This window comes from Lepisma saccharinum, chromosome 5 (genome assembly GCF_977018435.1).
Source record: "Lepisma saccharinum chromosome 5, izLepSacc3.1, whole genome shotgun sequence".
NCBI classification, from domain to species: Eukaryota; Metazoa; Arthropoda; class Insecta; order Zygentoma; family Lepismatidae; genus Lepisma; species Lepisma saccharinum.
The window spans coordinates 31,331,121-31,475,299 of record NC_139233.1 but is presented as its reverse complement, the minus strand read 5'-3'; the positions used below and the strand labels follow the sequence as shown (position 1 = coordinate 31,475,299).

Below are 144,179 nucleotides of genomic sequence, written 5' to 3'. Positions count from 1 at the left end.
GACATAATTCTGCCGTGAAAAATTCTAAATAGCTTTGATTTGCGTAATGTATGGTATTAGCGATGCTCTTTTTTGTGCAGTAAGAAATTGTATTTAACCTTGTTTTCAAATAATTATGGAGTGTTCGTGAAAGCGCCCTTGGGTACGTAAACTGGCAACAAGAATTTTTGTGGCAACGAACTTTCATAAGCAACTACATACGAGAGTACAGCAGAAGATACGGTGAGTACAACATGGATTAGAGATAAGCTTATAGGCGCTGTATTTTGAACTAGTCAGACAAACATTTGATTTATACTTACTTTCTTGCATTTTGACTCTAAAGAACTTTTGTCTATCAGCGATATATAAAGTCAGGAAGGTGTCAAGTCCGAAGTTCTTCATAAGGACGACGATTTCAATATAATTTAACATCCATCACAGTGTGAGCTTTTTCTTATCAGCAGTTTTTAGCTAAGAAAGAGGTTCTTAAGCTATCACTAAAAGTGATGGTCTTTTATCTTTACGTTCACCCAACTTAAGATAGGTGAGTTTTAATGGGAGAAAAATCCTGAAAGTTAGAACAGTATAGTCAGCTCTTTATAGTATAATGAGGCTTCCAAGAAATAGGAACTGCTCACTTGTTGCTCTTCCTCTGTCATGCATTTTTTTGCTGACCTTCCGAATTAAAGTTTCCACACTGGCTTAATTTGTGCACATTGTGATCCTCCATAATAACTCAAGTCTAGCTAGTGAGCCTACAACAAACAGTGTAGAGCTTTAGCAAAAGGGTTAGTGATTGGTGGTGCGTTGAGATGACGTCAGTCCCTCACTTGCTGATTGGAGGATTTGGGAGTTATGACTCGTTCCACAGCTGCAAATGCATAACAGCCAGAGATACTTTATCCGCTTTTCTTTCAACCTTGAAATTATTATGAAGGCATTGAACTGATGTGAGAAGAAAGTATAGTCTCAATCTCATCTCTGAATTAGAGAAGGGATTGAGACTGAGAACACAGATTAAAAATCGAGACGAGATGGACAGGACAGACTGAAACTTATTCCCCGACTGTCTCTTTCGATGGAGCCTTTAGGAAACTCTAAAGTGAGGACTGCCCTGGTGTTGAACCTACTCAGACATGAGAGTGGTTGTACATTCAACTTCTCTATCGTTTAACCTTAACTTGAAGGTAGACGGACAACTGAGAGATTCGAGATAAGACCTTCTTCATTCACGAGACGAGACGAGACTGCGACACAGAGATACTGCCCACACAAGTATGCCAACACGGCAAAATACGCAAAACAAGTGAAGAACACGGAGTGAAGAAAACCTGAAGAAGAGAAGTCAGCAAAGAAGAACAGAAGACATTTAAATTTTCTCATGACTGCCTAGTTAGGGAGTAATGGCATGTTTGTTTTGTCCTCTTTCCTTTCGAATATCACCACGGTGATCTTCGAAAGAAACGGCCTCCTTGTACTTTATATACATACACACACACACACAGTCTTACAATATCATACACGGTAAGAGATTTAAATCTATACTTTTAAAATGAATCATTGTATCTCTTAGTATTTGTGAAAGGTGCCTCCAATTTAGAATTTTAATTTTATCCTGAAAGAGGAATTATTAAGGTTTATCTCCAAACGTAAGTAGATGTTTCCATTCGGCTGAGAGCACTGCAATAACTCAATTTAACACTTACGCATTCTACAACATGGTTTCAGAAATGATAGAACAATCCGTCAATACAGTTAGATATTTCGACTTTTGAATTTTTAGTAACTTCTATTCAGCCAGTTCTGGAAATGGAAATTCCTATTCAGGCTTGGATTTCTTTTGTGCAAATTACTCCCACCAGCGCTTACCCATTCTAAAATAACACCTCGCGTCATTTGTAAAACTTTCATAGGAAGATAAAAGACACTTTTCACACGAGACTGGAGCTGAGAACAAACATGTTTCTATTTTCCTGATTAGGCAGAAAATGAAGCCCTGGTGGATCCCCATTTCTACCTCTCCAAAAATTGAACAAAACCTGAAAGGAAGTAACAAAGTTATTGCAAATTGAGGTTTTATTTAAAGGGTATTCCTCACAAAGGAATTGTGCGAACTTCAAAATAATTTCAAATTACTCAATAAGCATAGTTGAAACTAATACAGTTTTCTATTATTTTTATTCAATGCATTTAACTGCAATGAAGATTTTGAAAATTACTTTTACATTAATTATTTTTTTAAAAAATAATGTTATTTATTAAAATAAATATATAAAATAAAAACTGCGCCATCTGTTGACAAAATTTATAGTATGAAAATGCACGGAGAACGTTTTATATTTCTTGAAAGCCTCATTATAAAAAAGGAAATATTCATTTTTCCCCAGTCTCTGTGGAATATATTTTATGTACAAATCTGACTGCTAATAAAAGATACATGTTTTAGATTTGAAACAAAACTTATCAGCTGAAAGCAGGTGTCGTTCAGTCATTAGTATTGGTATGCTAACAATTTTATCAATCTGATAATTTCGTAAATGGTCTGTCGAATTCTGACACCTTCATGCATTCCCTATTTTGTTCATTTGCTTCAGTCGCAATATTATGGTATTTACAGAAAGTCTAGCTTATACTTATTGCTTAGAACAGTTGTTGTAAACGATTTGACTAAAAGTATGTGCAAGGGTAGTTTGAAAATCGAAACCGTTAAAATCGGGGAAATGAGTGTTTGGCGTTTGATGATTTTGATTTTGAAAATATGTAGCTTACTACAGCTGCATTGCAAGACAGAGAAATGCTGTCTGTATTAATGCCATCAGTTATAAAATATTACTTAGTGTTTGTGTTATAGATTCATCATTGTATTGAGATTTTATTCTATTTTCTTGTAGTAACGATTTTCAGTAATGTATGCTGTTTTAAACTAGATATGAGTTTAATAGACAATAAAGATATCAAGATGACACCTGGAAAGATAGATAAAGTAATTAAACTAATTGGTCGTGGTTCTTTGTGTTTCTTTCCAAACTTGTCATAAAGGCTGATCAAGAGTTGAAGATGTTATTGCTTTGATTACGTCTGGACCACTGTTTTCATGGTGTCATGAGTCATGACAAAAACTACCTAAAATTCTAAATTGATACTATTCTAATAGATGTGACTATGCTAACTGAAGAAAATATAGAGAATGTGTTTTTCAGAGCGTCTGATTTTGACTTGAGATTCGTACAATCTGTCGTAAAGATAACAGTAGGCAAATTGTCCACCTATATTTTCTTTCCTTCTTTTCTTAATAAAAAAAATATTATCTGTGTTTTTAGGAAATGGGGCTGTAGCCTACTTGTTTTGCAGCAAAGGTTGTTATCTGCATATTCGGGCTTTTTGTTTCAGTTCTTTAACCCCACGTAGCGGAAAACAGAATGAATGAACCTGCTGATGGACAACTTGCCTGTCATTGAAGTTGCCGCACGCTGTACCTAGTATGCAGTAGCCTACTTCTGGACTCAAGTGAAGTGAGTAGATACAATTTCCCATCTTGCGGGTTGTCTAGAATCCCAAATCTCAAACATGTATACCTAGTTATTTCCATGTTTCAAGGCGTAGGTTTTCCAATAAACGTAGATTATTATTATTATTATTATTATTATTGTACTGTACTATACAAACGTATTAAACACGTTACTGTTTCTCAATAGACAAAGGAATCAGACATTTGAATACATTTATAGGCCTTCATACACAGCTATTTCTACAGAGTTATCCATCTTGAGACGCTGCGCTGAGTTAATCGTGTTTAATAATGAAACAAATACATAAAATATTAAAGAAGAAATTAATTTAACGGATGGGAACTAAATTAAGGATGTAATGGCTGGAGAGAAAATGTGCAGAGAGGGGAATTTCCCTATAGCTTCATTCCTTTCAGCCTTGTATCTTTAACACCTCACCTCTCACTCAGTATTCATCTTAATGTTTATATGGCATATTTCTAATACTTGTCTTGTTTCTATTTGAGGAAAATTCCACGTATCAGCGCGCTTGAACACCTTGAACTTCACTAAGATTGAAACATCAGCCTATCCGAGAATAGCTTCGTGCTCAGACACTCCTGTGGCAGAGAATTTTTCCAAACCTACATCCCAAGAGAAGCGAATCGACGTTGTGAAAATGAACTTTTCATGAGGATATAATTTATGTGAAATTACAAATAATGTCAGATATATATATATGTGTTTTCTTTCAATACTTATGCGGGGGTCATTCTAAAACAAAAGACTGTAAGTTAATGTACATATGATAGTCATGAAGCATCAATAATTCTTTATTCGTATCAAAGTTCTTATGTTTATCTATATGTTTATGTTTAACCACGTATATTTTAGCATCTGCAAAGTTTATTAACTCTCTTGCCCCAGTTTCGTACTTACACGCTAAAAGAAAATCTCTAAAATAGGTAAAAATAATAAGAATAAGAAATAGGAGTTGATCTGCATACAAACACAAACTCTACAACATTCAGCAAAGAGAAAAACAAAACAAAGAAACACAACGCGTTCAGAAAATATCACACCATGCTCCAAATTTGAAACTTATTTGATTTTTCAACATTATAAGTATTCTAAGAAAGCAAACTAGTTAGATTTAATGAAGATACATCGTACAGAAAAACGATTGTAGTTTAGGTACACGAAAAAATAGTCTAAATCTTTGTCATATTCAAGGATGGAGGCACATAGTCGTTCAGATCCCACTTTAAACTGTAGATCCAGTCCCGATTAGCCTTACTGTGCATAAAGTGGACTTAAAACAACAAATCAATTCAATCCAATCATATTCATGGACAGTTGATTCAGGATTGCCCCTTACTTCCGGCCTAGGCAAAGGTTTCTCGCACATGAAGATCATCTTCCAGTTTAAGTTGACGTCATTCATGAGGCCGCTGAGTTTTATGGTCCAACAATCCTCCGTGTAACCTGCATCGTTTGATTGATTAATTTCGTGTTATAAGTTCACTTTATGCACAGTAAGGCTAATCGGGACTGGACCTACATTTTAAAGTGGGATCCGAACCACTATGTGCCTCCACCGGGTATCGAACCCGGGACCCCTTGATTACAAGGCGACGACGCTCTGCGCCATCTGGGAGTCCCCCTGCATCGTTTGGATCGCCCATGCCCTAGTGGGTGTAGAATTCGGTCACGGGTTTACCTGCAAAATAAACATACAAGATTATCACTTACTGCCTTGACAAATAATAATAATAATAATACTTCATTTTAAGGGCAGAGCACAATGTAAAACCTGATACAGCACTAAGTCAAGTAAGAAAGTACAAAATTACACGAATAAATTATATAAGATGTAGTGAAAGCAAGATATTTATATTTCAATTCACAGCTTTCAACGAGACCCTATATTATACCTCTATAATATAATAATAATTGTTTATTGTTACTTCATGTGAGAGGGGTCTGTAGGCCCATGAAATAATCAGCTCATCCAAATAGCTACATAGTTTTTATAGAATGGCTTGTACAGGGTGTTTCTCCGGTGATGTTCCTGATTTCAGCCGAAATGTTGTCCTTTAAAGCTTGTAACGTTCGCGGTTTGTTTGCATATACCCTGTCCTTCAGTAAACCCCGCGTACGTTACAAGCTGTAAAGGGCAACATTTCGACTGAAATCAGGAACATCACCGGAGAAACACTGCGGCGAATATGCAAACGCAGGTGGAGGCGTGGCTTCTTGAAAACGGCGGGCACTGTGCTCTAATCACGATCAACGGCACACTATCCAAGGTAAGTCATGTATAAATTACGTTAATACCTACATGGTCTACTTTATATTACAGCTCATTTTGTCGGGCCGGTTCTATAAGAATCACCCTGTATTAGAGGCGTATATTCGGGTCTATCTAGACTATCTGCGAAGCCCTGACTTTTGGAATAAAATACAGAAAAAAATATCTATCAGAAAATGTGCATAAAATTGTTCATTTCAATAAGAAGATGAACCTGATTTCTTAGGAGTTGGAAACATTGCCCGCTTTCTTTGAATTCGTGAGACGGCTGACCCAGCTTGCGGGCAACTCCACGGGGGTGACGGGTAAGCTTGACAGGGCTCCGATCAATGTTGCAAGCCAATTTTTTCCCACCATGTAATTTCCCCACGATCGGGAAATTGTGGAGTCAAACTGTTACAGGAGAGAGAACAGGGTTGCATATGGCGGGGAAAAAACCCTCTGAACTTCCTCAACAGTCTGGGTCAATGTTGCAAACCAGTTTTTCCCAGCATGTAATCTTCCCAGGAATGGGGATTTTTGAAGCCAAATTATCGCGACCAAAGGGGAAAGTGTCGTGTGGCAGGGACAAGAACATCATTGAACGCTTGCAGAGGAGTTGAAAAAGAGGTCGTTGACCTTCAAACAACTAGATACAGTGGGGAGTAGAAAATTGTTGGCTGAGCGGGAATGGTTTACGGAAATGACAAGGACCAGTTCTAGTCTAGATCGCGTCGAGTGGTCTTGGTGCGTGGAATTTATTTAGAGGCAGCGTGTGAATACAGTAGAGAGTGGATTGTATTTTTGTGAATGATATGTGCTGTGTTGTGTAGTGAACTGAAATGAGGGACATAATTAACAAGCTGTCTTTTCGGCTTACGAATGACGATAAGCTCCAAATCGTTGTGGATTTTTCTTGTATGTCCACTTTATGAACAGATAAGCTAATGGGGATCGGACCTACAGTTAAAGTGGTATCTAAACCACCATGCATCGAACCCGGGCCCCCTCAGCTTCAAGGCAACGACGTTATAACTGCTCCAACAAGGAGTACCCGAACTTAAAATCGTGAAAATAGGTAGATTGAAATTTTATTCTTACTCTCGTATATAGGCCTACATAATATTTCACAATATGGGCTTCTCATTTATGCAAATAAGAATGAAATTCTTGAAATCCTTTCCTTACTGGCAGTGTATATTTCCATGTTTTATTTATGAGGTATATATTTTTAATCACAGTCACATCACTTCAACCCGCCACCCCAAATGAGTTAAAAAAAAACACCCCCACCAGCAAATTTTTGTCCATTCGAACACTATGATATGGTGCGATAGCCCAGGTTCTTAACCCAGTATACGCCACTGCCGTGTAGTAAAGATAGTACACACACAGGAATAAAATGTGAGAGAAAGAGATGGCAAGAAGCATATAGACAGAATGAGAGAGAAAGAGATGTAGGAACAGAAGGGGGAAAGGACGAGAGAGAAAGACCGGGAGAAGTAAAGAGAAGCAGAAGAGTAGTGAGAGATGAAAAGTGAGAAATGCATGAACAGAGGAAGGGAGAGAGAGAGAAAGAGTGAGAAGAGAGATATGCATGGGGCAATGAAAGAAGAAGATGAGAGATACAGATAAAAAGAGGATGAAAGAAAAGAAAAACAGGAACAGAGGAAGTGAGAGAGAGATAAGCAAAAAAGGAGAGAGAAAATGAATAGAGATAAAATGAGAGATGAGAGAGGGGAACGAGAAAAAATAAATTAGGGGCAGAGAAAGATATAAGAAATAGAGATAAAGATATTAGTAGAAGAGAGGAAAGAGAGAAATAAGAAGGAGAGAGAGAAATGAATGACAAAGAAATAATAACAGGAGATAGAGAACATATATACAGAGAAACAGAGAGAGAGAGAGAGAGAGAGAGAAGCAGAGGAGGAAAGAGAGATAAAAATGAAATAGATAAAGAGGGCGAGAGAAAAGAGAGAGAAATCACGGGAGAAGAAGAAAGAGAGAAAGAAAAAGGAAATAGTAAGAAGAGATAAAAAGAGCAAGAGAAAGAGAGAGAGCAGATCACCAGGAAAATAAGGTGAGAGAAAGAAGGGGAAAGAAATATGTAAATAGAAGACGAATCAAAGGGAGAGAGAGAAGGAAGAATGGGTAAATTTCTCGTATCGCAAAAGGGCTGAAATTTGCTAGTTCTTTTAATTTCATTGATTGATTGATTTAGTTTATTTTACTTCGCGTTTTGTGCTTCTTGGCTAATTTGCGAAGATGGGGATGAGTGATGAAATGATGAAATTGATGAATGGACATTCACAAACAACCAAGCCCGACCGGGATTCGAACCCGGGACCCTTGGCGTCGCAGCGCGATGTGATAACCACTTTTTTTTTTTAAGTTTTATTTCACTATTCTGTTTACATCTATGGATTTTTTTCCTACATGTATACATACAATTACATTACATCCAGATATTTACCAAAATATTGTGACAATCTGACATTTTGTTTTCTTGATTGTTTCCATCTAGATCTTTTAAGATACATTGTATATAGGGTGATATTTGGTTAAAACTTTTTGCTGTATATATAGTATATTGTATGTGCTATTAGCCACACAATGGCATTTTGTTTCTTCACAGGGAAATGTTTGAAGTCTGGTAATATACATATTTTTGCTTGAAAGCATTTTGGCGATATACGACATATTTTGGCAAGGCACATAATGAGAAAGGCCCAAATTTCTGGAATTCCTTTACATGTAGTGAGGCGATGTTCATTTGTATCCACTTCTCCACATTGTCTACACTCATTTGTTGGTAATCTTTTTATTTAATTTAGTCGAACATTTGTTGGAACTAGATCATGCACCAGGGTATACCATATTCGTATGTCCGTGTCAAGGAAAGGCTTGTGGAGATTTAGCCATACATTTGACCATATAACATTATTTTCTCTATTCGACTCTGCTGCAAGATAAGTTGTCGTTGAAAATGTTCATACAAATATTTGGACAAAGTATTCTCCTTCAAATCCATGGAAAACTCCACATAACTCCATTCTTGTACAAAAATTCGTACATACATAGGGTTCTTTGTTAGTCGAGACAAGTTGGGTGGATTTTGCGGTGGAAACGTATCGGTAAAGATACGCAACCACATTGATGTAATCGACTGTTCGATTAAGTACAATTTATAATTTCTAGCTAAAAATAGTTCTAGAGCACCTGTCATTTGTGTTTGGCACATGATCGGGAAAGGTACCCGAAAAAAATGTCCGTACCACATGAACCATCCCACAGCAGACTTTATTTGTCGGAGATATTGCTTTGTGATTGGCAACACTTGAGCGACATAATTTAATTTACTAAAAATAAAAGTGTGTAGGAACCAAACACGCTGAATTAAATTGAGTTGTCTTCCTCTCATTTGATAGCACTGTAACCTGATTTCGCTTACAATTTTCGTCCAGTTTAGATCCAGCATTCTGGATTCGTTAGTATGAAAAGTAATGCCCAGTATTTTGAGTTCGTTTACATATTGTATCCCTATGTCCGGATTATCTTGCTTCCAGTTGCCAACAGGTAAAGCTTTTGATTTTGTCATGTTTACTTCCGCTCCGCTGGCAGAACAATACAAACACATTGCATTTAGTATATTTTGAAGCTGGTTCGTTGTTGTTACACAAGCTGATAAATCGTCTGCGAATGTAAACACTTGCGTTTCAAGGAAAGCACTCGCTGCGGGTGGGGCTCGGCACTGAATATATCGGAGTAGTGGGTCCAAGGTCAAAGCGAAGAGAAGCATACTCAAGGGGCACCCCTGGCGAATGGATCTCGTCACGTGTATTGCAGGAGTCACGAATCCATTGATAAGAAGACGGGAGGTTGCCTTTCTATAGAAACTTTGCAAAACAGATATAAAAGCTTCACTGAAGCGATAGGCTCGAAGTACTTCAAACAAATATTGGTGAATTACAAGGTCAAAAGCTTTTGTAAAATCAAAGGATAGTACACAAGGTGCTGTTTGTTGCATTTCATAATAAGATATGACATCACGTATACCCGCCACCGTTGAAAATATATTTTGAGTTTTACTGACACATGTTTGCTGTGAACTGAGTAAGGAAGATAATATAGGTTTCAGTCTATTAGCCAAGACTTTGGCCATAATCTTATAGTCACAGTTTAGTAAAGTAATGGGCCTAAAGTCAGTCACTGCACTCGGACGCGTTTTTTTGGCAATCAGTACAATTATACCTTCATTTTGAAGCACGCATTTGTTTCGAAAAGCATCTTGTATTATCTTGACCAATTCAAGTTTCATAATATCAAAAAAAGTATATAAAATTGGTAGCCTATACCATCGTTCCCAGGAGTGCGCTTAACGTTACAAGTACGCAGTGCTTCATACACCTCATCGACGGTGACGTCACTGTCTAACAAAGATCTATCTTCGTCCGTTAAAAAAAAAATATTTACCGAGGTGAGCAATTGTTGTACAGCCAATTGATCTACTTCTTTACCAGTATACAAATTATTATAATACTTGTAGAACGCTTGTGATATACCTTGTTGAGTTGTATGTGTATCTCCGCCAGAATCGACAATATTGTTTATCAAAAGAGCTCTCTTTTGTTTTTGTGTTTGTATATAGTGAAATAGAGAGGTTCGTTCATCTTGCAAGGATGACGCATGAGTAGCTCTTATCTTTATACCCTCCAAGTGATGCCGTTGCAACGTAAGGATTTTTGCTTTGTATTTTTGTATCTGTGGATAATGTTCGGTGACGTCAGGTCGCATACATAACTCATGTAATAGAATTTCAACATTTAGTTCCGGTCACGTGCACTCTTTTTCCCTAGCCATTGAAAATAGGATTTAATTCGAGGTTTTACGTATTTTACCCACCACGTAGTAGGTGGAATGGTAGGTTCTGGAAGGGTCCTTTGACCTACTTTTGAAATGACTTACGACATTTTACTATAAGGCTGTCTCCCCTTATGATGTTTTCCTGTAAGGCGTATGTTCTAGCAATGCCCATTGACCTACTTTTTATTTTACGACGTTTTACGCACTAAAGTAACCTACAATGAGAGAAAAATGGAGAGAAGAAGCTCTGGCATCACTTTTTAAGCTATTTTTTATCCTATTTCAAATGTAGCTCTTATGCTACCTCACTTTTTGACCTACTTTTGAAATGACTTACGATGTTTTACGCACTAAACTAACCTACAATGAGAGAAAAATGGACAGAAAAAGCTCTGGCATCACTTTTTAAGCTATTTTTTTATGCTAACTCGTTTTTTGACCTACATTTGAAATGACTTACGACATTTTCCTATAAGGCTGCCTCTTTTTTATTGTAAGGCGCCCCCCCCCCCTCAGTGTAATCTACTACAACCTGCTAATAGGCTTCTGCTCTCAGCGTAATTTGTTTTACGAACTAAACTAACCTACAATGAGAGAAAATTAGACAGAAGAAAAGCTTTGACATTAGTTTTTAAGCTATTTTTTACTTTCTGCAAATTTTGCTTTTATGTTACCTTGCTTTTTGACCTATATTTGAAATGACTTACGATATTTTCCTATAAGGCTGCCTCCCTCTTACTGTAAGGCCCCCCCCCCCTCAGTGTAATCTACTACAACCTGCTAATAGGCTTCTGCTCTCAGCGTAATTTGTTTTACGAACTAAACTAACCTACAATGAGAGAAAATTAGACAGAAGAAAAGCTTTGACATTAGTTTTTAAGCTATTTTTTACTTTCTGCAAATTTTGCTTTTATGTTACCTTGCTTTTTGACCTATATTTGAAATGACTTACGATATTTTCCTATAAGGCTGTCTCCTTTTACTGTAAGGTCCCTCAGTGTAATCTACCACGACCTTACTCTCAGCATAATCTGCCACGATGTTTTTTGTTTTTAAAAAACTCTCAGGTGTGATCTTCTACAATGTGTGTGTGTGTGTGATAATCAAAATTTATTTTTTGTTAAGGAAATCCCTGGCCCCCAAAAAAAGAAAATATCCCGCCAGGGGTGCGTGGTGCCCAACACAGTTCTAATGGCCACGGCTAACAAAGCCATGCCTCTGTAGAGTTTCATGGGTTTTTTTTTTAAACCCCCCCATGACCCCCTACAGAGGACCTCCGTGTGTAATGTGTGTGTTTTATGATTGAAAAGAAGAAAAATTTTGGTTAAGAATAGAATGTGTAAGAACTAAAAAAGTTTCCGTAGGGTGCAGCATCTGAAAGAAAAAAAAATATCCTTAAAATAGTGTACATAATATGATAGAAAAATATATAAAAAAAAGTGAGAATGCAAAAATTAGTGTGAATGATTGTTTTTTTTTTAAAAAAAATAATAGAAAAATATAAAAAAAGTGTGAATGCAAAAATTAGTGTGAATGATTGGTTTTTTTTTTTAAAAAAAAAAGTGGTGCAAGAAATAATACGTACTTTTTTGATGCAGAAGTCTAATGGTGTGAGCAGATTTCTTCCTCGTCATGGTATCCCCATTCTCGGGTGTGGATGTTGCAGTCTAGCAGCCTCAATTTGGTGTCGTGGGGATCAAGCGCCACTTTGTTTATCGTGGATGTATGCAACTGATCGATGGTGCTCGTGATCCGATGTTCGGTCACGCGTTTGATTTTTTTGTCGAACAAGCACGACTTGTAATCTTCTACGGTTAGTTTGTTTGTGCTCGAACGCCCCACCCCCTTTGCCTTTTTTATTTCGGTCTCATCCTGAATTTTGATGGCGTACATTTTTGCTCGAAGGCCAGCAAACTCTGTGATGATGCGGCCGTTGACTTCATCCTTCATCTTCCCGATCGTCATTTTCTGGCTGTCGTCGAAGAGAGGGTGATCTTTCGGATAATTGGAGAAATCGAAATGCTGGCTCATGCTTTTGAGATCTTCGTATAGATCATCGGTGCGGATGTTGTACACGAAGCTGTCCGTGTCTGTGTATGCCACCTCGATCGCCTCTCCATAGCGTGGTTTCATGACGTCGTAGTGAAACTTGTACATGGCCAGCTTCGACAACTCGAGGATCGCGACTCCCACGCCGATTGGTTTGTCGAATGTTATGCGGTGGAGAGCACGTTCGATCAATACCAACGTGTCGCTCAGTATCGTGAAGTTCTTGTACGTGGGCTGAGCGACGAGCTTGTTTATTTTCTTGGGGTCGGAGACCAAGTTGATATTTCTTCTTTTCCTGGCATCTTCCATGCTCTTGCCGTAGATGCTGTTGTTCATCAATTTGTATAAGTCTTTGTCTGCGGAAGAAGAAGCTGATGCTCGACGTTGAGTGTTGCCGTCGATATAGGGTGCTAGCCACCTGGTCTGTTTAAACTTCAATCCCGAGTGCACGCGCTTCAAAACCAATCCATGCTGGAGGTAGAATTGTAGGAGACGATAATGCACCACGTAATTCTCTTTGCTCTTGAAGGTGAGCATCAGCTTCTTCTCCGGAGCCGATTCCATCACAGGTGCCATCGCAAATCCATGGTGTTCTCGATGAAGCGATGCAGGATATTCCAAATCTACTTTCAGAAAACATCCATTTTCATGATCTTCGCTCCATTCCAAACAATCTTGAAGTTCCTGCTCCTTCATCCATTTGTATTCTCCGATGGGCAGAGACTCGGACATGGCATAACCATACAGGTTGTTCATGTCCCAGTATGCCAAGAAGTTTGTTGGTTTCCCTGCGTCGAAATCGGCAACATATGGATTGTTGGCTTTGACGTATCGAAGGGGACACTGGACGATTCCACCACGTTTTGCTTCTTCGACAAACAAAAGTTGATTGACGTCCTTGATGAGTTCTATCTTCACCTTCGTGGATTTTAACATCGCCTGCCAAGAATAACCCGGTGTGGTGTAGCTGAAAGCGGGGTCCAAACCATATGCTGCCATTCCTCTCGAGCGATGGAGATGAAAACGGTCGCTCAATAGCGTAACATCCAGTTTCAGATACAGATCGTGATAGTCGGCCATGGTTTGACAAGAGAATGTAGACCAGACGAGCTGAGCATGATGGTAGTCCTCTTCGGTGCAACAGGTGTCGCTAAGACGACTGTAGAATGCTTCTCTCGGCGGTAACGACGTTTCTGAGAATTTGGAAGCATCCGTCATGTATTCGTAGGGGTAAACCCCCTTGCGTCTCAACAGTGCTAAATGTTGGTCGCCAAAACATTTCCTGGTGGCGACCAAATCATCGTCGGTGAGTTGAGATGCAAGTGTCGCCAAACTCGAAGACAGAAAGTTGTAGGAGTCCAAGAAGCGAATTTCTATGTGATTGCTATTTCCAACGTCCACCATCTTGCTGAATGAAATGAATTTCTCGTTGGTGCGAGCTATGACGCTAATGGGTTGAGCGTCGCATCCCATCTCCTTTATGAAGATTTTGGCGTCGTAGCCCTCCAAATTGTGAATGAATACAGGAATAAAAGTCGGTTTTTTGATTTGTATATTACAGTCGTTACACAGGGGGGCCACATATTTTCCCGTGTGATGATTGTGGTGGCGAACTTTGACATTTTCGAGGGTGAAGTTACATTCGCACGCATCACACTGAGAGGCAAGGTCGTATGCTTCCATCTCTTCCTGGGTAAGAGGCTCCATTGGTTTGTCTTCTCTTAGTAGAGGAGCGAATTGTATGGCCATCTGTTTCAAGGTTTGAACGAATTTTTGTGGAGCATCATTGCCACGATGTAAAATAACATTGCCTGTGTTGTTGACCATCAATCCAAAAGCGCAGGCTTCGTGATGTAGAATTTCGGTGGTGCTCGATATGCTGGGATTCGGTTCGCAGATGGCGAGTGGAAGTTGGAAACTTTCAAAGTCGGCGCATATCACCACGGGATGCCAAAGTAGCGCCTTGTAGTTGGAAAATTTCATGTCATGAGAAGGCATTTCGATAGTCGCAGCCGGATGTTTACTACACATTTCATGATGATCTTGGAGTTCTTCATCAGCATTCTTTTTTCCTCGACCGTAGAATATACTCAGGCATCTGTCGCATACTCGAATTTTACGTTGATGTGTGGTAATTTGACTTCTTGTTAATTTTGAAAGATTCTGAATTAGACAATAATGATAATTATCATCATCTTTGATCAGGAGTAATCTGATGACACGATTACTTTTAATGTTGCTATGTCTGAGAACGTAGATGGTGTCGTTTTTGTCTAATCCGAAGATGTGTACTGCTATACTTTCGTTTTTATCTGTCTTGTACTGTGCCTCAAATTTACTAATGTCTCGTAGATTTACAGGGTAATTAATACCAGCCATAGGTTTTTCAAATTCTGAGAGATATTCTGGCTTGTTGTAGTGGTATAAACAATGTTTGTTATCATTGGCTGGGTGATGATCGGCAATGATGCACCACAAAAAGCATCTGTTATCCTCATTTTGAATGTTGATGATTGCTTTCTTACTGGCTATTTCCGGGGGCAAATCGATGTAGCTGGATGCTCCCATCGGGTTGTATCGTGCCACCTTCAAAGTTAAAGTGTGAGGCGAACCGCAAAGTGTCCAACCCGATCCACGTTGTTGGAAAGTCTCGTGCTTGTTCAACAAAGCGTGAAACATCTGGTTGCAAATGGCATCCAGCTCATCGACGTCGGCGGCATGGAGACTCTTTACACCAGTGTAATGATGGAAAGTTTCTCGCTCTTTTTTTACGTTTTCGTAAATGACGGAAACGATGAGGTGGATTTTCAACGAGCATTGCAACAAAGTTTCGGTGATAGACGAAATTAACTTGCTTTTGACCGAATGAAAAAAGTTGTTTAGATCAGATGTTTCTTTAGATTGGAAAGTCTCCTTGGTTAAAATATTTCTAATATTTTCGCCGGCACTCTTCTGCTTTTTTCGTGGCGCTTGATCGTCAACATCGAGCTCTCTCTTACTTGATCCTTCCCCATGCACATTCTTCCGATGTCTACCCAAGTTTGAAATAGATATATATTTCCCACAGTAGTCACATGCACGTTTCGCTTCCTTCTTCTCCATTTTTTTTGCTAAGAAAAAAAAGATGAAGTTACTAAATTGCACTCATTTTTCTTGTGGTGTTATTTATATTAGACCCCAAAACCATAAATGATCTACCATAGATGAAGTTACTATTTGTGGTGTTATTTATATTAGACCCCCAAGCATAAATAATCTACCATGGATGAAGTTACTATTTGTGGTGTTATTTATATTAGACCCCAAAACCATAAATGATCTACCATAGATGAAGTTACTATTTGTGGTGTTGTTTATATTAGATATGTTCTCAATTTTTTTCTTAAATAACCAGCATGAATCTCTTTGGTTTTCGAAAACAAACCAACATGGAGACTGTACACCGCACGACGACAGATCTACCTTCCATGTTAACTAAACTCAATGGTCTACTGATTGTTCATCTCAACAGTATTTGGACGAAATTGGATGATGATGTGGGCAAGATGTTTTACGTCTTCAACAACAATTTACATTTTTACGAAATTCCGATCGGTGGGAAACTTCAAATCACCGTGAATCCGGAAAACGTAGGCGAAATCAAAATATCTACCGGCAAGAACATTTTTCGAATCAAGCACGACAAGATGCTTTCTAACATTACGTACGATGTTTCTGCAGGAGATTATCTTTACGTTCAACTCCTAGGAGATTACGATAAACTCATTCCTCTCTTCGTAGAATTACGTATTGTTTATCCTATTATAAATAACCATTAACCAAAAATGCCTAACGACATTTTCGGCCACACTAAGCGTGTAGACCACGCAGAAGAGATTCTCATGTTGGACGTCCGAATTAAAAAGTTGAGGAGCGATTTGATTGCTTTGCAGGAGACCTTAAACAAAAGTTTAGAGTCGGAAATCGCTACGCTCCAAACGCAATGTCTCGACCCTATTCTGAAAATCGATTCCGAACTGAAAATGCTCATAAAAAATTATGTTGACGTACCTTCTTACGACAGCGTTCAAAATATACAGTTGAGCGTGGATTCGCTTCAAAATGATTTGGCCAAATTACAGCAATTTCAATCGAAAAATGAAGATTTGGAAAAATTGAAACTCGAAATCGAAGAACGAACTTCCGCAATCGAAAAGAATTTCTCTGAACTTCAAACCGTCGTGAAGGATATTGATGTAGAACGCTTGCACGTCGTCGTTTCCAAATTACAAGAAGAATTCGCCAGCACGTTGGAAGAAATTAAATCCAAGTTACAGACTTTGGAAGATACAATGACGAACCTACCATCGTCAGACGAACTGCAGGTCATCGGCAAAAGCGTCGCGAACATAAAAATTCAATTGGAGGCTTATCAAGATTTCGAACACATTCAAACCACCATCGCTACGCTTCAGGCGTCTCTGGAGTTGATCAACGAATAAAAATATTCACGCTGAAGCGAGCGCGTTGACGAGCATTCAGGACACGTTAATCACGGTTCAGCAGAAGATCGAATATTTAGAAAATTTGAACGTCGAATCCAATCTTGCTCATTTTCATCACGTACTGGACAACATACAGGGTGATTTGGAATCGTTACGGACGAGCGTGCCTTCGAGCGAAGATTTGGAAAAATTGAAAACGGCGGTGACGGCACTATCCGAATCGAGCGACATCAAAAGTTCGTTAAGCGATCTCGAGAGTAGGGTGGCCAATCTCCCCACCTCCAAAGAATTACACGCTTTGAAAAGGAACATATCTCGAATGCTGAAACGACTGGAAACGGAAACGGCGAACGTGGAACAGATTCGAGACGAACTTGCTTCGCTGGTGTCGACGCTGCCCACTTCGCAGAGCGTCGCCGATCTTCACACGCAGTTTACCGAGATGCGAAGCATCGTGAACGATCTTACCGAGAAAAGTTCGAAATTGAATCAAGTCGAGAACCTTCAGAGTATTGTCGTCAACATCAGAGATCAAGTTGGAGTGCTGGAATCCACGCAGGAATCGACGCTGGCCTCTTTCGGTGCCAAGTTGCAAGAACTCAACGAAAACTTCAAGCAGTTGAACGTGGAAGTGAAAATCAAACCGTCATTTTCTACAGTAACGGATACCATAGTCGAATATTTGTTGCCCGTACAAAATACACTGGGACAGCTTCACAGCAACCTCGTTAGCGTCGATACTAAATTCGCTAAACTGCATTCTCTGCAAGCCATCGAAATCAACAGCGTACCCAATCAACAGAGAATCTCCACGTTCGTCGAAGGTAACAAACTGTACATGTTGCATCCTTATCATCCGTACTACAAGTTTCTTCTCGATGGCACGATTCAGATAAATGAATTTTCGTACTGGTCTCACGGCAGAAAAGCTAGCGTTCCCACCATGACCTTGATATCGAATCGTGGTGTCCAGAAAGCAGGAAACATTCCTCTGGCACGTTGGAACGAAACGCGCAACGTATATGAAATACACGAAGACGAAGATCTTACCGTTTTCGACGTGAGTGCCGGCGATAAGCTGATCATTCAAAACACGAGCGAAGTGCCACCCTCTTTGAATCCCATCACGCTGGTGCTTCTCTTCAAACGTAATCTCTAAAGAAAATGTCTAGGCAAGCCATCGTCCAAGAATTGTATAAACCTGCACGCCGCAACTACGAACGTTTGGCGGTGGTGACCAAGGGCATCGACGACCTCTGGCAAAGTGACCTCGTGGAGATGAGTAGCGGCAATCTAAAAAACGTACATAAATTGAACAAGGGCAACAAGTACCTCCTCACAGTCATAGACACGTTTTCGAAATTCGCATGGGCTCTACCTTTGAAGGCCAAAACAGGAACGTGCGTCACAGAAGCATTCAAGACAATTTTTCGCAAAAGCAACAGACGACCACGGTTTTTGCAAACAGACAACGGTAAAGAATTTTACAATGGCGTATTCCAAAAGTTTATTCAAAAACATGACATTCGACATTATTCGACCTTCAGTCACATCAAAGCCAGCATCGTGGAAAGATTTAATCGAACCTTGAAAACACACATGTGGAAACGATTCACGCTTCGGGGAAATTACAAATGGGTCGACATTCTGCCGGAACTCGTCGATACCTATAATAATACGGTACACAGAACGATAGGCATGAAGCCAGCTGACGTTACCAAGTCCGACGAGCAGCGTTTAATTTCTACAGTTTACTGTCCAAAGTACACTCCCACGACAAAAAAACCTAAATACAAAATTGGAGACCAGGTGAGGGTTAGTAAATTGAAGCGAACGTTCGACAGGGGTTTCACACGAAACTGGAGCACGGAACTTTTTACCGTGGTTCGAGTTCTACCCGGAAATCGCCACACGTATATAATAAAGGACAGTGGCGGTGAAATTTTATTGGGGCGCTTCTACGAGGAGGAACTCTCTAAAACTAAATACCCCGACACGTACCTTATCGAAAAAGTTTTGCGTAAGAGAGGCGACAAACTTTTGGTGAAATGGCTGGGACTTCCGGACACGAGTTGGATCGATTCAAACGAAGTGATTCTATGAGTGCGTGGAATGTCGTGAAACGTCTACCTGATTCGGAAAATCGAAAAAAGAAAAGGAACGGCAAGTTGCTTCCTGACAGCATCCGCTGTCTGATCGTAGGTCCTTCGGGGTGTGGGAAAACGACACTGCTCGTGGACAATTTTCTCCTCGCACCGAATTGGTTAGATTGGAAGAACAGGCACCTGTACGTGTTCTCGAAAAGTTTGGAGCAATCTAAATACCAGCAACTGATGAAACTGTACGATGGTCTGGACATTGCAACATTCTCTTCGGAAATAAAACCACTCGACGATTGTCGTGAAAATTCAGTCGTTGTGTTCGACGATGTCATCCTGGAAAATCAAAATGAAATTCGCAACTTTTTCACACATGGTCGTCACAAAGGAATGGATTGCTTCTTCCTAGCTCAAACGTTTTCCAAAATTCCAAAACAGTTAGTACGTGACAATGCTAATTTCATATGTTTGTTTCGTCAAGATCACACCAACCTCAAGCACGCGTACGATGACTACGTAGGCGGAGACATGAACTACAATCAATTTTCGGAACGCTGCTGCTCCCACTGTTGGAACAGTGACGATTTCGGATTCGCAACGATCGACATGACGAGGAAACCCAACGACGGAAAATACAGAAACAAAATCAACGACTTTCTAAACGTTGCAACGTTGTGAGAAACGACGTGTATAAATAACGTTATGACGAAACGAAAAATCGAAGACGAAAATCTCAAGCTTCGCGATTACCTCGCGAAACGCTTCAAAGGTTGGAAATCCGAGAATCGCGGATTCTACGAAGAGAAGAAACGTCAAGATCAACCTGTGATCGACGCCATCAGCGATCTAGGTAAAGAAATTAAAGGCGTCACGGAACAAAATAAAAATTTGATCAACGAACTCGTACCACTTGCAGCTAAAAGTTACACCGTACCCACGCCTATTTCGAGCATTCCTTCGACGCCGTTCGAACTGAAGGACGTACCGCCACGACGTCAAGCCATAAGCAGCACGTCTTCGGATAAAATCGAGTTGGGACCTTTGGCACGAGATTACTTGAGCACAGGGAAGTTCGACAAGGATGAAGTGTTCGGATTGTATCCGAGCATGGAAACCAACGAGGGTGTGGTTTGGAAGATTGGGAAATCGAAAGTCACCTTCGAAGGCAACGACATTAAAGTTAATTTAGGCGATAAGGATAGTTGGAACAGGTATCCGGGTACGGTGGGACTGTGGGAACTCGTTGCCAAAAAGCAGCCGAAAGATTACACCGACGAAGATTACCAAAGTTACAAGGAAATTTTGATCATGACGGATGCCTTGTACCAGAACAACGACGCCTCGCAGAATAGGGTGAAATCGAGCAGCGGTGAGAAGTACAGAAATCTCATCAAACCGATTTGGAACCAGGTCAAAACAGGCAGCGGCGTCAAACTCTACAACACGTTACCCAAAGAATTCGTGTGGGTGGACGACGTGCGCAAGCTCATAGACCGATTGTTGGTTATTGCAGGAGAGGAGAATGCAGGCAATCGTAATTTCTACAACGAGAAGGTTGGCATCGTGGACATGATCAGTGCCAAACTTTCCAACTTCATCGTGAACGACGACAAGGGCATAGGTTACCTCATCAAAATTATCAACACGCTGCCTCCGAGATTCTGGAACGTGGCCGAAGGAAAGGGACTCGTGAACGACATCATCAACAAGTTACCTTTCGAGATGCATTTACCTGGCTACCAGTACTGCGGACCGGGTACCAAACTCGAGAAAAGATTGGAGAGAGGAGACAAGGGTGTGAATCCGTTGGACGCCGCATGCAAAGATCACGACATCGCTTACAACACCACTCGCACCGATCTGGATGCACGTCACGAAGCAGACAGAAAGTTAGAGCACGTGGCTTTCGAAAGATTCGTCAGCAAAGACGCATCGCTGGGAGAAAGAGTTGCGGCACTGGGCACCACCATAGCCAAGAACACAAAACAAAAACTTGGGTGGGGTATATAAATAACATACAGTAAAAAAAAAAAAAAAAAAAAACATCATGTCTGGTATAACCGACTTGCCACACGAACTGCTGTGTAAAATATTCAAACATGCAGTAAACGGAGATTGTGAGGATATAAAAAAACTTTTGATCATAGCGAGATCAACGCCGGAATTTCGCATCCCTTGTGAAATGGCTGTCAAGGATTATCTTCGGGAAATTAGCGGCATGAGGTGCGGCGATCTCGACACTCTTTTTTCGGCCGCAGGGGAAAAATTAAACAATAGGTTAGATGAACTGTACGAGGCGAGGCAGGGGAGAAGACGATTCACAGATGATTGGCATAAGTCGAAACAAGAGACGGAAGATATCATGACGCACATCATCGCGTTTTCCGAAGCACAAACTTTCTTCCTCTAACACAGACAAAAAAAAATCTTCGATACAAAAATCTCGTGAAAAAAAAATATATATAAAATAACACACATCGTGAAAAAAAAATAATCTTCGGTGTATATATAAATAACACACATTGTGAAAAAAAATTAAATTTCTCTAACACTGAAAATTTCTCTTCAATATGACGACTGAAAAAATGAGTGACCTTCAAGCATTAAAACAAATGCTAAATTTGTCAGTAGAGTATGTAAAAATTCAGGAATTGGAAGTCGACAAACCTTACACGATAACTTGCGGTTCAATTGTTTCTACCCAGTATGGTCCCAGGGTGCGTCTGTTGCTCAACGCACAATACAGTCTATTTTTACCGGATCGATACGCTAACATGTTATCCGACGAGAAGCTATCTATTTTAATCGAGAACAAAACTCGAATCGTGTACAAGGGGACAAAGGAACTTCTTGGTAAAAAAACAAAGCACGTAATAGAATTTGTTTAACAACGCTGCGCGGAGTATATCCTTGAAAAAAAAATTGCACGAAACAAAAAAAAATCTCGGAACATACATATATATAAATAACATACCGTAAAAAAAATTACACAAAAAAATCTCAGAACATTTATATATAAATAACATACCGTGAAAAAAAAACATGAAGCCCAAGGGTGTCGTGTACCAGATACCATACTCCAATCTAAAAAATCTAGGTGCCCTCGATGGGTTACTCACCAAGAAACAACGCGAGAAGAAACGTTCTTGCTTGACGAAAGGACACGGAATGAAATTACTTCTCAGCACACCTCAATTGAGACGCTTGCAGCGTTCGCGAAAACAGCAAAAAATCGGAGGTTTCATATTCAGCATCCCGGCCATTCTTGCGGCATTGGGGGCCGTTGGAAGTTTGGCCGGCGGAAGTGCCGCCATCGCGAAAACCGTCATCGACTCGAAGAAGAACAAAGCGGAATTGGAAGAACAGAAACGTCACTATCTGGCTATGGAGAAGAAAGGGGGGAAAGGGGTGATGAAAAAACAAAAAAGCAACCTCGATGCTTTGAAGAAATATAAAAAAAAGAAGAAGCCCTGTCCAACTTCGATATTGAATCTCTGATCGAACTGTTGGGAATAAGAAACTTCAGGGGTGTTTTCATGTCCGATTCTCTACCCTCTGCTGTGAAGAAAAAGGAGTATGGCGTGGTCAACCTGGACAGTTACAAAAATCCTGGTACACATTGGATATGCTACCTCAAAATTAACGATAACAATGCATTTGTTTTCGATTCGTTCGGTGGCACACCACCTGCCAGGTTGGTGAAGTATCTCAGTGTTGCCAACCTCTACTACAATGACAAACGCATCCAGGGTTTCACCGATGTTAACTGCGGCCACCTATGCCTTTCCGTTCTCGCATACATGTCTAAAATAAATAACCCGTCGGTGGAACATTTTCAGAAAGCATTGTGGAATCTTAAATACAATGGGCGTGTTCCATCTCACGAGCGAATCTTCGATCTTGAAACTCACGCTGCACGACGACATCGTCTATCCTAAATCCGTGGCTCTGCGTGCATTCTACAGCATGTACCTCATACCTAACGTCACGCAGCACAACAACAAAATTAGCGTCGGAAGCGAACACATCGTCGTCACGCCAGGCCAATACAATCTTTCCACTTTGCAAGCTCAATTACCCAAAGGCACGTACCTTTCTCAAAATTCGGTCACGCACAGAGTGGAAATCGTATCGGCGACGGAGACCGTGGACCTGGGCACCATAGGAGAACTTCTAGGTTTCGAGAACAACACCAAACTCGAAGCTGGCATCAAGCACACGGCAGTCAATATTCCTAAATTTCTAGCCATCGAAACTCTGAACGTTCACTGCAACGTGGCGGAAGGCATGATCACGAAATCTTCGGACGGGGGGTTGCTGGGAAGTCACAAGCAGACGGGAATCATCGCCACGTTCAAACCAAGTTCCGAATTCATGGAACCGATCATCTACACACCTTCTTCGCCGATCTATTTTCCAGTATGTCGCAACCGCATAGACGACATAGAGTTGGTGGTGACGAACGAGAAAGGAGAGGTGGTGGATTTCGCAGGTGCAACGACCACTGCCATCGTGGAGATCAACGTATAATAAATAACACACATAGTGAAAAAAAAAATGGAGCAAATCGAAAGTTACGAATTGCAATCTTTCCCTCCCAACCGTCGCACGTTCGCCAATCTCAACGAAGCGAACAGGGAGATCGAATACGACGTGGACGTAGGGGATGGGTTCGTTCATCCTCACAGAGCGGACCTCTACTTTCAATTCGACGTGGTGAAGAAAGAAAGCGGAGAAGCGTTTCCGCCCAATACCAATTTGAAACTCGTGGACAACTTCGTGCCTCACCTGTTCTCGCAGGTGGAGGTGAGGAAACACGGTACCGTCATCGACAGAATAGATTATCCAGGCATCACGTCGACGGCAGTGGGAACATTGAAATTATCCAAAACGGACGCAACATACTATCAAGCGGGAGGATTCGAAGCCGGGACCAAAATATCGACGAGAAGTCACACGGTGCTCTTTCCCATGCGTCTGCTGCCGGGATTCTTCTCCGACTACAAGGAGATCATGTGGAAGGGGGGATTGCGCGTCACGTTTCGAAGAGCAGCCAACGACAACGACGCACTGATGCGATACACCAACTTGAACGCCGACGGCACGCCGATAGCCAACAACACATTACCCGAAGCAGCCAAGTGCGTCATACGGAGCATGGAATTGAGAATGCCGATCGTGGAATACGAGACGAACTACGCCCTCAAGTACAAAGCGGAGATCTTGAAGAATCCGCAGGTGACGATTCACTTTCACGGTTACCAGTGCGTGCAAAAGATGGCGTCGGGAAGTCACATGGAATTCGACGTGACAACTCAGTTCAACAACATACAGTTCGACATGCCAGATTTCGTCGTGGTGCTCTTTCAGACCGGGCGCGATAACAATCAGGAAAAAGATTCCAGTAAATTCGACGACTGCAAGATCAAGAACGTTTATCTGAAGAATAGCAGGAACGAAGTGTTCCCGCGCGAAAATTACAACCTGGACATAACCAAAGACGATTACCTCAAACTTTACGAAGCTTACACGGCTTACAAACGCGTGACCGAGGGAAGCGTGGACATGTACTACACTCCCAGCGAATTCAAAATCCGCAGGCCGATGTTCGTCATCAACGCCACAAAAAGAAAACAGGTGGTGGTCAACGATCGAACCAACATCAAGGTCGTCTGTGAGTTCCACGACGCGCTGCCTGCCGATACTCTGTGCAGCGTCATCCTGGTCGCAGAGAAGTCCTTTGCGTACGACGTGAAAAACGAGAGGGTCACAGAGCAGTTTTAAAAAATATCGCCAACAAGCAAGAATAGCTTTTCTACATTCCCAATTACAAAATATTTAATCTAAAACACATCCAAAGCACTCCAATAGGATGCAGAGTGTTTTTTTAGGATCAAATCGAATTTCTTAAACAAATTGAGGGGGGGAAGGGGGGGGCTTGCTTGTAGTTGAGTAGTTATCATCAAAACCTATCCAACAAACCCACAATCATCATCCTAGCTCAATTAGGAGCCGAGAAAATCAATGTCTTAGAAAACGTCTTAAGATAATTGTCTTAAGAAAATTTTCTTGACAGACCGGAAGTAACATCTTGACAGACCGGAAGTCGACTTTCTTAAAGATTAAGATATTTGTCTTAAGACGTTTTCCAAGACGTTGATTTTCTCGGCTCCTGTGGGGGCTAGAACCATGTAACTTTGATCTATGTATATACCAGTACTTGCCCAACCCTGTGGCCGAGTGGTTAACACATCACACTGCGATGCCAAAAGCCCCAGGTTCGAATCCTAGTCGAACATGGTTGTTTGTGAATATCTATTCATCCATTTCATCACTCATCCCCCAATCTTCGCAAATTAGCCAAAAGGTACAAAACGCGAAGTAAAATAAACTAAATCAATGAATCAATTAATATACCAGTACTTTTCCTACATGTTCACTCACCTTACAACCCCCCCCCCCCGATCAAAAAATAAAATTTACCCCCTGCGCGCATGCGCACATGTATAAATTTAAATATAAGCTCGATATTGAAACAAAATATTATTTTTTCTTCTCCTCCTCTCTCTGGCCAAGATTGCAAATAATTGCAGGAATAATAATACCATGATACAGTCTAGGTCACCCGAAGCGAACAACATTTGAGTTGGTGTTTTTTTTTTTAAGTCCACTTTATGTGCAGTAAGGCTAATCGGGACTAGACCTACAGAGTTTTAAAGTGTTATCCGAACCACTTGTGCCTCCAGCGAGTATCGAACCCTTGAATACAAACCTACCTACCACTGCACCATGGAGGAGGTCCCAGACAACATATTTGCACTACAACAAGCAAAAATAAATTCATATCTGTGCATATGGGAAGTCCAATACATAGTTGGTAATATGTGATGTGATCAGCACCAAACATTTAATTTTTATGTATGTCCGTGTTTGCCCGACCCTGTGGCCGAGTGGTTAACACATCACACTACAACGCCAAGGGTCCCGGGGTTCAAATCCCGGTCGGGCTTGGTTGTTTGTGAATGTCTATTCATCCATTTCATCACTCACCCCCAATCTTCGCAAATTAGCCAAAAGATACAAAATGCGAAGTAAAATAAACTAAATCAATAAATCAATCATTAAGTTCCGTGTGTTGCAATCATGAAATTAAATTTTAATTAACTTTTTTTCCTATCCATCTCTCTCTCAAATCTATATAGCCTGTTCATATTCGGCATGTCGGCCATTTTGTTTACGTGGTAAAAAAAAAATCTCAAGCCACTTTTTTGCGAATGCTCGTTCTGTAGCCATAAGTATAATTGGATATAGTTGTCAGATTTTATTTAATTTGAGGTTTAATATCAATAAGCGTGCATAAAAACTAAATATTTTAAATAAATAAGATTCGAATAACTATGTACTTCCACTAGCCTTTGCGATGGCGTAGCGGTAGCGTCGTTGTCTTGTAATCAAGGGTTCGATACCCGCACAAGTAGTTCTTAAAACTGTAGGTCCAGTCCCGATTAGCCTTACTGTGCATAAAGTGGACTTAAAACATCAAATCAATCAGTACTTCCACTAGCCTCTGCGATGGCGCAGCGATAACGTTGTTGTCTTGTAATCAAGAGTTCGATACCCGGTGGAGGTACAAGTGGTTCTTGAAACTGTAGGTCCAGTCTCGATTAGCCTTACTGTGCATAAAGTGTACTTAAAACATCAAATCAATCAGTACTTCCACTAGATATCAAAAACACGCAACTCTCCTCTATTTTTTTCTTGCTTTCCTCTAACAATTTAACACATTTTTTTTTTTTTTAAATATGCCCCCCCCCCTTTTTCCTTCACACATATTTCCTACCTACCAACAACAGCACACGGAAGAAAAAAAATATTCCAGCTACCAAGATGCATGCTTCAAATATATAAAAGCAGAGAGAGACATGAAACATCTTCTATATTCTCTCTCTTTTTGCATGTTTTGTGAGTATATTTTCTTCCACAATACATAAGAGCTTTTTGGTTTTCAAGAAGTTATACCTTCCTTCCACAATCTCTTATATCTGTTTTGGCTAGTTTCAAAAATCAACTCACAAAAGCAAAGCCATACTTATAAATCAAAGCCAACTCACGCAAGCTAAGAAACAAAATTACTTACTTTTGGAAAATACTACAGAAATGCTCTTCACTAACGTTCAAAATGAAACAGAACTTTCTACACCAGTGCTTTAAGTTTTATACGGTTTTCTAATAAGGTCAAAAGTGAAATGTTAGCCAACGCAACGTGGACCAATAGAAATCCGAGACAATCCGTTCTAGAAGATTCTTCCCCTACATTTCAGCCACATCATTTTTGAATAATGTATCGTATTGTATCACTGGTATCTATGCTGCTAACTGACGTCACTATATATACTTCCGTCATCCCAAGGCCTACGTATTGTTGAATTTTTTTGTGTTATTGCGTCAATGTTGATAGCACGCGAAATCCCCTTTCGCATTACAGGTATTTCAATGTAATAAAAAAGCTTTAGAATTTCATTAGAGATAAGAGGACTTGCATCACTGGTATCTATGCTGCTAACTGACATTACTATATATATTTCCGTCATCCCAAGGTCTACATATTGTTGAATTTGTGTTATTGCGTCAATGTTGATAGCACGGGAAATTCCTTTCGCATTACAGGTATTTCAATATAATAAAAAGGCTTTAGAATTTCATTAGAGATAAGAGGACGGTATTTCGAAACCAACACAATGTAATTTCCTGTTCATTCTCGTAACCTACTCCATATTCGAGTGAACATTTTTTTGTTTAATGTCGTAAGTCATTTCAAATATAGGTCAAAAAGCGAGGTAGCATAAAAGCAAAATTTGCAGAAAGTAAAAAAATAGCTTAAAAACTGATGCCAGAGCTTTTCTTCTGTCTAATTTTCTCTCATTGTAGGTTAGTTTAGTTCGTAAAACAGATTACGCTGAGAGTAAAAGTCTATTAGCAGGTTGTAGTAGATTACACTGAGGAGGAGCTTACAGTAAGAGGAGACAGCCTTATAGGAAAATGTCGTAAGTCATTTCAAATGTAGGTCAAAAAGCGAGGTTAGCAAAATTTGCAGAAGGTAAAAAAATAGCTTAAAAAATGATGCCAGAGCTTTTTCTGTTCATTTTTCTCTCATTGTAGGTTAGTTTAGTGCGTAAAACGTCGTAAAATAAAAAAGTAGATCAAAAAATAAGTTAGCATAAAAGCAACATTTGAAATAGGATAAAAAATAGCTTAAAAACTGATGCCAGAGCTTTTCTTCTGTCTAATTTTCTCTCATTGTAGGTTAGTTTAGCCCGTAAAACAAATTACGCTGAGAGCAAAAGCCTATTAGCAGGTTGTAGTAGATTACACTGAGGGGAGGGGGGGGCCTTACAATAAAAGGGGGGGGGCAGCCTTATAGGAAAATGTCGTAAGTCATTTCAAATGTAGGTCAAAAGGCGAGGTAGCATAAGAGCAAGATTTGCAGAAGGTAAAAAATAGCTTAAAAACTGATGCCAGAGCTTTTCTTCTGTCTAATTTTCTCTCATTGTAGGTTAGTTTAGCCCGTAAAACGGATTGCGCTGAGAGCAGAAGCCTATTAGCAGGTTGTAGTAGATTACACTGAGGGGGGCCTTACAATAAAAGAGAGGTAGCCTTATAGGAAAATGTCGTAAGTCATTTCAAATGTAGGTCAAAAAAACGAGTTAGCATAAAAAATAGCTTAAAAAGTGATGTCAGAGCTTTTTCTGTCCATTTTTTCTTTCATTGTAGGTTAGTTTAGTGCGTAAAACGTCGTAAAATAAAAAGTAGGTCAAAGGGCCCAGCCAGAACCTACCATTCCACCTACTCCACGTATTGTAATCAGTATAGTGTTTTTGTTGCCGGCACCAATACAATACTTCCATTTTTCTTCAAACATATCATTTACATTAGTCTGTTGAAGTAGAGCAGAGTTCATTTTCCAATAGGACGGACCCCAAACTAATTTTGATTCTTGTAGATTAATACTCATTCTGATTGCTATATGATCTGAAAAAGGTACCGGCAAAGCATCTATTGTCGTCACATATTTTATAGTATGACCAAGTGTATAGAATCTGTCGAGTCGAGAACCTGCTTTGTTATTGAAATATGTAAACACTATGTCCTTTCGTTTTTCGATCCAGATGTCCTTCAGCCGTAAATCGCTGATCAAGGTCGTTAATGCTAAACTATTTTGAAACTTTCCTACGCAATCACATGGTCGCAGCACTTGGTTAAAATCACCACCTAGGATTATACACGAATCATTGTTTGGAAGTACGTATACTATCTCAGCCTGGTAAAACTGTTCTCTTTTCCACCTATTTTGCTGTCCGGAGGGGGCGTAGATATTAACAAAAGTATAGCGTTGACTTTGAAAACTAATTCCCCTCCCATCGACTAATTTCTTTACATTTTGTATTTCTACACCACTTTTGATTAAAATTGCCGTCCCTCTTCCGCGTGTCCCCAAGTTTACAATAGCCTCGTACCCATACAAGAAGTTAAAATCTACTATACAAACTTCCTGCAAGTATAAAATGTCAATCGAGTGGATTCGGACAAAGTCCGCAAGCAATTTGCATTTCACTGGAGTCAAGACCCCATTGATATTAAGGGTACAAAGACGAGTGCTGTAATTCATGCACAATATGAAGTTATAAAAAACTGAATATAAGAATACCACGTAAATGTGCATTTTTGGTGCTCAATTACACTAAAGTAAGTATTATTCCTCAGTGGTTTCAGAATGATAATAATCGTTCATGTGCATGACACAATTTACACTATTTTTTCTACCTGTTATTATATCGATATTCATCTTGTAACTCTCTATCATGTAATATGTAACATTACACTGTATACATTAGGAAAGTAAACAAATTTCTGTCCCGCACTACACCCGTAAATCATTCTCATCTCAAAACATAAACAAACATTTCTCCTTACACAAACTACCTAATGAAGGGGGAGGGAAAGGCGATCGGAACCACATCTAATTAACATTTCGCTTTTGTTGGGTCTTCTTGCTGGGTATGACGGACAGCTGGCTTAGAGACATCCTTGTACATTTCTTTTTCTTACCTTCTGTTACCACTTTCAGTCGTGAACTGGTGCGTTTTTTTTCTATTTCGTTGACCTTTGTCCATAACTTGCTTATCATCTGTGGATTCCTCTTCGGTTTGTGAGTCATCTCCTGATACCATTTCTTGCGATTGTGATGAGGGAAGGGGGGGAACAATTGTAGGTTGGTCATGTTGTTCACTCACGTTTCCTTCTCCTAGTTTCAAGGTCGTTGTGGACGAGGAAGCGCCTGGCAGGAAAAGCTCATGACCTGCCTGGCTCTTTTCACCTTCCGATACACAGCTGTTCGCGGGTAGGGGAGTGACCATCTGATCACTAATCGAGGCTTCAGGCTTGACCTGGTAGTTACTCGAAAGTTCCTCGCGTTCAACTTCTGCGACACATGTGGAATTGTGAACTTCTGTTGCTAACAAATGGGAATTTTCCTTTGCTGCTCTCTCTGATGAAACTTTGTTTGTCGGAGGATCCAGTGGCGTCTGTGCGGCACCTTCGGGTTCCTTTACATACAGATCCTTTGGGAATTCTTTCATTTCTATGTCCAGGGTTGTCTTGGGTACTTGAAAACTTGTAGGCTGGTATGGCAGTGGTTGTTCTGCTGCATCAATATTGATTGGTGATCGGTGGATGGCTTCCGCATATGTTGAAGCTGTCCTTCTTCCTGGTTTTCTACGCTTATCACAACAATTTGAGAGATGTTCTGTAGATTCACATATCCTGCACGTAATCTTTTGACCATAGTACGTTACCCAATATCGATCACCTTTGATAGTGATGTACGATGGAATTGGTTTTTTAAGCGTCATGCGAATTCGTTTTGTACCGGTACGCGTAGGGTATATATGTTCATCCGTGTACTTTTCATCGTCAACATATTTCACATCACCATATGTTGTCAGTGTCTGTTGTAGAACGTCCATTGGAAGTTCCATAGGAACTACATGTACATTCACAATTACACTATTTTGATCCGCCCATTCCAGTTTTACCTCATGCTCCACATTGTCATCAGTGTATACTAATGTGCCTCCCTATCTTAATATTATCTGCTCGCCTAACACTCGCGATATTAACTTTATAAACACACACTTACGATATTGATCGATTTCAATACTAAGCACTTGATCTTCTGTTAGTGACAAATTCTGCTGAATCCACCGATGCAGTTGTATCGATGTCGGTTTTTGTCGCACATTCGTGAAGACCAATTTCACAGTATTCACTCGCCGTACAGACATGGTTCAGAACACGGAAGGTAGACTTATCGGAATTTCACTCGCTTGCACGTAAATGCTCAACACGGACCGCACGTAGAGACGATGCACCGCGTGCCAGTGCTGGCAGCGAACTAACCACTCGGCCACAGGGTCGGGCTCTTTTAATTTCAATATTCGTACTTACGTATCACTATAAACTGTAGATCCAGTCCCGATTAACCTTTCTTTGCATAAAGTGGATTTAGAACACAACTCGACTATCTCCTCGCTCCAGTGAGCGGCCAGGTTCAAATACACCTGATGTTTGGTCTTCTTGCATGATGTCCCATCCATTGTGAGGGAATTTTTGTTCGCCCTCTGTGAGGATGCATAGTTTGGATTTCAATTGCTTTGCTAAGGAACTTCAGGTATCAGTCCAAATCAATCGAAACATTAGGTTAAATGAGCATAAAGTGGATTCAGAATAATTGTTCATTATTGTTTATTGATTTGGTTTATTTTACTTCGCTTTTCTGCCAGTTTTGGCTAATTGCGAAAATGGGGATGAGTGATGATATGATGAAAGTGGACTGGATTCAAACCCAGGGTTCAGAATAAATATACTTTTCCTCTTTAGGCTAATTTTGACTTTGTAGATGAATGATGACTGCATGGAAATCGACGAAGATAATCACAAAGGGAACAGTATTAAGATGCTGACCAAGGTAGTTTTTATAACAACTTAAAACACTTTTCATGTAATGTTTCAACCCTATATCAGGGTCTCATTCATTTGAGTTTAGTTATTATTCTGAAGAAAGAGGGTCGAAACGTTACCCAGCATATTTAGTGTTTCACAAAGGAAGAATCTAGCTAAAGTTTTCTTCATTAGTTTTTCATAGCATCAGGGGATGAATATCTATAATCACATTTTGTTTAATCTCTTTTAGGTGCAAAAATATTATCTTACAATTTTACTTTGAAGAATTCTTTTATCGACCAAATTCTCTTTTAGTGCAAGGAACCGCGTTTCACATTCATTCACAAAAGAGAGATATTACTATTTTGTATTGGTAAACCTTGAGATTGCTTGAATAGAAGAGTTACACGCGTTCTCTCAACGAAGTTTGCTTTAATTTATTTTTTAATATCATTTTCGTTTTGTTAATAGTTATTAAAAAACATATTTCCATTAACTGAAAATTTGCGATGTAGGGTATCTGGACAGAGACGGATGCTTCGACTATTTTACAGTGGGCTAGTGCCCACACTCACGCCTCAGTCCGGACGCCTCTGATTAGATCACTGCGAATTTCACAGTTTACTTGGTTTGATTTTGATGTGATTATCGCTGATTCTCTTCTACTTTTTGGCTAATCGCGACGATGAGAATGAGTGATGAATTTATAAAGGGACGCGTAGTTTACTTGGTGCACGTTAATTTAGTGTTTTTGCAGTAAGCCAGTGTCTTGGGTTAGATTCACGGTTAGAACATGTTTTTATGCAGAACGAACCTCACGTTAAACTGTAGGTTGTGTCCTGGTTAGCATTCTTGTGCATAAAGTGAAATTAAACTTGAATTAGAAAACGTTGTATGATTACGTTTATACTGTATATAAAAACACAAAACCTTTAAAACCATATATAGTAGTATTTGGTGGCTACAGCAGAATTGCGTTAAATTATGCACCAAATATCTACAGTAGTGTTTCTCAACCTTTTTTCAATACTGGACCCACCTTGAAGGTTATTATATTTCACGGTACCCATAAGCATGGGAGTCGGTAGAATTACTTGTAGGGGTGTCCACCAGTGATGTGCCGTAGACTATAAGTTTACGTCTACATGCTTTGTCTACACGTAATCTACGCGTAGATTACATTGGGTTGTAGTTTACATAGACTACGTAGACAATCTAAAGTGAATTAAAATTAATTTTCAAGGGTTTAATGAAAGGAAAGTGACATTTTCTACTATATTGGTTCCTAACGAAATGAAAAGAACCCTATTTACAACAAAATGTCTCTTCTCTTCTATTATCAACTATGGAAGAAGATAAATAGTATGCAAAAAACAACAACAGATGGCAGTCGTGAGGCAAGAGTGGTCTTTTCCCCATAAAACACTAGAATATTTCCTATATTAGGTTTCTTCCTAGGTGAGAAATTGTTCGATTTTGGAAGAAAGAGTATGAAAAGTCCCCTTCACACATCAGCAACTGATACGTAGTATAATTTTCTTTTAATTCCACGGCGCTCTTTACTAAGTTATCACCTTTTGCCATGTTGTTTACGTAATCTACGTGTATAACATAGTCTACGTATAGAATGTAGACTATCGTTGTTTACGCGTAGACGCACATCACTGGACTGTGACTGGTGTGCACCCAATTTATAATCGTAGTTTTACTAACATCGTGTACTTTAAGTCCTCTTTTACACTTGCTTAAACAAATACTTCACTCTAGAAAAGAAAATATGTAAAGAACTCATTGCTGCTACCGAAACGAAAACTACAGATATCCGATTTCCTTGAGTTAAACAAAAGAGAGATGCCAGTAAAAAACAATGATAAAGCGCGAATAACAGAAATGTAGAGTTTAGACTACGTACTGTACAACACGGGTTGAATTTAAATTGTTAAAACAATATATCTTAGTAATTTAAATGTAATATTTTTTTAAGACACAGTAAATACATTTTCGAGCAAGACTTCGCGACCCACCAAACGCCCCCTCAGGACCCAGCAGTGCGTCGCGCCCCATAGGTTAAAAAACTATGATCTACAGTTAATAATCTAAATATTCATTTATATTATAATGTTAATGATTTATTAAAAACTTTTTTCAATTTGCTTTGAACCTTGTCACACAATTTTCTGCTTTCTGCTTTTATATAATTCAGCACATTATATATTCTCTCTGTGTTTATGCCTCACTTTTTCTTCATCTCATTCTCTGTTGTAACCTTCCTCTTTCCCTCACTTTCAAGTAGCTAATAATGATTGTCTCTGTCTTGCAAGCTCTATGTTGCTGTGCATTGCTTCCTGCTGTGCACGAATTACCCCTTCTTTCTGTTTAGTATTTCGACATGAGAGAATTGAGTTCATATAATTGACTGCTTTCAACATGAGATATTTCGGTTTTTGTTAAAATTTTCTCAGTTTATACAGTAAATTAAAACAGTCATTGTTTCTGATTGATTGATTTTACTTCGATTTTCTGCTTCAGTTGGCTAATCGCGAAGACGAGGATGAATGGTGAAAAAAACTGGTGAAGAAGAATTAATTACAAACACACATGGACAGCACACAACGCAAGTGTCACAGAGGATTATACTGGCTGAGAGTCCACACGCCAGAGCCTCATTAGTCTGCAAAATGAAGTGCAGGGTGTCCTGCATGGAAGAGAGGTTGATATTTGTATGTCTGCAGAAACGGTCACCCCTTACACTCATTATTTATGGAGGCTAGTATTTTAAGAATAAAACTTCATCAAGTCCCCAGAAAAAATATAAATGGGAGAATATTCTGTGCTGTTCTATTTTTCCTTGATGCTGTGAGCCTGCTGGTAAGGAGTGTCGATTGGAAATCTTGCCTCCTAAGCTTGTTGGTTGTCGTGTTTGTGCAACGGAATCTGATGATGCGTGGTAGATGAGTCTTCTTGCTACAGTCGCGTAAAGGGTGATCTATTCTGTTTCTCTGTTGCAGTGATTCCAATGGTGAGGAGTGTGACAATTTCCTCGTAAGCTTATTGGCTGCCATGGTCAGGCAGTGGAACATTGATGATGGTGCTAGGGTAGTTATACCCTGTCCCAACTGTCTCTGGAGCAAGGTCGCGTCAGAGAAGTGGGGGAAATAGAGTGGGCAGACCGAAGCAGTACATGCTGCTTGGAAGGCTGGGAACTGCGGTCGCTTCCCCCACCTTCCACGCAATACCGTTCCTCCCACGTGTTCATTGGTGGAGCCAACTCGCGTCACTGCTTGCGCAGAGACTTGTTTTCGTTCGCCTTCTCTAGAGATAGTTGGGACAGAGTGTAGGTGCTGTTACTGTCGCGGCAATTGCAAAGAAAAGGTGAAAAGGTAGATTGCAGAAATGACAATTATTGTTGGCAACATATGTCAATGAAGAAATTAAATGAAAAAAAAAAGCCATTGGGTAGTAATTGGCGGACGAGTTCGACTGATACGAAGGCAACCTGCTGGTCTTTTTGGCCCATGCAGTGAACAACAGCTGAGTACGTGTGGACGCTTATTCTTGACACACATTCTTCTGTAAAACCTTCCAGATATAGAAAATGGATTCTGAAATTACAAATACTTTAGACAATCTAAGAACAAATAAAAGAGGAAGAGAAATTAAACCACCATTAAGCAGATTAAAAATATGATTTATTGCTTTGATGAGCTAATGTGAGTATAATTCTTTTTCCTTGTTTTAAAACAGAATATCATGTTCCAAAAAAATGCTTTTAATTAATGGAGGAAAATGGTATTGCCTTTTGTTGGGCTAAATAGGTCCTTACAACTCTATCTCGTAATCATGTATTTTGTTTTTACACTATGCATCAGTACTATGCTAATTAATATAATTATATAAAACACGTTCTTCTTCCCGTAATTTGATGTTTCTGAAACAGTGAAGTACAATTAGTCATAGACCTTATACCCCAGAGTACACTTAGTCAGACACCTTATACCCCACTCAATGCACTGTTATCCGTGGGGTTGTAATAAAAAAGCTTTTGCAATATATTTTCGTTCAGAGAAAAAACATGACATTTTTATTGCTCCCGAATATAACATCCGGCGATCCGTGCCATCTTCATTAGTATATAAATATATTTTATATATATATCTAATAATATATGCTATATATATAATTACTTACAATCAATCTCTATGCATTAAAGGATACCTGCAAATTTGTTCTTAAACCATACACAAAACATTTGTTCTCTACATAACTATACACTGTTTTTTTCTACAAAATATTTGGACTTAGCATATATCGTGCACAAAACTTATACAAAATATTGAAATAAAAGCTCGTGGTATTTGTATTAGTAAAAGAAGCACGATGACAAGTTTGAATAAAAAACAACTCTTAGTGCACAATTAGCGTTTTTTGTTTAAACTTTTTGTTGGTGTATTAATTAAGGCTGCAATAGTATTACTCTCTGTTCTTTGTTAAAAAATTCTAAACCCAGATTGCATTTCGAATACTAAATATTCTACTCTATGGTAAATTTCACACGAACAGAGGCGTCTACATCTACATAAGTTTACATCAGAAGGAAATTGCATGGTTAATTTAATCCACTTACATGCGTGGTTAATTTACAATGTAGTTTGGTGGTAAATTCGTAAGATACGTATTGTTAGGTTGTGTTTTGATAATATATTTTTTACGTATTCTTCTTTTGAACTAATGCACTAGAAGGAAACATCCATTGCCACGCTCCACTCAACGTTTTCGAATATTTTCGATTTTTTTTTTAAATTAAATTTTTGAAATTGTTTTGATGTGTTAGGCATCATCAACAATGTTGTGAAATTAATATACTAATTAGTTTGGCTGTTGTTAGAAGCAATTGACTTCGTTTGTCATCAGGAGTGAACTTAGGTTTTGGATGTATGCGGTAACACTGACTTAACACTGATGTTTAAGAACATCACCATCAGTCAACCTGTTACTCTCGATTTTTTTATGTATGCCGTTTGAATTCATCAATAATCAACTTTTTACTCTCGGTTTTGGATGTATGTGTTAACACTGATGTTTAAATTCATCCGTAGTCAACGTTCTACTCTTGATTTTGGAGGCATGTGTTAACACTGATGTTTAAATTCATCAGTAGTCAACCATTTACTATCGATTTCGGATGCACGTGTTAACACTGATGTTTAAATTCATCCGTAGTCAACCTTTTACTCTTGATTTTGGATGCATGTGTTAACACTGATGTTTAAATTCATCCGTAGTCAACCTTTTACTCTTGATTTTGGATGCATGTGTTAACACTGATGTTTAAATTCATCCGTAGTCAAGCTGTAACGCTCGATCTCTGATGCATGTGGTAACACTGACGTTTGAATTCATCAGTAGTCAACCTTTTACTTTCGATTTTTATCCATGTGGTAACACTGACGTTTGAATTCATCAGTAGTCAAACTTTTACTCTTGGTTCTGGATGCATGTGGTAACACTGATGTTTAAATTTATCAGTAGTCAACCTTTCACTCTCGAGTTGAATGAATGCGTTAATACTGACTCTTAAACATCATCCGCAGTCAACCTGTTACTCTCGATTTTGGATGCATGCGGTAACACTGAGGCTTAAACATTAGCAGCAGTTAGGGCCTCCCTGGTGGCATAGCGGAAACTTTTTCGCCTTGTAATAAAGGGGTCCGTCGTTCGATACGCAGAGGAGGCACATTGAACAGTGACTCGTATCACACTTCAAACGGTTAAGTCCCAATTACTCTACCTAGGTATATGTTGATAAAGTGGAGTTAAAGCAAAAATTCAAATTCACATAACAGTCCACCCGTTACTCTCGATTTTGAACACATTTGGAAACAGTGACATTTAAACATCATCATGATAAATCTGCTACTTTTACTTTTGATGCATGGCGTAACGTCGTTGCGTAAATATTATGAGCAGTGAACTTGTTACTGATTATAACTGAATGAGGATATAGAGGAAAGTAGATGATAGAAAGGAAACATTCATACACATTTGTACAGTAATGATGAAAGATAGCTTCAGATGGATAGAAAACAAATGTTAAGAATGGAACCACGTTGAAAGTTATTTTTGACAAAGCACCAAGGTGAGTGGCCTTGTGGAGTTCCTGCTCAGTAACGAATCTAGTAGCAGAGAATTTATTATCTATTTGTGTTGGTTGTTTTCAGTTGCCCATTTAGATCACATGTCCAGCCTCCAGTAAGGAGTGTTCCCGTTTTCAGTTCTCGGTATCATAGTGGATTTTTACGTGAGAGAGTTACAACACTATGGAAAGGAAGGTGAACCGCAAACTGTTGGAAGGGGCTGGTTCTTATTTCTCTCTCTCTCCCTCCCTATCCACCTCCTCCGGCACATCTTCTAAAGAAGACCATTTCCTTTTCCTCTTTTCAAATCCAACGTAGCAGAGAAACGCATCCTGGGAAGAAGAATGTGGCGGAGGCAGGTTTTGGAAAGAGGAGACCAATGGAGACGTCAGGGTCTTGGATGTGGAAAGGGAGACAAACTTTTTCTCCGTAATTTATGGAGTGCTTCCCTGTGGCGTAGTAAGATGAGCCTTTGGGGAATCTTTTTGGAAACTAACCTTTTCTAAATGTGACAACCGGTGCTACTTTCCAGAGGGGAACTTGATCTGGCACGGAGGTTTTGCGAAGCGATGATGGAAGCAAGGAGAGATGTGAGAGTCTCTGCTAGGTTTCATGTGCGAAACAATCTACTTTCTTTTGGCAAAATATTAATATAGGGACTTCAATCTTTTCCGAAACACAGTAACTGTTCACGGTGGGGTCAATAAACTTTTTAAGAACTTAGTTGGACTCTGTTCCAGAAACTGTTCCTAGTTAACTGAATCCAATTTTATGGTGAAATTTCCAGTTTCTTGAGCCATACATTCATTGGGATTCCCAGGATTTTCGAAAGTGGGGCTACGTATACTTTTTTTTTAGTAGTCAGCCCTCATTTTGCCATTTTTTCCTACCTCTGATGTTCTTTTTTACTCAGGAATATTGGGTCAAAGGGGGTTATGACCCCCACCAACCCCCTTTGGCACGCCACTGCATACATTTACACAATTATGGTATTTTCTTTTAATTTGTACACCTTTTCCATCACGCTTGTACGTATAATCAAATTCACAACTTTTACCACGAATTACAGTTTTAGACTGGTGATTGACTGTTATAGATCAGTTCCTTGGAGATCCAGTTTTCCGTGGTGTATGAGTAACGTTTCAAAGACCGTGTCTCTAGATAATCTGATTAACTGTATTCCATGATTTAAGGAACATATCTTAGTGCAGTATATTTCGCATGAAAGAAAAACTCTTGGAGATATTTTATACGCCTGATTTCAGCTACAGTTCGTCTGCATTAGTCGCCACCATCGACGCATATACGCATGCGCTAACTGGACGAGTGCAGTGGAAACTAGGGATGATGGTTGGTAGTGGAGCGCAGTCGAGGAAAGTGTTTCCGTGAAAGTTGCTTGCTACTGACAGAACATGATAGTTTCAAACTTATTATACTAAAGTCGTCATTTTCTATATGTAATAAGCAAAATACATACAAACGAAATATTGATCTGAGACCTACTTGTTTTTTCTATCTACACCCCCTTTCGCATAACGGTTAGTCCAATCGAACTAGGCACGTAAGTCTTCCATGGTCGAACAGTACGGATATGGAGATGGTGGAATCGCGATTCGTAAAAGAGAGGATATTTTGATACAAGGTCCCACAAGTTAAACTTCCAATCGTAGATATTGAGTGATATTCTTCCATATTTATTATTATAGTTAGAACCAAGCAATTGCATTTAAAAATCTCTGCTACCCAACTGGAGCATGCAGTTACGCTTTATTTTATTATCAAGCCTTAAATTTGATCCAAAAATTTCGGGACAACCTGTATAATCTTATAACAAGTTTCAGAGGAAATTCGTACCGATTGAAGGCCGTGGACATAAGGAAGAGTGACAATGGATATTAGTGTATTAGACGAACGAACTGCGGATGTAATAATTGAACATTGGAAACAAAAACTTAAAATTGGAAACACTAAATTTAAACTGGATATTGAACAAGTTACGTATGCGCTGATACAACGTAAATTAACTTCAGTTCTTTGATTACAATAGTACAGATAAAAAACAACCAACCAATCATGTTCCTATTTAAATAGTAACATATAACAATTTGTACATTGAATCAATATGGAGAGAATAACTCAAAATATTAACATACACATACATATTACATGTAGGGAAAATTATACAATGCAAAATTGTATTCTTACAGAAAGATTCAGGGATTTCATTACACAGAGATGCAAAGTAGAAACAAAAAATATTTATGACTGTTGTCACTAAATTATATATGTACAGACATACCTTACACGTATGCTTACAAAAAATAAATAAGTATACATAAATAGACATATCTTTAACACAGTAAAGTATACACATCAAAATATTAAATTCACTTATATATATCTGGGTCAAAAAATGCCTTATTCTAGTTCTCATGAACTTTAAATTAAAGCCCTTTCCTGACTAGTAAGAAAAACGACATAATTCCTGATAATTATTGCAAATACTGTGTTTTTAGAGATTTTTTTATTTTTATCTCATGTTCTGCAGTCGTTCTAGATATGTTTAACATTATCGTGTACCACGCTCATTATATTTGTAACATTAACTGATGTTTTCACAAGAATTATGATGGTGTAGGGATCGTTTAAAAATATTCACAAAATATTTTAATCTCATAAATTATTTTAGTAACCCCTTTAGAAAATTCATCGTCCTTTAATCTGCAAACAATTACATTACAAAAACGGCTGGAAAAGCATTTTATTCGTCATTTACAACAGTCCATAGTAACTGATTTAGTGTTATTTGAAAGAAAATAATTCTTTATGGAATAATATATCACCTTGTTAGTTCAATATCAGTGACATTAGTAAGGGTGTGTATACTATACGTACCACAGGGTTTCCCATAAGTCTAGCATCATCGAGATTAATACCGCTAGTTTCCAATGCACTGTATATGTCGACGAGGCAGCGGTGAGTGGCCTGCACGAAGCCCAAACCTATTGTGTACTGAGAAGCATGATTTACGTAGAGGTGCTGGTCTGCAGCAAGTGGGAAATATAGAATCCGTCACACACTTTCGATGACGTTAGGATCAAAGCGTAACTGGAGCAGAGCTTTGATTAGTCTCGGTGTTGTAAAAAGGAGTGGATCAATTTTGAACAGATGCTGGACTTATGGAACACCCTGTATGAAATTTGTAGTGTAACGTGTGACTCCGAAAGTTTGGCGAATAGTTTTGTGCTCATTTCATCACCAGAGGAAAGAATTATTATCAAATTTTGTGACTGAGCTTTGCCAAGATGAGATAGTGGCGGATAATGATTTTCTCAGGCATGACGGAAGACTTTTTAGCTGTAATTATTGAACATTTACTATATACTCAGACCTCTCGGAAATAATTCTTGTGACAACTGTATATTTAATGTTAATTTTAGACGTCAAGGGTACAGTGATGCTACCCGAAGCCCTAAATTCGTCTGTACGATGAACTCCATTATGTATATCGAGTTGACAAGCTGTATCTTTGCGGGTGAACCTGACCAAGGTCGTCTGCGCAGTAGCAAGGGAAGAAGTTATGCACTGCCTTAGCCACTGCGCATCATTCCCCTCTTGCTTGGCCACCCAAAAGACAAATAGGTGGCAAGTATGCAAATGTAGCTATCTCTCTCTTTGCGCTGAGTAACCAAGGTTCCCCGGAAAGATACAGCTTGTCAACTCTAGCAGAAAAAAAGTAATTTCAGAAATAAAAATTTTAACGCTTATGCACTAACAAATCACATTAAAATACAATTTGAGCTGGATCGTTTAGTTGTTCGTACTTAAAGGATTGATTTAGCATATTCAAAACTTGTTTCATAAATCTAGTTTCGATGTTACATCCTTCTGTTATGGATTACATGTTGCCACATGCTTGTACGTGCCATCTACAAATAAAATCACGTAATTTCCTTCTTTAAGCAAAATTTTTAGATGTTTAACCTTATACGTGTTTATACTGAATACTCTATTGCTATTTGAAACCTATAACTATGAGATAGATGCAGCAAGCATTACGCGCGATTAATTTTAAATATGTTTTAACGATTCTATTATCAGCCTAAACTTCACATTCTTATATCAACCAGAAGCTTGATGAAAAGCGATTACTTTTAATATAAACGTGCTATTACAACTAATAGAAATTAAAATTAAGCAATTTATTCTTATTAGTATAAAGTGCATAGATATCACGTGGTGATGGTTACTTTTTAAAAAATAAAAAAAAGTTTAATACCATCGACATATCTTTAATCATAAACACTACTCCGTAGCCTCAACTATTTCATTGTTATCAATTGATATTTATACATAAATTTTATGTAGAGGGCGTATTAAAAATGAGAATAGAACTAGCCATACTTTAGTTTATAAACTGTACAAAGGTTGAGGCTAGGAAAATGTTTGTATCTAAATATAAATGTATTTCAAATACCTATGTCTCTTACCTTACCTTTATTTAATAGAACTGTATGCATTTTGTTCATGAAAAATAAGTAGACTACAATGTAAATATTGCTATGGTAAAAATGTTGGTGCATAATATTGTTTAATATGACCGACACTAATATATATATATGCGATGACCAAGCTCGCTTAGAACCTGGAAATTTTCTTACATCTTGGCCATTCCAAGACATAACGATTCGATGAGTTCTTCCTTTCGTCTAGGAGGGATTTGAGTATCTATATCACTTTACAAAAGCACAGTTTTTTCCTTTCTTTATATTTCTATGTACAAATATTAATGTTTACCTATATTTATCTTTTCTCACAAGTAAAGTACCACACCTATCAGACGACAGCCATCTAGTCACAATAGCATTGAGATCACCTCTAATAGTTCCAATCTGTTAACTTCAGTTTTTAGTTATGTGAGATTAGAGGAATGTAAATATAAAAGTAATAAATAAATAACGCCTCTCTCTCGTCTGCTTCAGTCCATCCAGCCTAGATGACATTTCAACAACCATTCAATAACATTTATATAACATTAGAAAATAAATAATATATTAAATAAATACCTAAATGTTATCACTGTAAAATATTACACAAAGAAAAATATCACAGTGGAAATATAAAATAAATTCACCAATTAATATAATATTACTCGTGTCGTATTATTGATAACTATGTTCCAATTTCACAATGAGCATAATTACATTCAGTTACTATTATTCATGAAGCATAACCATTTCATGCTATCATTTAGTTATCGCTATTAACAATTATTAATTTTATTCAGTTTCGTCATTTCTGAGGTAAGGATCACTGCTGTGTGTCGACTTTTTCTATATATCAAAATTAATGGACAACCAAAATTACAGTGAAATAAACCCATGTTTATAAACAATAAATGAATTACACATTGGAGCAAAATAAATACTAAATGATAACATGTTATGCACAATGAAATGATTCACGAATAGTCGTTGTTTCTACGCATTTCGTAACAAATGTACATTTTTCATCTAGTATTATAAACTCTCTTTACAAATACATATGTATCGATAGTTTACCTAATGTCAAGACTTATCTCATATAGTTCAAATATTCATAGTTCATATAGTAGGGAGGGTGTCTAAAATTTTAGAAATGACTTGAATACTTTTATTACAATTTGAACAACTTATAAATGATTAAAACTAAGTTACCACGTCGAACATAAAAAAAAAACTCTTCGATTTTTCATGTCACATAATACTACAATAATTAAATTTCACCATAATCATAAAAGTAACAAAGAGAAGTAAATGTGAAATGACTAGATATTACTGCTAGACTAGCAAGGAAACCATTGCAAATCTACGACTAGAATATCGACTAGAATTAATATTAACATTGTATTGAAAAAAAATCCTAACTGGCGATATGCAATAATTTTCTCCCAAATAGGTAAATTTTCAAAACTCAGATCGTTCATACTTAAAGGAATTTTTTCGATCGAAGTTCGCAAAATTAAATTCTATATGGGGTACGTATATTGGTGCCATCGCTATATCAAGTGCGAAAAGACGTAAAATTAATTTCCCAGAAATCAATAAAATAACTTGTTCTTAAGTCTTGTTTGTCTTTTCAATTTTGAATTTGAACCAGAAATGGTACGAAAATATCACTTTAGTCAATTACATCGTTGTACAGTTCTTAAAATGTTAAACGTAATAATTATTGAAGTTTATTTATTTGAGACTTAGTTTCAATAGGTAAACTAGATTTGGTTGATGTACAATTAATTTACACCAATCAAAAAACATGTCTATATATGCGTAATTCGATGTAATCATGAAGAAATTTTAGAAGATTTATTTGAATGATGATGTTCATATTATACTTTATCGTAATAGATGCAATCATCATGTTAATTCACCTTGAATACTAGGTTAGCATTTTTAAAATGTAAATGCCACGAAAAATTATTTTCTAACATAAACATAATTAATGGCTTATTTCAACATTTATTCCTGACAGAAACTAGGTCGTACAAAGTGTTTAAAGCATGTTCAAAGTCAGTAATAACATTCTTAGCTTCATTTCAATGAAATACAAACCTGAGAAACGTGTGGCAACGTTCTCAACACATTCCTGACATAGAGTGATTAAATTTGTTGAACTATGATGTTATAGACATTCCTGGAGACCCAGTCTTTGAAAACATACTTTAACTAAGATTTATGTTTGTTTATACTTCTATTTCATTTTAAGTTTAATGTTTCACAATTTCAGGGTCAAAACATGAATAAAAACATTATATTTCGAAGTAAGTATTTTCTTCGTTTGAGATTACCTGCAAATTTGCATTTCATGTAAAAATTCAGTAAATCAATTTTTAGTTTTTCTTTTATTTACTAAAGATGATAATAAATTACTTCAACAGTTGAAACAAGAACTATTTTATTACTGAGAATTTCAAGACTGATTTATTATTTTAGGAATATTTTTTTAAAAAGCATTATTGAAGTATGGAATAGGAAATTCGTTGCAATCGTGAAATTTTAGTTTTTTTTAAATCAGGAATCATATTTAGGAGCACAAGTTATTCTATCATTAAAAATAAAGTTTTGAGAGGCTACACCAACCATGTACATTGGTGAAATAAATACCGTAAATGGAGGTAGTCGGTTGGTACTATTTAACACTTAAACCTTGTACTTTCTTACAAATCGTGGTATCTTCATAAGATTCTACCATTTCATACTTTAGCAATGGTTCTTTTAAAATATTATAAGCCTGCATTCATATTTATAGATAATACATCAGTTGAATGATAAAAATTCAAGTAGGTAACCTATTTCAAAACCATTTCCCCCAAGTAAAATCAACTTGTCCTTATAAAAATCAGCGCTTTGGAACACCCTTACACATTTTTTGAGCAACTCATATGTATTATAAACAAGTTCATGTGTGTGTGGTGGAAGTTGCTCGTGAGAGAGATTCAATAATCTAATGATCATATATGGAACAATATTACTTATATGTTGACCTTCTTCATATTCCTTCCTCACTTACTTCAGCAAATGAAGATGCACTGCAAAATTGTTAACGATACCCATACATTGTTTCCAAATTCATCAAAACAGGGTGAAAAGCGAGTATATGTTTCTTGTCCATGACAAAAATGTGTGTAAAAATTGATGAATTCAACTAGATGCAAAATATTTGGTGAGCTCATTAAAAACTTTAAAAAACCAAGTTTTTATTTCTCTATACTCAACATTTTGGATGTACAACACAGTTCACTTTGTTCTTTCCATCACCAAAAACATTGAGTACTCATTCACTAGCAACTTGTACATAAGTCGTTTCTTAATTCCTAATCCTTTCACACACAAATTATTACTTTCAGTTTTGTATCAAATTTATTATTGCTTTATGGTTGGTATATTGGGAAGAACTTACTAACTAGAATGTTAAATGCGATCTGTCCTAGAAATTACAAAGTTTCCAGATGCAACACGTAAATTAACCATTTTTTATCGCGATGTGTTATACAATGCATGAGAAACTGAAAGAGGGCTGTTGCTTTATCAACCTCACAATATCGAACATTTCGTCACGAAATAAAAACTGGCTTGACATTCAAAATAAAGCGTATGAAACATATTTTCAATATATAAATATAAAAAAACAACAACACATATAGCCCATTCAATGTCATCAACAACTTAAATAAGTAGTACAAATAACGAAAATAAGTAAGACCGTTCTTTAATATGTGGTGTTCCTAGATTTCTTTGAAAAAAGTGAAATACTTTTGATTATAATATACATCAGTCTCGTTTAAATGGTATTAATAACAATATGTTTAAACAATATATAAATATGGAGATATATAAATTAAAATGATTTAAATATTGCGACAAATAAGAAGTTTAACACATACCATGAGAGATCATACTTTGTAAAGGAATGTACAGTGTACATTGTGTTCATTGTACACGTTACATCACACAATAAATAAACTCATGAATATATAATAAAATAACAAGTAAATAAGTATTTCAATAATACTGACTGTAATTAGTTAATTCATAGCTTGATTGAATGTAAAAGTGTTCGATATTGCAATGCAAATACCAGCAAATTTTGACTAATTTTGTCATGTCTTTAGTAGGAATTCTGATATGAAATTATGCAGGTACTCAAGGTAGTGATTTTGATGTTCCTGGACAATCGTTTTAGCCAAAAAGCATAAGCATACGGCCTCGTGGACTTTAGCAGTAGAAGGGAATAAAGTTATACTAAACCTTACCTAATCCTACAGCTATTTTACAAAAGTATTATTATTGTTGTTGCTAGTAATAGTATTTATATTAATATTGAGCATGTATATCTTATATGTTGTGATTAGTTATAATTACGGTAGTAATAATACTATTTTATACATTTCTTTTTTATAAATTAGGTGTATAAATTAAAGAGTTACTATGGTTAACCTTTACTATTCTAGTTCTACGCTGTTGCTATGTACGTAGTTGTGTTCTGTGCAGTGTACTATTCTATGGACTACCTCATCTTTCGCGGCGCTTTCTTCGGGAGCTACTCCGTCAATGTCTTCGTAGTCGTCAACTACCCTATCTACCCCGTCCACATCCGTTTCCTCGACGCTTTCGTCGTCCTTGAAGCATGCCGATTCGTAGTGCTTGTTCAGGTATGACTTCAACGCGAAGGACTTGTCGCAGCGCTTGCAACGGAAGTTCTTGTCCGCCGAGTGGGTCTGCATGTGCGCGCGCAGGTTGGAGCGATCCGCGAACGCCTTCCCGCAGTGGCCGCACCCGTACGGCTTCTCGCCGGTGTGCGACCTGAGGTGACCCTGCAGCAACCACGGCCGCGAAAACGCCTTCCCGCACACCGCGCACTTGTGGCTGAGGTTGTGGGTGAGGATGTGCATCGCTAGGGCCGGCATGCTCACGTACGCCTTGGAACACGTCGGACACTTCTTGGCGGACTGAGAATCGAGGCTGCGGTGGGTCTGCTTGTGGCGGGAGAGGTTCGAGGACGTAGCGTACTGCTTCCCGCATTCGGTGCACTCGTACCTCGGTTTCAGAGACGATTCGTTGTTCTCCTCCAGTGGGGTACCGGGAGACCCCACGGACGGGGCCAGGGGTTTCTTCTTGGAACGCCCGTCCGACACCACGAACGTGTCGTACGTGTACACGACGCTCTTGTTGTTGTCCTCCTGGATGTGTATGTTGGGCTCCATCGTGCATATCGTCGACTCGACCGGGTACTGGAGGTTGGGGTTGTTGTTCTCGGCGTCAGACGAGTACTCCGAGGTCGGTGGCGTGAGAGGGGGTGCCGTGGGGGTCGGGGAAGGCTTGTAGCATGGGGGTTTGTCCTCCAGGGGAAGATGGACGATCTGGGGTTCCGGTTGCTCCGGTGGCAGAGGAGGGAGAGAGCGGGAGAGTTCCAGAAGATCGTGAGCGGCCTCGGTCTCTTCGGCCGTGCGGAGCCTGAATATGGGGATGCCGCCATCGTGCTCAAAAACTTCGGTGTGGGTTGGTATGTGCTGCTCCTCAGGACCTTGGTGCATGAAGTCATGAAGATAACCTGAAAGACAGGAAGAAGGAACATTGTCTTGAGGCACAGTTCATAGCGGTAGATTTGTTGTGAACATTGTTCAAGAAATACAAAAGAAATACACTCAATGAGGCAATATTTCATATAGGAAAATACGAGAGTTGGAAAGAAAGTAGTGGCAACAATGTCGTCATTTCATATGGGATCAAGAGAGGCTGTTGCTCTTCCCAGTATGTCTACTGGTGTTCATCGGCTTCCAGCACTGTGGTAGAGGGTCATAAATATAGCCGTGGATTACTGCAGATTCTGCATTTGATGTTTTGCCATGTGTGGATGCGTTGCCACTACTTTCTTTCCAACCTTCGAAGTTACAAGATAAAGAACATGTACGCGTTAGCAGCGACCATCGGCGCAAGTGCGCATGCCCTAACTGGACGATTCCACTGGCAAAATAGGGGTGGCAGCTGCAAGGGGAACAGAGACAGGAAACGAATTCCGTGAAAATAGTCTGCTCCTGACAGGAAACTGAAATTTCAAAAGCAACAACGTCACCTTATAGCTGAAGCATATTTGGAGTTGATTTTTGTTATTTAGTGTCGCTTCTCTGCCACTTTTGGCTAATCGCGACGATGAACATGAGTGATGAAATTGATGAAGGGATACTCACAAAGAACACCAATGCCCAGGTCAGGATTCGAATCCGGGACCCCTGGCGTCGTAGCGAGTTGTGATAACTATTCCGCCACTTAGGTCGGCTTACCGAAAGCGTAGAACCGTTTGGATTCGTCCATTTGAGCTAGACTAGCCTCCTGCGGTCGGACTTTACTGGCTGATTGAATAAAATTATAATAGCTGCCTTATTAATGGTGCACAATACCTTTTAGGGATGACGTACAGTTTTACATACAGTGCACATTTTTTTTCAATTCTGTCAATATTAGAAAAAAGTATTAGAAAAAAAGAGTGAGTTCTATTGGATTTCTCCTCCCCTTACTGACATTCATGGCGGAGTGGTTAGCACAGTGCTCTACAACGCCAGGAGTCCGGGTTGGACATCAGTATTCTTTGTGAATGTTTCTTCATCAGTATAATCATATAATTACTCATCATCATCTTCACGATTAGCCAAAAGGGGCAGAAGAGCGAAGGTAAAGCAAACCAAATCAGTTGACTAACAGGTAGTGTGGATGCTTGTGATATTTACTGCGATATCTTAAGGTTTATGCCACGTCTGGGTAGCCTCAGAGTAGGCTGGCAACGTCTTGATGTTCTCCCCCCAAAATGCTCGTGAATATTAGAAAAAAAGAGAACAGTAAGTTGCATTATTAAACGGATCTTGAAGAAGATTATGAAGGTATTTGCGAAATATGAACTTTTATCAATGCGATGTCGTTCTCCAGTGTACTTTGTTTTTGATACTGAGTTCGTCTCAGTAATATTTGTTCCTCAAATTCACTCACTTCTTTTGCTGAGTGACTTTTGAAAGGGGTTTAAATAGCCTCAGTGCTGACGTATCAATTATAATTTTTAATACTCGCTCGATAGTCAAGTTACAACCAAATAGCAGAGTTGTTAAAGAGCCAAGAACCAATACATTCTAATGGGTTCTATTTGGTTCCGCAAGAGGGCCGGAACATTTTTTCTCTCGCACAATTTAAATTCGGTCCAATTTGCATATTGTTTCATTTCAATACGGAACTTAAAGCGGATTTAAATTGATCCGGAAAACAGGTCCCTGGACCGTATTTAAATTGATCCGAAAAAAAAGGTTCCTCGACCGTATTTAAATTGATCCGGAAAAAAGGTGCCTGGACCGAATTGGAAATACTTTACAGATAAAAAAGGTTCTTTACGATCCAGAACCCATTTATGCTTGCTGATCTTCTCTCCTGGACCGGAATTGAATTTATTTAAAATTCCTGCACCTTTAACAATCCTGCCTAATAGACACTACAGGAGAAATCGAGAAAGAACTAGAAATAACCATAGACACGTTGTCTCTACCCCAGAGAGAGACATCGTTTTAGTCACGTTCTCCGACACCGAAACTTCAGTTCTCCAGCTCCCCCCTCCCTCCACCGGTGGCAAACCTTTTCGTAAAGTTTGAGGCGTGTTGTTGCTGACATTTTCGTGTTGATCTACAGTGGCTCAACCTTCATGCTAGCAACCGAGGAAGGGGTGGAGGAGAACCCACTTGCTTGGCTGTGACATTTAGGCTCTCTGCCAGCATGTTGATGTAGGCTCGCTCTCAAGGTCTTGCCTCAATGCACGGAGTTACAAGGCCTTGGAAACAAATGTGCTCACATAATACACTATGATAAACTTTGTGTACAAGATAAATAACGCAAAAACTGATTGTTGGTTTTCTGTGTGGACTGAAAGGCCGTTGAGTCAAGACTCGTTCGTGAACTTTTACCCTTTCGCTTAATATCAAAGATCGTTTTACACTGAATTGTACATTATAATATTATATGGATGTAAATCGTAGTTACTTAATAGTCATGTACTCCTATATATGAATAATCCCTTCATGTGAACTTGTCTTACTCTCGATCTCATTTCGAATTATAAAAACCTGTCTCATTCTTGCCTTCATTTATAATAGTTCTTCTCGAGTTTCGAAGTACAGGGTGTTTCATAATGATTTGAACGATAAAAACACGTTCCATGAGCAATACAACATAATCACCGATCAAATATGCCGTGGAATAAATGTGACCTTATCCTTAAGGTTTTTTTAATGGTCCCAGTACTTCTAAATTCTACCGCCAGGTGTCAGGCTGACCAGTTTTAAAATGACTGCCGTAACTGGCGAAACATTCTTGAACATGGTGACCACGTGGCTTATGCTACAGCTGACACATGACAGTGCAGACATTATATATCAGCTCGATGAAGCCCAATGCTACTTCCAACCTAATGTAAGGGAGTTCCTTAACGAGTGCTCACATCGATGGATTGGGCGTGCAGCTAAATTACCGTATTCACGTGTACAGAGTAACGAAGGGTGCTCACATTGAGCATTTGTGAGTTAACTTCGCGAAAACCATTGGCACTTAAACTTGGACAGTTACATTACATATGTGTGAAGTTGCATCTAATTTTTACCACTTATGAATAAAATATAACGAGTTGAAATCGTTCAAATCATCTTGAAACACTGTAGCATAAACACCATCTCCTGTAGCCGCACAAAATTTGACAGCGTATAGAGGTCTTGTTGGCAAACAACTTTACTTGGTCGCTACGAACACTTTTAAAATTGAATTTTATACAAAATGTGCAACCGTACAACACAGGCTGGCAATTTCCACTAATGGATTGATTTAGCAATCACTATAAACAAAACGAAACAATATTTGCCTGGTACGATCCGAAGAAGTGAAATAGCATTGAAAATTTGGTTTAGGTAATGTTTATAAGTATCATACCAAAGTCTGGGACGAGTCACAGAGTTTCGGACACTAAGCCTCAGTATCGTGTCGATGGTACAGAGATCTGTCTCGCTATTAGTCTCAACGAGACCGAGAGGAAACCGAGGCCTGTCTCGGTAGGTACCAAACCTACCTTTTGTTTCCTTGCCAACATTTCCGGAGTCAAATTGAATTGGCCGAAGAAGTATCAGTAAGCCACATATAATCGAGTTGTCGATGAAACTTCGAGAGTTTGTCACAAAGGGATGGCATCAGCCGTTCACGTAGGCACCTCTTTAGGCCAGCCCAACACCGGATCCGACACGACACGACGCAACACGAGTAATTTTGTTTGTTAATTAAAATATGATTGAAGATTTTGTCTATGTACGCAATAGGTTTAGGTCTGTCTTTTATAATTGGAAAGCGGGTAACCATATATCAGATTAATGTGCATGTAGAATTAATGTATCAATTTAGGTGTTTTGAATTGAATCTATTTAATACTGCTACTGCCCTTGCATTGCGGCGGTGTTTATTGCGCTGGCCACAGGGGCTTTTAAAATAGGATTTTCTTGCCCCCGTTTCCGGTCTGTAGTTAGATGTCTGTGGCTGAAGTGAATGGACTCGCGCATGCGTGGATCGTTTTGAGGCAAGCCGCTCCACGCGATCCCAAATTCCCCGGATCTTCGTTGGTTTGTCGCAATCCGTCGCAACGTGACAAGAATAAAATATTTCGCCCGGTGAGCGACCAACCTTAAGAGGCACTGTTAAACCTTCCCTGCGATGGATTACGCTAAAAATGACTCATTGCGTCGTGTCGTGTCGGATCTGGTGTGCGGCTGGCCTTAGAATGCTACTATATCTACTGCTACTATTTATCTCAGCTGGCATCCGTCACACATGGTTGCAGTCCGCCTTTGATTGAAGCGGGATGGAGAACGTGCGCTGAAGGGGTGGGAGGGGGAGAACGCCGGAAGCAATGTGTACGCGAGTCACCCAGATGAGGCCCCCTCGATACGGAAAAACAAATATAGACATAAACAAAAGCCATTAGCACGCAATCTCTCTCTGCCCGCCCTTTGACCACCATTGGCTGCTCCATGCATTAACAAGACGTTTTCCACGTAGAGATCAATAGGAATATTGCATTTGTGCAGCGTTGCCGGATTGATTTGTAGTTTGTTTACTTCGTGTCGTTCTTCTACCACACTATTCTGAAGTCGAACTAAGAACCTTCGTTGTCAGGACCATGAGCCAAGGAGTCAATGCGCACCACTGTAGGGCGCCTTGTACGAGTTTTATGTAATAGGCATCGTTTGAGATTAACGAGACTCTGGTTGTTACGTCGGTAGGGCGTCTGTTTGCCACACGGTAGACCCGGGTTCGATTCCCTGGCTAGGGGATTTCCAGCTTCAAAGACAGCGATTCTCAAAGTCTGCTCCGCTGAGCCCTAGGGCTCGTAGGATCTCCGCGACGCTTTCCGTGAAAAATCAAACTCGCATATTTAGCCGACATATTACATAAGAATGAACGCATTTAACTTAGTCCTGCAAGGAAAGCATGCAATTGTTTCCATGGCATAAAATTTGTGCTTTCAAGAGGAAGATGCAGTTCTGGGCTGGATGTTTTTGAAACCGTGGGCTTGATAGCTTCCCAAAAGTCAGACTTTCTGGGAGAACTCGAAGGAAGCGCCTGCAAGTAAAAAGCGATACACTCTTGAAGTATTTCCCAAATGCAGTGTACGAAAAAATATGCACAGGTAGAAGACCCAGTGGCCTCCCAGATGGCGCAGTGGTAGCATGGTCGGCTTGTAATCAAGGGATCCCGGGTTCGATACCCGGTGGAGGCACGTGGTGGATTGGATCCCACTTTAAACTGCAGGTCCAGTCCCGATTAGCCTTTCCATGCATAAAGTTGACTTAAAACAACAAATCAATCAATCAATGAAGGTAGAAGACCCGTTTGAATTTAAAGACAAGCCTCGTAGCTTGACCTCACGTGAAAATCTTATTGTTCTGACATATCATACTTCTGAACTACCGTCGAGTAAATTTTCATACAGTGACATTAGATTGAAATTCTCCTCCACATATATGCGGATTTGAAAGAACTTCGTAAGGTGAAGAACCAAGCGCACGCGTCACATTGAGATCAGTAATGAAAACACTTTTTCCTTACGAATACTTAACCGTGCAGTTGGAAGAAAATGTATTCGAAACCATATTATAAAATAATTGTTTCTTTTTCTAGATGCCTAGAACATCAGACACACTTGTACTGCACGTAAGGTGTTAGCTACAATCAATACTTCGCAGAAACGTAATTCACTAATTCTCATGGCTGTAATAATACAATCTTGCTTTAAGAGGCATAGAAAAATTATTGAGGCTCCGCCACCTTGTCTTTGGGTGTAAAGAGCTCCCTAATTTGCGAAGATGGGGGCTGAGTGATGACATCATGAACTTGATGAATGGACACTCACAAACATCCATGCCCATGCCGGGATTCGAACCCGGGACCCCTGAGGTTGTAGCACGAATAGCTTCGTCACGAGACCCGGCTTAATAACTTTGAGAATCTGCGTAAAGGTGGCAGGAGTGTGGTGCTGATCACTTCCATAAATGACAGAGATTGTGAATGATTGGGGCTCTTTCCTCCACAGCTCCTTAATGCTGCCGCGGCATGTTGGAGATGTGTGGGGGATAGCATTTCCTATCACCGTTTATGCATCAATATCTTACATACACATGATATCTTTGGGAGAGAGACGCCTCCCTGTTCCCCCTGCTCACAACATCAGATGCCGACTCCAAGGAAAAACCGTAAAAAATAGCAACGCTCACAAGAAAACAATGCATCTGGTAACACTGCACGAAGATTAAAACTAGGGGCTTGCATTTCATTTACACGTCGATTCCTGTTATTCTTACGGTATTATCTTCCTGCGTTATCGCAATTTGCGGGACAATTACCTCCATATTGACAGGAACTAAGAGGCTCCTTTGTGTGAACGTTATCGCGGTATTTGCGTAATATATTCCTTGCGTCCATTTGCACTAGCGATGCGGTCGATATGAGAGACTGGAAGGGGGCGGGGAAGCCGTCTTCGAAAACAAACAGCACATGAAAACAAAGGCGACTTCAAACACACACACACGTAAGGGGAAGCCAAACAAACAACACGGTGGAATATGATCGATTGTCCAAATCCAACTTTTACCTGTTGTTTTTCCCCCGTTTTCCTTTTTCTCTTCTTTTTCTTTGCATCACGTGATTTGGAAACATTGCCCGGCTAGCCAAAACAAAGAGGAAATCGCTGGTGTTTTTGTTTGATCAACAGGTAGCGGCGACCCATGACAAAAGGACCTGCTTCGGGCTATCCGGTGCGTCAAAGCTTGTGTTTTCTGCTGCAGGACAACTCACCGCCACACTACACTTGGGCGCCATCAGAAATTTTCCTGAGAGGGGCTAAATCCAAAAGTTTTGTCTTTAAAAGGTCCGTTCATCAATTTCATCGTATCATTACTCATCCTCATCGTTGCGATTAGGTAAAAGTAGCAGAAAAGAAACACTACATGAGAAAACATACAAAAAAAGGCCCATCAAACCTCAAACTGAATGTTAATAAGATCTAATACTTTATGCAACATGTAATATTATTTGTTGCATAATGAGCGGAAGTGAATGCTACTAAATCAAGTTTCATAACTTGTTTCTTGCAGATCCCAGTGCAAAAATGCCACGCTTGATTTTACATATCAAAAAACGAAAATTTAACAAAGCATCAAAGCATAACTACTTCTTTATTGTTTTAATCTTCCCTATACTGAAATAAGCTAAACGGGACAGGGGCTACAATTTAAACTGTAATCCGATCGATCTGCACGTGCTGGAAATTGAGCATGCTGAATATGAAAGCATTGTTCTTTGTGGAAACTTTCGTCGCTCTATATCGTTTATACTTTTATTTAATTATTTAACAAAGGATTTCAACTAGTATTAATCATTTTACATTGGAATGTACAAATAAGAGAAAATAATAGCATAAAGTAGAGTTGCACGCTCTAAAGTGACGGCCTTCTAAAACTTGCTTGAATTTCAAAATGACTATTTGTTTGGTAGATTATTATATTGTCTGGGTAGTCTGTGAACAGAGAAAGCTGGATGAGACACAATCTAGGCTTCTGACAAGCGAAGATTTGAGTGATTCGGGTGAGGCGAAATGCACTCGGAAGAGAAATTCCTGGAGTAGGCAATCACTTCTGGAAATACCATTCAAAATACCAATGGTTAGACATCATGGTTTTTTGGTAACTGGTACACCCAACCGCAAAGGCAAAAGTATGAGAATTAAACATAACCATCAATTTACTTTCCAAAATGTCATGATTACCAATCGAAATCAAAACAAGCAGAGAACATGTACTTCACATCAACAGAATTGCATTTCATAAAGAACACAGGATGCAGATTTTTTTTTTTTTTTTTGAATGAAAATAGCGATGGACAATTTACCTTTTAGTATATTTGCCATTGGCTCTACAAAACCAATTTGAGGGGGTTACTTTAACTCAAGGGTCACCGCACCATACGGTCTGCAGGGTTTGTATTGCCATCACCGATCATTATATAAACATAAGGATGGACAAATTCTGTACTAAGAATGTTCAGTTCCCTTTCATATCTTGCCTTCTACTTATACAAACCTCAAAATCAACAAGTTCAAAGGTAATACATGGGTCACTCTTATCGCACAAGACCCTAGCAACCTGATATAAGCGTGGAATGTTTTAATTGTTAGGCTAAATGCCTTCGTTGTTAGGTTAGGCTACTTACTATCGGATTAAAAATTATAGATACTCGAGTTTGGACTCCAATCAAAAAATAACCAGTAGACCTACATAAAAACTAGTTACATCAAAATTTTGCTTATTCAATTCTGCGTTAATCTATGCTAGCCAATTTTTTTTCGAGTATTCCTTCTATTTTTTATAGTCGTGAAAACAAAAAAAGCCGTTTTCTTTTTTAGTTTTACAAACGATCACTATCTTCGAAATTATGTAAACCAATAACGGGTTGTCCTACCGTTATGAAATTTTACTAGGGTGCAGGCAGAAAGGTCCTAAACACAATTATTAATTTTCATGTTTTCAAAATTTCTCAAAAAACCGTTATTTTCAATTTTGCCAAACAACTTTTTCTTGGTATTGGGTAGTCCTAGAAATACAATATTGATCTTGTTTTGAAGCTCTTTGCGTCTGGTTTCAAAATCCATTGTCATTGTCAATTCAGATTGCGAAACTGATTTAATACAGAGTTTTATTCAGCGGAGTAAAAGTGTACGCGCAACGTGGCAACACAGCACCTGTGACAGCACACAGCGATGTCCGTTGAAGCTCAGATACTACAGGCGGTCGCTGCGAGTTAATGCTTGCGGTGTTGCCACGTTCCAGGACGATAAAAAATAGAAGGCATACTCGAAAAAAAAAATGGCTAGCATAGATTAACGCAGAATTGAATAAGCTAAATTTTGATGTAACTCGTTTTTATATAGGTCTACTGGTTAATTTTTAATTGGACCCCAAACTCTAGTATCTATATTTTTACTCCGATAGTAGGTTTTGTTCTCTTAGCATAAATAATACATTTGCAGTATATTTAAGCTTAGAGAACTAAACCTAACAAACCTAACCTATAGTTCGATTGATTGAATTGTTGTTTTACATCCTATTTATGCACAGTTCGGCTAATCGGGACTGGACCTACAGTTTAAAGTGGGGTCCGAACCACTATGCCATTTGCCTCCACCTGGTATCGAACACGGGACCCCTTGATTACAAGGCAACAACACTACCATCGGGAGGCCATCTAACCTATAGGTCTTTTCAGTTCTTATGGCGGGCGCTCTAGAAGCTGGCAAGGGAAGTGGGGAGCGCGGACGCGACCAATCCAGCGCGATAAGAAGCGCAGCAGCCTGCAGAACGAGGTTCCCGTAGTACTTATTCCCACCACGTCGTATCTCTGGTTGGTCCGCGGCGAATTCCCCGCTCCCCACTTCCCTTGCCAGCTTCTAGAGCTCCCGCCGTAAGAACTGAAAAGACCTATAGCGACGAAGGCTTTTCACGCTGACGTCAGAACACGCAGGTTGCTAGAGTCTTGTGCGATAAGTGACACTAGCAAACCCCAAGTTTATCTTCACATTTACTTCTTCTTCTCATCACTATAATCCCGCTAGGGAACAAATGAATCATCAAAAACTAAATTAGTGTTAAAATTAAACGTTTTCTAATCTATTTCGAGCAGGTTGCATGACAGGATAGAAGAAAATGGTAAAAAGGTCAATGGCTACGTATTGCAATCTTCCAACTTTCAGTTTGCAACGTTCTCAGGAAGGAAGGAAAAGTTCTAAGGGCCGATGCTCGCAAAATATTGATGCACGGGGCGTCGGATGAAACCGTCCCTTTTTTTTGTTCCCGCCTCGTGAAAAATCTACCACGTTCCACACCGTCCGTTCCGTTCCTTCTGTCGCTTATCGTTTATTGAAGAAAATCTTCAAATATTAACCGTCCCTCCATCGCTGTGTATGACGCTCGATGAATCCCCTACGTCACGGCGGCTGACGTAACAGATATTCGACAGCGAGACCTGTTGATTCCGACGGCGTGCTTCGGTCAATACAACCTCTGATACGACCACTTACGGCGCATGGGGGAGGGAGCGAGAAGTTTCCAATGTGCGCCACGCAACACGCTACAGGGTCGCTTGGGTTATAGTTACTGCCAGGATTTTTGAATCGCACAGAACCCAAAATGTGTCCATGGACACAAATATATATACCTTTCTTTTGGCCCCTGTAAGCACTGTGTGAATTAAGCTTTCTGCTTTGAGGTACCACTCAGTGACGTATTTGTGCTTTCATTGGTGTATGTTACCAGTCAGTACACTAAACTATTGCCTTGCGGTTCTAAGTACCTTAGAACTTTGGTTCTAACCTAGGACATTAAATCTTATGATAACATTTAGAAACAGTATACAGTAAAACGTCTCCTAACGGACACCTCCAAATTACGAACATTTTTAAATTCCCCGGCAGAAATATATGGGGTTAATGGCAATATTACTTCTCAATAACGGACATTCTTAATAATGGACGCGGACACTGAAAACTACCTCCCCAACGCAAATAAAACTTCTTAATAACGGACAGCCTGAAAGAAAACGGTCGCAATTCCTGGAATTCAACACAACAATGGCCAGTATTTCGAACATGTTGTACCGAACGTATTTCTTTTTAAACGTGCAGACAGTAGACAGTATTCTTTGCGCTTATCTTGAGAAGTATGTGTCACGTCTGCTATGATGGCGCAGAAACGCAAACGACTGACTTTGAAGGAAAAAGTTGAAGTCATCAACGTCTACGAGATAGAGAGACTTAGTGTTCGAGACATGGCCGTACGGTTTGCTGTTGGAAAAACACAGTGACATTTTGAGAAACAAAAGTGACATCCTTAAATAGTGGACTGGAAATGTTTCTCGTAAACGCTCATTTCCCAATACACCGGGCTTGAAAGTTGACAACTTAACATTTGAATGGTTTTGTCGTGCTCGTAGCTTCAACATGCCTGTGAGAGGACCTCTTATGTTAGTAAATTTAAATTCACCGTATGTAGTACAGTATTTTGTTCCTTGAATGTAGAAAAAAATGACATTGTGTTCGTAAAGTACGTACTGTAATATGCTTATCCTATTGTGTAACATCCTACAGTCTTTTCTGAATAGCGGACACTTCTTAACCTTAGAAAGCTATCGTATCGTAAAACCTACGATCCAAGATTACCATATTTCACCGTACACCCCTTAGCCGGTGCGCAATGGACTCGTCGACTCAGTTCCGCTCACCACGTTGCCTTTTGTGTCGGTTTATGGCAGACTCAGTTGTCAACCGGCCACTGGTATAGTTGTCTTCAGAACGCGCTCGTACGTTTTACGACAACGTTAGCTTCTCCGTCTTGATTCTTGCTGGAAACCTTTTTTGCGAACTTTTAATTTTTTTCATTATTGTGTATAGTCTGTGAAGTTTTTAGTGAGGGTTATGTTTTGATTGAATTAAAGTTAAATTATTTATAAGCAGCAAAAATGAATCCACAAAACCAACCACGCACAATCTGCGGAATTTGTCCATCGGCAAAGAGGAGGATGACGTCATTGTACTGCTGCCGCTGCAACAAGCCGATCTGTGGGTAGTATCGGGGAAAATGCTGTGTGCACTGGACTGATGAACTTTGAAACAGTTTATTTGTAACCAAAATGTCTGTCAAGGTGTATTCTAACAAGTCATGTTCATTAAAATTCAATTTTTTTAATAAAACTATTGGTTGTCATAGTTTTTTTTAACCGCCTCGTAAATTTTACGATACGTTAGCTTTTTAGGGTTAATAATGGATATTTATTTTTTTCCCCAGGCCTGTCCGTTATTGATAAGTTTTACTGTATTGCCACCAGAAAATTGACCAAATTTATATTGCGAAGTTCACACTTAACATCCATCTAATCTACTGACAAGTTTTTCGTGAACACTTTAATACATGTAAACTATCAGCCCTATGCCATGAAAGCTTAAGTTGAAGAGACAGCCTGCTGTTGTCTCGACTCGGTGAGGTTGGTCAGTTGCAGAATGGTGTCCTTTGATGAGCAATTCTACATACTTTTCGGCAGGGAAATCTTTGATGACTGAACCTTTAATGGACACAAATGATTGTTCAGTTCTGTTTATTACATAGTGAAGAAACGGTCCTCTATATGTTTTAAATTCTGTTTTCTTTGAGGGGAATAGAAACATGCCTGGCAAAGATAAAAAAATATTTTGCCGGGAATACATTTTTAATGGGGATCCCTGTAACACATTAAACTGCATACTTTTGGTGCATCACGATACTCACAGCAATGCATCAAATGGTACTTTTATCAGCTGCTGTTCCATCTGATGCACTAAAAATGCATCAATTCATCAAATAAACCAAAATTAAATGTTTAAGTGTGTCAGTTCATGCACCGAAAAAGTGCATCTACGTTGATTTGATGCATTTAGAGATTTATGTTATGTTTTGTTCCCGCAAACTAATTCATATGCATTCATCCAGGGTATAAGTATTGTACCAAAACTTTGAGTAAATTACGAATAATTTATCTGATAACATGTTTAATTTAAATTTGAGGCGGGATATTGTAACCCAGGCCCATACCCAGAGGAGGGGCCACGTGGGTCATGCCACCCCTCCCTCTCGAACTGTGAAATATTTAAATGTGAAGCTATAAAAAGCTATGAAAATAACAACGATTTTTCAAATTGGTAAACATTTAAATTTTTTCCTTCATAAATGAATGCGTTTATAGTGTACAGAGGCAGGCTCCAGGAGCCAGCCCGCAGTCTGCAATATTGGGTAGTCTTACTTTTATAACTAGGGAAAGGAACTTTAGGTAAATAAATGTTTTTTCTGCGATAAGATAGAGACCCTCATTTTTGCCAAAATTCTGATCATAGCCTTATATGTCAACACAGCAAATTTTATTTTACATAAAAACACATATTTTCCAGTTTTCCGTATGTAAATACATATTTTGCGAATTTTCATTTTAAATACATAAAATCGCTCATTGACTTCATCTACCTCAAAATCCTCGAAGGAAAAATGTTTATTCTCCACACCTCTTTCATATCGAGAGTGCTAGGTTTGTTTTGTCTTTGAACACCCTCGCTGGCAGACTTCTGGCACCTCGCCTATGATCCTATTGGGAGAAAATAGCTGTAAGTAGCTGGGGCTGGCTACACGTAACGATAGCAAGGCTCTTAATGAAGCAATGCAGCTATTGTGGCCAGAAGGCATAAAATTTGACAATGTTCTTCTCTTGACAGATGCTGCAGCTTACATGCTTTAATCTTGCCGTTAGCTACCCCAAAATGGTGCACGTTACATGTGTGGCGCATGCGTTGCATAGAATATGTGAAAAGATAAGAGCTCTTTATCCCGATGTCGATAAACTGGTTTCAAATGGGAAGAAAGTTTTTATCAAGTCGCCTAGAAGAATAGACATTTTTAAACAAAAATGTCCTGAAGTTCCCCTTCCCCCTACACCTGTAGTTACGCGATGCAGATGTTATGCCCAGAACTTTGAAAAAAATTGTATCTGTTGTAAATGATCTCGACAGAGAAGAATTCTGCAAGAACTGTTGATGGAGCCCTCCTTAAAAGTCGAATTGGCATACATCTCAACAAACCTGTCCATTCTCTCTAATTTCATATGAAAGCTTGAATCGTCCGCGAACACTTTGGCAGCTTCCATTGGTGAAGTCCGTATAGTAGAAACGAAACTGAAAGAACTCACTGGATCTAAATGTACAGAATTTTTGTGGAAAAACCAAGTTTTTCAAACATTGTGCCAAATTGCATGTGTTTTGGAAGGAGGTGAAGTAGAGGAAGAGGAAGCTTTGGAAAACTTCGGCGTTAGTGACATTAGCTTCAAATATGCAAGAATTGTTTCTTGTGACATGGAGCGATCTTTCTCACAATATAAGATGCTTTTTAGAGATAATCGTCACAGATTTACAATGGAGAATTTGGAAAAACTATGGTGATCCACTGCAACTCTTCCAAAAAATAGCTCGCTAAGAGGTAATCATTTAGAAACTAATTTCAGGTGTTTAAAATGCATGTTATAGTTTGTTTTTGTTACCAAATGTTTTTATTTTTGTCACATATTTTCCTGTTTTTATCACATATTTTCAACATTTATGACACATAAGAAATAAATATTTCTGAGTTTTTTAGCACATAAAGTTCCGTTCCCTATTTATAACCATTGATGCAAGGCTACAGCAATGTCGGCGATTAGGGAGGGGGGACCAGATTTGGCACCTAATCGACGCTACTGGTTACCAGACGAAAACTTCTCTTCTTTGTTAACTCACATTTAGATTTCTTTACTGCAATAATAATTTATAATACGTATAATTTAATTTATAAACATATTATTTTCTAAACATAGAATAATCATGGCTGTTCAATGACTGGTGCTGGTGGAAGAAAATTAAAGGATATTTGAAAACATTGTTAATTTAAGGAAAATAGAACTTTTCGAATACTTCTGAGAATTGAATATAAACAGTAAGCACTAAGCTGCACGCCTCCTTCATCAATTTAATCATACCATCGCTCATTCTCATCGTCGCGATTAGACAAGCTTGGCAGAAAAGCAACGCAAAAATAATCTAATTCAATCAACTTCACAGCATTTCTGATCTTCAATTTGTTCCACATTTTCAGATCTACACCCTCCTTTAAAAAGATACTGGGTACGGACCTTATAGAAACACGTACAAAATAAAGATAGAACACGAATGCAAGACTAATATAAGTATGAAATATTATTGATCATTAATAATATAAAGCAAGAATTAAATAAAATCTAACACTTAACGAAAACAACTATTCTCTATTCTTTAATTTCATTTATATATATATATATATATATATATATATATATATATATATATAAACACGTTTTCGGATCTGGCCCCTCCTTCGAAAAAATCCTGGGTACGGGGCTATTTGTTAAGCATACCAGGGAATACTTGAAACTCTTCCATTTCTTTTGTTTGCAAGGAGAAACGATAGAGATTTCATTGGTGGTTGTGGTGACGTCATGGAATGTGGAAACGCCTAGCTGTTGTGGGCTTTACTCTCTCGAGTGTCTGTGAGGCTTCCTCGATGGCGTAGTGGTAACGTCGACGGCTGTCCCAGGTTCGATACCAGGTGGATGCACTTAAGTATATTCTACTTTAAACTGTACGCCCAGTCTTGACTAACCTTATCATGCCTCTGCCCAATTGAGTAATGCGACAATTAAAATGTTGAATTTAAAACAGAATTCTTTTATCATGCCGTGACGTCAGTTATATTATGACGCAATTGTCAAGTACTACCTAATGATTATCGACCAACCTGAAAGTTTTTCCTGTTGCTAGGAGATGGTTGTTGCTTGGAGATTATGGGGTATGTGTGCTGTCTCAACAGTACTTTCTATCGAACAAATTATATTGGAAACTGTGCTTAATGTTGAACAGGAAATAGCACAAGGTAGTGTTGAAGCTCATATTTAATCATTGTATTATACAGGGTGTTCCATTTACATAGCCGTAGATTGATTGATTTGCTTTATTTTACTTCGCTATTTGTGCCTCTTTTGGCTAATTTGCGAAGATGGAAATGACTGATCATATGATGAAATTGATGAATGGACACTCATAAACATCCATGCACCGGCCAGGATTCGAACCCGGGACCTCTGGCGTCGTAGCGCGATGTGCGAACCACACCTCCACGGGGTGTTAACGTCTTGTCCGCGAGTCAAGTGAATTTTTACCTTGATAAAGCCGGGTAGCGTAAGTCTTTATGTGCATAAAGTGGACTTTTTTAAAAAAAATCAGACACTTTAATACAATTGATGCACTCCTCTATCTCGGTTCACTTACATTCAGCGGCGAAAAATAGCTTTAACATCAGCAGTAGTGCACTGCATGAGGATTGGTAATGGAGAATAAGAAACTATCAGGAATGGCCTGGTAAGACAGATCTCGTTATGCGAGGAAAACTTAACATTCTCCTTCGATGCAAAGAAACAGGGGAGGCAACGCAAAAATGTATTAGGGAAGTAACTAAATCTAAAATTTAGAGCATAGGGAAGATGGTTACGGCAAGTGTTGAATCAAGGGAAAGAGGGGATCAAATAAGGAATCTGGGAATATTCTTGCATTATATCTGGAAAAAGAAGGCAAAGGAGTTAAGAGTGAAAATGAATGAAGAGTTTACAAAAACTCCTAAGAAGAATTATTTAATAAATTAATGATAATTGTAAAAGTGTAGTGAACGAGGAAAGGAAAATGGGCTAGTAATAAAGGAAGACGGGGAAGGAGATAAATAGAAGGAGACGTTACAGAAAAATGGACTATTACACCATGTAACAAAAAAAGTTTTTTTTTGTTTAAGTGAATTTTTGTTTTGTTTATGATAAATTAGGTCGAAACTAATATGTGTGTGGTATTGCTACCTTCATGTAATTATTTTTCTGGTAATGGTGGTCGATTATATGAAATGTATTGGTTAATATGAATTAAGCATAGTAAAATTCATGATAAGATAAAACTGTGCAACCTAATATTCTAAAATCTGTTTTGTTTTTGTTTTGGAGGGTCGCAGTATATAAGGATGGCATCTTCCCATTCGTTGTAAGCATGATACAGACAGTTTTTTCTATGTGTGTGGCGTCTTCCTTAGTTCAAAGGCACTAAAACATAGGATAAAGGAAGGCAATAACTTCTGCTCAGCGTTCAAATCTTATTTTGGTATGTCTGTGGGAGACCAAGACAAAAAATGGGCACCACATGTTGTGTGCGGGTGCTGTAGATCCACTCTCAAAGCCTGGTATAGAGGAGAAAACAGGAAAATGAAATTTGGCGTACCTAGAATTTGGCGAGAATCTACGGATCACCTATCCAACTACTATTTCTGTGTTGTAGACTTGTCGCATCACAAGAGGGGTAAGAAAACCTGTGTTTTTGAATATCCTAACCCGCCATCATCTCTCCGTCCCATTCCACACATTGAGGAGCTTCCTGTTCCTCCTCGTCCCCCAGTATGGGATGAACGTGTAGATACCAGTATTGAATCGGATACCGACATCTACCACGAAGACGGCCTCTCAGGGGATGCAAATGATACACCTCACTTCCCCACGCAAACTGAGTTAAATGACTTAATCAGGGATGTAGGACTAACAAAATCCAATGCAGAAATTTTAACATCGCGATTAAAGCAGTGGAACCTATTGGATAAAACCTGCAAGATATCCCTCCAGAGGAAGCGTCATGAAGTAATCGGTGACTTTAAAATGATTGCATTTTTGATGGGCTTACAACGGGTAAACACAAAGTCTCCTTGTTTTCTCTGCCTTTGAGATAGCAGGGATACAATCAGACATTTTGAGACTGTTGAGTGGCCATTAAGGACGGAGTTAGAGATTGGACAGAAAACCATGAAGTGGGAACGCCTTCTCAAGCAGGAAAAGATCCTAATGCCTCCCCTGCATATTAAGCTTGGTATCATCATGCAATTTGTGCAAAGATTATTACATACAAATGTGGAAGCTTTCAAGTACCTCCAGACTGTTTTCCCTAAACTATTCGCGGCTAAGATAAAGGGTGGAATTTTTGTGAGCCCTCAAGTGAAGAAACTTCTTAAAGCTGACGACTTCATCAGAAAGCTTCGACCTGTTGAAAGAAATTCCTGGAATAGCTTCAGGGACATAGTGAATAGTTTCCTGGGTAATGACAGGGTGGAAAATTACAGAGATGTAGTACAGGGTCTTCTGAATAACTACAAAGCAATGGGATGCAGAATGTCTCTAAAGGTGCATGTACTCCACTCACATCTAGATGTCTTCAAATCCCATATGGGTGCATACTCAGAAGAACAGGGCGAAAGGTTCCATCAGGACTTACAATTGTTTGAAAGAAGGTACCAGGGACAGTATAATGAGCGGATGCTAGGCGATTACATCTGGGGACTGATCACAGAAGCTGATGGACATCTCAATAGGAAAAGTAGGAAAACAACACATTTTTAGAGACCTTATTATCTTTACATGGAATGTACAGGTCTTCATGTACTGTAGCCCTTTCTTTATATTTCCTCACTCCATTTTAACATGTGTTCAAACTTGTTAATCGATGTAAACCAGCTCTCATTGTCCCAAATACATGCATTTACTAAAAAATCAGAAAATCGTTGTCATTTCATTAAAAACAATTTCCCACATATAAAATTTTGTTTTTCTAGTGTTTTGTAGTAGACTGCATCGGAAACAGGAAAAAATTTCACTTAAACAAATTTTTGTTACATGGTGTTATTATTGTAAGGTAGGTACAGCTGTAGAAACTCATACTTGAACTCAATTATATTCATCACGCTTGGACTGGGTAATATATGGGAACTTGTGAAACAGAATATATAACCGCTTCCTTCCTCTTTTTCTTTCTTTCTTTCTTTTTTTCCCCCACTTTATGTACTCGACATGGTAGCAGCCGAACCACCGTGCAATGTGCCTCCACCGATTATCGAACCCGCGATCCCTTGATTACAGGGCTAGCACATACTTCTGACCCTTTCCTTTATTTCGGGGATCTCTAAGTGTAAAGCTTGACACCCACGGAGACACCGGAAACGCAGCAACATAACTTAACAGACCTTAAGATAACCTGCAGACTTCTGGCACGGATATTTCGGCTTCCCCTGTAGTGGGCGTTACACCATTTGATTTCAATAGAAACAGACAACAGAAGTTCTGTTGCCGGATATATCCGTGTTTCGCCGCGTCTTAGTGGGCGTCAGGCTTAACCATTGGGTGTGTCTGAAGCATGGCCAAACATAATGGCAGAGAAAGGGGGGAAAGCGAGTGTGCGGAGCGAAGTAGTGCACTGTGCTGCAAAGGCTGGTAATTGCAATCGCTTTTCCTCCTACATACAACACAAACCTCTGGAAACTCTTGCACAGAGACTTGCTTTCGTTGTCTTTCTCCAATGATTCCCGAGACGCAGTGTGGTGTAAACACTATATAAATGCCTAACTAACAGTGGATGTTACATTTCTGATAAGCAATACCACGAATTACATCACTCACGTTCATCATTAAGGGCGTTCCGTATAGGACGCCGAATTAGAAAATTAAATAAAAATAGGAAAAATATCATGAAAATAGTTATATTTCACATATATGTAAGCAGTAACATCTCCCATTTACATATGAAAGACAATGTCAGGCATATGTCCACCCCTACTGAGTCTGCATGCATTTATACGCTCCACAAAAATTATTGATAACCCTCACGCAGATGTCTGTCCCGATGCCTCCAATCCCGCGTATGATTTCCGCCTTCAGTTCCAAGACGGTTCGTGGTTTCTTGGCGTACACCTGTGATTTCACAAAACCCCATAAGAAGGAATCACAGGGTGCAAGATCACACTCCACCTGCCAAAACCCACACCACACAGTCGTTCTCAGCGGATGGATGGATTTCACGCTCCTGGATTATTCGAGGATTTTCGGAAGGAAACCACAACAAACGAGTCAAAACAATTGAGGCTACATTAATCGGCATGACAACAGATGCCAACATTGGTAAGAACAGGTCCGCCAACCTCGAAACAAAACAATAGCACTCGATTCAAATTCGGCATCCTATACGGAACACCCTTCAGAAATTAGGAAGAGATTCAAATAAGACCTTACTGACCAAAAAACAATTACACCAAACCGCGAAATATTTGATTCCCTACAAAATGAATCGTATCTCTAGGTATCGTTACCGCTGATAACTAGGAGACGATATATCGTGATATCAAATGACCAATATCGCACACTCCCTCACTTCAGTACCAGAGAAACAGGCCCGGTTGCGATGAATGGGCCCTTGAGCGAAGTGTGGTCATTAGCGGTGCTAATGACTGCGATGCGAAATCCCCCCACCTCCCTCAAAGCCCAAGCAAAAAGGATCATATAATGAAGACGGCTTTTTTTTGTTTTCCGAATGGATCACGCTCTGTTCCCAAAACCTCTAAATGGCCGTCCGTGCCAAACACAATCCTTACCATGGTCGAATCTCAAGACCGTATTTATTGTGTTAATGCCACGGTTCTGGTATTTATGGAGTATTGAAAGTGGCAGGAGTGTGATGACGTATGGCTCTCTCGCGGGGATTGCCAAGATAATCGCGTTGCATTGTTCCACTAGGTGGCGGAGTAATCGCGAAACGGACCGAGCATGGACAGGAACGCCATGAAGGAATGAAGCTTGATAGGAATCGCCTCGTGAAAATGAGTTGAATGGGAGGACTGCGTAAAAAAATAATTCAAAAGAACAATCTTGAATAAAAAGTTGAAAGGATCAACTAAGAAAAAGCAAGCCCGCAACGAACATCCACGAAAGAATAAGCCGAAAAGTAACAGACGCAAAGAAATAAGCTCGAATGTCACAGGCGTGAGGAAATAAGTCCCGGAAGTTGAAGCGAGAAATGAGATTGTGTACGGTGAAGAAGTGAGAACTTCAGATTGTCTGACTTCTCCATGCATTGCGTACTCTTAAAGGAACAAGACAAGGCTCAGATCAGAATTCATCGGAATTAATTAAGTAATTAATTAAATTGAACAAGCAAATAAGGCCACGTAATTCTTTATATCTAACAATGGGAGGAAAACAAGGAGTACTCTGGAAAGTAGCAATCGGTAAAATGACCAAGAAGAGATTTAACTGTGAGAAATAATAAACGACAAAAAGTAGAGCGAAATGAACTACTACCTTACCATGGAAATAATAAAAACAAAACGAACACCAAGATAAGCACGAAAATAACAATTGCAAAATGAAGAAAAGGATGTGAAAATAATAGGTATCGCAGGAGAAAGACAGCAAACGCAGGCTGATATTTCAAATATTAAATTCACTTAAAGGTCGGTTAGAGGAGTGGACATTAAGAATAAGAATACGTCGCCAAGTAGTGATCGCCCTCCTTGACGTCACAAGTTTAGTGATCACCCTAAGAGGGTATAAAACTAACAGTTAATCGTCTTTGAACCTAGCAAGTAATAATGAACAATGGGACACCACTCTGCACAAGAGAGCGAAGTCAATCCGCCACTGAGCTCAATCCTCTAATTTGTCTTACATTTGAGTTCCAACTAACTTTTCCTCGGGACTGTACATTCGATCTTTTTTATTTCTCCGAAGCGACCAAATACACCCATCTCGGGGCAGGCACAATGACTAATCCAGTGAGACATCCGAATGACGTCATGCCATGCCCTTACCTGCCATTTCACCCCATCTAGCTGACGTCATGGCCTCCCCTCTCTTTTCTCACCTGTTTGCTTGTCTAGAGAAGACACCCATTTATCTCCCCCTCAAATCCCCTGGCAGCGCCAGTCGCCGCAAGCTCGCGGCCGGGGGAGGAAAAAAAACATGAAAGTAATGGAAGCAGGATTACAGTGGTCGAGAATGAGAGGACAAACAGGTTTGACGCCTGTGGGTTAACAGAGAATAGGGTCAGAGGAACGAAATAACGTGGGGCTGTATGAAGCAAAGGATGGATCTCGATTGGCTTGGTTCAGATTGGAGGGTGGACACAATTAAAGCGCAAAGAGCAGCAGATTGCCCGATGTGTGGGGACAAAATATTACATCCATGAAGTTTAATTGTGAAACTGTGTACACTCAGAGAACTAAATGCATTATATCGATTGATGCACTAAAGTGTGTTTTATGGCTTCTTCAAAGAATCATACTCACATTTGATGCATTTGGGTGCATTTTTGTATGTCGTGAAAGATACACCAAAGTGCATAATTCGACTCAAGTGAGGACGTATTACAGTCGAGATGTACTTCAATGCATCAGTTGATGCGTTTTGTTGTACCATGATGCAACAGAATGCATCTTTCTCGATGATGCACTTCAACGTTTCGTCTGAACTACTTAAACCCTGTAGTTCAGACCAAACGTTTAAGTGCATCATCTAAAAAGATGCAGGAAGGTGCATCAAGGAACATCAATTGATGCATTGAAGTGCATCTCGACTGAAATAAATCCTCACTTGAGTCAAATGATGCACTTTGGTGTTTCTTTCACGACATACAAAAATGCACCCAAATGCATCAAATGTGAATCTGATTCTTTAAAGAAGCCATACAACACACTTTAGTGCATCAATCGATGCATTCTGGTGCATCAATCGATATGATGCATTTAGTTTTCTGTGCGTAGAAACATTTGTGCCTTAAGGACCTCTGTACACAGAAAGTTTGGGCGGCACCAGGTTGCATATGTTGCTTACACTTCAAATTTCTGGACGAGAACGAGAGGAATACAACTTGAGAGGAGACCGGTACACTGCAAGTTTTATTTCGTAACCATCTCTCGTCAAATACCACATATTGTCGTTTACCAGTCACTAGGGAAACGTGTGCGTGTTGGATGTAGTATACGTATTTCTGGAGAATACTTTTATATATCTGTATGAAGTTTGGTCTTGGTGCTTTATACATCCAAATGTCAAACCTCTTGTCCACGTAGCGTCAATTCTTTATCGTCGCGAGAACAAAAAGTTCCGTTCTACGACCGCTCTCTTTTAAATACTATAAATAAGCAGCTTGTGGTCCGATGGTGATGAAATTTGAATACAGTGCACGTAGAAAGATTTTAAACACAATTCTTCATTTTCAGGTTTCTTAAATCGACAAAAAAAAACACATTATTGTGAATTTTGTGAAACAACCTTTTCTTTGTATTGGATAGCCCTACAAATACGATCTTGGTCCTGTTTTGAAGCTCTTTGCATATGTCTTTAGAACCGATTATCATTGCTAGTTCACATAGAGATTTTCATGCAATGTACTAAAGATGTTAGTTGAACGTGGCAACACTGCAAGTGCTGTCACTGCAGCGATGTGTGTTGAAACGTGAAAACTGCGGGCTGTCGCTGCGGGACAGCCATGTGTATATTGAAGATTTCAGAATTTTCATAGCTGCTACACAGAAAAATATATTTATATGTTAATATTCATGGAGGACATTACCACATTTCTGAACACCTCAGGCGGGGATTTTTATTTTCATCGCAAAAAGGGAATTGGGCCCCTCCTCACCCTCCTTGATTAGCAGACAAATTGTGTTATAATCGCACTTTACACACACACACACACACACACAAATATATATATATATATATATATATATATATATATATATATATATATATATATATATATATATATACACACACACATACATAAATGCAATCATTTGTCCCTAGATGTTTTTGAAATTCGGAAAACGAATTTTTCTACCCACCCTACCCGTCAGGGAGGCAAAATTAGCCCTTCAAGCAAAGAACAAAAACAGCAGCTAGGGAAATTTACATAGAGTTTGTAACCCTGCGCATCCCGAAAATACACGCCGTACCACCCTCCCCCAGACGGCACCTTCGTTGCAGGCCCAACAGAGCAATTTATCAACCTTGTTGACTCCCCTGGATCGCTCAATGAAAGACTAGCGAATATCCTGATGAATCGGCAACCCGTAGGACGTTTTTGTGAGCTGGGGCTGCGGGAGATCCACGATGAAAACAAAAGGCGCTTTCGCCGCAGACCGGCGTGTTTACCACGTCTTGCTTACAACCTGTTAATGGATGAGGACTCTGCTCTAGATTGCTGTGCTCAACGAAAGGAAGACACAGCTTTCGCAAACTGAGACGACCTCAATAAGGTAGTTTTTTCCTGTTAGAATTCCAAAGCAGCTACGCTAATTACAGTCAGCGTGTAAATGTTGGTTTGTTACACCATCGTTTGATATCCAGACAAGTCTTGTTTTAAAATTGGAGCGAGAAAGAGGTCGAGACAGTATTTGATAAAGCCGAGAACAAGACTGAGGGTCTCGTATCATTCTCTGCCTCTGGCGATTGACGAACTGCCTGCCTCTGGCGATTGACGAACTGCTTGTCTCTGGCGCTTCCCGAACTGCCTGTCTCTGGAGCTTACCGAACTGCCTGCTTCTGGCGCTTCCCGAACTGCCTGCTTCTGGCGCTTCCAGAACTGTCTGCTTCTGGCGCTTCCCGAACTGCCTGCCTCTGGAGCTTCCCGAACTGCCTGCCTCTGGCGATTGACGAACTGCCTGTCTCTGGCGCTTCCCGAACTGCCTGTCTCTGGAGCTTACCGAACTGCCTGCTTCTGGCGCTTCCCGAACTGCCTGCTTCTGGCGCTTCCAGAACTGTCTGCTTCTGGCGCTTCCCGAACTGCCTGCCTCTGGAGCTTCCCGAACTGCCTGCCTCTGGCGATTGACGAACTGCCTGTCTCTGGCGCTTCCCGAACTGCCTGTCTCTGGAGCTTACCGAACTGCCTGCTTCTGGCGCTTCCCGAACTGCCTGCTTCTGGCGCTTCCAGAACTGTCTGCTTCTGGCGCTTCCCGAACTGCCTGCCTCTGGAGCTTCCCGAACTGCCTGCCTCTGGCGATTGACGAACTGCCTGCCTCTGGCGATTGACGAACTGCCTGCCTCTGGCGATTGACGAACTGCCTGTCTCTGGCGATTGACGAACTGCCTGCCTCTGGAGCTTCCCGAACTGCTTGCCTCTGGCGATTGACGAACTGCCTGCCTCTGGCGATTGACGAACTGCCTGTCTCTGGCGCTTCCCGAACTGCCTGTCTCTGGAGCTTACCGAACTGCCTGCTTCTGGCGCTTCCCGAACTGCCTGCTTCTGGCGCTTCCAGAACTGTCTGCTTCTGGCGCTTCCCGAACTGCCTGCCTCTGGCGCTTGACGAACTGCCTGTCTCTGGCGATTGACGAACTGCCTGCCTCTGGCGCTTCCCGAACTGCCTGCCTCTGGAGCTTCCCGAACTGCCCGCGAGGCAATTTCCAAAACATCTACTAAACGATTCCAATTTGTGAGCAAAATATTGCCTAACTGCGAGCGCGCATATGCTTACTACTCATATGTATATGCAAGAACATATGCCGCTAGAACACGAAGGAGGATGCAATGTTGTGTTGTGTTTTACCCAACCGAAATTCTGGCTATTCGGGACTGGATCTACACTAAAATGTTGACTGCAAAAATGACTGTCTAAGACCGTCAATTTTTGCTGGCATCAAACTGTAAAAATGACCGTGACCTTTTTTAAAAAAGTAGTAACTACTATTACAGAGGTAAACAAAGTTCATGAAATGTTAATACTCAAATTTTTCATATGTCTTAATGCTGTTCTTTGGGCCTATACATACGAAACATGCACGAATATGCGTTTCTAATATTCTAAGCTATTACCGACGCTATTTTTCTTCTCACTCTAACCACAGCACAGAAAGGTGGCGACATGAATGTGCACGTATTAACGAAGAAAAACGGTTGCCTCACGTTTTTATAAATTAACAGCCAGACTGTTAAATTTCAACGGTAGAATATTTTAAATTTTACGGTAACTCTGAACAGTGTACGGTTCAAAGTGGGACACGAACCACTATGTGCCACCATTGGGTATCGAACCCGGACTCACGGAATGAGATTTGTGTTTCAAGTGCACACACGTGTTCACTGAGAACTGATGTTTCAACAACAGTTAACTTCTTTACAGGGAGGAAGAACATTAAGAGGGAATAAGAGAATTGATTTCATGACCTAATGTTACAAATTGTCGACTGAAACTAGTATATACGAGGGGAAGTCAGCAAATAGGTCACAAACTTATGTGGGATGGCTGAAAATAGTAGTCAATAATTTCAAAAGGTGGCAGCACAATCCAGCTTGATGATATTCAGTTAGCACTCGCTAGATAGTAGATGCACGCATAGACAGCTCAGTTTAATAATGACGACCGTTCTCGAGGAGTGTACGTTAGAAGAGCAGCGTGCTGTTTTGCGCTTTTTGTGGGCAAAGGACATTCACAAGAAAATATTTTCTGTTTACAGTAAGAAGTGTTTGTTGCGTAAAGTGGTGTACAACTGAATTGATACATTATCTCAACTGTTAAACGTTTCGCGGATGTTGAAGCTTTGGAATAAGTGTATCAATGTTTGTGGAGATTACGTTGAAAACTAAGAACTATTTTCAGGTCAGTATCTCACTTAGCATGTTATTAATAATCGTTTGTTACCTACTTACTGACTTGCCCTCGTACATTAAGGATGCTTGGAATAAAGAAAAACATGTTGCCAGTACACAAAAAATCAATTTTTCCGAAAAAAAACCCTGTGGAAAATTGGTAAAGTGCTTCCTACTCAAAATATTCTGGATGAAACAACATTTTGTCGTCTTTTTGATCTTTCTCTTTCGTCTTCCTCGTACCCTTTGAACTCGCAACTACCCTTCTACGTAATTATTTAAGATACTAAATTGCATCACCGAGGGAACAAGAACGTAATATCTTTGTGACGTTCACATCTTTTTTTTTTTACCTTGGGAAGAGAAGAAACAAGACGTACAAAGAATATAAATTGCATAAGGAAAATAGTTTCATGAGCATTATGAACAAAAACAGACTATATTCTTCTCCCCAATTCCCTCTTTACTATTCCTGGCATCTTAGTAGGAGGAAAAATTTAAAATTCATTTTACGTTTTCCTTCAGTTTTTATTTTAACCTTTCTTTGTCTCTCAGAAGCACCAGTCTCTGTACACATATACATTGTCTACCGAAGACGTTCTTTGTAGTTGAAGACAAAACGCTACTCACCACAGAAAACACCAAAAGAATTATAATTTCATTTCTTCCTCCCTATGAGTATTCCCCCGCCTCACCCACCCCCCATTTACGTCTATTGTTTTATTTAATAAAACATGCATTATTCATATTTCCTTTTCATTTTCCCTGAGACGCTGCCGGGGCCCTTAACGTCAATTGAACCACATCGTAAACAGTGTTGTCAGCTACTTGAAAAAAAATGTTACAAATTCTAAACAGTGTTGCTATCTCGGTGTAAATTTACAAAGTCGATGAAGGTTTAAGTTCTTTTTCTTCAGTATGACACATATAGACTCGCGTGGAAGCCGAAGTGGTTCCGGGGTGAGTTTTTTCAGGTGGGAATTTCTCCAGAAATGTCACTGGAAACAGCGGCTCTGGGATTTATTCAGCCTCTAATCAATGGGTACTTGGGGATAAAGGCGTGGTGATGACACCACCACCTCCATATAATGGTCGGGATTGTGAATGTGTGTAAATTTAGCCCCACAAATCTCTCCATATGCCTTTACAGCATGTTGCAACGTGCAGGGGGATAGCTTCACCTTTTAGCTTCTTACATGTAGACACACGGAATAAAGTCGATTATTCTTATAATTGAAATAGCTCAAGTATGAGAACATATACACTTTTCATGGAGACGCTTTGAAGGATCAAAATATTTCCGTGTAAAATATTTGGGATATTTTCACAACCATGTGTGGTGCCACTGTTTTAAAAAATATAAACTGAAAGAATCATATTGTATTTTTTGTAGTGTGTGTATGTGTATATCAGCAGTGTAAAAGGTAATGAGACTATATTTATGTTGTATCATATTCTGGATTGTTGGCCACCAGTTATATAATAAAAAGGTATTAAGACCGAGAAGAAAACGAGATTTTCACTTCTAGGACGATAAGAAAACGAGACTTTCTCTTCCAGACCGAGACGAAAACGAAGCTTTCTCTTCCATACCGAGACGAAAACGAAGCTTTCTCTTCCAGGCCGAGACGAAAACGAAGCTTTCTCTTCCAGGCCGAGACGAAAACGAAGCTTTCTCTTCCAGGCCGAGACGAAAACGAAGCTTTCTCTTTCAGGCCGACACGAAAACGAAGATTTCTCTTCCAGGCCGAGAAGAAAACGAAGCTTTCTCTTCCAGGCCGAGACGAAAACGAAGCTTTCTCTTCCAGGCCGAGACGAAAACGAAGCTTTCTCTTTCAGGCCGACACGAAAACGAAGCTTTCACTTCCAGGACGACACGAAAACGAAGATTTCTCTTCCAGGCCGAGACGAAAACGAAGCTTTCTCTTTCAGGCCGACACGAAAACGAAGCTTTCTCTTCCAGGGCGAGACGAAACGAAGCTTTCACTTCCAGGACGATACGAAAACAAAGCTTTCACTTCCAGGACGACATGAAAATGAATTTTTCTCTTCCAGATCGAGACGAAAACGAATCTTTCTCTTCCAGCCCGAGACGAAAACGAAGCTTTCTGTTTCAGGCCGAGACGAAAAAGAAGCATTCTTTTTAGATCGAGACAGAAACAAGGATTTCCTTTCCGGACTCAGACGAGAACAAAACTTTGCCTTCAACATGCGAACTTTATTAAAAATTAGAACTAGAGAAGATACTGAGTTAGAGACAGACTTCTTGATTTGGCGCATTCTTGTCTCCTCTCGTCTCTAACGTGAACTAGGCATTCAAAAGCGCTTCAGCTCTCTTCAATCTAGAATCAGCATTCATCTATCAGATGGAAGGTGTAGGAAGGTGGAATGAAGAGCAAGTAGCCGCTAAAGCCCAGAACTCGGAGCTACAATTTGCATAGGAGTCCATCCCCATGTTGATCTATCCAGCTCACCGCAAATACACAATTCAAACACGGTTTCGGGGACATATTTCAGGAGGAGTCACCTCAATCAAAACCCTTGTGTTTGTTTTTCTCTCTTTTACCCTATCATTAATTTTGAATCGGGTTCATTAACATACATTTTGAATGTTTCATCCTGCGCACAAATAACGGTTCGCTCCTTCTTTTTCGAATTTTGTGCTGGAAACCCCGGTTAACCGGAACGCAACTCTGACAAACGTTTCGGGGTCACTAATTAAGTTATTTGAACTTATTACCTGTGAACTGAATTACGCATTTCGGGCATCCGCAATGCAGGAATCGCATGATTTCTGTTGACAATTAATTTCGCGACTGAAATTGCATTGCGGGTACAATGGGATAGGGTTCTGACGTGTGCACGTCCATGTTAGAGTCGATTGTAATGAAAGGTAGTCGTTTTTTTTAGCAAGGGCACGATCGGATTGACTGGCTTCCTGGATGCCGTAGTAGTAACGTACGCGACTTGTAATCAAGGGGTCTTGGTTTTGATACCCGGTGGAGGAACATAATGGAGTGGTTCGGATACCACTTCAAACTGTAGATCCAATTCCGTCTAACCTATCTGAGCATGAAGTGGAGTTTAACAATCGACTTGACCTGCGCTCTTTGCGGAAATATCTTGAATACCGTATCAATCCCTAAGATTATATGTTTATTTTATTAAGTCTCTCTGAATGCTTCACGTTGACCAGGGCATTCACTTGTTTTTCTCAGTTGTCTCATCCTCTGAGGCATGTTTACTATGCACAGTGTTGTGCCATGCAAACCTCCTGAGCATTCAGGAAATAGGTAGTTTCTTCTGGTTATAGAGTCAGCGGTTTGCATGGTGGCAATTAAATAACACGATTCGGCATAGAGGAAGAGCTGGATGGCCTAGTGATATAGAGGTGAGACAAGCTGAGAGGGGACTGACTTTTGGGATTGGAGTTGAGAGAAGAGGTGGTTAGCAGGGCAGTAGGTCAGAAGTGGAACGACGCTCTGGTCGACAAATTGGAGAAGCTAACAGAGCACTTCGCATATTCTATTCAGCCTAATACTTCAGATAGACAGGTAATTATCCTAACACCCAGCCATGATTCAGGTTCAACGGTTCACAAAACCCAACGAGTGACCATTGTATTTTCTGTAGTTTAGTTCCTTAGTGTGATTTTGTATCTTTCGCATTGCCAAGCGTTAACTCGTCATGCCAATGACGAGTGCTCTCATCAGAGGATGAATGATGAGTAACATACATCACCCATTGATTAATTGGTTAACAGTCTAGGTACTCGTACGATCCCACGAACTTTAAGGTTCGTTACGATACCTTTCGATACTAAATGTAGGATATCTCTAGAATAGCCGTTAGTTTGATAAAAATTCTGTATATTTAATTTTATAATTCTTCATAACAAACGTGTCCCAATTCTTCGACATGTTGATTGGTTGGTTGATTTGGTTTAGTGAAATTGATCAATGGACACGCACATGCTTAGGCCGGAATTCGAACCCTTAACCCCTGGAGTTATAGCGCGCTGATCTAAGCCTCTTATCCACGTATGTCGTCTCTTCGTAATATTAACTGAGCTAGAAATAGCCATTTTCATCCATATTGCCCTAATTTAAAAAATGCTAGTACCATATAGCACAAACAGAAACGCATACAAATTTGTATTTTTATTAAGCGCAATTTTTCATCCACTTAGGACTAATTATGACAATAAAGTTGAATGATGATTAGATGAAATTATGGAAAGGTTGCTCAGACTCGAACCAGAAATTTTGAGTAGACTTCTCAGTGCCATCAAATGTGCCTTTATGTGTGACTATGTATCTACCTACTGGGCACCATTCGATTCGCTGTACGAATTTCCATATGGTGTCGCATATATTTGTTCTCCAGTTTTTTTTAAAAAATATTATTCAGGTGCGAGTTTGAGGACTCATTGAAACTGTAAAACAGTTTTGGAGCGCGCATTCGAAAACTGTTGAATAAAAAGATTACTACAAAAGTTGTTCAAAATTAAGAGATCTATCAAACCAGGTTTCACTCAGTATCCATTACAATTAGAACGAACGAGTGAGTGAGGGGGGATAAGAGAAGGACAGACAGAAAGACGGGATGGAGATTGAGAGAACGGCAGAGAGAGAGAGAGAGAGAGAGAGAGAGGAGGGAAGAATAAGAACAACAGAGAGAGGGGGAAGGGAGATAAGTGAACGACAGAGAGAGGGGGAAATAAGAGAGCAACAGGGAGATAAAGATGAAAACAAGAGAACGATAGAGAGAGAGAGAGAGAGAGATGGAGAGAATAGCTGAGAGCGTTAAGTGAACGATTTTCGGTTTCGCTATTGAAGATTACAGGTTCGAGTCCAAACCTGGGCATGGATATTACTGGTGAGTGTCCCTCCATCAACTTCATTTAATCATCACTCATCTACGTCGTCGCGATTAACCAAAAGTGACAGAAAAGCGACGCAAGATTTAAAACACACACTATATAGTGCATTTTTTTTGTGATTTTTATAGTACCTTTGTTCCAAAATTTTAATGCATTTGGATTGTTGTAAGTCCCTAGAAACGCTTCTCTGCGAAATGGAAACAAGCTGTAAGGACAGTGACGATAAAGAACAGTCTTTTTGTGTGCGTTGAATAAAAAAAAAATGTTTGAAACTGAGCGAGTTTTAGTGCAGGAAAAAAGGGTGTTTTTTGCTTCGAATACGAAAACAAACCTTATATCACTGGCTCTAGAACATTGAACTTTTTTTTGCCGCTGCGACACAGAAAAAAATTCCCCTAGCAGTGCACAGGCAGGATAAGATGCAGCTTGCGTGGGAGGGGACTGACATTGATCGCGTTAAGTGCACATTTGCCTGAAATCCACGCTGAACTCTTCCCCCCGATTTTAAACCCGGCGAAGTGGCTTGTGTGCGCATCCCGAACGCAGTTTCCATAGCGACAAAACCATTACTGTCACTTTCATTGTTTTGTGACTGTAGCATCGGATGTGGTTCCTATAGCAACCTTTTCCGTTGGAGCCGGGGTTCCGCGCAGTGTGGGGAACTTTACGAGCGCAAAATGTCATAGCGAATGCCTCGCGCAACGAAAAATATATCATGGCTTTCTCTTCGGGATAGCCGCGGGAGCACGGTACGTGAAGGTTCCGAAGAGAAGATGCAACAACTTCTCATATGATAAGGCCTGCTTAGAGGCTCCCTGCTCAGATGTGACGTCACGAGTGTGAGGCCACAGGTCGCAACATTATAGTAGCATCGCAGAGTCGAATAGGTGGATAATAGACTTAACATAAACGATACAGTCAACAGGCAAAATAGTACTGACTTGAGTAATGTGCACCAACAGCTTGTATTTGATTGATTGAATTGCTTTATTTTACTTCGCTTTTTGTGCCACTTTTGGCTAATTTGCGAAGATGATGATATGATGAAATTGATGAATGGACACTCAGAAACATCCATGCCCAGGCCAGGATTCGAACTCGGGACCCCTGGCGTCGTAGCACGATGTGATAATTACTCCGCCACGGTGGCCGGCAAAAGCGTGTATATGGAAACCGAGGAGACCATAGCATTAAAGGATTGCCTCTTATGTAGGGTAATTTTATTATATATATATTATTGCCCTATTTTCGACGTGTAGGTAATTATATTCTATCCTGATGTTGCTTTATTATTTTCGGATCATCCTTGAGTTTCCGTTCAATTTCATTTTATGCCCAGATAGACTAATCGAGACTGGACCTACAGTTTAAAGTGGGTTCCGAACCACTTTGTGCCTTCACCGCGTATCAAATCCGTGACCCCTTGATTACAAGGCAACGTCGTTAACTATATCATTGCGGAGATCCACGTTTCGTGCGTAGAGGACAGACGCTATGCGCACACGAGTGGTTAGCACAGGAGGCTGAGACTTCAGGGGTTCCGGGTTCGAATCCAGGCCTGGGCATTGGTGTTGTTTGTGAGTGACCCTTCATCAATTTCATCATTACACGAATAGCCATAAGTGGCAGAAAAGCGAAGTCAATATACCAAATCAATCAATCGAAGTTACGTGCATATTGGCGCATACAGCGGGGATGTAAGGGGTACTTGCCACTCGCTGGAAAATCAGGGATTAAAATTTTTTATTATCTTCATTCTACGTTTTACGTGGAAAGTAACATAAATGTTATTCTCTTTTCAGCATTGACTTTAAACAACCTATACTCGAAGTATCCTGCATATCTGCCTCGAGTTTCAAATTCATATGTTTCTGTCTTTAGATATTCATAATCTGTCTGTTTAAACCTATCGTCCTACTATTTCGTAATACCTTATTACAGTGGTTCCCAAAGTGTGCGCCCCGGCGCCCCTGGTTTACAGGGGTGTCGCGAAATGTTCCAATATTTCCACTGAAATGATATGGTGGTTCCAACTTTCCTGAATTTGAAATATGTGTTTATTTTTTAACTTAGGCAAGCAACCTAACCGCACTAACTGAGCATTGTAAGTGTTCGATAGGCCTACAGTCTGACTAGGGCTCCACGGAAAAATCTTGAAACTCTACGGGCGCCGTGAACGAAAACGTTTGGAAACCCCTGCCTTATTACTTTGTGTCACGCGTTGAACTGCGGAAAAAAACCCTCGGATTTTTAGGTTCTAAAAAGTGTGCTTTTAGATTCATAAAATAGGCTCTAAAAATCCTAAAATACGTTCTAAAAATCTTAAAATAGGTTCTAAAAATCTTAAAATAGGTTCTAAAAATCTTAAAATAGGTTCTAAAAATCTTAAAATAGGTTCTAAAAATCCTAAAATAGGTTCTAAAAATCTTAAAATAGGTTCTAAAAATCTTAAAATAGGTTCTAAAAATCTTAAAATAGGTTCTAAAAATCTTAAAATAGGTTCTAAAAATCCTAAAATAGGTTCTAAAAATCTTAAAATAGGTTCTAAAAATCTTAAAATAGGCTCTAAAAATCCTAAAATACGTTCTAAAAATCTTAAAATAGGTTCTAAAAATCTTAAAATAGGTTCTAAAAATCCTAAAATAGGTTCTAAAAATCTTAAAATAGGTTCTAAAAATCTGAAAATAGGTTCTAAAAATCTTAAAATAGGTTCTAAAAATCTGAAAATAAGTTCTAAAAATTCTGAAATAAGTTCTAAAAATATTAAATTAGGCTTGAAAAATCCTGATATGGATCCAAATAAACTTAAATGGTACAAAATTCCTGATAACTCCTGATTAGATACAATCGTTAACAAAATCACAAGAACCGTAACAAATTTTAGTAGGTATATGTAACAACCAAATATTAATATTCTAACCAAAATTTAATTTGTGTGCATCATTTTCAAAATTATGTACAAATTATTGCGATACTAAACTTGTTCTATTAGCAAATGTTACTTGTTGACATGAAAAATGAATTGGTATGTAAAACTTGCTGCACAATATCCGCGAATTATTATTATTCTGGAAATCATGCGTGAATTTTGGTGAAACATGAAAAAAGGTGCAAGCAGATGTTTTATTTTATCTTTATCTTATTTCAACGGAAACATAGTCAGTGGTTCAAATTTGAATGTTGAAACGTTACTTCGCAAGGCGTGAATGCCACAAAAGGACCGAACTGATGCGAAAGTGAACAAGACCACGTGGATCAGAAGTTTGCATTTTATACTGTGCAGGCATTAGGGGCGATTGGCTGCCAAAACTGTGAAGGGGAGTGGAGGGGGGGGGTGCAAGGACAGTTTACTTTCTCTTAGTAGACAAGGCTTAGCATTAAGAGTGCACAGTGCGGGGGCAAAAAGTAGGAGGCAACTGCCCCCTCTAATCGCTGCCACTGTGTGCAGGTAACAGTGGTGTCAAACATTTTGTTTTGTTTAGAGCTTTGAAAAACATCATAGACTTGGAAGGGGGAGGGAAATAGACAGAAAACTTGTTTCAAACACGCAAGTCATTGAATTGTGACGTCACCAAACAGAGTAAATACCTCTATGAGATATAAAAATCCTGTAAAATCAAAAACATATATATATAAAAACCTAAGAAAAGGTTTAATTTAGGCACATAAACCTAACATAGGTTCTAACAAGCAAAATAAGTTATTTTAGGCACTACAAAACTTAGTCAGTGGTTTCGTTTTTTAATGAGACACTGACATAACTTATTTCTTATTTACCTGCAAAGGATAAAATAGGTTAAAAACGTAAAATCTGAGGGGTCTGAGCGTAATTTAAAATACATCACTTGTAAAATTCCAGGGTAGATATTCTGAAAGCGAAATATTTAAAACTGTTGCATGTAAATTAAAGATCACTTTAAAATAAAGAATTTTATATACTGACTGTACAAAGAAATTATGGTACTATTATAGTATGCGGGTGACACCTATAAATCATATATTTCGCACTTTTTTTTACATTTCTAACGTACTATTTTGGAATGCGGAACATTTCCTAAGGTGAAATAATGCCATTCTAAGTAAGATAATGTCTATTTCTTACATTTACGAGTACTTACTGTTACTTGTTATTTCGATTCTGTAACACACATTATGGCGACAGTGTACTGGTTCTTCGCGCGTTGTACGAGTGTTTTGTCGATTTATGCAGTGTTGCAACCTCGTTCACCGGAAAATACCTACTTTCGTGCCCGTATTTGAAATTATGATAATACCTCGCAAACCATTGACGTTAGCCTCACAAACCATTGACGTTAGCCCCCCAAACCATTCACGTTAGCCCCAAAAACCATTGACGTTAGCCCCAAAAACCATTCATGTTAGCCCCAAAAACCATTTTCCACAAGGTTAGGTTAGGTTAGGCAAGCATAGTTAAAAAACATTAAAAAAAATAAAACTACTCGACACGTCATGTTCTAGTGAAAACACGGCGAGTTTGATACACTGACTACGGGATTACGTCATCTATTGTGCTCACATGCAGAAAGCAAATGGCGGCAGCAGAAACAGCGTGTCGGACAGAGATTTTCGCAGAAAACAACATGTATTCGCATTAAAATGGTTCAAAACTACATTCACGAACTTCCACAACGCTACAGAAAACGATTTCCGTAAGTACTTTCTCCTGTAAATTTGAAGAAATCCGCCACCCCTATACTATAATGTTACCGAAATTATTTTACTACCAATACAAGCATGTTTTTTCTATATGAGTATTATTTTACTGGGAATGTAAGAACGGTTTATTCATAAATCGGTACTAGAGTCATCTATGATCGTTCATAGAAACTAAATATTAATTTCAATTTTAATATATTTGTGAACTTATGTGCATCTTTTCCTCTGGAATTGGCAGGAAAAATATGGTAAGGTGCGGTGATAGAATAAATGGAAGAAGGGATAGAGAAAGTAAAAAAAGAAAGGAATGGAAGAAAAGAAGCATAATTTATTTCAACGCTCCTTAGTTCCAGATCGCACGGTCCCGGGGCACAACAGCAGAAAAGTCGCAAAACTCGGGTCGTTTGTCAAAAACTAAGTTGCGTATTCAGGCCTCGTAGAAAAGCTGGGGTAAGATAGAAAAGGGGCCCACCGTTTCTCGTTCTTCCCCCGCCCCCATTCCCCTCCCTCCCCAACGTCTTTCCGTTTTAAGATGTAATTTTAGTTGAATCTTCGGAAACAAGGGATAGGCCATCTTTTCATTATCTCTTGCAAAAAGGTGCCCCAGTTTTCTTCCATTTCTTCTTTCCTGGCTTCACGGTTCTAACTTTCTGGCCGACCTCGTAGGGGAGAGAGAGAGAGAAAGAATCTAATCTCCGTTTTCTTTGAGCAGTGTTAGCGCCTCATGTCATTTCTATGCCTCTTGAGATATTTTTCGTCAATTTTTTTCTTATTTTTCTTCTTTTTTCTTTCAAATTCCCTTTCGAGAACCAACGAAACTAACTTGCATGTCCTCAGAGAACGGGAAATAAAATAATTCAACTTTCCTAACCCTTTGAAACCCTGTACTGATAGTTATAGGATTCTAGTAGGTTGATATTTTGTTATGTCAGACGGTGGTTACATTTTTGCCACATTTCAAATATCTATTTTTTTCATCTTTTTAGAACAATTGACCACAGTTTTACTTTTGGAGAAGAAGGCCAGAGATGTCCCTAACTAACACCTAGCAGTATGTTCCCCCCACAATACTTTCGCAGGACGAAGAGAGAGACAATTGTCTAAGTCTCACATTCTTCACAGGAAGCCAGTCACTCGCTACATCAAAATCCCGGGATACGTCGCTTGTGTCTGAAAGCGTAATGCGGGAGTTACTAGCGCCGCCAAGTGGGTGGTTCGAACAAGTCAGTCGTGGGGTCAATGGTACACTGCAACTCGTAAAATGAGTTCATAACTTTCATTAATATGCGCTCTAATGCTATTCGATTCAGTTTAGTTAGGAATTTAGTTTGTGTTCGTTGTACCTTCAAAGTGATGCGATTTCGTCAACCAATGAACGTTAATTGTTTCACCCGCATGGACCCACCTTGCAACTATTAAGAAACTCGTCAGAACGGGTGGGTCAAAGCTTGCCCAACAGTTACCACACTGAGTGACGTCATTCATGTCCAGCGTCACTTTTTCTCCAGAACATCAACTGGCAACACTGTTTTGTTAATCTAAGCATGCATGTAATCTCCTGCGACAAACATCCACGCTTGTTTCCTTTTCAAGACAGCCGTTCTTTCCTAGCTTTCAAGAAAAAGAGAAAAGGCGGTAGAAACTAGAAAGAGGGAAGGTAAGAAAGATATCAAAAGGGGAAATGAAATCACTGTATTAAGCAGCGTGGAGACAGAAAGAGAAATTTTCCTGTTAGGCGCAAACAAGCTGCAGTTTTATTTAAAGTCCCTCTCACCAGATGTCACTTTTGGCAGCTCGTATACACCATTCAGAGCGTAATGTCGTCGACGCCCGTTCAAGATCTTAATGAGGGACGGAGCCGTATGTAAATGGCCGGCGATAAAAAAAAAGAAAAAGGAAGCTTGGAGGAGAATATTTCCACAGGCTATATTTCTACGGTCTTGATTCTTTTTTCTGACTCAAACCTTGTCACGTCTAATGCTTCACCTCTTCTCCGTCTACCCTTAATCTTTTGATTAGACAAGCATATTTTCCCTCTCCTTGTTCCTTCTTTTATCTCGATTCCCTTTTCTTCTTTTTTGGAAACTTTTCGTCAGCATCTTGACAACACCTTCGCCGTGAATCCAGATAACCAACGTCCCCTGGGGCACTCGCTTGTTCGGGTCGTCATGGCAACGGAAGATTTCTCGGCGAGACGTCACTTGGACTTCCATCGCATGCTGCTTCTCCTCCCTCTTTACCCCGATGCCGATATGAGAAAGGGTTGATTTGATAAGTTTTTACGCACACGAACCCCCTCCTCGTCGATCGCAAAGTCTTGCGGGGAAGTTTAATGTACGAGGTCAGTTCAGTTTGTGCGGGACGTAGGTACGGATGGCGAAGCGTGGCCGAAACTTGAGTTTTCTTTTCCTCATTTTTCGCAAGCAGTTCTGCCTGTTGTTTCGTTGCGATTCCTTACAGTGACCAACATGTTTGGTCAGTAAATAAGAGGAGGGGAAAATTACAATGCTATCACTAAATATTCATTGGCTTGGTAGTTACCGCCGGCGTTGAGAGTGCTACCTTCATTTGGTGCAAAGGTACATAAACCTTAATCTTAAATCTAAGCTATTTTATCTACAGGGTAGGGTTCTTTGTAGACAACGAAACCAGACAGGATGCCTTCCAATGGAGACGTTTAAACGAATATATTATTTAAACACAGGATACATGGAATAAGAATTTTACACGATAAGCTACATTCTTCTATAATTTTCTCGTTTACAGTCAATTTTCATCTCAATATTCTTCCTTCGTAATGGGCAGATCTGGATCGGGACTTCCTTCTCAATGGACGGTCTGGATCTGGACTTCCTTCTCAATATGGAGGATCTGGACTTCCCTCTTAGTGGACGTTCTGGATCGGGACTTCCTTCTTGATGGACGGTCTGGATCTGGACTTCCCTCTTAATGGACGTTCTGGATCGGGACTTCCTTCTTGATGGACGGTCTGGATCTGGACTTCCTTCTCAATATGGAGGATCTGGACTTCCCTCTTAGTGGACGTTCTGGGTCGAGACTTCCTTCTTATCTTCTTTGTGAACTTCCCTCTGGATTTCAATTTATTTAGGTTTTAACTATTTAACGAATTCCTTTATCCTTTTCCAACTTTTTCCTCTAAGCTTCGGGAATAATACTAATATCCTCCCTTGGGGCTGCAATTGGAACGCGCCACCACTAACTAGGTACAACAGAGTGTATACTTGGTGCAAACGATTTACACGCGCATCCAAGTAGGTGCTACAGTTAAACCGCGCAACCAAAAAGTGCTGTGGGGCGTCGATCAGAACGCGCTCGCCACTGATGTAAACAACATTTCCCATATAGGAATGGTAAATCAATCATACAGATGCAATATCTGTTCAAAGACACAAACTTGTATCAGTGCTTTGACTTCCTTAATTTTCATATTAACTTACATGTGATCATTGATTTGATTTATAAGATATATATATTAATTTACTTCTTTCATATTTATTCTTTGTCTTCTTATAATATATTCTATTGTTTTTCATCTTTCCAATTTGCTTTGTTCTTATTTATAAAATTATTCACATATATTATGCCAATTCTTAACCTTGCACGCCTGGTGCTGCCATCTCTATTCGTCTTTGGCAAACTATTCACATTACTTGATCCTATTGGGTACGTAACAAGAGAGGGGTGTTGTCGACCTCCCTCCTTGGAAATTGGCTTTGTTCATTTCAAGTTATAAAAAATCAGAAAGCTTGTTAATTTTAGTATTATTAATAAGGGAAGTAAAACTCAGTTATTACTTGAATAGAATAACGAAGTAAAAATGTATTCAATGGAAAATATTAAGTGCAAAATACACCAACAAGCTTTGTTTTATTCTACCATTTAAACCAAGAATAAATGGTTTCATAATTTCAACAATTCCAAAAACTATAGTTTTATGGCAGAGGTCACAGAATATAGCTTCTATGGTTACAATTTCTTCTTAACATTTAAAGCTTTTTCTTGAACGAGGTGTGTTAAAAAAGAAAATATATTAACTATTCACTTGAGTACAATAACTGAATAAAATTTGAAAGAAATAAGAAACAGTTGTGCTGTGGATCGAGTAGAAAAGTCTTCCAAAGAATATAATAATAATAATAACTTGAAATAGAATTGTTTTTTATTGAGTTTCTAATTATTATTGTTAATATCTCCAGTATTCAACTTTGATCAATTGTCTGACCGGCCCCCTATAAAAATTTCTGGCGACGCCCATGGTTTAGTTTGGAGGTTTTTGTACCTTCTGGCGGTTTAAAGTATTTCTTTATGCACATATTGGCTAATCAGGATTGGAAGTATAGTAGACAAGACTTCGTTCTGTGATTTAGAAAATCTCTCCCGTTCTTGATCTCGTCCCTAGTAGCAAATGCCCTTCTCGTCCTAGATTCAATATCAATATCTAATGTTCAGTGTCGGTCTCGAAGTGAAGATCTCGTTCTCGTCTCGAATCCAGGGAAAATATGATTCCCGTTTCGACTCAAGGGGAAAGTCTCATTCTGTTTTCGATCTTGAAGAGGAAACCCTCGTGCAAGTCTCAACTCGAGAGTGAGGTCTAGTTGAAGTCTCCAAAGGAAAGTCTCATTCTCGTGTTGGACTCGAAGAGAAATTCTCGATCTCGGTTTCGTCTTTGTCTATAAAACGTCTTCTAGGTCCTCGATTTGGCAACATTGCCACTGTATAGTAGAACGTACACTTGTGGTGCAAAATCTAGAACATAAAAAAATATTTCAACCGACTAGCATTTACAGTTTAAAGTGGGATCCGAATCACTATCGAACCCGGGACCCTTTGATTACAAGCCAACGACGTTACCACTGCGACATCGGGGAGACAACTAGCTGGCATATTTTAGCATGTTTCTTAAAAATGTGATTTTTCGAAGTTAGAAAGGGGTATATAGGGTAGATATGTCTACAGGATTTATAACTGTGTCTTTTCTTTATCTCATGGATACATGGCCGAATGTAGGTTCTACAGAAAAAAAACTCAATTTTTCCTCATATTCGGCTCCTTACAAACCACCGTAGAGTGAGATTATTTCCGTAACAGCTCTGGCCGTTCTGCGCTTGCACCTTGGGAGCGAGTCATAACTCCCGACGCCTCCAATCAAGAAGTGAACCGCTGACGTCATCTCTACTCTGCGCCTATAGCTTACTCTATGGCTCACGCTGTACACTGCTCGTAGGCTTGCTGGCTAGATTCGCGCAGTCAGCTGGAGATGTTCCGAATGCACTCGAACTCTACCATAACGACAGATTGGGCAAGTTGGCATCTCACGTCTGACATCATTGCAAGTGAGGTTACCACGGAGTACGAAGAAAATGCATGCAATCCATACTCATAACACTTACTTTCCATCGCCGCAGCGGCTGCATTTAGTATGACACATTGACCGGCGCTTTTATAGGCACCCTGTAGACATACCCATGTCGCATTTCACTCCCGCAACGATGCGTCCATACACATGTCCCGCGGGCGGGAAGGAAAAGTTGTAACGGGCAGTTTGTGTTATGACCTCGGTTCGTGCGTTTCCAGGACATTAAGCTGGTGTACGATCTCCGGACAGAAAGAGGGAGGAGGGGTAGTGGCGCTCCGGTGCCCAAGCGGTGACGCAATCACACGTCACAATTAAGACTATGATGGCCGCCGGAAAAAGACTGGAAGACTAGTCTGAGTGATGGGATGTGCTCCTGTTTTTTAGTTCGCGTTTACAAGCCCCAGTTGGGTGTAAATTGTGAATGTTGGCACGCCTTGTGAACCAGTAAAGGATCGTGATGGGAAATTATGTTGTGTCCGAAAGGTCCAAAAAGCAGGCTTGAAATACGGTCTTGTCGGAAGTGACGTCACCTAGTGCAGTTCGAAAGCGCCAATTAAACGAGCTCGCAGCATGCAGTACGCGACATTGCAGACTTGTTTACTTCACTCGTTCGCTTGTTGTTCACCTGTGTGAAATCATGGAAGATGAAAATAATCAAGATGTAGGTCGTAGTTCTTCTGTTGTGTAGAAATCTATTTTCTTTTTATTATTTAGATATATATATAAATGGATGTATGTGTGTCAGGGATAGCGCGCCGCTTACTCTTATCGCATCAAATACCCAATAGAAAGGCAATTACGCTAAGGCACAGGCGAAAATGCACAACCGATTCGGTCGCACGGCAGCTGATGAATGGACGCGACAACGTCTCGACGCTACTGTCAATTCAACCACTCTTACACAGCGAGTGCGGTTCTACTCGTATTACCTGCGAGTCTTACTATGGCCGTTACGCGCGCTTATTCATACACGAGGGTTGACCTTAGCAACACGTGACAGTGACAAATACATGTCCAATAGGCAGGCGTCATTAACCTCAAAGGATTTCGGCCGATCTTAACCTGTTGTCCCATATCATTATAAACTTCGAAGTATAAATTTACATGGCGAATATTGTATCTTTATTCCCAAGTGTTATCAGAGAGCAAAACCAAATAAATTTGTATAAGGGCAAAGATTGATCTCTGTTAATAAAGACAAAACTCAAATCATTGCCCGTTGTAACTTGAACCTTATTGAACACATTACAGAAAAAAATAATAGACTTGATCTTCTCATTGTTGTTAAACGAGATCTATGTCAATACAAATCATGAACATTTTCTGCCGTGAAAGAACACGGATTAATATTTCAAATTTGACATTCGGTCAGAAAATTAACATATGGATTATTACTTAGGCCGCGTTTACACTTATCGTTAACAATATAGAAAATATTAGCGGATTATAAGCCCAGTAATAATCTTCCTATCATTCAATTTGTTTATGCTATATTATGATATACTATAGAAGATTCATAAGTACAAAATAATATTAATCAAATAATAGTAATTAAATAATATAAAACAATTGCGAAGAAACAACAGCACATGCATATGAGTCGTGAGGTTCATATCATGTGTGTGTGAGGGTGTATATATTTGTTTGTTCTGGCATAACTCTCGAACGCCTGGAGCAATTTCAAACAAACTTGGTACACGTATCACTTGCAACCTGGAAATAAATACTGTGGGGGTAAGACACCCCTAGCACCCTTAGGGGTGGGGTAGGAAGGGATGACATGTAAAATAATCGAGAACCGATATTAAATTTCACACAATCCGCACAACGATAGTGTTTCTCGGGTTGTCTGACATTCAGGCTGTGTTGCGAATGGAATCCATAGTTTTCGTGACACTCCCAATGCGGTTCAAGTCCAAGTTCATCACCTATCGGCATGGGGGTGAGAGGGGGTGAAAAATAAAATGCAACAAATGACCTAGATTAGTGTCGAATCCATAGTTTTCGGAGTCTCTAAGGTAATTGGTGACATTCACGATGAAATAAAATTAGTTACATTTTACACTATAGTTAGAGTTCATTATTTTCCTGTCTAATACAAGATTGGGACAAATAAATACCCCGGCAACGCCGGGTAATCAGCTAGTATAATTATAAGAATTTTTATTCGATTTCTGAGGTGAAGAACAAGTATTAATAACAATACGTTCGTAGTTTTATCTACTGGTGGTATTTGGCGCTGCAGTGGAAATGCTGACCGAAACATTTCGCTTTCAGTCCAAGGCTTCAAGAATGAACTGCGAGACCATCCATTCTCGAATAATGTTCGCTTCATGTTCTGTCTTACATGTTTCGGACACGATCTTAGAACTGGTCACGGATTAAGAGCTATGCTGACAAAACACAAGCGCCTCTTTCCGGAGGGGGCAAATGATGCAACAAGACGTGAACACGGATTTCAGCATCCATGGTAGAAATTAACGTTTCACATCACCTACCCACAATAATAACAATTCATCCGTAGTAAACAAAGTTAGTTTTCATCCTTACAAGCATGAGCGTGTCAAGGGGGTTCACTTAACCCCCTTCCTTTGGAAAAAGTAAAGACTGACTACTTTATCTTCCCTGAAAATGAATGCTGATGAAATTAAACGGATACATCGCGAAGATGGGTATGAGTGATGATATGATGGAAGGGACGCACAAGGAACACCCCATGCCCAGGCCGGGATTCGAACCCGGGTTCCCTGGCTTCGTAACGTGTTGTTATAAAGTGAGAAGAAGTCCTTGGCGTAATTTTATGCAGGCTGGCAACCATGGACGCAAGGGTGGGAAATTTAATATTCAACCTCACGGCGGTAGCGGTTCACCAAGTTTTGAGAAGGGACGATGTCTGCCGGCGGCATTTGAGCCCGTTGGCCCACAGACGAGAATGTCGCAGCTGACCTGTGACGTCAGGACGGAAGTCGTAGATGCCACCCGCAGCAAAGGTTGACGGGAAATGCGAGGCCCAGGGGTAGCGAAATGTAACAACGGGATAATGTGAAAGCATGTGCACGCACGTCTTGCTTTTTGTGTTGGAAATATACGGTTCTGCAAGGCTACATAATTCCAAAATGAGCTTTGCGCAACATGGTTGCCTAATGTGGTGTTACTTCTAGCCTGCTTAAGCGTATCGTAGTGTTCTCTCTACCTGCGTGGAGAACAGTCTATTAAGGATCAGGGGCATGTCCAGAAAAACTTCGGAAATCGTTTTGACATTATAATACTTTATCATAATTGGTATATATACATATATACGAGGGTTGGGGAGTAAGTCATGGCAACCTAGTAATATTTTAATTATATGCAAAGGTGGAGGGAAAATGGAGACTCCGGGAGGAAGCCTGACACAGGTACTTTACCCGCTGGTCAATAGATGGCTCTGTGTGTTGTACTGGATGAGCACAGGGCGCTGGGAAAACAGTTGTGAGTCAGTCGTGGAGTAAGATGGAAGTTACCAGATTGGAACAGCGATCGTACATCAACGTGTCCATTCTCCGGGGGAGAAATGCGAGTGATTGTCATCAAGAATTGGTAGAAGCGTTAGGGAATAACGCTCTGCCATATCGAACTGTCGCAAGATGGGTAGCAGCGTTTCAGAGAGGACGCCAATCAACAAGCGACTTGGTTCATGATTCCTACCAACAAAATATCCATAATGGATACTCTATAATGTGTATATAAATAATTTTTAATACATCCTTCGATTGTCGAATTATTACTGGATTGCCATGACTTACTCCCCAACCCTCGTATATAGTATAATCGTTGTCGATCGACTAAAAATTGTAATCGATTAACCGGATATATTTAATCGATCAACCGACCAATTAATCGAAATGTATTCGATTCTAAACAGTGTTTATTACTTGGAGAATTACCAAGTAATATTTTTATTTTTTCTACAGAATATACAACGTTTATTTTTTAATAATTCCATACACTATGAGATCAACACACACATTTTTATTAATTTATTCCACAACTAATTATGTGTTGCGTACAGTGGCGGCGATTGGGTTCCAAAACTGGAGAGGCAAGGCCAGTTTTCTTTCTCTTGGTATATAAGGTATGGTACAGGGTGGGGGCAATAGTGGCAAAAAGTGGAGGAATTGCCCCCACGCCCCCTTAATCGTCGCCACTGGTTGTGCAAGAAGTTATATAAAAAAATCGATTAACCAGATGTATTTATTCGATCAATCGTCCGATTAGTCTAACTTTAATAGATTTTAAACAGTGTTTATAATTTGGAGCAGTACCAAGTAATATTATTTTTTCGTTTTTTTCCTGTAGATAACGTATATATTTTAAATAATTCCACACACTATGAGAACAACATACACATATTTTTATTAATTTATGCCACAATTAATTATGTGTTGTGCAAGAAGTTATGTAAGACGGAAAGACGCACTATTTCACGCTAATGACCTTTCAATCATAGCTAAAGAATGTACCTCACCAAATGGTAAACTGATTTTCCCTACACAGGATTCACAGAACAATTATGTTCTCTTCATTTCACATTGGAAATTGCGGCGGTGTTGTCGCTCTGGGTGTCTGACTAGCACACGGGAGACTCTGGTTCGATTCCCGGGGTGAGTGATATAAGGTCTGGATTTTTCAGATTTGGGGTTAACCTTCTTCAAATAAATGGATACCTGGGGGAGTAAAGGCGATCGGAGCGTGGTACTGATCACATCACCACCAAAAATTGCCGAGATCGAGAATGTGTTGATCGAATTCAGAACCCTTTGCATGCATTATCCACTGTCTGATGCTTCATTTTTTTTTAACTATTTACTTTTACCAATTATAACACCATTTTGCAAGAGAGCACCTATCTATTCATGGCACGTTGCCATATGTAGGGGGAACTTTTAACTTTACCTTTACGAGAAATTGTAATAATTACTATCCTTTAGGTGAATTTATTATTTCAAAACACTGCTACATCAAAATTTCTGCACATAATTAATTTACTAAAAGGCTACAAATGGTTTGGAGTGCTATCTGCATATTCTGCCATTTCTCAGTCCAAACATACTGATAATACAAACGTAGTGCCATCTCTGGAGTAAGATGTATATTAATAGATGCACGGTTATCATTATGCAGGATTCCATTAGCCAAAATGCGATGCCCTTTGCAACTCTATACCGCGATGGGACGTCCCAAACGGCCCCCGTGGGACCCTTAGCAATGCATTATGTTCTGAATGTGATCTAGACCCAGCCTATTCATCACTTGACGTTCCTATCTCAGTATAGAGCCTGGTGATACGGGTTTACATACATTCAAGGATGGCAGTTTGGCGGCGTAATCTTGCTGCTCCGTCCGCCGTACGTAAAATATTAGTTCCTTCCAGATAAAGCACGTTTCATGCGTGATGTTGCGGAGTTTTACGCATTCGGAAACCCCACGCTCCTCTGTCCCTCTCAGCCGACACGTAAATACCATAGTTCACGGTGACACGACTGCCTTCGGGACTACCGCAATACGCTTTCTTCATATCTCGCGGCTTGTACTCTGAGACTGTTCCCTTGCGAGTACATAATTTTATTTTAGACATTCTTTCCGCAACCGAAAAGTACACGGCCATAACGATGTTACTAGCAGCTACTTGTATTTTACAAGAAGGCTTTCGGCCAGCATTCCACTTGTAGTGACGTAAGTATTGATAAACTGTCCTTTGAAATTGATTGATTTGCTCTATTTTACTTAGCAAATTTGGCGGTTATAACTCCTGTAGACATATCTATGTACCCCTTTCTAACTTCGAAAAATCACATTTTTAAGAAACATGCTAAAATATGCCAGCTAGTTGTCTCCCCGATGTCGCAGTGGTAACGTCATTGGCTTGTAATCAAAGGGTCCCGGGTTCGATAGGTGATTCGGATCCCACTTTAAACTGTAAATGCTAGTCGTATGAAATATTTTTTTATGTTCTAGATTTGCACCACAAGTGTACGTTCTACTACACAGTGGAAATGTTGACAAATCGAGGACATAGAAGAATTTTTATGGACAAAGACGAAACCGAGATCGAGAATTTCCTTCGAGTCCAACACGAGAATGAGACTTTCCTTTGGAGACTTCAACTAGACCTCACTCTCGAGTTGAGACTTACACGAGGGTTTCCTCTTCAAGATCGAAAACAGAATGAGACTTTCCCCTTGAGTCGAAACGGAATTGCCACTTTTGGGTAATTTGCGAAGATGGGGATGAGTGATGAAATTGATGAATGGACACTGAAAAACATCCATGCCCAGGCCGGGATTCGAACCCGGGACCCCTACCGTCATAGCGCGATGTCCCTTGAAATATACTGATAAAATTTGTCAACTAAGAACCTGCAATACGGACCCATATGTCCTCAATAGTTGTAGCTCTTAACATTATTACTGAAACCTCCTCAATAATCATGACAACTATAAAGGCTGGTCGCACATTGAAAATATTTGTAATATCTCGTCACTTTACAACTAAAAGAGAATTTTTGAAATCTTCATTTACATTGGATTGAACCTGCATTATAAACTTTCATCAACGTATCAAACAATATTTTAATTCGACATTAGTTTTATCCGACTTCAATAAGAACATCTGACATATTTAACTACTAAATTTACTTCCAATTTCTTGATGCTTTGGATAAAAACAAAATTAATACAACTTATGCTGCCATCTGTGAGTGTAGAATTAACTCAATCTTTAAAGACAGCTCATTGTCAGTGGCAATGTTTGGTAGTTATCGGGACGATTTTCATAATGTACGCTCACAGTTGGGTTTCAAATAATGATAATAAGCGAATGCCTCTGCTAAATGCATGACTGTGTTTCGTTGCTTCGTTACTGGTTGCTGAACCAACTTCTAAAAGCGAATTATGTTTCTCTGATTGCCTCTCACCTTGCAGGTTGCTGAACTAATGTCTAAATACAAATTACGTTAATCTGATTGTCATCTTTCCAGTTTCTGAACAAAGCCTAAACAAGACTTAGACTGTGTTGCTTTGGTATTGGTTGCTGAACCAATGTCTAAAAGCGAATTATGTTGCCCTGATTGCCTCTTACCTTGCAGGTTGCTGAACAACCGCTCAAATGCAAATTACGTACATTGCACTGATTGGCTGCTCTTGTCTTTCCAGTTTCTGAACAAAGCCTAAACGAAACTTAGACTGTGTTGCTTTGGTGCTGGTTGCTGAACCAATGTCTAAAAGCGAATTATGTAGCTCTGATTGCCTCTTACCTTCCAGGTTGCTGAACAAATGCCTAAATGCAAATTACTTTGCTCTGATTGGCTGCTGTTGTCTTTCCAGTGTCTGAACAAACCCTAAACGAAAGTTAGGCTGTGAGAAAGTGTAAAGCTAACCTCCTGCTCTGATTGACTCTTTTCTTTCCAGTTGCTGAAGAAATGTCTAAAAGCGAATTATGCTATGAGTAAGTGTAAAGCCATTCTCTTTCTCTGATTAGCTGCTTCCTTACCAGTTGAATCGATATCTGAATGCATAAAATTCAGTGAAATCCTAACATTACGTGCAGTGAACTCCAAGGAGTTCTGTAGGCGTCCATGATAAGGATCAGCATTTTTGCTAATATCAAAACTGAACATGTTCAGCCTCTAACGGAGCCATTTGGGCCATTCCAGATGATGGCCCTGGAAAAAGAAATTTACAGCTCGTTTCAGACCAGACGGAGCTCCTGTCGACAGATAAACTTCATCGGATCATTCACACCTTCTCTGCAGCAACCGGAAGCTGTTAAATCTCCAGGAAAGATTCTGGATAAACATTCACGAGAGAATGGCCTCCCTGATACAAGAATCTACCGTCTGAAGTCGGGGACGCCCCAATTGTTCTCCCACACAGCTCCGCGACTGATAATCATCATTTGGTCTGCTTGTCTCGAATCCTTTGACGTCGTTCCACGTCATCGGGGTGATGTACGCCCGCCCCTCCCACCCGAAACACTCTTACAGAATGTCCCATTATGCTTTGCGCTCGTAAATTTCTCCTCACAAAAGGGCGTCCGACCAGAGGCTTTAGTGGTCTTGACGTCCTGGGATGACCACGATTAACCTACACTATGGATCTTGCAGATGGCGCCATAAACGTCATATGCAGTGTTGCCAGGTTTTGTATGTCTTTTATTAACTCCCTGAGTTAATGTGATGGCCGTAAGGGATGCCAACCTGACCAGTTTTAAGGAGTTCACACGTTGCCTCCCGGATCGCTTATAAACCCTGAACATCACAGCATTATTCCAGAACCTCCAGTGTGAACTCCCAAGATCTTAACTTCTTTTAGAAAATAGTACAGACCAGCAGTGGTGCCAACTTTAGAATAAAAAAGATCTAATAGGATAAACTCACAAAGACTTGCTTTATAATTTTATTAAAAAAATAAGAGGGTATATATCATAACACCTTACCCTCGCTTACTGATCCGCCGCCATATTTGTATATCTGACGTGGGAACAGTGGCGCTAGTTTCTCACTTTTGAATCACTTGGAAGCACTGTCGTATGCAGTTGGGAGCTGATGGGGCTGAAGCTTGACCCAAAATCTTGAGAAGATCATTATTTTCAAATAAAAGCAGTAAATAACTCGGGAAAAACCAAATTGGTTTAAAATGACCTTCCATAATCATTCTTGTCCTTGAACAGCTTTTAAAACTAAGGTTATTGTGGAAATAAAGTATTGTGTATTCCACCCCTCTAGAAAGCAGCTATGTAACATCCACCTTTACAAGTCCACTACCCCCGAAAGCATGCAGTTTGCATATCCTTAGAGGCCGCAGATATCGTGGTGTATTACTACAAGGATGTAGTATAAAGGTTCATAATATTGATATGACAGGGACGGTAGAAGTTGTTAATATAGAACATCGGAAATACCAAATTGAAGATTTAACAGTGTAGCAATTACAGAAATGTGTAGTGAAACCTTATTTACGAAAATTCCTTAAAGTTTATAACGATATAAACCTTTTATCGTTAAGCTTGGAGACCTCATTTGAAGAAAATGAAACAAAACACTGACTCAACATTAAGTAAAACTGTGTGTGTATTTCTTCTGGATGTATTTCTCTGTATATAGTGGTCACCAACATTCTCTAAATCCAACTTTCCAGCATCCATAATCTTCTAACACATTTAAACGCCGGTTTGGAATATTGTGGGTCTTTGTTGACTTGAAAACTCCTTTAGTCGTTCCACTACTGAAAGGGATCAGTAGTTGTAGTAAACTAAGTATCTGTAACATGGCAACAATTAGACAGGAATCATGTGAATTTGTGATTTCAATAAGCTTTCCAACACTGTAACAAGTATAACAATAATAGGTAAATTATTTCGTGGGTTCAAGCTCTTCCGGGCCGTTTAAATTAGTGTCACCGCAGACAAATATATTAGAGAAAGGCATTGAAGCAAGAGAGAGAATTTGAAAACAGAGGAGAGACAGTGACAGACAGACGAACACAAAGAGAGATTCATTGTAAGCATAGGAGATATATACTGTGAGAGAAAGAGGAACACCAACAGAAATTCATTGGAAGTCGAGGAGATACTGTGAGAGAAAGAGGAACACTAAGAGAGATTCATTGGAAGCATAGGAGATATATACTGTGAGAGAAAGAGGAACATTAAGAGAGATTCATTGGAAGCAGAGAAGATACTGTGAGAGAAAGAGGAACATAAAGAGAGATTCATTGGAAGCAGAGGAGATATATACTGTGAGAGAAAGAGGAACACCAAGAGAGATTCATTGGAAGCAGAGAAGATACTGTGAGAGAAAGAGGAACACTAAGAGAGATTCATTGGAAGCAGAGGAGATATATACTGTGAGAGAAAGAGGAACACCAAGAGAAATTCATTGGAAGCCGAGGAGATACTGTGAGAGAAAGAGGAACACTAAGAGAAATTCATTGGAAGCCGAGGAGATACTGTGAGAGAAAGAGGAACACTAAGATAAATTCATTGGAAGCCGAGAAGATACTGTGAGAGAAAGAGGAATACTAAGAGAGATTCATTGGAAGCATAGGAGATATATACTGTGAGAGAAAGAGGAACACTAAGAGAGATTCATTGGAAGCAGAGGAGATACTGTGAGAGAAAGAGGAACATAAAGAGAGATTCATTGGAAGCATAGGAGATATATACTGTGAGAGAAAGAGGAACACCAAGAGAGATTCATTGGAAGCAGAGAAGATACTGTGAGAGAAAGAGGAACACTAAGAGAAATTCATTGGAAGCATAGGAGATACCGTGAGAGAAAGAGGAACACCAAGAGAGATCCATTGGAAGGATAGGAGATACTGTGAGAGAAAGAGGAACACCAAGAGAGATTCATTGGAAGCATAGGAGATAAATGCTGTGAGAGAAAGAGGAACACTAAGAGAGATTCATTGGAAGCAGAAGAGATACAGTGAGAGAAAGAGGAACATAAAGAGAGATTCATTGGAAGCATAGGAGATATATACTGTGAGAGAAAGAGGAACACCAAGAGAGATTCATTGGAAGCAGAGAAGATACTGTGAGAGAAAGAGGAACACTAAGAGAGATTCATTGGAAGCATAGGAGATACTGTGAGAGAAAGAGGAACACCAAGAGAGATCCATTGGAAGCATAGGAGATACTGTGAGAGAAAGAGGAACACCAAGAGAGATTCATTGGAAGCATAGGAGATAGATGCTGTGAGAGAAAGAGGAACACTAAGAGAGATTCATTGGAAGCAGAGGAGATACTGTGAGAGAAACAGGAACACCAAGAGAGATTCATTGGAAGCAGAGGAGATACTGTGAGAGAAAGAGAAACACCAAGAGAGATTCATTGGAAGCATAGGAGATAGATGCTGTGAGAAAAAGAGGAACACTAAGAGAGATTCATTGGAAGCAGAGGAGATACTGTGAGAGAAAGAAGAACACCAAGAGAGATTCATTGGAAGCATAGGAGATATATACTGTGAGAGAAAGAGGAACACCAAGAGAGATTCATTGGAAGCAGAGGAGATACTGTGAGAGAAAGAGGAACACAAAGAGAGATTCATTGGAAGCATAGGATATATATACTGTGAGAGAAAGAGGAACACCAAGATAAATTCATTGGAAGCAGAGGAGATAGATGCTGTGAGAGAAAGAGGAACACCAAGATAAATTCATTGGAAGCAGAGAAGATACTGTGAGAGAAAGAGGAACACTAAGAGAGATTCATTGGAAGCATAGGAGATATATACTGTGAGAGAAAGAGAAACACCAAGAGAGATTCATTGGAAGCATAGGAGATAGATGCTGTGAGAAAAAGAGGAACACTAAGAGAGATTCATTGGAAGCAGAGGAGATACTGTGAGAGAAAGAGGAACACCAAGAGAGATTCATTGGAAGCATAGGAGATATATACTGTGAGAGAAAGAGGAACACCAAGAGAGATTCATTGGAAGCAGAGAAGATACTGTGAGAGAAAGAGGAACACTAAGAGAGATTCATTGGAAGCATAGGAGATACTGTGAGAGAAAGAGGAACACCAAGAGAGATCCATTGGAAGCATAGGAGATACTGTGAGAGAAAGAGGAACACCAAGAGAGATTCATTGGAAGCATAGGAGATAGATGCTGTGAGAGAAAGAGGAACACTAAGAGAGATTCATTGGAAGCAGAGGAGATACTGTGAGAGAAACAGGAACACCAAGAGAGATTCATTGGAAGCAGAGGAGATACTGTGAGAGAAAGAGAAACACCAAGAGAGATTCATTGGAAGCATAGGAGATAGATGCTGTGAGAAAAAGAGGAACACTAAGAGAGATTCATTGGAAGCAGAGGAGATACTGTGAGAGAAAGAGGAACACCAAGAGAGATTCATTGGAAGCATAGGAGATATATACTGTGAGAGAAAGAGGAACACTAAGAGAGATTCATTGGAAGCATAGGAGATATATACTGTGAGACAAAGAGGAACACAAAGAGAGATTCATTGGAAGCATAGGAGATATATACTGTGAGAGAAAGAGGAACACTAAGATAGATTCATTGGAAGCATAGAAGATAGATGCTGTGAGAGAAAGAGGAACACCAAGAGAAATTCATTGGAAGCAGAGAAGATACTGTGAGAGAAAGAGGAACACTAAGAGAGATTCATTGGAAGCATAGGAGATATATACTGTGAGAGAAAGAGGAACACTAAGAGAGATTCATTGGAAGCAGAGGAGATACTGTGAGAGAGAGGAACACTAAGAGAGATTCATTGGAAGCATAGGAGATAGATGCTGTGAGAGAAAGAGGAACACAAAGAGAGATTCATTGGAAGCATAGGAGATATATACTGTGAGAGAAAGAGGAACACTAAGATAGATTCATTGGAAGCATAGGAGATAGATGCTGTGAGAGAAAGAGGAACACCAAGATAAATTCATTGGAAGCAGAGGAGATACTGTGAGAGAAAGAGGAACACTAAGAGAGATTCATTGGAAGCAGAGGAGATGCTGTGAGAGAAAGAGGAACACCAAGAGAGATTCATTGGAAGCAGAGGAGATACTGTGAGAGAAAGAGGAACACAAAGAGAGATTCATTCGAAGCATAGGATATATATACTGTGAGAGAAAGAGGAACACTAAGATAAATTCATTGGAAGCAGAGGAGATACTGTGAGAGAAAGAGGAACATTAAGAGAGATTCATTGGAAGCAGAGCAGATACTGTGAGAGAAAGAGAAACACCAAGAGAGATTCATTGGAAGCATAGGAGATAGATGCTGTGAGAGAAAGAGGAACACTAAGAGAGATTCATTGGAAGCAGAGGAGATACTGTGAGAGAAACAGGAACACCAAGAGAGATTCATTGGAAGCAGAGGAGATACTGTGAGAGAAAGAGGAACACCAAGAGAGATTCATTGGAAGCATAGGAGATAGATAGTGTGAGAGAAAGAGGAACACTAAGAGAGATTCATTGGAAGCAGAGGAGATACTGTGAGAGAAAGAGGAACACTAAGAGAGATTCATTGGAAGCATAGGAGATATATACTGTGAGAGAAAGAGGAACACTAAGAGAGAAACATTGAGAGCAGAGGAGAGACAGTGAGAGAAACAGGAACACTAAGAGAGAGACATTGTGAGAAAGGGAGACATTTAAGGCAAAAATGAGAGACATTAATAGCAGAGAAAGGCAATGAGGAAAGAGTGACACTGAGGGGAAGTCAATGAGATGAAAAAGTTGACAACGAGGGCAGAGGGAGAGACAATGTTGTAATGAGAGATAGAGCAAAGACGATGCAGTGAAAGATAGGGGAAAACTAAGAGAGATACATTGTGGGTATTTGTGTGTGTGTGTGTGAGAGAGAGAGAATGAGAGAGAGAGGGGGAGGGAGGAAGAGATATTGAGACTGAGCGTTAGAGAGTTACTGGGAGTAAAATAGATACACACACACACACAGAGAGAGAGAGAGAGAGAGAGAGAGAGAGAGAGAGAGAGCGAGAGATTATAATAAAACAGAAAGAGAGAGAGAGAGAGAGAGAGAGAGAGAGAGAGAGAGAGAGAGAGAGTAATCTGAATATCAACGAAGCCTTTCGAAGCAGCGCGTGATCGACCAAACAAAAGGAACGTTCGTCGCAGATGTGCGTGCGTGTCAAACGCAGGGGTAACCAATCAAAGCCGAACGCATTCGACTGCTCACGAGATGGCGATATGAAGGAAAGCCAATGACTCCCAAGCACCTTTTTCTCGCACGCTTTCTACCGTTGACTTTGTAAGGAGACTGGCTTTCCCAGCATGGGCAAATATAAATAAATTGAACGTGTCGGAGAAAGCACAGGATAGTGTCAAATTTTTGTTGGGAGGGTGTGGTGGTTAGTTACACGTCCTGTTGAAAAGTATACGTTATTCTTTATTAAGCGCCAACCATTACCTTATAAATAACTTTATTCCAAAATTAGACATTTTTTATTATTTAGAACTCACGAAACATGTATTTGTCAACAGGCTTTATATAGAACTTGAATTCTTCAGTGTTATTTTTCCAGTTTTGCATTAACATATTAAGAATTTTCGATCCATATTTATTATCAGTCTTATGTTCACTACACGATTTGTGTAACAAATGTATTAAATTAATCAACATATATCAAACTCCCTGTGACTTTAAAGAACATTTACAAAAAATGCATTGCCAAATGAAATTTTGATCAACGTGAAACCTGTTTTATAATATCTAGGCTGTTCGGGGAAAAAGCACCTAAATCACAAACTGCGATTTTCTATTACTTTCATTTAAGTCACACTGAGTCAATTATAGAAAGTATTATAAGTATAAAATTATATTGGGCATGTTTAAAGATTCTTATCAGTGATAATACAACATGTATATCATTCATTAACATAAATAACATAAAATAAAATAACATAATTTTTTGACTTAAGTTCTTTTTCTCGAACACACTAGGTATTTACATAACGCTTAATGAGAAACCTGACTTTTTGTTCCTTAATTAAACGATTAGCTGATTGACTGATTTGATTCATTTTACTTCCATTTTATGTCACTATTGGCTAACCGTGAAGATAATGATGAGTAATTATATGATGAAATTGATGAAGGGTCACTCACAAAGAACACCAATGCCTAGGCCGAAACTACTGCATGAAGAGCTTTTGAAATTCTTCTTTCTGCTTTTTCTTGGAGAACCATCAAGAAACTGTTTATTTAGTGGTCACAAAATGAACGTGATACGAGTTAATCTAATAAATTAATTCTACATTTTTCCCTCAAACATTTTCGTTGTATAACTAAATCTCATGATTGTCGTTACTTATTATTGGGAATTTGTTTTTATCTCGCTTGTTTGAGCATATGTTTTACAAATTTACATGAACACTAACCATTCTCATGATTGTCGTATGCTGATTGAACTCGAACGCCAGACCTGATTATTAAATGTTGTTGGTGATTAGTCTGTGCGTTCTTCCCGTCAAACATGTCCAATATGATATAGCCGTCCTGTGCGACGCAACTTTGTATCTTCATATCACAATGTAAGTTATTGTGCTGATTATGTTACTGTGTTCCTAAATTATACATTTACGTTCGTGTTGCTGATACTGTTTTATTCCTGACTCCATTTCTTGTGTAATTGAAGAACTGAAAGAACCCGAAACTCAACAATGGCGACGAGGATCTTGGAACATACTTACTTCTCGTAATTCTACACATTTCTCGTTATTGTTCTTCAAGTTGTCTGTTGGAGGTAAGAATCTCTATATACAATGCAGAGGTTGTCTCAATTTTCCGAATTCTGCAGGGAGCAGGAAAGTATTAAGCAATATTTTGACAGATTCGAGCATTTCTGCAAAGGTTCAGACATTCCAGATGAAAAGGCTAAGCATATTCTATTAGCAGCAATAGGGCACAGAACGTATGCTGATTTATATAATCTCATACAACCAAAATCTATATCAGAACTCAGTCTTGCCCAAATTCAACAAATGTTGATCCGCCATTATGAGCCCAAGAAAATTTTCGTGCTTGAAAGGCATAAGTTCTTTCTTATTAAACAGAAAGAAAATCAGAACATTCCGGATTTCATTGTGCAAATCAAAGAACAAGCTTCAAAATGTGATTTTGGTGATCTCATCGACTCAATGTGTCGCGACGTATTTATTCTTGGTATGAGAAGTGTGCGCGTTAGAAATAGACTGTTATCAGATCCTGATTTGACCTTGAAAAATGCAATAGATACGGCCATGTATCTCGATGAGCTAGAATTAAATGAGGGAATTATTAATCAAAGTCGCTCAAAGAATGCTATGGAATATTCTGAAACTCCAACTGAAGTCACTTCGCAAATACAAAACAGGTACAAGGACAAATTCCGAATGAACATCAGACAAAATAGAACTGATTCAAGGGATATTGGTAACAAATCAAACAATGATTCTGGTAAACCGTGTGGTAATTGTAATTCTTTTCATCCTAACGGGAAATGCCCAGCTTTTGGGGCTACTTGCAGATATTGTAAAAAGAAAAATCATTTCTTGACTGCCTGCAAGAAGAGAGAATTTAACAATGCTAGTAAAAGCAAATTGGTTTCTGGCACTAACATTGTGCTTAACACGGGTATCAATGAAAGATCTATTGATATGCAAGATAATTCGAAACCTTCCATTGTACCTAACAATCACAGCAATTTCAAACATATGGTCCGAGAATCATCCATTGATTTTTCATATTTCAATGTGCCGTGCATTCCCATAGATCACAAATTTGCAGATGATCAAGAAAAATCTAAGAGCGAATTTGTTGATTACAGCGCCGCTAGTGTCCAATGTAATGCTCTGTGTCCAAAAATTTTCACTACCTTCATCACTAAAGAGAGTGAATCTGTTTGGCAAACACAGGGATCGTTGTTTGTCGACTTACAAGTCAACAATTCTAAGATTCCATTCCTAGTGGATACAGGTTCTGTTTATACTTTAATTGATAGCAGACAATTTGAGTCTTCATTGCGAGGTTGCACTATATGCAATTTTCCTATCGTCTTGAAAGCTGCAAATGGCAACAATCTTGGTGTATTAGGAAAAGTTAATGTTGAAGTTATATTTCGAGGAATGAAACATAACTTAGATATGATTGTTGTAAAGACAAAATTGAATCGTTCGATTATGGGTTTATCTTGGATTGATGTTTTCATGCCTGAATGGCGAAACATCTTTGTTTCACATACTCTTCAGACGGTTTCAAATACTCTTGAATCGTCATCAATAAAGGAACTGGTTGCGATTCTAAAGAAAGATTTCCCTATACCTTTTGATGGTGACATGTCCAAGTCGATCAAGCGTTTTGAGATAGATTTGCCATTAAAGGACGATGCTACACCAGTATTCAAGAGATATTATGACGTCCCGTACACGCTAAAGGAACCAGTCAAAGATGAATTACAGAAGTTGGTTAGCGACGGAGTCATTGAACCGATCAAATCATCGTCGTGGGCTTCTCCTCTTGTTGTTGTTCGTAAGAAAAACGGTGAATTAAGGCTATGTGTGTCCTACAAGAACACTGTAAATCCGCAACTTAGGAAGATGGGACATCCGTTACCTAAAATAGAGGACCTCTTCAACAAGATGGTTGGTTGTAGTTGGTTCGTTTCATTTGACCTTCGAAGGGCTTACCTTCAGTTACGCCTATCTCTGCAGGCTCAGAAGGTCCTTGTCTTCAACACGGAATTCGGGTTATTCAGACAGTTGAAGCTTCCCTTCGGAGTAAACTCTGCCAGTGCCATTTTCCAAGCCACGATGGAGCAGATATTGATGGGTGTAGACAAGGTTTCCATTTTCCAAGACGACATTTTAGTGGGAGGAGTTACTCTTGAGGAGTGCTATGATAACGCACGAAAGGTGCTAAATCTTTTCTCCGATTATGGCGTCCGCATAAATGAACAAAAGTCTGTGTTCTTTGTGCAAAATGTGAAGTATCTGGGACATTCTCTTTCACAGGAGGGAATTCGTCCTCTGAAAGAAAACATTGATAAAATAATTCAATGTAAGCCACCCACTAATGTTGGCGAACTGAAGTCATTTCTCGGTATGGTCACGTATTACGCTTCGTACTTGCCAAACCTAGCTGACTGTGTTGCCAATTTGTATGATTTGTTACAGAATGGTGTACGCTGGTCATGGACAGATGTTCATCAGAAGGAATTCCAGGATGTTAAGGATCTGCTATCTAAGGACTTAGTACGCACAGTATATGATCCTAGTAAGGACTTATACCTGATGTCGGATGCATCTCCTACAGCTACGGGAGCAGCCATAATGCACAAAATAAACGAAGTCCTAAAGCCTATCATGTGTATGGCCGGTACATTATCCGCTGCGGAAAGGAACTACACTCAATTGGAAAAGGAATCACTTGCATTAGTCCGTGGAGTCAAATACTTTCACAAGTATCTCATTGGACGATATTTTGTCGCGTTCACCGACTCGAAACCTTTATCTCACCTCTTGGATCCTAGAAGTAACTTGCCTGCTTTAGCCATCAGCAGAATCAACAGATGGAAGTTAGTATTGGAAGAATATGACTTCAGAACTGTTTACACGCCGCATGTTGAGTTGGCTGATGCTCTATCTAGAATTTGTGTTGCAGATGATCCAGTTCGTGATTATTATGATGATTTCGCATGTCAGTTGACAGCTGAGCCGGTTGTCCTTAATCTTATTGAATCTTCGGTGTTGACGCGCATTTCGCTGGAATCACAACGTGATCCTGAGCTTTCTAAAGTCTTCGAATATGTTCAAGGGAGATGGCCACAATTCATCGAGAGAACTAAAGGTCATCCTCTCAGAAAAATATTCGACAGGCGATATGATATCCACATACAGAAGGGATGTGTTTTCGTGGGCGAAAGACTGGTCGTACCTGAATCTTGTATCCAAAGTGTCCTATCTCTGTTGCACAAATTCCACCAGGGAACATGCAAAATGAAGGAAATAGCTCGTTCATCGTTCTTCTGGAACACGATGAACGAAGATGTTGAGAGGGTTACGTCTTTGTGTGACACATGTTTGCGATACAATAACAGGCCCAACGTACCGGGTACCGCATTCGAAACGTGGCCTATTGCATCGCAGCCTTTTGAGCGTGTTCATCTTGATTTCTTCCATTTCTCAGACCTGAATTTCCTGTTGCTGGTTGACGCTTATTCTCATTGGATATCGGTATGGAGAGTGAAGAATATGCAATTTGACACCATGATTGGTTATTTAGATGAATTTTCTTCATGCTTTGGATATCCGAAAATCTATGTTACAGACAATGGCCAACCATTTGCATCTTCAGAGTTCAACTCTTATTGCTCGAAGAGGAATATCAAGCTTCTTCACTCAGCTCCGTACACACCCTCAATCGAATGGTCTAGCTGAAAGGAATGTTGGGGTGGTGAAGAACTTACTACAAAAGAACTTTTCGAATCGTTCATACATCACGTTGAGAGAGATGGACAAGTTCGTTCTTGAGCTTTTAGGCAGATTAAGGAATACTCCTGTGCACGGATGTAGTCCAGCAGAACGTTTGCTCAAGTTTCGGCCAAGAACGGACATTTCCGCTTTTGACGCACCAAATGGTTTCGACAATCAGCCTATTAGTCCCGTTCCGTTTATGCCGGGGGAAAAGGTGCTTGTTGAACAACGCAAGAAACAATTCAGCCATGGATCCAAATGCAAAATCGGAGAAATTGTTAAATTGATGGGCCGGAAGATGGCGAAGGTGATTGTGGACAATGACACGATTGTTGCTCATCTCTCGAAGATCAAGAAGTATCCCGACAAGGTCGGAAAAGACATCCTTGTCCGAAAAAACCCAGTGCTTGTTGGAGAGGAAGATTATCTCCCAGTGCCTGCTTATCAGGATCCAGTGGTACCTCCGAATGCGGCCTGCGACAATCAACCGGTTAGGAGATCACAAAGACCAAGACGACCACCTGACCGATATGGGCAAACTACATGAAACGGGACTCTCTTCAACCTAAGGGGGGGAGAGTGTCGTATGCTGATTGAACTCGAACGCCAGACCTGATTATTAAATGTTGTTGGTGATTAGTCTGTGCGTTCTTCCCGTCAAACATGTCCAATATGATATAGCCGTCCTGTGCGACGCAACTTTGTATCTTCATATCACAATGTAAGTTATTGTGCTGATTATGTTACTGTGTTCCTAAATTATACATTTACGTTCGTGTTGCTGATACTGTTTTATTCCTGACTCCATTTCTTGTGTAATTGAAGAACTGAAAGAACCCGAAACTCAACAATGATATTCGAGTAAACCGTTTTGTGGACTACTAGCTTGGAACGTATATATTATAGAACAAGAAATACATTATATCTAAATTGATTTTTGAAGCTTCTATTCCACTTATAACACCATTAAGCCTTGTTTCCATGATATGAAAAACTCAATATGCTGACCAAGGCAGAAATTTATTTTATTATAAAACATAAACTAAACGTTACGTTTCAACCTTCTAGCAAGGTCATCTTCAGACTCTGTACCAAGTACAAATTGTATACCTTGTTACATTTGTACTTGGTACAGAGTCTGAAGAAGACCTTGCTAGAAGGTTGAAACGTAACGTTTAGTTTATGTTTTGTAATAAAATAAATTTCTGCCTTGGTCAGCATATTGAGTTTTTCTATTCCATGTTAAAAAGTCCCACTTTAAAAGCTTTTCTAAAATTATTTTCTACAATGTAGAAATATTTTACAACTCTGTAATGTTCCACTGAGATAAATTGAAAAGTAGCATGCATGTAGTATTACACCGAAATTTCCAGTGTACTACCATGCCATCTACAATTCATTTTGAAAATATCGTGGCTCATATTTTGAATATTTCCCAAAATTCTCCACAAAATGCTTGATTTTATTTCTTTCTTAGGATGAGCATTAACGCATCCTTGAAATACGAAAATATGATCTTGAGTTACGAACTGGGCCATGTTTTAGCATCCCCATCGACATAAATGTTCCACCTTATGCTAATTGTCAAGCACCCCTTGAATGAGGCCCGTACCAAGGATTTGTTTGAGGGAGGGTCCAGATCTGAAAATGTGCCGGACCCTGTGGCCGAGTGGTTAGCACATCGCGCTGCGACACCAAGTGCCCCGGGTTCGAATCCCGCTCGGGCTTTGTTGTTTGTGAATGTCCATTCATCAATTTCATCATTTCATCACTCATCTCCATCTTCGCAAATTAGCCAAGAGGCATAAAACGCGAAGTAAAATAAACTAAATCAATCCAATCCAATCCAGATCTGAAAATGTGTTTATAAAGTGGCGGCGATTGGGTTCCAAAACGGGGGGGGGGGGCAAAGTGCCAAAACTGGGGAGGGGCAAAGACATTTTACTTTCCTTTGGTAGATAAGATTTAGCATAATGCATGAGAGAGCGAGAGAGAACGAGAGAGATTACAAAATAGTTGAACACAGCGTGTATAAAAATCATGATTTTTATTTTAAGATACGTATAATTTTTGATGATTTTTTATTTATACTGGATTTTTGTGATTTGAATTGATTTTTTAATATATATATATTATAGAAATACTTTTTCTGGTGAACGGCCTTGTAAATATTTGAACAGTTTTAGTAAAGCAAATAAAAAATTACATGTACATACACATTTTTATGTTTCTGATACTGTAAATATAAACCTACTTGAAAATGTTTGTTGAGTGTACTAATGGCAAACACTTTTATTTATATAAGAACAAAATTGAAATATTTACAAATTTGAAAAAACGTCTGTCATTCTCGTAGTTTTTTATAGGTTCACATTTAAATATTTCATAGATCGAGGGGGATGCATGGCCCCCATGGCCCCTTCCCTGGGTACGAGCCTACCTTGTGGATTTTACTAGTGGCTTCGTGCAAACGTACATAGTGGGTGAAAAGTGAATATACTTCTATCATAAACAAAAAAATACTTTAGTGGCCCTCATAAGAAGTGAGTAAATGGTGACAATCAATCATGTGATCACCAGTTAAGACGACTTGAAACTGGGTATCTTCTGTTCAAGAATGAGACGAGACACAGGCGAAACGTTTCGAAAGTGAAACGATGTCGCCTTATGCCGGCGAATGAGCTACAGGATATGGGTGTCAAGAAGCTTTTCGGTCCATTTGTTATAATTTATCAACAAGAGCTGATACAAAATGTTCCTTTTACCGATAAGTGCAGTGTTTGTGGGAATTCACGTGACTTAAATCTTTAGGGATCCTTCTTCTTCGAAATAACTGAAAATACCTCACCTCGTGAGATGGTTTGGATTGGAATGATGGGAGATCTTGTGTCTGAATGCATGATGGGCAATTAGCGTTGCTTGATCCACGTTGATGGAAGGGATATTGGACTTTTGATTCACCCTTTACGCCAATGTTGTGCGTCTACGTGTAAATGGATTGATTGGATTGATTTGGTGTTTTAAGTCCACTTTATGCACAGTAAGGTTAATCGGGACTGGACCTACAGTTTAAAGTGGAATGTGCCTCCATCGGGAATCGAACCCGGGACCCCTTGATTACTAGGCGACGACGCTACTACTGCGCCATCGGGGAGACCGTCTACGTGTAAACAACCACTGCCTACATCTACGCTACGCCTAGGCAATATAGCAACACGGTGTCCAGCGTAAGGCATCGTACAAGTAAAATAAAAATGTATTTTCAAGCCCCACTTTATGATCAGGTAGCCTGGACACACAGTTTAAGGTGGGATGAAATGAGAGCATATTCCATCTCTGCGGGTTAATGAAATCAAAAAACAAGAGAGGATAAAGCATTTAATTGTCGATACAGTTACCTGTTTACACACGACATAACCATTTAATAGGGGTGTCTTCGTATTGCCACCACGTGACTATTTCCAACCTATGATACATTGCTCCTTTTGTAATAACATTTGGCATATAAAGTCACGAACTACTAACTATAACTACAAATACCTGCCAATGTTCCCAAATGGGAACATCAACTAATTTTCAATTTCAACTATACTGAAACAAAATTTTTCATAGTTTTCTTGTTTCATCTATTAATTTAGGGTGTATATTTACTCTTAATAACATTTATCTATTTTTTCATTATTATCGTCTGGATAGTATAATATGAAATTACGTCAAAATGGTTAAAATTGCATTCATAATATTATATATATATTATTTACACCCAAATCAATTACTTTTTTCTTCTTTGTACATAATCGGGCAGAACATAATGCTAGTATTACGTGAAATGCATTAGAATGGGTTTTTCATAGATTTCTATTAGTCTGGACCTAACTTTATTATCATGTTCCCAAATTGGAACATTGGCGTTTTACATGAACAATGGTTACAGACAACAAATAACTCGCACAAGAAAACTGAAGATAAATTTTCCTTTCTCACAGTTGTGAGGCAAGATTGTTTTGTAACTTAGTCAACAATGGAAATAAAATCATCCTTATTGTTGGCTACAAGTACATTTGAAATAATTGTTTTTACATTGTATGTTTTGTGCCACGTTCTGTTAGCTGCTTCTGTTGATTCATGCCGTCTCGTTGTTATAAAATTCAGTCTTTCAACAACATTTGTACGAACAACATGGCATCAAATCGTTTCCTAACATTACAAGCAGCTTTTTAGAATTTGAATGAAATTTTAGATGACGATACTGTAGACATTGGAGATGTAGTGGATATTTGTCAGTTGCCTCCAGAAGAAACTGCAGATCTTACCGACGAGGAAAAAATTGATAACAACGTTTTGGAAGAAGTGATTCCTTCAGATGTGTGTGGTGAATTGGTTGTCACAACTAACGTGTAACAATCTACTCCGGAGTCTCTTCAGCCAACCACATCAAGAAAGCCAAAAGGGGCATCAAGTAAACAGGTAGGACATCCTTCGTGGAAGAAGTCTACGGTTATAGAAAACAATTCGCTCCATTGCGATCATTCATTTCAGTGCTTATCCGACAAACACCCAGAATTACTGCCACTGGAACCTATTGAGTTGTTTCATAAAATTTTACCAGAGACATACCTCGACCATCTATCTTCAATGACGTGCCTATATGCAGCTCAAAAGGGCAAAATGGTGTCGTTCACCAAACATGACATAGCTCAGTTGTTTGGTTTGCTTCTAATCACTGGCTATCACAATGTTCCAAGAGAAGATATGTACTGGTCAACAGCAGAAGACGTGACTGTACTAATTGTCCCAACTGTGATGCCCAGGCAGAAGTTTAGGGATATAAAGAAATATTTCCACGTTATGGACAATACTCAATTGAAGCAAGGGGATAAACTTGGAAAAATTTCAGCATTATATGATGAGCTAAACAACAATCTTCAGCAATATTGAATTTTTCATAAACAACTCAGCATCGACGAATCAATGGTTCCCTATTATGGGCATCATTCTTGCAAGATGTTCATAAAGAGAAAACCGATTAGTTTCGGATTCAAAATCTGGACTCTTAGTTCAAGTGATGGATATCCTTATGTTATGAAAATCTATGAAGGAAAGGAAGAAGATGAATCTACTCTCCACTTGGGACTAGAGTGGTGACAGCCTTATTGAATGTTGTCCCTAATCCTCTGCAAGTTGAGGTTTTCATTGATAATTTCTTTCCCTAATACACATTGCTGAAAGAGCTGAAAATAAAGGGGTTCAAAGCAATAGGTACAGCACGAGAAGGAAGGACTGGTAGATGTCCCTTGGTTCCCACAAATGAAATGAAGAAAAAGAAAAGAGGAGAGTTTGACTTTGAATGTGATGGTGATATTTACATGTGTAGATGGAATGATAATTCCGTAGTCACCTTGGTATCCAACTACCAGACACACTTGCCATTAGGAACAGCAAAGCGGTACTCTCGGCAATCAAAGAAGAGGATTGATGTCTCTGAACCTCACTTAGTACGAAAGTACAATAAAGGAATGGGGCGTCGATGTCTTCGACCGTATGCTGTCCAGCTACAGACCTCAACTGCGAGGGACAAAATGGTGGTGGAATTTATTTTCCAATGCTATGAATGTGGCAGTTGTTGCAGCCTGGAAAATTCACCAAGAACTTCATGGAAAGAATTCAAAGAATCACTTGGATTTTCGAAGAGAAGTAGCTACTGTCCTCATTCGCAAAAATCCACGAACATCTTCGAGGCCAGGACCACGATTTGAAATCCCAGGGTCTATGAGGAAAACTGATGGTCATTTTCTGATTGAAGCAGGACAAGGAAGGTGTGCATTTTGCCAAAAAAATGCTCGCATACAATTTCGCGAGTGTGCAAGAAATATGCATTTACACTGCTTCCCAGATTTCCATCGCTTATCACCAGTTTAGGACATTCTGTGTGTGTCTGTTTTTTTTTTTCGTCATTTTCAAATGTGTAAACTACATATATTTAAAATTTGGTATTGCTACATTTTCAATAAAACAAATCCTTTTCTCCTTGAGTAAAATTGCACAATGATGTTTTTCCATTTTTATACAATTATGTTACGCTATTATGCATTTGTATTATTATTTTGTATTTTGAAGGTTATAATGTTGTCTCACTCTCTGTAAGCTTAAATGGAATATTTCTGTAGATTTACTATGCTAATATATAAACGGAAAAGATGCTGGTCCAGTTGAATTATAATTAGAAAACTTTGAAATAATACTTCACATGAAACGCCAATGTTCCCAATTGGGAACACTCCAGTTTACATATAGAGAAAATAAAAAATAACAATCTTTTTGAATAATTCTCTTTAATGTAAACCCAAGAGACAAAAAATTACTGATAAACTCATTAATTTCAAATCCAAAGACAATTCGGCGTGTAAAAGGTTAACAATGTGAAAGGGAATCATGGCGTTAGGAAAGTAAATACTCAATAAAATAACTACATTCTCGTAACGAAATATTGTGGTAGTCACAAATGAACCTCCACCGGGAATTCGAGGTACTTGATTACAAGACGACAGTGTTAGTCAGTATAGTATTACGGAGGCACTAGAAGTGAAATAGGATTATCCTGCATTTCAATTGTGGAAGAGTTTCTTTCACACTTCTCTACGATTACGAACAATTTTATTCTAAACAGGAAACGAAATAAATGAAATATTCTCATGGTTAATGGGGAAATGTGCTACCTTTCTCTCACGATTGCCACTTTTTCCTTTGTACATTTCACCTTTTCGGAGTAGTTCATGACTGAAAGAGAATGCGATTTTTTTTGTTACGAAGTAACACGATTGAAAATAGCCAATGTAGTCTGCGCGTAGATTATGTGCAGACAACGCATGCAAACTTACAGTCGACGCAACACTAAGGCAAGCACAAATGAATGACATGTTTGAACGTTTTCATGCAGAATACTAAAATCCATTTCCCTAGCCGTGACCTGAATGAAATTAACGCTATTAGCACGAAGGACTACGATGCCAATGAAACGAACTGATTTCTCCCAGAAATATTATCAAACACTACACCAGAAAACAGATAAGCCAGTGCACAGACACAAGCGAATGCGAACAAGCTTACAAAGGAGAATTTCGGCTCTATCTATAGAAGAAGAGGATAGATGAACTCAAGTAAAGGAGAAATAGAAACTTCGAGACAGCCGAACATGCATGAAATGAATGACTAGAATTCAATGGAACAACATAAGCGTAGTATACAAAGAACCAAATTGCAAACAAAAAAAATAAAAAATAAATAAACATTCATTACATTGGGCAAGAACCCTATAACACGCCCCAGTGTGGAATTCAAGGACAAATATGTTCCCCTCCTCAAAAATGGAGGGAAAGAAAGTTCGATCCGCATGAAGACGAGAGAAGAGGAGCATCTCGAAACGTAGAGTTAGAAGAGGAGTAAGTAGGCTAGTAGAAGCAGTACACAATGGATAATGCTCAACTATAGGTCTTTTCCAGTCTTACGGCGGGCGCTCTATATGCTGGTAAGGGAAGTGGGGGCAGGGAAGCGACCAATCCAGCTCGATAAGACAAGCAGCAGCCTGTAGAACGAGGTGAGCATAGTAGTTCCTCACCTCGACGTCGTAACTCTCGGCGCCACCGCTGTTGTCTGGTTGGTCGGCTGCGTATTCCCCGCTTCCCACTTCCCTTGTCAGCATATAGAGCGCCCGCCGTAAGAGTAGAAAAACACCTATAACATTGCATGCGAATATGAATGAATCAGCGTCAGGTGACTAACGTAGCGTGCTGTGAAGCCAGTAATTCTGGATACGGCATGGAGCATGTGTTGTCTTTAATTCCTCACCGTTGTTATAATTCTAGAGGTGTACGAGAGCTACGTAAACTAGAAGCAAAATCCAAACTACGTCTACGTTTCACAACTGAAACGTAGAGAGGGACGAGGCACCGTAACAAGAGAAAGAGGCACTCCCGAAAGACAAGCATGCATCCGCTTTGCGATCTCTTTGTTCCCCAGCCCTGCATCACATCCGTTGTTTTCGTATTCACTTTACGAGAGGACAAGCCCGACTTCTCTGCGCCTGCATACTGAACTAAAACAGTACTCAGGGGGATTACGTATGCAGAGCATGCATAAATATATATACACATACGTATATGTGCACACATAAATACATACACGCTGGCTCGCACGAGGTAAAATACGAGATACCTATATATGTAAAGATCGTCGGGGTAGACACAAACAGGTAGACTAGACTGAAACCTGTTGAAGAAGAGAGCCCATTTCAGGAATTCTGACGCAAAGGAGAATTCTGGGAAGGGGGACGCAGAGCTTTGGTGGAGGGAGGCAGCTGGGTGGGGGGAAGGGGGAAGGCCGACTGTGATCGATACGGACAGACTCTCTGATGCTGGCTTTAAGCCTTTGCTCTTCCGCTCGCATCCTCTCTCTTTCTCTATCTGCACTCGGCAAAACAAACGTTTTCTGGCCCTGAGAGGAGATCGCACGCTGGTTATTGCAAGGTGGCTTATTGACGGATCAATTTGTATGTTACTCTTCCTCCCCCCTTTTTCTGCAGAAGCGTAACGTGAATTTGTAGAGAACGCGTAACAAAGTTAATACCGCTCAGTATTAAAATCGCTTATAGTTTACAGTATTTTAATATGTGGACATCGAAAAATGCAATCTATTTCCAATGCCCTCTCATTGATTGTTTCTCAAAGCATAGTCCTAGGACCTTTGCTGTCGCTATCCTGAGTGGAATAATGTTTTCTTAGGATTCTTTTCGTTCGCGTGTAGAATGTGCACTCAAGTATTGCAATATAGTAAAATACTAGTTCTAGTTTCTTCATGAGAAAGAACAGGTTACCAGCTGAAGTTTCAGAAGGAATTAATGAGGAACTTCACAAGCAACATCATATGTGGTATAGATGAGAAACAGTTTAGGGCAACAGTGTGAATAGTATGCATCAGTGATCAACAGTTTACTAGCAACAGTGCGAGTATATATGAAGGAGCAACAGTTTACGGACAACAGTGCGAGTAGATATGACGGAGAAACAATTTAGGGCAACAGTATGAATAGTATGCATAAATTATCTACAGTTTACGAGCAACAGTCCAGGAGGCATGGAGGGACAACAGTTTAGGGCAACAGTGTGAATAGTACGAGCAACAGTGCATGGAGATATGAAGGCCAACGGTGCATTTATGCAAGACGAAGGGCAGCAGTGTCAATAGTGTGCATCGATGATCAACATTTTACGTGTGATAGTACAACGAATCATAAAGGAGAAACAGTTTAGGGCAACAGGGTGCATAGTATGCATTAATGATCAACAGTTTACGAGGAACACTGCAAGAAAGCGTGAAGAAGCAACAGTTTAGGGCAACAGGGTGAATAGTATGCGTCAATTCGAGCAACAGTAGAAAGAGGTGTGAAGGAGCAACAGTGTGAATAGTGTGTATCAATTACCTCCCGTATACGAGCAATAGTGCAAAGAGTCATAAACAAGCAGCAGCTTACGGGTACAGTGCGAGTAATCATGAACGAACAATCGTCTAAAGCAATAGTGAGAATGCATGCATCAATGATCAACAGTTTGAACAGAGAGACATAAAGAAGCAACAGTTTAGGGCAACAGTCTGAATAACGTTAATCAATGATCAACAGTTTGAACAGGGAAGCATGAAGAAGCAACAGTGCGACTAGGTATGAAAGCAACATTTTTCGGGCAACAGTGTGAATAGCATACATAAATGATCAAATGTTTCCGAGCAACAGTGCAAGAAGGCGTAAAAGAGCAACAGTTTAGGGCAACAGTGTGAATAGCATGCATCATTGATCAACAGTTTACGAGCAACAGTGCAAGAAGGCGTAAAGGTGCAACAGTTTGGGGCAACAGTGTGAATAGCATGAATAGATGATCAACATTTACGAGAAATAGTACAAGGAAGCAAACAGGAGGAACAATTCTAGAGTACATATTAACAAACAACAGTTTACGAGTAACAATGCGATAAAGTATGAATGAACAGGAGTATATGACTCTGGGAGGAAAAGTATATTGTCTACTAGTTTATAATATCTAGTTTGAGATTCGCGATAACATGAGAGATAATTACCATTATATATAAAGATAGTACAGTATCGGGCAAAAGTAAAATGTAACACCAAAATAAAATGTGTTTACAAAAATATAGATTCGTATAAAAATTTTACGATAATGTGGATCTAATCCTACAATAGGAATGAGAAAATTTAAACGGAACAACGAGGTGGATGGAAGAATGGATAATTTCTTCTGGACTTAAGCAGAAAATAATTTTTATTACTAGCGTTTGGCATATCGGAGTAATACAAAAAAGCGACAGATATATTTGTAGGGAAGTCTTTTTTTAACGATTTCATAAAAAAACCTTTAAAAATGTTTAGGTCAATGTATATGTTTTCCAAAATAATTCGTACATTTGAGACTATTTTTAGGAAGAACCTGCTGTCGGTAGTGAATCTTATACCGCAATAACATAATATTGTAACCAAAATTTTTAACTCTGACTATTGTTTGTAACAATGAAAGCTCAACCACGACTCGAACCTGTGTATCTGGTATTTCTTGCCATTCCGTTACTAACTAATTTGCTAACTAATTTGCCGATACAGGCTTATGCTATAATCGGTTAATTGTCCTGACTTATGCAACCCACTATACACTATGCTATTTGGGTTGCATATAAAAAAGGCGTTGTCATCAGTCTCTGGTTGCTGGCAAACAGTCTTGAAAGTGTGCGCTAGAGCATTGTCCTGATGATGCCCTTGCAACCGTGGCGCAGTATTGAATGTAATGCGATACGGAACCAGAGGTTACGGGTTTGAACCCTGAGTAGCATATGGATGCATAATTGTGTTTACCACATCATGCATTTCATCAGTTGATCTTTATTGTCGCGATTTGCCAACCAGTAGAAATACGACGTTAATAGGGGGGGGGGTGAGTGGTGCCTAAGAGAGCAAGAGTATTGACCTGTCGACTAAGACTCAGGCCACTTAAGGTTCTGGGTTCGAGTCCACACCGAGCGTAGGTCATTTGTAAGCGTCATCATTCATACTCAATATCACGATTAACAAAAACAGAAACGCATACTACCTTATGATTTGTTACATATATGAGATGTGCTACGTAGAAATTTAACGAAGAAATGCACGCTCGGTCAGGATAAAAGTTTCTACGTAGCATAGGGTCAATAAATGTAGTAATACTGTGTTTTATGCAGTGTATATTGACACTATTTGTACACATTGTTAGGAGCTTCTTCGTCGTCATTAATGAGAATGAGAATAAAAATGATATTGCATAAAGGTATAGTAGTTACTCCTTTATCGCAATCCAATCACGTAGGTTAAATTGCATCTCTTGCAAATACGCTGTATACGGAAACAAGAATCCAGTATACTAAGTGAAATGAGTGTACAGTGGCATCCATGAGTATTACCGCGCCAATTGTCCATGACCATTTTCATCAATTTTTCCCTTACATCCTATGTGATTTCAAGATATGGATTTTTATGTATGCTGGTGCAGAAGTCAACAGCTTGTTGTGAGTTTTCTTTTAATTCTTGAAGCTCTTATTGGGTCAAATAAAGTGCACGAACATGGTGCTGGACAATTTGAACGGCAATACTCATGGATCCCACTGTACATCTCGTCTGTGTGCTCTACTTTGAGAGAAACTAGGCACCGTTGACGTCATTTTTAGGCAAAGGCAACAGAACCCATTGCGGTATCATTGACAGATACATCTCCACGTACAGGTCAAACAGCGGAAAGCGAAATATTAGCTCTGTGGGTAGAGCATTGGCACGGTACTCCAGAGTCCCAGATTCGAGTGCTGGTCAAGCTAACATTAAACACACTCATTTCCACATAGAAACGCATACTCCAAAGGACATTCACACGTACGCTCGCACGCGCGCAATGTCCCCCACTCCACAGAAATCCTACACCCGTGTTGCAAACGAGAAACATCGCATTCCGCTGCATTCGGTACAATCCATAAAAGTTTGTTTCCGTCCGTGTAGCGTGTCCGCCAGGAAATGTAATTAATTAACTGCATTGCTAATTAATGTGCCGTCGGGACTGATGAAAGAATAAAAAAAGAGAATCTGTGATATCGACTGTCGTGGCATATGTTTCGCGGGCGAAATTCGAGCTGGGGTACACAAATATAAACATGTTGCATGCGGATATGTGGAGGGTGTAAATTTACAGGTTACGGCAGACGGAACAGAATTTCAGCGCCGGATTAAAATATTGCTCTGAACATCACAGGTAAATTATATTGGTAATAGGGTGCAAAAGAGATGTAATTTCAAAAATATAATTTCCCTGGAAAAGCATCAACAGCTCTAAAAATTGCATAAAATTCACACCAAAGAGTTTTGGAGTTGAACCCCACCAAAATAAAACATACAAGAGACATTGGTGTTTTTTTATCCTTTCCTATTATATACATACATATACGTACAGCGCCCACACACATCTACACATTTCAAGCTAATAATATACATACATATACACAGTGGCGACGAGGGGGGCAGTTGCCCCCCACTTTTCGCCACCTTTGTCTTCGCACTATACTAAACCTTATCTGCAAAGGGAAATACACTGCATTTGCCCCCCCCCCCAGTTTTGGCACCTTGCCAAGCCGGTTTTGGAACACAATTGCCGCCACTGCATATACCGTTTGAGAAGAAGATATCAAGAAGACTTAGATGGGCAGGTCATGTCGCACGAATGAGTGTGAAAGAAGAGTTTAAATGATTCTTGTTGAGAAACCTGATGGTAAAGAGACCTATAGGAAGGCCAGGAAGAAGATGAGGGATAACGTTGAGATAGACCCAAAGGAAATCGGTAAGGATGGAAAAGATTGGATTGATCTTGCCCAAGAGAGGGACAGGTGGAAGGCTTGTGTTGCTGCAGCCATAAACCTTTTGGATTAATGATGCTAGATAGTTAGTTTATGCAGTTTGAGGATTATGACCGCGTCGAAACCCCTCCCTACATTTTTAATTGGGACACCCCTGCGCAGTTCTATCTGCTATTTGTCTATAAGGTCATGATTATGACAATAATTTTCATAACTTGTCGCCTTTACCGAAGAAATGTACAATGTTCCTGAATTATATGTATATATTCATATGCAGAGAAATTAATTAAATTAAGATGCTTTGTTAGGTTGGATTGGATTCATTAGGTGTTTTAAGACCACTTTATGCACAGTAAGGCTAATCGGGACTGGACCTACAGTTTAAAGTGGGATCCGAACCACTATGTGCCTCCACCGGGAATCCAACCCAAGACCCCTTGATTACAAGGCGACGACGCTACCACTGTGCCATCGGGGAGGCCCTCTTTGTTAGGTGAGAGTGTGTGTAGGTGTGGGTATGCATATTTGTCCATACCTACGTGATTGAGCTTATTTTAATCATATTTCGGTCATATTTAGCTTTAGCTTGGAAGCTGCAGACACACGTGTTGAAATATGGAGGAAAATTCTTATAATTTTAAGACAATATCCAAACAAAGTGTTTTAAAACAAATGTGAATGTGAAAATTAGTAGACAAAAATACCACTTTAATGTTAACTTGGCTCGATACAACTCTACCAGCCCATGGAATTGCCAAATAGACACTGAAACAGAACTATGTGGACCACGTATTCGATAACTGTTACAATTGAAATATGCTTCTGTCTGTCTCTAGTAATGAAAGATAACAGAAATTTTGATGTCCACAAGACAAATAGAGTATGAAATGAAAAGTCGATGGACATTCTTGAGTTGCAAATAATTTCAATTGATATATCTCTTAGGCTGTTCGAATCAAAATTCGTACCATTTGATATCTATTCTGGTTTCTCAATCATTTTGCAAAATCAAATTTCCTCTGAATTTTCCAGAAATTTCAAGGAACTTATAGATAACTTTCCAGGCTTTTATGTAATGATTTAACACATCACTAAATAATAAATGTCTTCAATTTTGTATGTTATTAAAATATATCACGTTTATTCAACATCCCCGCAAAGAGACTAGTTGGGGGTTTTCAGTTCCCAATCCCAAAGCAAAAAGAGAACAATTTTTCTCTGACTAGCCAATTCCATGTTTGTGAACGTTTTCACAAAATTCCCTTACTTTTTTCATTTTTGAACGTTTTTATGAAGTTCCCTTAATATTTCAATTTTTGAACGTTTTTAGAAAATTTCCCTACTTTTCCATTTTTGAATGTTTTTACAAATTTTCTTACTTTTTCAATTTTTGAACGTTTTTACAAATTTCCCCTACTTTTCCATTTTTGAATGTTTTTACAAAATTTCCTTACTTTTCTATTTTTGAACGTTTTTACAAAATGCCCCAACTTTTTCCATTTTTGAACGTTTTTACAAAATTCCCCCACTTTTTCCATTTTTGAATATTTTTACAAAATTTCCTTACTTTTTCAATTTTTGAACGTTTTTACAAAATTCCCTTACTGTCTCAATTACCTTTTTCGCCCGTGAAGTTGAATTTCCTGATCCAGATCAGTGGAGAACTGAGAACCCAGAACCCTGTTATCGATTACTCCGGAACTTCAACAGAATTATAGATAAAACTTGGTATACTACACTACCCATCAAATACTGGTTTACTACGATATTAACTATCCTCGTTCAGAATTATGGACATGACTGTGTCTGATTAGTACTCATAACTATGCAGTAACCGAAGCTCCAACAAACTTTCACCGACTCCTTGGCCTGGCATCGCCAATCTTGTTCACGTAAGCTGCGTTGCTAATGACGAAATCAATACGAGCCTTTCGTGCGTTGCCCACCCCTTTATCCCCACCCACCCCCCGTGGTGACCCTGATGGACATTATTATGAAAGGCACCGAATTGAAAAGCCACTTTGCTCCATGAATTACCCCCCCCCCTTCATTTCTCCGCTTCCTTCACTCCTACCAACCTGTTGTTAATTGCTGACTCGTTAATCCTCGCTGATTTGTTGACTGTTTACTGTCGACCAATTATCAACTTCGTAATGGTTTCCACGCACGTGCGTTCGAAACAACACTAATAAGGACACGCACAATTGTCGGTTGTCACGTTGTTCATTAAAAAATATTGGCAGGTCAAGCTCGTTGCAATTTATAACGTTATAATGTTCCCTCTCCCCTTTTTAACCACTTGTTGTCAGTGAAAGGTAATATTCTGACAATCATAAATCTTGTCCAGTTTTGTGCAATCGTCTGTGTGTGCTTGTGAATGCAAGGTAGATATGATACAACAATATGTTCTACTTAGTAATTATATTTGGCAGGTCTGCCATGGCTTCCTGCGCGCGCACCATACGAGCATTTGACGCATGCGCAGTACGTTGAAAACTGCTCCGTCTCACGAAGTTTAAATACCACTCATGGCATACTCTTTAGAATTGTTTGGGAGGAACAGTTAGTGACGAGGATTTCTAGACACTAGCGTGCTGAAGGAAGAGCATTTCGCTCGAGCGCCAAATAGTTCGCACGGGCGACGCTAGATAGCGTACGGAAATGAGAGATTCTTATCTTGAGCGAAACACGCTTGAACAGGCAAAACGAGCGGTATACGCTCGAAGCCCAGTGAGATCCACGAGTATTACCATGCTAATTGTCCATCACCGCACTTTATTTGACCCAATAGAGCTTCAAGAATTAAAAAAAAAACTCACAATAAGCTGTTCACAACTTCTGCACCAGAATACATAAAAATTAATTAAAATAGTCATGGACAATTTGCAAGGTAATACTCATGGATCCAACGGTACACGTATAACCATAATTTGTCTGAGGTAGTGAGCCCTTAAATATGGATCGTGAAGTAGTAAACATAGTCATCATCTCCATATCAAAATGTGGTTTAATCTATCTTACCAATATAGTGATGTATGAAAATGAAACAGATGATCATGGGCTGAAACTGCCAGGACGATTATTGTCACATTGAAATGATATTCCACTGCAAACGCTCGTGCATGGGAGAAGTGATTCCATGCAGTACTCTACTAGACACTAAAACTGCTCAAATATGCGAACAAAATCACGCTACGGATTTGAAAAAGGCACGATAATATGCACTAAAAATAGACATTAACTTCTAGTATTTGAATAGTGAAAAACCTAATATTCATAGTTCTCTCATTCAGAAATTATTATTTCTATAACTGACGACTATAACGAAACCTCACTTCCACGTAATACACTGAGGTTGTTGCAGACTAACGAGAGTCTGGCGACTGGACCCACAGTCAGTATAATCCTCTGTGGAGTTTGTGTTGTGCCTTGTTCATGTGCGTTTGTGATTGTCCTTTAATCAATTTTATCCTATCACCATTCATCATCATCGTCGCGATTAGTCAAAATTTGCGAAAATGACGTAAAATAACCATAATCAAACAAATAAAGTCAATTAAAACGTCTGAAAATTAAGCGTTCGCCCTCATTTCAGACATTTATAACAAAAACAATAAACTTTCAGTGGACATAGTGTGTGATTGAGTGCACTGCGATTAACAAACTATCCTTATCTTGCAACCTGAGAAACCTAACCGAATGAAACACAAGGGTAACAATCGGTGACAGACGGACTTTCTCTAGACACACTGGAGGTGAACTTTCATCTTCTAGTTGTCCTTTCCATGAGCATTCAAGATGACCTCAAGGAAGCGACGATATTTAATGTGATCTAACGATAAAGGGGCTAGGATCAAAATTCCGTTCTCCCTTAATCTACTTATAGGAGAAACCTCAACAGAAGAACTTAAAATTGGACTTGAAAATTATTTTTGCCCCTCTTTTTACAACATATTTGCCACTTGTATGCAATAATATTCGAGAAAAGACACTCGAAATAGGCAATTTTAGGTACATTAGAAGTTCTGTATAATGATTGAAGTACCAAGTACTTCTGTACTGGAAGTCTATGAATTTGTTCATGGAACAAAATTGGCATTTAGGGTAAAGTCAGACTAAGCCATAGAAGTTCTTTGTTAAGAAGTTGCTGATGCTCAAGCCTTTCCACTCTAAAGGCAAGCTGCAGAGTTGCGTTGCTTTTATTCTTTTCACACATTCTTAGGTGTTCTAAGTGGGTGTTCTTTTCAGAAGGTACTATAGTGTACTCATCCACGTAGCACACCTGGGAAACTGCATTTTTGCAGGCTAACGAGGCTGCGGTGCTTGGACTCACCGCCAGGGTGGGCTATAAGTGTGTCAATACTATCATACACAACAACACTCGCTGCAGCGACCACTTTTGGTACTCCACACATCGGCATATGCTCACTGCCTGATAGTACATTCACGGTGTTATCCACCTCTTCCTGACACTGTTGCTATTTTTAAATTTACAGCCCATGTATTTGTTCTCTGGCTCAGTTAGTTTTGTTGTTAAGAGTGGGTTGTAGCTTCACCTATTATAATGTATGCAATCAGGTGTGCACAATATGCAGTACACCCACGTACCCAACGCCCCTGATCACAAGAACTACAAGCGTAGCCGATGTGATGCAAACAAAAAAACGTAGGAAAAGAACGGTAGAGATGCGGTAGGAACCTATGAAAAACTGAGTAAAATATATGTAAGAAATTAACCTGAAACAACGAGAAAGTAAAGCAGGCACCGTATATTCTATTACGAGACGAAGTAAATCCTTTTTTGGCCAAAGCTTTAGATTATAAATCAACGTTTCAGTAAGGACACTTCGTTCCCGCAATCGGTTGTTCTGATTGTTGAATACCTTCTCAAAGAACCGGCAGTCGAATAACAGGAGTTTCGGCGTAGTTGGCCGAGTGCATCTGGACGCCGCTGCTGGAATTGCTCTTCTCGCAATTTTTGGTCGCGAATGCACCTGAGCATCCACTCGGTACTTTCTCGCAATGTATGGGTTCCCTTAACGAAGGCGATCTGCAATGGTCATTTCTTGGGAACGAAAAATCAGCTGCGAGAAGAGAAATTTTGCGGGGTAAAAGTACTTTCGTAATATATAATCTTAATATTTGAAAGACACTACTGGTGGAACCTATAACGACGCGCCCACACACACATATACATGCACCGTTACTTCCTTTGAAACCATAGGGCTATTCCACACGGATTAAGGTAACAAAATAAAGTCCCAATCGGTATAATAGTACTTCTATACAGTGTCAACAACAAAATATAATTTGATTTTTCTATATTTAACGTCGCTTTTCTTCCACTTTTCGCTAAGCGCGACGATAAATATGAAAAGCACAGACTCCTAGCTAGCTCATAGCAAATATTGACTTGTGTAAGATGTACTATCGTATGTAAAGCATCAAACACGCATATTGTAATTCATTAGTTCACTGAATGTGGCGAACGTAGCATTTTTTCCACACTTATTGAAACAAAATAACATGAATGCGAGTAAAAAAAAAGGCACCTCTTCTACAAATGGAACAAATATTTTTCTGCAGTTTACTAATAAGTAAACAGTAACATGCCAAAATGTCAGACTCCAGAAATGCCTAATAATGTGATTCACGTATAACATGAAGTACAAACTTTAGACTCTCATATCAGTATAAGTGTGATGTTATGTATACTGTGATGCCCTTTGCATTATTAATTTCAAAAATCAGAATTACATCACACACCACCTATTTAACTCTTTAACTGTAAAATATCATCTACCATTGACAGTGTTGAGAGAATAATTTTGTCCAGAATATAAGATTCTTTATAAAAAGATATGGTCACTTGGCAGAGGCCATTTAACTAATGGATCAACTCTACTCATAGCAGAGACTTCTGCTTCGTTCTGCACAATATCAATGGCCACAAAACACCCTCGGATACCTCTCTTCATAGTCAGTAACAAGGATTTATAATGTGCATGGGGCTTCTGATAATAGAAACTTTTCTGATTGTTCAGTGGTAAATGATGTGACACTATTGATTGGTGTTTGGTTCCGTGTGCTCAAATACAGGGATAATTGCACGAGTCCTTGCACAATGGGCTTGTCGAATGGCGCAAACAACTAGAATACTTCTGACGAGTCTCCTATGTCCAAGCCTTTTGTGAGCAAGTTGTTCTTGAGGCACTCAAGGACGACGTATCTTTCCTTTCTTGTGCAGTGTTGTGTTGTGTGTGTGTTGTGTTGTGCGTACCAGTTTATGGAAGTCAGCTGGTTTATTGATGGTAAAATCACCTACTCTTTTCATTATGCAAGACAGCACCTTACATATCATGGGAGCCCTTTCCATGTTAAGATTCTGGAAAATTCCAAAACCCATATTGAGGAGATGAGGTTCTATCTGTTCTTGAAGTGCGTTGCCGCTCTATTACTCCCGATGGACTACTGGCACACTCCTTAAATAAGGTGTTAATGCGACATAGACAGTGATCCTAGGAGGTCTACACAGCATTTGTCAGCGGTGTTAAAATAACACAGATAATGGTTGCCAACACCATTGTAATACAACGGAGGTTAAACGTTGACCAACATGTAGTGTGAATCTGCTGGGACTACACTTTGTCACGCTTTTAGCACACGTTTTTTTCAGTGCTGGTGTACGTTTGTCTCAAAACCTGCCTCATTGACGACTTTCATCCCTGCAGTCTGAAAGTACGGCATCCGTTAGAATCCGCTGTCCCCACATATAATGCCAGAAGATGCTTGTAGCAAACCTCTTCACTTACCCTATATGGTATTATCACATTGATATGGTTATATTCTTAACCATATTTATTAGTGCTTGAAAATAATATTTCAAAATGTAGTTTTGGGATGAGTTATCCGCCATATTTAAGCTTTAATTTTAGCGTAAGAGTCCCGAAGACTCCATCTTTATTTGCAAAGATTCTGATACAGTCATTGCGTATATTGATCTGCGATTCGGTGATAGATAACCACTACCTTATTACGAAAGGTGATGCAAGCGCTGATGCCTGTTACGATATTCTATCCTAGCAAACATCTCAACTCCTGAAGTGCATCCACATCGAGATTGTCTTCTAAGCTTTAGAGAACGGTTATCAGTGTTTTTGAGATTATGTTAACTTAAATTTTAAAACAAAATCACACCTAAGTGAATACTGACCCACTAAAGACCTTGGACGTCTTTGAGGTAGGAGAAGGCAGGTAGAAAATGTATGAAAAGAGATTTAACAAAGGCTTCAACAATACTACAGACTACAATAGAAACAAACGGAAACTATTGGCTTCAGTTCCTACCTTGAAGAAGACTGAGTTTCCACGTTTTTATGAGTTTGAAATATTCTAGAGAAACACTTTACTAATAGGTGCTACTTTTAAGAAGATAAGAACAGACTGATTACGTTATGGCTTCGTCAGATAAAAAATATAACTACCTAGTAGACAACACGCACACACAAACATAATGAGACCCCTAGTATAACTAATGTGTAAATTGTGAAAATTTTGAGGATCGTCATATTTTAAGTGAATAAAGATAGTATGCACCTACGTTGAACAAGTTTATTTTTTGACAGACCCATTAACAAGCATTTCATTGATTTTGTTTTTGTGTTTATATATTTGTTTATTTTATGCCACCTTTGTACCTCGTTACGTCAAGAGCATCTGTAAGGAATAATAAACGGACGAAGTAAATAAAACAGTAAACTTATTGCGACATCTATACTTTACCAGGAATTAAAAATAGGCAACTTACTACGCAGCTCCAATTTGTGTCCCAAACAAGTGATGTAATACAGTAAATGTGACTACTCTGTGTCCAATAAAATATTCTCTTTTCTCGTCTCTTTACCCCAATCGCAACGACAAGGATAAATCATGGTTTTTGATTAATCTAAACACACAAAGCATTACCAATGTCCAAACCGGGTCCCGAACTCATAATCTTCTGTAGCAAAATCGCTAGTCAGCAATCAAAGACCACTGAGGCGCATATATGGACGTTTCTGCTGCTGGTATATAAAATGTCAAAGAAACGTTGCGTTAATTCCGTTTTTTGATAGTGTATCTCTCTAAACATGTGAACGTATTATCCTTTACACTATAAATTTACATTCAAACACTTGTGCGAGAGATGAGAGCTAATTTTATCGTTTACGTTATTCGTTACATTCAAACACTTATGCAAGAGATGGGAGCTAAGTTTAAAGTTTACGTTATTCGTTACATTCAAACACTTGTGCGACAGATGAGAACTAAATCTATGGTTTACGTTATTCATTACATTCAAAGACTTGTGCAAGAGATGGGAGCCAAGTGTATCGTTTACGTTATTCGTTACTTTCAAACACTTTTGCAAGAAAGGGGAGCTAAGTTTATCGTTTACGTTATTCGTTACATTCAAACACTTATGCAAATAGATGGGAGCTAAGTTTAAAGTTTACGTTATTCGTTACATTCAAGCACTTGTGCGACAGATGAGAGCTAAATCTATGGTTTACATTATTCTTTACATTCAAACACTTCTGCAAGAGATGGGAACCAAGTGTATTGTTTACTCTATTCATTACATTCAAAGTCTTGTGCGAGAGATGGGAGCTTTAGCTTCCCGTGCGCCCTTATTCTAGCATGCAGCCTAACGCTACAGGTGATACCACTCTACAACTTACTTCTCTCGGGTGTGACGTCCGTGAAAGGGGTGTAGAAGACCGCAGGGCCCGACGGAGCGACGCATCCCTCCGTAGGGCTGATGGGGGCCGGGGGCTCGTCCCAGTCCTTCTGAGAAGCCTGGTATTTGGCCTTCTTCACCATATAGCACCGCGGCATGGTGATCGAGCAACAAGTAGGTATATGCACACTTGCGGATCACTATGCTCTGTTATTGGGACAGAGAGACGCCATGACGTTGCCTTCTCAATGCGAGACGAACGAACATGATTACGAGGCTGCCGACCGTAAAAGTCGAGTATCGAAAATAAAGGACCGATTTATAAGGTTTCGTTGTTGGACACTTTTCTTGACTTCACATAAATGGTAACACAAGAGTCAGCAATTTCGTCACTGTGGAAGTCTTGTCGAAGCACACGCGTCGATAAAGTCTGGAAAAGACTCAAGAGTTCCTCAGTGTTAAACTCACTTTTCGATTATAGAAAAAAACACAACAAATTAAAAATGTTCCCGTTTTGGTTCGTATTGCTTTGGTTTCGTTGCTGAAGGATCACAGTTTTTTCTGTTCTTGTTCGCTTGGGTTGTCTTGCTTAAAGCACGTCGGTTCGTTGCTTACGGTCTATGTGTGTGTTGGTATCTTTTCATCGGTCGTCCACTTGTCTACACGTTGCACAGAAGAGGGATTTTTGCTTGGTGTTATAACTTAACGGCAGGGGGAGCTGGGTAGAGTCCTTGCAGAGGAGCTGAGAGGAAGCGCCTGACACCTGTTTCGTCGACGCAACAATTGTCAGAGGGCTAGATCGAATGGCGACGTGCCACTGCAGTCAGCACACACACTCACGCACACGCAACCGGTTCTTCGAGAGGACAGGAGAGACACAGAGCGAGAAATAGGAGAAAGAGTTCGCTTGCAGAAGACAGAGGGAAAGCGACGAATGTAGGGCCGAGGCTGTAGGACGGTTTGCACTCCTGGAGGGTTTCCTCTCGCTCGCTTTCGAGTCCACCGTTTGCTACGAGGCGAGTCTATACGCTTCCCTTGCCGTCGTTCCTGCTGCGTCCTTTAATGGCCGACCCAGGACTTGTCTCACCAACCACCACACCACTTGCCGCGTCCTGCTTTCTCCAGGTCGACCATTCTTGCAGAAACTGGAATCCGCCAACACACACACATACGCACTGTCCCGGACTTATTCGCGCAATCCAACAAAAGGCAAAAGGGGGCGAACACGAAAGCCAGATATCGAGCACGGGGTGAAGGGGGGTAGCAGGGGAAGAGGGTGCTTGGCGAGGAAACCTCCGTCGGCGCATGCGCGGTAGCCGTTCGGCGCGCCGAAACTCGCCCCCTTGCTGCCGGATCGATTCGACGCCGCTGCCTTGTGCCGACCAACACCTGTTACCGCCGGTAGGGTCGGCGGATCTATAATATTGATCCTCCTACACCAAACAAAGTGTGAAGTAAATCATAAAAGGATGCTGGGAGGGGGAGGTTTTGAAGGGGTCTCGTGGGGGGGGGGAGGTTGTGTCATGGGAATATTGAAGTTTCGGAAGGGCTACGAGGAAGTCTATACCGCTGCACAAACTCTCGAGGGATTGGATACGAGGTCAAAGATTAATATATTCAGGGACTCATTGATTGATTCCTGTCGCCCATTTTCCCTGTCTCCTCTTAACAAACACTGTTGACGCAACCTATGTACCACGAGCGCTATCAGAGCTTAAGAGAAGATGTTAAAACGAAGCAAATATCTTCCAAAAGGCTTGCAGGTCTGGGCGTCGCCAGAAATTTTTGTGGGGAGGGTCAGGCCATTGTCATAAAATTGAACAGTATAAATAATAATAATTACGAACTATTATTGTTAACTAATAATTATAATAATTTTTTATTGCCAGCGTATTATTATATAATTGAGGAGATCTTTTCTCCATACACAAAATAAGTGCATAGGTATATAAAATCTAACGGTTTTTCTTTATTTTTCCGTGCAACAGTCAGAAGCTACATGAAGTAGTCATCTTTTCTCTCTCTCTATCTCATATTGGCTGGTGCGGGGTGTGTGAGATGACGTTTCCTTGGCCTCTGCGCGTAGTACTAGATTCTTCTGTGGAGTGTGGTAGGATCTGGGAGTTAGGAACTTCTGCAACTGTTGCTTGAAGTTTCAGTTGTAGTGGAGATCCTAAGAAAGTAAAGCATCTTTTATACACACACACATACACAGACTCCAGTGGAATAGCCAGATTTTCTGGCAGTGAGTGAGATACTGGATAGTTGTAAAAGATTTGGGTGAGCCATGTATTTAAAATGAATTAGTTTGATATTAGCTTTATTATTACGGGATCAATATCGGAAAAGTTCCTATCGTGTTTGTCCACCGAGATATGTAACACACACAGCGCCATCTCTTGAGGACTTTTGTTAATAATGTTTGTAGGCCCACTCCTACCTTTATGGTTAAATGTCGAAAGATCCCTTCTTAGTGGATGCTATGTTGTGCACATGTTGATATTGTTCAGTGTAACAACAACCACTCACTCACATGTGTACACGTGACTTCGATCGTCGAACATTTCCAAAATTAGCCTCATATTTAGAATTGGTACTCCATTAAGAGCACAAATATCAATAGTAGAATCAGCCTAATGGATATTTAGTATGCGGGAGTATTTTTTAACTACCAGCATGTGCTACCATGCGGTTGGTAGTCTTCTCTTACGTAATTCAAAGACTTCCATCAGACTGCACCATTGTAGGAAAAATAAGATAATGACGTCGGACGGGGAAAGACGAATGGCCATTGAATATCAATATCTTGTCCCAGGAATTGCACTATAAAGTGAAAATATTGCTGCGAAACGTGTAAATTTATTGCATGCATATGCACACTCTATTCAAAACTACATCAGTGGTAGAGTAGTTAGCACGTCGCACTACGATGCCAGGGGTGTCCGGTCCGGTTCGAATCCCAGCCTGGGCATGGGTGCTCTTTGTGAGTGTTCCTTTTAAATGTTATCGCATCATTACTCATCGCGTATTAATCAAAGATGGTAGAAAAAGACGCAAAATAACCCACTTCAATCAATCTTACTTTTCGTTCTGCAACTGTGAAAGGGAAAATTAGTAAATACATAAGCATTAATAAATAAATAGATAGAAGATGTGAATTTTGTTTGATGAGTTGGGATGTGTTGTTTTCCCGCTGCAACTGCAACAGCGGAGGGTTTCTAGGGTTGGGGAGAAGGTTTGCTCCTAACAAAGTAAAGCATCTTTTATACACAGACACATACACAAACTCCAGTGGAATAGCCAGATTTTCTGGTAGTGAGTGAGATACTGGATAATTGTGAAAGATTTGGGTAAGCCATGTATTTAAAATGAATTACTCTGAAATTAACTTTATTATTACGGGATCAATATCGGAAAAGTTCTTATCGTGTTTGTCCGCCGAGATATATATAACACACACAACGCCATCTCTTGAGGACACAAATTGGTGTCGGCTTCCCTGATGGAGTGGTCAGCTAACGCTCTACGAATCCAGAGTTTCCAGGTTCGAACTTTGGTCGGGCATAGTAGTATCGTTGTGGCTGTCCTATCACCATAAAATTGGTTCACCATTCATTCTCTTCGTTGCGATGAATATAAAGAGGGAGGAAAGCTACGTCAAATTAGAACGGTAAGGAATATATTGTACAGTCACGGACACTGTTGGGTTGTAACAATCCCATTGAAAGCTAATGGTATGAATACAACCCAGAAGTGTCCGTGACTGTACTTTAAAAAGTTGTAAAGTTTCAAGCAGCCATCTTCCGTGTAGCAGAAGATTTCACAGAAGAAACTTCTTTCACCTCCGTGCGTTTCGTGTGGAGACTAAGTTCGACTTGTGAAAGCGGATCGAAATGCGCAAACTTCACAACAAAGACGAACACAGAGAGAGTCAAGGGAGAGTCACCTCCCTCCCGGAACTTGGAAAAAATTGAATGAACATATTTCTTCTTAATCCAACTCTTGTTAATTACTTCCTTTAATACTTTTGTCATGCAATTTTCTATTAATTTGCGCAAATTATGTCATTTCTTTGTTTACTTCTCTACCCCGCCTCTCTCTCTCTCTCTGCAATTTTTATCTCGTATTCTCTTCTATATTCTCTGTTCTCTCCTCCCATATCCTTCTAGCTTCTTTTCATTCTTTGTTTACTTCTCTCCCTGTCATTCTCACTTACTCGCTATTATTCTCTCTCCCTCTCTCTCTCCCTCCTTGTGTCGTTCATAAAACATTTCTAGTTTATAATGACACATAATACGTCATTATTTTCAAAATTATTCCATTTCAAGATACATGTTATTTTTTTCACACTCCCCCCTCCCTCCTGAAGTTTCTACTGGAGCATACGCTTGACAATAGTATTTGGGAATGACGGTTAACAAACTTCAAGGCGTGAGAATTTATGAAAAAATATCGTACTAAATATTCACAAATATTGGATCTAAATGAAGTTAAGCTGCACAATTTATATATAGTAATGTTTTAAGTAAAGCGTACATTATGTATATCATGTACTGACGTTCGGGCATATCTTCTTGCATTATGGATAATATTATCAACAGCCGCCCAAAAACACAACGCGAGAGCGCTTTGTTTTATACGAAACAATGATGCCTCCCAATGATAAGCAGCCTTTCATGAACATTTTACTAGCTAACCTCCCAATCTACCTGGTCAGCTCGCTGTAATAGCAGAAGAGCGCCCTCGTATACACGTGTGAATGCAAAGTGAGCAGCGGTGCTGTAGCGTTGTAAGAGGTTAGGAAAGGAGGGAGTGAGCTAGGCAGGCGGCCTCGTCTGCTGTGATTTCGCAGTGGGGAACCTCACGTCATCCTACCCGTGAGTAGCATTTCCATATTGGTTTTGCTTTTGTGACTTTCGTTTCATAAATTTCATTTACTCATCGCTAATTCTCACTCATCGTCATCGATTATTGAAAAGAAAGCAACGTAAAATAACAAAAATACTGGCTACCTTATATGAATTTAAATATACAGAGAAATAAGTTCTTGGCTGCCTATTCTAATATGGAGAGTCGTACACAAAAAATGCAAACCTCCGTGACGTAGTGGTTAGCACCGGGTTCGAATCCTGGCCTGGACATGGATATTTTTTGTGAGTGTCCCTTCATCAATTTCATCATACCATCAATCATCTTCATATTCTCAGTTAGCCCAAAGTGTCAGAAAGGCGAAGTAAAATAAACTAAATCAATCAGTTAATCACTCAATCAGCCTTCCAATAGTCGACCAAGCTCGAACCTCGGACCGATCTCTCTAAAAGGGGAGAGCGCTAATATAGGTTATATTAACACAAATACAAGAATGGCTCCCGGCGGCGATTAGGCAGTTGCCCCCCCCCCCCCCAACGTTAGGCCACTTTTACCCCTGCACTATTCTAAATCTTATCTACAAAGGGGAAATACCAGGTGTGCCGGTTAATAATTCTTAATTTCGTCGCTGGATGGCGCTGGAAGCAAGGGTTGGTGCACATTGGGTTTGTGTGGGAAACATGTCGACCTTCAAAGCAAATAAGGGGCATGTGCGGCACGTCCTGCTTTTCTTGTTCAATCAAAAGAAATACGCGAGTGAAAGCCATCGTATCCTTGTGGAAACCTACGGTGACAATGTCCTAACGCAAGACTCGTGTGTGCGTTGGTTTCGACGATTCAAAAGTGGTGATTTCGATTTGAAAGACAAAGATCGCCCGGCCCAGCCGAAAAAATTCCAAGACGCCGAATTGCAAGCACTGTTGGTCGAAGACGATACGCAAACGCAACAACAACTGGCAGAGAAGTTAAATGTTGGTCGCCAAACCATATCTGATCGTCTTCATGCAATGAGAAAGATCCAGATTGGGCGACAAGACACGGAAAAGTGATTTTGCAGCACGACAACGCCTCATCACACACAGCGAAAGGTGTCAGAGACACCGTTTCTGCACTTGGCTGGGAATTCGTGCACCACCCTCCATACTCACCAGACTTAGCTCCTTCGGACTACCACTTGTTTTCATCGATGTCTCACTCACTTTCCCAGCAACGAAGATGTCGAACAATGACTTACTGACTGGATCAACTCAAAATGTGAACGATTTTTCTGGAAGGGCATCCACAATTTGACGGACAGATGGGCAAAATGTACAGCTAGCGATGGCACATACTTTGAATAAAGCATTTGTTACCTTTCTCCCCAGATACACTTGTTTTCTTTCGGATCAATTAAGAATTATTAACAGGCACACCTGGTATACCATCTTGGCCCCTCAGCTTTGGCACCTTGCCCCCCCCGGTTTTGGAACCCAATCGCCGCCACCGAATGGATCCCGGGTTGGATACCCGTACAAGCACTTTTTGGTTCGTGTGCCACTTTAAACCGTAGGTCCAGTCCCGATTAGCTTATCTGAGCATAAAGCGCGCTCACAAATCAACTTTGAGACGACAACCTTGTGCGAGGAACTGACCCTCTCCGTTACTTCACGTTGCGTTGCCCCTCTTCCGTTTGGAAGCAGCAGCTCCTCGTACAATCGCGAGCTCCCTCTTCCGGCCTTTCGGAGAGAGCCGTGCCCCACTTGAGAGACGCTCCGGGTTTACGTGCGCTCCGGCCCTTTTCAAACAATTTATTGCCCCCGTATCCATAGCAACAGATTAAAAGGAGGAAGGGGGGAAAAGAGGATTGAAGAGATCTGGGACAGAGAAAGAGAAAAGGAAGAAGACACAGTTCCGAGAGGGAGCTAAAGTGCCCCCTCTCCCCCACTTCGAAGGCTCCTCGGCTAAAACGCTGCAATAGGGTTCCATGGAAACAAGGTCACTGAAGGGTTGCCTTCGTAAAAGGGTGTTAACATCGTTCCTTTACTGCAGGATCCAATGATATCGCCATCCAACGAATAAACTGGTGCTGGGTTTTCTTTTAAATAGACAGTTTTCGTGAACTGCTAAGGGAAAAAGCGTATTGTAGTTTGTGAGTTTTTCAAATGGTTTCATCCACAAGATATGAATCCTCTGGTGTGCTCTTACTATGTACTATTTCAACTTTTTGTGTTTGTGTTATTTTCATGCCAAGGACGGAACTCGAACCCTGGGTCTTCGATGGCGAGATCGAAAGTTGACTACTTAACGCGCTCGGTCTCTTAGGAAACTACTGTTCAGTAGCCTACTGGAGTTGCCTTCTACATTTTTTGATAAAAAGAGCCGGCCTTTGAAAAATAATGGTCTCGTCGGTTTTCTGACACTTTTGGCTAATCGCGACGATGGGACGAGTGATGAAATTCATAACGGGACAGTCACAAAGAATAGCCACACACACAGACACCCAGGCTGGCATTGTAATCCATGGCCCTGACGTCATAGCGAGCTGTACAAAGCACTCTGCGAGTGAGTTCGCCATGTGTGTGTCTAATATGAGTTTGTACTCACTCACTGACGACTCAACGTACAGCCCAAACCACTGGACCTAGAAACATGAATATACTTATGTTATAAACAAAAGTTCTCAATAAATGTCACTGTCTGCATTAAACATCTTAATGTGGATTAATGAACATCTCTATCCTAAACTAATTACTGTATGTTCTACATGTACACTAGGGTGACAGAATAAAATATACACCTGCTGACAGAGCATTGTCACCACAATGGTGCTTCTAACTGATGATGTTTTCCATTCCAAGTTCAAACAAACATCAGGAAGGAAGGACGTGAGACTGTCAACCATGCCACGTGTGACAGGCGCCAAGGATATTAGTGACTTTACACGAGGGCTCATCATTGGGCAATGGGACAGTGGCGCACCTCAACGAGAGATTAGTACGTCTTTGGCTATACCATTGGCAACAGTGAACAGGGTGATTGTACAATTTATGACCAGGGCCATCGGCACGTATCTGACGAGCGATAGTGAGACACGTCCGCAGGAATCCAGGAATCAGTGTGACGGACGTGGCGTAAGTGGCACAACTTGCGAAAAGAACAATTCAGCGTTACCTCCATAGTGAAGGGCTTTATAAACGAGTGGCAAAAAAGAAACCACTGCTCACAAAATTAAAAAAAAAACAGACGTTGCAAGTGGGCAAAGGACATGACTTCGCACGGTGATAACTTTTGGCGAACTGTTATCTTCTCTGATGAAAGCCGGTATTGCCAATTCGGTGATAGCTGGAGGAATTGGGTGTGGAGGCATGCCTCGAGCCAGCTGTTCACAGATTTGTCAAGCAGAGGGTGAAATATGGCGGTATCAGTGTGAAGGTGTTGGGGGGCAATTTGGCATGGTGGACGTTCGCCACTCATATTTTGTGATGGACATATCAATGCAGCAAAATACACTGCCATCTTGCACGATGGACTGCTTCCAGTGTTCAGCAACATTCTGGATAAAACCCGGTATGTTTTTTATGGAAGACGGGGCCCCATGCCGCAGATAAAAAAACAGCTGTTTGGAAACGTCAGCAATGGATCCGTATCTCGCCTTGGCCTGACCAATCGCCAGATTTGAATCCAACTGAGAACGTGTGGCACATTATGCAACAAAACATGGACAAGAGGTCCCAGAAGCCTGCAACAAACATGAGTTAATGAAACATGTGTTGGATGAATGGGGACGTGTACCATAAAGCGCAATTGACGGTTTGATTGAAACCATGCCATGTCGGTTACAGGCGTTGGTGGCTCACAAAGGCGGACAAACCAAGTATTAAGATTCCACATTCACAGCAATCGCTTGTTTATTTGCTTTGCCAATAAATGTTGGTGTTCCGTATCATGGGTGTCTATTTTATTCTGTCACCCTAGTGCACATACTACCGTGAGAACGTGGCTTGCATTGGACGATTTGGGTATGTTTGGAACATAACTTTGTTGGTGTGTCTGCTGGCATGATGGTATCTGCGTAGCATACTATCGCTTTGGTATATTATAACAGTGGCAACCATGAATTTGTACCACGTGGCCCAGGATTCAAATCGGGGTTTCAGTGAGCCAAATGTTACGAAGGACAATTGTTCGTCTCGCTGTTCCATTGTGCGTGTTGTACTACAACACCCTGTATAGGTAAGAGTTTCTTTAATCACAACCATTTTTGAACACTTCCTTTCACCTGGACCTAGATTGGATACAGAAGAGGTACAGAGCACTCGATTTTCTTTTCGGAAAACATCACAAGCTGTTTGGAGTTTTCCTCGTCCTTGTCTGAGAGTTGGTTCCCGTGAACAGACGAGTATGAGGAGCTAATCAGGATCACCAGTTTATCCACGTGGAGCGTATAACAGGACAATTCGTTACATCTTTTATGATGACTGCCACCCCAAATGGCAACTGGCCTTGACATCTGTTTATGTCTTCCGATCGTTTTCGTGGATGTGTTCCTTGCTGCGGGTGATACGATAGTCGCGTAAGATCACCTGTCCTGTAGCAACGTTGCAATCTGTATGCTTGTATCTGCATGCTTGCGGGTTCTCTCTCTGCTACCAAATAACATCATTTTTACTTCATGAAATATGTGGCCGCGGTGGCTCAGTCCGTAACGCGTCTGACTACTATGATAAAGGTCCCGGGTTCGATACCCGGCCGGTTCAAGTCCGGGAACTTTTCTAACGTTGGAAGCGGCCCCGGCGCCCACCCAGCGTCGAATAACATGGGTACCGGGGGGGGGGGTAAAGACGGTCAGGGGCGTGATGCTGATCACATCACCCCCACTCACGACTGGATCAAGAAAGTGTGGGGCGTTACCTCCACACCCCCTATACGCCTTCATGGCGTGGTGCTAAGCACAGGGGAGCACTTTACTTTTTCTTTTTTTTACTTTTTACTTCATGAAATATTTTTCTGAACTGTGTTTCCTTTTTGTATTTTTTAAAATTTTCATCACGAACCTGGGCACTGACAGAAGTTTTGGCAACATGCAGAGTACCCAAGCAGCGTTCGTCTCCTTCAGACGCGAAAGTAAACGATGTTAGCCGATTGCTTCTCAACCAACAGCTGAAAAGGCGTCCAGTACAGGATAGTCTTTCAAGAGAAGAGTACTTCCATCGAACATATTGAACGTACCTGCGCTCTTACAAAGCATACCCTTAGCATGACACACTTGTTTCAGTCTAGATTCGCCTTCAACATTCCCCCCATCCAACTTCATTTTAGAACCCCACCCCCCACCCCGAACTCCGCTCCCCTCGGAGGCCTCGACTCCAATTCGGATCCGGTGGGCTATGACGTCAGTAAAACGGCCTCCTCCGAGATTGAATTGGCGAGGGTTGAAGTACCGGGGGAAAGGGGGGGGGGCTCGGGGGTGATACAGGAGTACCCGAAGTAGTAAAACGGTCTCTGGAGGCCAACACATTTAATGGAACCTACGGTTTGCCCCACGCTTTCTGCTGTCACAATGTAACTCGTGCGTATTCTTCAAGAGGCGTGCCCCCTCCCTTCTAGGTGTAGCGTAAGAGGATGGGGGTTTAAGCAGTTACGCAACAGGCGATCATATTCATGGAAAGGAATTTGGGTCAGTTGTGAGTTGTAGTGTGGATAGGGAGAAGTTGTTATTATGAAAGTCATATGTAGGAACTATATATTTTTGACCTCTCGTTTACAGCCAGTTCTACCAATGGAGTGTGTTGGCTATCGTATTCCTCTACAAAGCCAAGAGTTATGGAATGCAACAAGTTTCTGGAAGCAAGCAGCACGTAACGTAGCATGTAAAATAACAATTACTTTTTTCAGTAACTGGGCATGGATGTTCTTTGTGAGTGGAAGAATTAAGAAAAGAAACGGAATTTTAATGTGTTCATTCTTATAATTAGTTAATCGTCATGTAACCAAAGGGTTCCAGTTTCGATTCCTAGTAAAGACACATTGCAGTATTTTAGATTCCACATTAAATTGTAGGCCCAATCCCGATTAGGCTATCTGAGCATAACATGAACTTAAAATAATTTTTGATCTTTTGACACTCTTTATCTGTTTCCATCTTTATTTTTCTCTACTTCATTCCCTCTCTCTCTTTTTTATCTTTCCCTCTTCGCTTCTTTATTTCTTGCCTTATTTAACTCTCTTTCGTTTTCACACTTTCTCTCTCTCTCTCTCCTTTCCCGCTATCTCTCATTTCTTTCTTTATCTCTTATGGAGTACTGGTAGCGATATCCCCTTGTAATAAAAGTTTCCGGTGGAGGCACAATAGTTCGGATCTCACTGAAATTGTAGGTCCACTCACAATTAGACTCTCTAAGCGTAATCTGATCTTAAAAATTCAATGCTAACTCTATAATGCAAAAAATAAAATATATTTATAAATGTACATTTTTCAAAAATATTACTTCAGATAGAAGAACATAGTTTCAGCAGCCTCTTCTATGATTTGAAACCAGTGCTGTAGGATTTTTGTTGCAGCTGTGTTTTGGAATTTGGTTCTTCTTTGAAGGAAGAAGATAAACAATAGCAGTTCCGGTTCGTTTGAATGGACTAAATTACATTATTTTAATCCTTTTTTCTTTTTTGTATCAAGTTACAGTAGTTACAGTATCGGCAGTTACTTACGGTACACCGAGGATTCCGTGGGAGAAGCGCACAAGGGAAGTTCGGTGGGTCTGGTCGTGTACAACCAACTTGTACAAGCGTCCTGGTGGCCTTGTCAATTGGCATGCTATAGACTTAAAATTATAGCACCATATTTAAAAGCGTGTCGTGTCGCACAATGTGTCATAAGTAATTACAACATGACATCATTTACAGAGATAACCCTTATTCTAGCTTCGTAATAGGCCTATACATCAGTGTACGTAAGCATTTCAGAAAATCTCCTTCCAAGTACATATTCAGAACCTTCCGTATTCGCTGGTCAACTGTTAAGTAATTTTTTCTTTTTTTCCTTTTGCTAACCTAACCTAACCTAACCTCGTCATTACGCACTTGACTAAATCATACGAGATTCATTCTTCTAACACACTCCTATGACTGACAACTCCTACAACCCTAGCCGGCCCCTGTGGCGGAGTGGTTAGCACATCGCGCTACTACGCCAGGGGTCCCGGGTTCGAAATCTGGGCTGGGCATGGATATTTGTGAGTGTCCATTCATCAATTTCATCATATCATCACTCATCCCATCTTCGCAAATTTGCCAAAAGTGGCACAAATAGCGAAAATGAAATCAAATCCTACAACCCTAAAGTCTACTATTTTAGTCATACGACCGGTTCCGCGAACCGGAAGTTAGGTTCAGTCAAGGACACGAAGTCAGGTGCGCTTCGACCACGGCACCACACCCAGTACTTCTTGGTACTTGATACTGGATAAAGGGAGGGGAGGAAATATCCATTGTCCACGTTCTCCGTTCCGCGTGCGTATAACTCTTTACGCTTATTTACCCCCTGCGAGTAGGCAATCCCGCAACTCCGAATCGCAAAACTGGCTGCAGAAGTGCAAGGAAAACATAACAAACTTCGTAACTTACTTTCAGCGCTAGGCGAGGTAACGAAACGGTGCTGCCACCTTGCGGCAGAAGGAGCAAGTCTCGCGTGCTGGCCGAAGTTGACGAGTTCCAAGTTTGCGTGGATACGGAAAACACATTGACCAACTCGGGGAGTAAAAGATTCAGCAACTTCATTCCATTCGCCGGTAGGGCGGAGGGAACTTCAAAGGAAGTCACGCGAATGTGGAGGAGGGAGCAACGATTCATAGCTTCTTAATCTTTTAATAAGGAGGTAAATAATGAAACAATTTGAGTTCGATATCTGGGGTTTGCTTCCTATTTTTTCAGGATTCTGCCTACGTAAACTGAAGCTAAGGGTTCTTATCTGGTAAATGTTTCAAAAAAGAAGCAGCAAATATGCCATCTCGCGTTTATATTTGCAACTACGTCCACAAATTTTCTTGGCGCATTAAGTGGTCGACTTTCGATCTCGCCATCTATTCCCGGGTTCGAGTTCCGGCACTGATCGTGAATGTCCCTTCGTCAATTTCATTGTATCATCGTTCCGATTAGCCAAAATTTGCAGAAAAGCAACGCTAAATAAAAACACACACATTTTAAACATGCTCTATTAGTTTGACTCGCCTTCCAATTCGAAGCAGTACTTGCATTGTCCAATAATACAGTGAGTAATATTTGTCAGTCTTCGTCAAGTTTATTTTATTAACATCAGTTATAATTACAGCCTACTTCGTTCAAAAAGTATATGAGTTATATTTACTTATTCTAAAGAGTAAGCTAATTACTTATTTCGAAAATTAATTCAGTTACAGTTATTCATTTTGAAAATTAACTCAGTTACAATTATTCATTTCAAAAAGTGGCTCAGTTACAGTTACTTATTTCGAAAAGTAACTCACAGTTACTCATTTCGAAAAGTAACTCAGTTGCAGTTACTCATTTCGAAAAAGTAGCTCCGTTGCAATTACTCATTTCGAAAAAGTAACTGAGTTGCAGTTACTCATTTCGAAAAAGTAACTCAGTTGCAGTTACTCATTTCGAAAAAGTAACTCAGTTGCAGTTACTCATTTCGAAAAAGTAACTCAGTTGCAGTTACTCTTTTCGAAAAAGTAACTCAGTTACAGATATTCATTTTAAAATGTGACTCTGTTACAGTTACTTATTTCGAAAACTAACCTAATTACAGTTTATTTTAAGTACCCACTTTTACTTGAGAGAAGTAACTTTAAGTCTAACGAATCTATTGTGTAATTTTTCTAAAATCCTATCGAAAGTTGGCTGAAGTGAAAGTTCTTCGAGGCCATGAACATTTATTTCATCAATCGTAATTTTCAAAAGCCCCAAAGTCATATATGCTTTATATACCTACTCAAAATTACCCTTCCCAAAGTTTCATGACTTTCACCGTTGACTTTATGGATACCCTGCGGAATCAGAAACTTTGTAATCCTAGCATTCGCAACTTGGATCGTCCTCATCTAAGAAACATGTTAATATTTATATAACCGTCAGTACAGCCAGGGACATTTATGGGCTCTAAGGACACCGCTTCAGTTCAGAAGTGTTCACGACGGTACAAGCACCTATGAAATGTAAAGCAAATAAAAATATCCACCACA

At 39.8% G+C, this 144,179-nt stretch overlaps 1 protein-coding gene across 1 annotated transcript; it reads right to left on the bottom strand.

Moving 5' to 3' along the window:
* Positions 1 to 35,954: 35,954 nt before the first annotated feature.
* On the bottom strand, positions 35,955 to 131,355 carry LOC145987743 (uncharacterized). The gene is made up of 2 exons (XM_083122402.1): positions 130,112 to 131,355; positions 35,955 to 48,477 (listed from the first exon to the last, which is right to left on the bottom strand). The coding sequence occupies exons 1-2, from the start codon at positions 130,266 to 130,268 to the stop codon at positions 47,369 to 47,371; spliced, it is 1,266 nt and encodes a 421-aa protein (XP_082978528.1). The 5' UTR covers positions 130,269 to 131,355; the 3' UTR covers positions 35,955 to 47,368.
* Between the last annotated feature and the right edge of the window lie 12,824 nt (positions 131,356 to 144,179).

Excerpts from the sequence above, each read along its gene's own strand:
- LOC145987743 (XM_083122402.1), bottom strand. The coding sequence starts at position 130,268 with ATGCCGCGGTGCTATATGGTGAAGAAGGCCAAATACCAGGCTTCTCAG. Across the intron at positions 48,478-130,111 it reads GGACGTCACACCCGAGAGAA|GTTATCTTCATGACTTCATG; the intron begins GTAAGTTGTAGA and ends CCTGTCTTTCAG.